The 144,179-nt window shown below is 43.4% G+C and overlaps 1 protein-coding gene across 1 annotated transcript; it reads left to right on the plus strand.

The window, feature by feature from the left end:
* The first annotated feature begins 3,633 nt into the window (after positions 1-3,633).
* Positions 3,634-113,478, plus strand: LOC149453540 (uncharacterized). The gene is made up of 7 exons (XM_089688170.1): positions 3,634-3,768; positions 38,731-38,883; positions 58,600-58,666; positions 74,029-74,092; positions 87,444-87,680; positions 95,158-95,747; positions 110,009-113,478. Exons 2-7 carry the CDS (start codon positions 38,753-38,755, stop codon positions 110,042-110,044), a joined length of 1,125 nt encoding a protein of 374 aa, XP_089544296.1. The 5' UTR covers positions 3,634-3,768; positions 38,731-38,752; the 3' UTR covers positions 110,045-113,478.
* The last annotated feature ends 30,701 nt before the right edge of the window (positions 113,479-144,179 follow it).

Here is a 144,179-nt window from a genome sequence, read left to right on the forward strand (position 1 = left end):
AGGGTTCTGACCTCCAGAAGTCATGCTTCAAGGTCAAAGTAATTAAAATAGATTAACACCAAAGTATCAACCCCACGCTCAACATCCTCGTTCTTTATGTGGTGCATCCCTCTCAAGGGCTGTTAAATTTTTAGGTCCCCCTGAAGCTCTACACATCCAGGTAACATGCATTTTTCCACAAATCAGCTCTTGAGCTGGTTTTTGTTGTTTTTATTGGGGGTTAACAACTTGGAAGGTGTCTAGGCATATATGGGATGCCTAAGGAACTGTAAAACTCAAGGACAACTTCTTAGCAAACACTGTACAAAATGTGGAACAAACATCAGCAAATGTCTCTTTAACCCCCCTGGCGGTATTCCCGAGTGTAGCTCGGGATAAAATTTCAATACCAAGAGTGGTAACCCCGAGCTACACTCGGGCTTACCATGCGGCGTTGCTCTGGGGGTCCCTGCAGCACTTACCTTGTCCTTCGCTCCCGCGATGTGTCCCCTGCAGCGTCCCCGGCCATCTCCTCCAGGCCGATGCCGACATTCGGCTTCCGTGTTCCGGTCCCTGTGACATCGGGACGTACGGGCGCCGGAACCAGCGGGAAATTTGACATTTTTAAAAAATGTCATTTTTGCTGTCATTGCTGTTTCAATGCATTTCACATACATTTTGTCCCTACTGCTTTGTCCTGCGCCCTGCCTGCATTTTGACTGTTCTTTCTGCCTGGAAACTTAGAAAAGTCCATGGCGTCCAAAAAGCGTCCCTTTACGTCAAAAGCAGTTTTAGAACAGCGATAGTAAATCAGAACCACTTGCAGAATTGAGTGATAATGATTTGTGGGGGAAATTTGTCACCAGACACTGAAAACGATTTTGCGACTTTGCTCAGCGATGTGCGAATTTGCCTCTGTATTTCAAATTTCAGTGTTTTTGGTTTGATTATATTATTTAATTAAATTTATTATTATTATATTATGATTTTTTATGATTATTTATTAAATTATAATTTATGATTTTGTGTTTCAAGATTTATCATACCCGAGATGTTTACTAGACTCTTGTTCGGACAGATTTCAGTGAGTTATTCCTAAAAATTACAGCCTACAATAAAAAACGACATATTTCCATGCAAAAAAATGGTACCGCTTTCAGCACAAAAAATCAGAAAGAATCATACCGCCAAGGAGGTTAAGGAGCACTGAGTCCCCTTTGGTGAACCTCCTCAGACCCCAGATGAAACTCTCCTCATCCACCCGGCTGTTCTGAGGGAATCCCTAGGCAAGGGATTCCAGAATCCACTGTGAAGCAGTCCCATATGAGAACTAGTTGGGTCTTGCACCTGACTGCCCTCTCCCTTCTGTGGCCCAGGGGGTGTAGATGTACTCACACTGTCCTGTCAGAGTGCTGGGTTGCAGCTGCTTTCAGTTCTGGGCTGGTTCCTTCCCTTCTGACAGGATGTCCTCCCTAGGAGAATGTAGGACAGTGGAGATCCTTCTGTCTGCTCCAGCCTGTAGGTAGGCAACCCTCCCTGGGGCCCCCTCCCAGGCTCCACACTCCAGCATCTTCCTTACTCCATCTTCCACCCGAACACCTGCATTACTCCTGCTGCACGAGCCTTCTCACATTTAAGGGTTGCCACCATGCCTGGCCTACTGCCTATGGACTGGCCAAGTTCCAGAGGTTGATCTAAGCCATCTTACTCCCGGTTCACATATCCGCGTTACTGCGGGCCGCGTTTTGCGCAGGCAGGAGAGCCCATTCATTTGAATGGACTCCCGTGCCCAGTGACACGCAGGGAAAAAGTCCCTGCACTTCTTCGAAAACTACAGCCCGCACGGGAACCTCGGTTCCCAGTATGGTTGGAATTTCCAGTGCGGGCGGCCTGCCATTAGAATTAATGGCACCTTCCATTCCTCTGTGCGGGTGGTGCAGCTGTACGGATTTTTGTGCGGATCCCGCACAGATGTTAACCTAGCCTTAAAGTTCAGAGTCCTGATGAAGGGGGGGGGGTGTTGTTGGACCCCAAAACATGTTGCCAGTTTTTTCCATAATACAGTATGAAGAATTAAAGCAATTTGGACTCCACCATTTGGTCTTCACAAACCTTTGTCTGGCGCTTCAGTTGAATGTTTTATGCTTTGAGTCACATCCCGAACTTCTATAGGAGACTGAGCCCCACTTTGTCCTACTCACCTACCTCACATTATCCTCAGGTAGGTCCACCTTGTACTTTTGTAGCACCAGCATTATAATGAAAATGAATACTAATATCTACAAGTGGCTACCCCTCGATGGAAGCTGCTTCTGGTATTTTTTCATATTTGTTGCTTTTGTTTAGCTTTTACAAAAAAATAATAAAAAGCGAGCGCTATTCGGAGATCAGAAAGCGGCTAGAACACCAAAAGGTAACCAAGAGAAAACCTTCCAATAAAGTACATAAACAACATATATATATAGAACATATATAAGGTGCAGAGCTATAATAATAAAATGGCATATATGACATAAAATATATATAAAAACACTAAAGTGCAAATATCAAATCACACTGCGGTGAAGTTGAGTAAGATGAATAAAAGTCCAAAATAAATCAAACGTGGGGATCCAAATGATCCTAGTAGGTACGTGGAATAAGATTCTGTGTAGTACACGGTGAATCTGAGGTGAAAATTACGCACTCACCAGAAGTGCGTTAAAAAACGCATGTAGGGTTATATCCTGTGATATCAGATAGCGATCATCCGTTGCCGAGATAGGGATAGAATCTTACACCTTCCAATCGCCCCTTGAATGTGTACTTCAGATTTCACATGCGTGTCTCAGGCATGTCACCATCCAGGGGGGCTGCAGTATCTGGACGTCTGACCACCGCTGGTGGTCATCTTTAACAGTATCTGGTAAGTGTTTCATTTGTATTAGCATTTTATCTTCACTATTCATGCTGCACCTTTAAATAAACTTAGTTTATACGGTATCACACTATTTGGTGTCCCTTATTGGACTCTCTTCCGTGAGAGTCCCCACTTGCAGAATCTACCTTAAAAGGGGACCCCGGATGGTGACATGCCTGAGACACGCATGTGAAATCTGAAGTACACATTCAAGGGGCGATTGGAAGGTGTTAGATTCTATCCCTATCTCGGCAACGGATGATCGCTATCTGATATCACAGGATATAACCCTACATGCGTTTTTTTTAACGCACTTCTGGTGAGTGCGTAATTTTTACCTCAGATTCACCGTGTGCTACACAGAATCTTATTCCACGCACCTACTAGGATCATTTGGATCCCCACGTTTGATTTATTTTGGACTTTTATTCATCTCACTCAACTTCACCGCAGTGTGATTTGATATTTGCACTTTAGTGTTTTTATATATATCTTATGTCATATATGCCATTTTATTATTATAGCACTGCACCTTATATATGTTCTATATATATATGTAGTTTGTTTAGCTTTTGTTTAGTATTCTTTGCTGCCTTTACTTTGTGTGTTGTGTCTTTGCTGCATTCCTCTATATTGCAGCAATTGGCCTGCATTTCCTCTTGGCTCTGACAACCCCACACTGCCTGCTGTAGTTTACAGAGCTGCCTCTTTTATCCTTGACATGGAATGAGGAAGAGAGAAAAAAATACCGAGCAAAGGTTAGAGCTCAGGTGAGCTCCGGTGTGCAAGGAGTGAGATGTCCGGACTGCTCCAGAGAGGGCTGCGTGACATCGGCGGGGACGTTACACTGCACGGAGAGAGACCGCGGGACGGAGGACACTCCTTCCCAGGTGAGTCCTGGCATCTTAACCCTTTATAAGTTTTGCTATAAGTTAATACACATTTAATCAGCACCGTTGCTGAACAGCTGCTGACTTAGTGCTGCCCCTTTAAATTGTAGGTGCTGCTACCTGTCATGGATCTGGTAGGCTGCTGACAATGCTTCCCTAAACCCATAATTGGAAATATGTATATATTGCATCCTACCCTACCCGTCTTTTTTTTTTTTTTTTAATCCGAACAACTTTTATTGTCAAGACAATGAAAAAATTTACCAAAAAAATTTAAAAAATTGAAATTGACAGGTAGGGCCATTTTTAGATGCAGTGGCTACATTAGTTTTCTTCTGTTTCAGGCTTCTTTTCCTTAATTGTCACCTCAATGTCCAAGCAGTATCACACTGCCTGTCCCAGGGTGACAACACTCAGCCTGGGTTCACACTTGTGTGCAGGGGCGGACTGACCATTTGGGAACTTGGGCACTGCCCGAGGGCCCGAGGTCAGTAGGGGGCCCCATGAGATGCCCCTGGTACCTTTTTCATAGACTTTTTTGAGTTTGTGCAAGGACACAGGGGCCCCATGATCCCTTATTGCCCAGGGGCCCCATGAGTTTTCAGTCTGCCCCTGCTTCTGCGGTGCGGCATATTGCATGTGATTTGCACAGGAACCCCACCGCATTCCTCTGCAAATCACATGCGATTTCAGTGAGGTGCGATTCGAGCCATACATTTTGTATGGCTCAGATCGCATTGCATCCGCACCAAAAAAAGGTGCAGGACCCTTTTTTTGGTTCACAATAGAATCAGATCGCATGGGTATTCATACCTATGTGATCCGATTCTGCACATCGCACCGCGTTTTGCCAACCGATTTTGGAGTGTTGTTAACTTAACATACACACCCGCAGCTGTTCGCATGAACGGGGTGCGACTGTGATGCGGTGCGGAATTCACAGAGAAACCGGTGCGAATTCCGCACCGAATCAGTGCAAACCCAGGCTCACTGTACTGTATCTATAGAGAGGCAGTGTTGTCACCCAGGGCTGCAGATCATCCTATCTTCATCTTCATTGCAACTAGGGGAGGTGTTTTGTAGTTCACAGAAAACAGCTGGGAAGGCTAATAATGTTAAGATTTGAGTATAATACACAGGAAATGGCATGGACACTAAGGCTCCATTTACACTTTGCGATTTGGAATCAAGGGCGGAAACAATTGAGTACTGTCCGTGATACTTTTTTATTTGCACTAACATACAATTTTGAGGACAAGCTTTCGGGGAATGTCCCCTTCTTCAGGTCTAAGCAGTACCATGCCAGACCCTTATTCCAAGCATGCAGCTTGGCTGACCTTAATCATACCAGGCCACATGCCCCCAGCATGAGGGGGGGTACCTTTCCCAGTGGGACAACCCTTGGCAAAGCACCTTCTCCCCATGTTAATAAGGACAAGGGTTTCTTGCCCTCAACCCTGGCTGGTGACTATGGGGATCTGCAGGTGGGGGGCTTATAGGAATCTGAAATCCCCCTCATGCACCCTAAAAATTCATACCGGACCCTTATTCCAAGCATGCGGCTTGCTTGACCGAAACCATACCAGGCCACATGCCCCCAGCATGAGGGGGGGTACCTTTCCCAGTGGGACAACCCTTGGCAAAGCACCTTCTCCCCATGTTAATAAGGACAAGGGTTTCTTGCCCTCAACCCTGGCTGGTGACTATGGGGATCTGCAGGTGGGGGGCTTATAGGAATCTGAAATCCCCCTCATGCACCCTAAAAATTCATACCGGACCCTTATTCCAAGCATGCGGCTTGCTTGACCGAAACCATACCAGGCCACATGCCCCCAGCATGAGGGGGGTACCTTTCCCAGTGGGACAACCCTTGGCAAAGCACCTTCTCCCCATGTTAATAAGGACAAGGGCTTCTTGCCCTCAACCCTGGCTGGTGACTATGGGGATCTGCAGGTGGGGGGCTTATAGGAATCTGAAATCCCCCTTATGCACCCTAAAAATTCATACCGGACCCTTATTCCAAGCATGCGGCTTGGTTGACCGAAACCATACCAGGCCACATGCCCCCAGCATGAGGGAGGTACCTTGCCAGACTGGACTACTCTTGACAAAGCACCTTGTCTCCATGTCTTCTCCACAATCCTGGATGTGGTTGTGAGGATCTGCAAGTGGGGTCTTATTGGAATCTGAAATCCCCATTTAATAATAAATAATTATTTAATAATAAGCCCCCTTCAATAAGGGAGGCCCCAGATACCGCCCTCCCCATATGAATAAGTACCAGACTGTCCCCCTGTCACAAGGTTGGAAGTGCACAGTTGCCTAACGTGCCTTGTATGTCGTAACATTAAAGCGATATTAAACCCAAACACAAACATGTATTGTATTGCACCAATTCTTATATGTGATATCTGCATTAGTTTTACCTTTTTAGGCTTTCTTCTATTGTCACCTGGTGATCCAGCCAGTAAATCTGTTGTTTTTCAAAAGTACATGTATCAGTTACAGGGATGAGATGAACCATTTACCACTGACAGGGGTGCTTTTAATGATCAGCTTTGATTTATTTAGGTAAAACCTTTATCCCAAAAGGAAAAAAAACCCTCTTTGCTGTAACTGCTTAAATGTGAGCTGGGTTTGGTTTGAATTTGTTAGTGTATCTAAATCTGCTAGTCCATCTAACACTCCCTTTCGCCCCATGCTGCTGTCTGCTGTGCCCCCTGTGCGCCTTCATCCAGAGTGGATGAGCTCTAATACAGGCAGGGCTGCTGTTAGAAACCACAGGGTCCCTTGCAGTCAACTCGACAGGGCCCCCCCAAACCACGGGGCCCCATACAGCCAACCTAACAGGGCCCGCCCCCCATCCCCACAAAAAAAACACAGGTTAGTAGGCTTCAGTTATGAATGAACACAGTGAGTGATCAGTACCGATAAACTCATTGTGTTCATTCGGGAAAGGAAGGGCCTGGTAAATTACTTGAACTGATCCTCTGTATGCCTCTCTCTGCAGCAGTTGAAAGCCAGTGGAGAGGGGGAGAGGAGAAGAAGGCAGCTTTTAGCTGCTGCAGAGAGAGCCATACAGGGGATCGGTCTCAATAATTGCCCCCCCCCCCACCGTGCCGCTCACCCGTTCTGCACATATCCCATTCTACCTAGCTGCCTGGGCCCCCCCCCCCTGCTGGCTTGGACCCCATACAGGAGGGCTGGTGGTACCGCCTGATCCACAGCCCTGGATATAGGAGGTGTGCTACTGACCTGATCACCAGGTGGACACAGAGGGAAAAAGAGAAAACGAATGCAGCCACCGCATCTAATGATTGCTAAGCTGCAATATTCAACTTTTTGTAACAAAGCAATGTGAAAAATGTGAACAATCCCAGGAATGTGAAATGAAATGTCCAGAATTTTATAGCCGGGCTTACCACCCATTTATCTCAGGGACAGGTACAACAAGACAGACTAGACTTACCTGATGGGTAAAAATTCCACATCTCCGGGAAATACAATGTTTTCTTCTCTTAGCCAGGAAACATATCAGTGTAATTTCCACTGACTGCTGGATACAATGGAGCAGAGGGGAAATTCAACATATTTCCCGGGCTGTTAGGGACCTCCAAATGGCTGGCATTTCATAGGTTGAATTGTGAGTGTAGCATCCCCCCCAACCCCCTGGAGGCTGTTCGGGACCTTCAAATGGCTGGCATTTCATAGGTTGAATTGTGAGTGTAGCATCCCCCCCAACCCCCTGGAGGCTGTTCGGGACCTTCAAATGGCTGGCATTTCATAGGTTGAATTGTGAGTGTAGCATCCCCCCAACCCCCTGGAGGCTGTTAGGGACCTCCAAATGGCTGGCATTTCATAGGTTGAATTGTGAGTGTAGCATCCCCCCCAACCCCCTGGAGGCTGTTCGGGACCTTCAAATGGCTGGCATTTCATAGGTTGAATTGTGAGTGTAGCATCCCCCCCAACCCCCTGGAGGCTGTTCGGGACCTTCAAATGGCTAGCATTTCATAGGTTGAATTGTGAGTGTAGCATCCCCCCCAACCCCCTGGAGGCTGTTCGGGACCTTCAAATGGCTGGCATTTCATAGGTTGAATTGTGAGTGTAGCATCCCCCCCAACCCCCTGGAGGCTGCTAGGGACCTCCAAATGGCTGGCATTTCATAGGTTGAATTGTGAGTGTAGCATCCCCCCCAACCCCCTGGAGGCTGTTAGGGACCGCCAAATGGCTGGCATTTCATAGGTTGAATTGCGAGTGTAGCACCCCCCCCCCATCCCCCTGGAGGCTGTTAGGGACCTCCAAATGGCTGGCATTTCATAGGTTGAATTGTGAGTGTAGCACCCCCCCCCCCAACCCCCTGGAGGCTGTTAGGGACGTCCAAATGGCTGGCATTTCATAGGTTGAATCGTGAGTGTAGCATCCCCCCAACCCCCTGGAGGCTGTTAGGAACCTCCAAATGGCTGGAATTTCATAGGTTGAATTGTGAGTGTAGCACCCCCCCCCCCAACCCCCTGGAGGCTGTTAGGGACCTCCAAATGGCTGGCATTTCATAGGTTGAATTGTGAGTGTAGCACCCCCCCAACCCCCTGGAGGCTGTTGGGGACCTTCAAATGGCTGACATTTCATAGGTTGAATTGTGAGTGTAGCATCCCCCCAACCCCCTGGAGGCTGTTGGGGACCTTCAAATGGCTGACATTTCATAGGTTGAATTGTGAGTATAGCATCCCCCCAACCCCCTGGAGGCTGTTAGGGACCTCCAAATGGCTGGCATTTCATTGGTTGGATCCTTGGCTTTTTGTGTGAAGTAAAAAGCTCTGGGCATCAGTCACCTTTAAAAGAGGGATTGAGGCACTAGATACCCAAAAAGAACAATATGCATGGGGGGAAGGTGCAGCGTGGTGCGGGTGCAGTAAACACTCAGAGTCCGGTTGCAGGCAAGAGAGCTTGTATTAACCACTTCCAGTCCGGACACTTTCACCCCCTTCCTGTCCAGGCCAATTTTCAGCTTTCAGTACTATCTCACTTTGAATAACAATTGCACAGTCATGCAACACTATACCCATATGAATTTTTTAGCTTTTTTTTTAGTTTTGAGACAGATAAAGCTTTGTTTTGGTGGTATTTATTTACCGCTGGGATTTTTATTTTTTTTGCTATGTAAATGAAAAAGTCCAAAAATTAAAAAAAAAAGTGTTTTTCTTATAAAATTTTGCAAATAAATCGTTCTTCATAAATCTTAGCCAAAATTTACATTTTATTTTTTTTTTATATTATGTTTTTTTTTTGTTTTTTTTTTACATACTGTCACTCTAGCAGTACAGTGTCACCATGATGACACTGTACTATTTGTGGGGGGTGATGAAGATTTTTTTCTACACTTATTGCTTTTACACCCATAAAGGCTGTAAAAGCAATAATTTCTCCTTCTCTCTGGCTGCATTCTTGCAGCCATTGAGAACTACTGTGTGAGCTGTGATTGGTCACAGCTTGTCACATGGTACAAGGCTGTTGTGAATAGCCCTGTATCATGTGATCTCTGTGATCATTGACAGATTTCACACGTAGTAAGCAATGATGTCACAAGTGACATCTTGCTTACTACTCTGAATGTGATCTCTGATTGGCCAATCAGTGATCACACGATCGGGACCTTGCACAGAAGTCCCGTATGACGATTGGTGTTCCACTGTGTCTGGAGGACGTATCGCGTTGCTGCGCACTCCCAGGGAGCGCGCACAAGCAGGGGGCGGGGAGGCTGTTTATAAACGGCCACCTGACCCTGCACTGCCACCGTCCGGCCGTTTATATACAATGGCCGGATGGGAGGTGGTTAAGTTGAAGGTTAGGGTTTAAGTTGAGGTTTAGTGTTAGGGTTAGGGGTTAAGTTGAAGGTTAGGGTTTAAGTTGAGGTTTATTGTTAGGATAAGGGGTTAGGATAAGTGTAAGGGCTTAGGTTGAGGTGTAACATTAGGGTTTAGGATGCGTTTTTTTTATTAGGGGTTTAGGTTGAGCGTTGGAGTTTAAGTTGAGGTTTAAATGTAGGGTTTAGGCTGAAATTTAGAGTTAGTGATAAAGTTCAGATTGAGGTTTAACATTGGGGTTTAGATTCAGGTTTAGTGTTAGACATTAGGTAGAGGATTATCATTGGGATTTGAGCTTGGATATAGGTCTGGGTTTGAGAGTTAGGTTTAGTGTAAGGGGATAAATTGAGGTTTACCATTGGGGTTTAGGTTGGGGATTAGGTTGAGTGTTAGTTTTAAGGTTTGGGTTGATGTTTAACCTTAGGGTTTAGGTTGAGGTTTAGAGTTAGGGGTTAGGTTGAGGGTTAGTTAGGGCTCAAATTGAGGTTTAACATTAGGGTTTAGGTTCAGGTTTAGTGTTAGAGATTGGGTTGAGAATTATCAATAGAAGTTGGGCTTAGATTTAGTTTTATGAGTAAGGTTTAGTGTGGTTTTAGGGGGTTAGGTTACATTTTAACAATGGGGTTTAGGTTGAGGTTCAGTGTTGGGGGTAAGGTTGTGGGTTAGTGTTAAGGTCTGGGTTAATGCTTAACCTTAGGGTTTAGGTTGAGAGTTAGGGGTTAGGTTGAGGGTTAGGGGTTAGGTTGAGGGTTAGTGTTAAGGTCTGGGTTGATGTTTAACCTTAGGGTTTAGGTTGAGAGTTAGGGGTTAGGTTGAGGGTTAGGGGTTAGGTTGAGGGTTAGTGTTAAGGTCTGGGTTGATGTTTAACCTTAGGGTTTAGGTTGAGAGTTAGGGGTTAGGTTGACGGTTAGTATTAAGGTCTGGGTTGATGTTTAACCTTGGGGTTTAGGTTGAGGTTAAGAGTTAGGGGTTAGGTTGAGGGTTCATAGTAAGTTACAGGTTAACGTTTAACATTAGAATTTGCATTGAGGTTTAGCATTAGAATTAGGTTAAGGATTATCATTAGGATTTAGATTTATTTTTAGTGTTAGAGTCTGGAGTTTGGGTTTATTTAAGGAGTTAGGTTGAGGTTTATTACTGGGGTTTAGGTTTAGTGTTAGGGGTTAGGTTGAGGGTTAGGGTTCAGATTGAGGTTTAACATTAGGGTTTAGGTTCAGGTTTAGTGTTAGAGATTAGGTAAAGGATTATCACTGAGCTTTGGGTTTACATTTAGTGCTAGGGTTGAGAGTTAGGTTTAATGTAGGGGGGTAGGTTGAGGTTTTCCATTGGGGTTTAAATTGAGGTGTACAGCTAGGGGTTAGGTTGAGGGCTAGTGTTAGGGTTCAGATTGAGGTTTAACATTAGAGTCTAGATTCAGGTTTAGTGTTAGAGATTAGGTAAAAGATTATCACTGGGATTTGGGCCTACATTTACTGTTAGGGTTGAGAGTTAGGTTTAATGTGGAGGGATAGGTTGAGGTTTACCTTTGGGGTTTAGGATGAGGTGTAGAGTTAGGGGTTAGGTTGAGGGTCAGTGTTAGGGTTCAGATTGAGATTTACCACTAGGGTTTGGGTTTAGTGTTAGAGATTAGGTTGATGACTATCATTAGGACTTGGACTAAGATTTAGTATTAGGAGTAAGGTTTAGTGTGAGATGTTAGGTTAAATTTTAACAATTGGGTTTAGGTTGAGGTTGAGGTTTAGTGTTGGGGATTCGGTTGAGGGTTAGTGATAAAGTTTGAGTAGATGTTTAACCTTAGGGTAGGCTTGAGGGTAAGAGGGGTTAGATTAAGGGTTAGTGTTACGTTAGAGGTTAAAGTTTATCATTAGGGTTCAGGTTGAGGTTTAGCATTAGAGATTAGGTTGGGGATTATCATTCGGATTTAGGTTTATATTAAGGGTTAGAGTTTGCAGTTTTGGTTTAATTTAAGGAACATGGGACTTGAACATGGGCCATTCATGTGTTCAGCGAACATGCGAACGGTAACGGCATTCGGCGGACTATTTGCCTGCCGCGCCCCACAATGCACTGCGCGCTGACAGTGAATTGTGATTGGCCAAAACAATGCTTTGGCCAATCACAGAGCATGATGATGTCCCAAGGGGGCGGGGCATCATCACAGTATTTAAGAACTGTCAGACAGTGGGAGCCAGCATCAACAGCGGAGCATTTTCTTTCTTCTTTTTTTGGGTCAACGGTGGTGGCGGGCATCATGATTGATGTTGGATCTACTTCGGGGGACATTTTTTTATTTTGTTTTTAATAAAGGACTTGTCAAAGACTGTCTCCTGTCATTCTTCAACTACACTTTTTTTTTGTGAATGGGTAGCGGTACCATGTACCTCATGTACCCCAAACTCAGTCACATAGTGGGGGGAACAGGATGTGGGGGCCCCCTTGTTAAAGGGGGCTTCCAGATTCCGATAAGCCCCACGCCCACAGACCCACACAACCACTGACCATGGTGGGGAAGAGGCTCTTTTCCCCATCAGCATGTGGGGAAGGTGCTTTGTGGCAGCAGAAGCCCCCCCCGCCTCAAAGCACCCCCCCATGTTGAGGGTATGTGGCCTAGTATGGTATGGCACTCACTCATCCCCCTTTCTTGACCTGCCGGGCTGCATGCTCGGATAAGGGTCTGGTATGGATTTTGGGAGGGACACCCATGCCGGTTTTTTTTTTTTATTTTGGCGTGGGGGTTCCCCTCAAAATCCATACCAGACCCGAAGGGCTTTGTATGAATGGGGGGATCCCATGCCGTTTTTAAAAATGTTGTTAATTGTCAGGCAATGTTGGCATTTCTTGTTACATTGTGCTGTCAGTGGGAAACCCCGCTGACAGCTGAAGCATTGAAGAATGTTTTTATTAGTTGTGCGGTATCTTACAGCATACTCAGATGTGGTAAGATGCTGCTTAGTAAATTGTCCCTGTTCAAAGTTCGTGGTCAAACTTTCCGTAGGTTCGAATGTTCCACCGTGATCCAAACTGGGGGGTTGTTCGGCCCATCACTATTAAGGAGTTATGTTGAGGTTTAATACTGGAGTTTAGGTTGAGGTTTAGTATTAGGGGTTAGGTTTAGGGTTAGTGTTAGGGTTTAGGTTTAACATTAGGGTTTAGGTTCAGATTGGGTTGAGGATTATTGATAGAATTTAGGTTTAGGTTGAATTTAGATGTAGGTTTTTATGGTTAGTGGTTAGGCTGGGGTGTTGCATTGGGTTTATTGCTTTATTGTTGGGATTACACCAGGGGCGGACTGACCATTTGGAAACTCGGGCCCAGGGTCAGTAGGGGGCCCCATGAGATTCCGCTGGTACCTTTTTTATAGGAGTTTTTGAGTTTGGGCAAGGACACAAGGGCCCCATGATCCCCTATTTCCCGGGGGCCCCATGAGTTGTCAGTCCGCCCCTGGATTACACTGAGGTTTAGATGTAAAATGCAGATTTTGGGTTGGGGTAAGGTGGGTTAGAGGTAAGGTAAGTAATCTGTTTAGCACTGGTGTTCGCAAGAGAAATAAACATAGACCAAGTGAATATATATAAAATCACAAAAATATATATTTTATTAATTACATCCAAAAGTTAAAAACCAGTACATATAAACAATTTTGTCTGAATACGTGTGTGTTAGACAGTGTTTGTTTCTTTTTTCTTTTTTTAAATTGGTTTTCTGCTATATAACACAGAAATTAATATACAGTTGCAAGAAAAAGTATGTGAACCCCTTGGGATTACGTGGAGTTTTGCATGAATTGGGCATAAAATGTGCTCTGAACATCATCTAAGTCACAACAATAGAAGAACACAGTCTGCTGAACATAATACTACACAAACATTAGATGTTGCCATGGTTTAATTGCACATAACATGTAAACATTCACAGTGCAGGGAGGAAAAAGTATGTGAACCTTTGGACTTAATAACTGGTTGACCCTCCTTTGGCAGCAATAACCTCAACCAAACGTTTCCTGTAGTTGCAGATCAGACCTGCACAATGATCTGGAGTCATTTTGGACCACTCCTCTTCACAAAACTGTTTCAGTGTAGCAATATTCTTGGTATGTCTGGTGTGAATCGCTCTCTTAAGGTCATGCCACAGCATTTAAATCGGGTTGAGGTCAGGACTCTGACTGGGCCACTCCAGAAGGCGTATTCTGTGCTGCTGCAGCCATTGTTTTGTTGAATTACTTGTATGCTTTGGGTCATTGTCCTGTTGCATCACCCATCCTCTGCGGAGCTTCAGTTGGCAGACAGATGGTCGTACGTTTTCCTGCAAAATGTCTTGATAAACTCTGGAATTCATTTTCCCATCAATGACAACAATCCGTCCAGGCCCTGAGGCAGCAAAGCAGCCCCAAACCATGATGCTCCCTCCGCCATGTTTTACAGTGGGGATGAGGTTTTGATGTTGGTGTGCTGTGCCTTTTTTTTCTCCACACATAGTGTTGTGTGTTCTTCCCAAACAACTCAATCTTGGTTTCATCTGTCCACAGTATATTTTGCCAGTAGTGCTGTGGAACATCCAGGTGCTCTTTTGCAAACTTCAAACGTGCTGCAATATTCTTTTTGGACAGCAATGGCTTCCTCCGTGGTGTTCTCCCATGTACTCCATTCTTGTTTAATGTTTTCCTTATTGTAGATGTGTCAACAAAAATGTTAGCATGTGCCAGAGATTTCTGTAGGTCTTTAGCTGACACTCTGGGATTCTTCTTTACCACATGCAGCATTCTGCGCTGTGCTCTTGCAGTCATTTTTACAGGATGACCATGCCTAGGGAGAGTAGCAACAGTGCTAAACTTTCTCCATTTGTAGACAGTCTGTCTTACCGTGGACACATGAACATCAAGGCTTTTGGAGATACTTTTGTAACCCTTTCCAGCTTCATGCAAGTCAACAATTCTTGATCATAGGTCTTCTGAGAGCTCTTTTCTGCGAGGCATGGTTCACATCAGACAATGCTTCTTGAAACCAGTAAACCCAAAACAGGTGTGTGTTTTTTAAGGGCAGGACAGCTGTCAGCAACACATCCAATATCATCACACTGATTGGAGTCAAGGTTGGCTCACTCCTGGCTCCAATTAGCTCTGGGAGAAGTCATTAAGCTAGGGCCTCACATACCTTTTCCTCCCTGCACTGTGAGTGTTTACATGTTATGTGCAATTAAACCATGGCAACATCTAATGTTTGTGTAGTATTATGTTCAGCAGACTGTGTTCTTCTATTGTTGTGACTTAGATGATGTTCAGAGCACATTTTACGCCCAATTCATGCAAAACTCCACGTAATCCCAAGGGGTTCATATACTTTTTCTTGCAACTGTATAAATTACTTCTGGCCCTGAAGAAGTGGGAATGCCCACGAAATGCGTAGACCTATCTCACAGGAAGCACAAAGTATTTGTACAAAAGTGTTTGTATGTGCTGTTTTTTTATATTTTGTATGTAATGAATAAAATATTTATTTTTGTGATTTTATATATATTCAGCTGGTCTAAGTTTATGTTTCTTGCGAACACCAGAGGTCTATTGAAAGTTCCAATTAAGCATTTATTTTCCGAGTGTCCATCATACGGGATGATACCCTGGTAGTTCAGTTCATTACCTTGTACACTCCTCACCCCATTTACCTTACATCTGTATCTGTTTAGCACTAGTTTTTCAAGTATCCTAAAATAATTTTTTCAAGTGTGCTAAAACTATTGCAGTAAATGCATCAGGCCAAATGACACAGTACAATTATTATGCTGGAAAAGCAAATGTACTTAACTTCCTTCAGAAGCATTTCACACACCAAACCCTTTAAAGATTTTTTTAAAGTTTGTTCACCTCCGATGACTACATTGAGTACACTAAGGCAAAACAACATTAACGGGATTTTTGGAACATCCAGATAAACAGATGATGGTGAACCCGATAAGGAGGACAGAGCATGTCTGCAACTAGTCAGAGAGGATTTTCTACCCACACAAAAATGAACGGAATTGATATGTTCCCGGTAATAGAAACCCGATGTTATCTCCTCTGCAGCAGTCTGTACTCTCTGCAGAGCTCCTTGTCCATCTGTGTACAAAAGAGCCATTTAAAACCTGTCAGATAATGTTCCATGTGACAGCCATACTCAAGGAAGGAAAAATTTGATCGCCGTGCTTGAAGTTCATAGAGCAACTAATTGGGCAATTATATCAGTAAACAATCCATAATTTCTTACCAGATCCACTGGTGGACTTTATTTCCTGCTTTGTACTTTAAAATTGAATTCCTCACGTGTATATTGGTAATCACAGAGGCTCTGCTACTTGGCACAGTGCTGTTGGTATCTCTTCCTGATTACAGAAGGGAAGAACAAAAAATTAACTTCATTAGTGTTCCACTGCTCCTTTATTGTCCACTCACATGCTGGAGATGGCCTGGTGACCAAGCCTTGAGTCTTGACTGGTGCCTGGCCCTGGTGACTTCAAGAATTTCAGGTATTGATATTTAATATATAGCTACATTCATCCAGTTTGGACCATTATAACTATGTATATGCTATACCTAGCCAATGCTCTTGGAAGCTCAAAATCACTGAAGCTACTCCAGTTATCTCCACATGTTTCCAGATCCTATGCTGACAGCCATACTCAAGGAAGGAAAAATTTGATCGCCGTGCTTGAAGTTCATAGAGCAACTAATTGGGCAATTATATCAGTAAAGAACCCATAATTTCTTACCAGATGTACTGGTGGACTTTATTTCCTGCTTTGTACTTTAAAATTGAATTCCTCACGTGTATATTGGTAATCACAGAGGCTCTGCTACTTGGCACAGTGCTGTTGGTATCTCTTCCTGATTACAGAAGGGAAGAACAAAAGATTAACTTCATCAGTGTTCCACTGCTCCTTTATTGTCCACTCACATGCTGGAGATGGCCTGGTGACCAAGCCCTGAGTCTTGACTGGTGCCTGGCCCTGGTGACTTCAAGAATTTCAGGTATTGATATTTAATATATAGCTACATTGATCCAGTTTGGACCATTATAAATATATATATGCCATACCTAGTCAATACATTTGGAAGCTGAAAATCACTGAAGGAGATACAGCTACTCCAGTTATCTCCACATGTTTCCAGATCCTGTGCTGACCGTCTGCCCTGCTGCATTCTGAACAAAATTTCTGAAATGAATGCAAAGTGTTCTTTGATTGGATGAGATGGAAAAGCGGGGTGGTGACTTCACACTCTTTTCCTACTCCAGTCAGAAGAAACTTTGCATGCATCTAAAAAATGGGTTCAGAATTCAGCAGGCCAGATGTTCAGATTGGAGCTAGTGGAGATCACTGGAAGAGCAGTGTCTCCTTCAGTGATCTCAAGCTTCCAGGGGCATAGGCTAGGTATGGTATCTACATAGTTATGTACCTATGTATAAAATATCCTAAATTGAAGCTCCTCTTTAACTTCAGAGGAGAAACGAGAAGTCACAGCCCATCTATGGCAGGGGTGCCCAGAACAGAATTACACATTTTAATTTAATTTGATTATCCAATCTTGGCAAATTTTCATATAATTAATATCACCGAGTGCTGAATGGTGAAGGCCAAGGGGCTTGGCTTGGAGTTATACTGTGAAAGACTCAACTGGCTCAGAATACCAACAAGCACTTCCCAATCTAACTCACTGACCATTTATGTATCTAAAGTGGGTGGAGAAGAAGAGTACTAAAGGATGTACCTTAGATACAGATGTAGCTGAATGTAAACCTATTTCAAAACTTGACAGTATCCGATACATAGGTGGAGGTTAACTTTAGATCCAGAATTAGATCCAGAGCTAGAGGCAGCTGACGTTTTATACTAATCTTGACTTTTCGTGTAAAAGTCTAACCTGTCCCCAGTCTCTGTCTTCTAACCATTCTTATTGGTCAGGGGGTCTATCAATAAAAATAAAAGACCGATAGTACAGCCAAAGGTGTTGGAGAGGCAAGTAACTTCAGCTGCCTATATCTATGCATCTACTAACGATTTTCAAAGCTGGTTTTCACTTTATCAAAGTTGAATTGCCCAGTCTTGTGATAGGTTTCCCTTAATCAGTACAGGAAATACCCTTCAAAAAACACCAAAACTTTATAATCTTCCTTACTGGAAGTCTTATCTTTCCTGACCTACCCACATGCATTGACTCATATGATTCTTCACATTATCGAAGCGCTATGTTTAGATGTAGCTAGGGCAACTCCCCAGTGTGAATTTTATTACACACAGATAGACATTGGTTTTCTGTACTATATTTACCCTTGTAAACCTTTCATTGTGTTATGAATCCCGCATGTTTATTACTGAATACAAAATGGACAAAAGTCTAAATAAAGTAAGGTGTGACTGTCAGATGTCAGAGAGAACTATTAAATATGGAGGTGCAATGGATCTGTGCATCAGAGACCTTGTCTCTAAAATAAAAGGTGTCCTGTGTCTCCTGCCAGCCCTCATTCCCTGTAATAGAGGAGGTGTTATAATCACCTTACTGGTGCCCCCGTGTCTCCTACCTACCCTTCGTTCCCTGTAATAGTAGAGGTAATGCATTCTCCTGTGGTGGTCTGCCTCTTCTACCCCCATTCTCTGTAATAGAAGCAGTATTATACTCCCCTCTGTGGTGTTCCGTGTCTGCTACCTCCCCTCTGTTCCTTGCATTAGAAAAGGTATAATACCCCTCTCTGGTGTCCCATGTCTTCTCCCTCCTCTCCTATCCCTGTAATAGAAGAGAAATTATACCACCTCTGCAGTGTCTCATACATCCCCTCCATTCTCTTTAACAGAAGCGGTATTGTACTCCCTGTCACGGACGCGGGATCGCTGCCACCAATATGCGACGCTCCCACGATCGCTGTCACCAATATGTGACGACCGCTGCTTCAGAGCCCAGCCCTTCTGACCAAACTCGTGACCGAAGGACTAGCCAATCTAAAACCACGATGTCACATGTGTAACAATGCCACACCCATCTGCACCCTGTACAATGATTTTCCAGCTAATTGGACCACAATCGATGTACCGGCAGCCTGAGCAATTGTTACTGGGTCAGGTTAATTATGCAATTAACCCTTCACACTGCCACCACCTCCTTTTTGTACAGAGAAAGAGGTAACTCGGCAATATCCGCAATAACACTATAATGGTTGAGGTAATTGTCTGTAAAACACGGTTATACAGAGGGTTAAACAAACACAGTAGTGTTCTCTTTAGAAGCAGGAATTCGTAAATTGCAATACAGAGCTATAGAAACAGTTCAACACTTTCAGAAGGAAAGATTTATTACTAAAAGGTCAAACGGGTGCAATAAAAATATTTACAGAAAAAGATGTAACTAAGATATACAGTTGCAAGAAAAAGTATGTGAACCCCTTGGGATTACGTGGAGTTTTGCATGAATTGGGCATAAAATGTGCTCTGAACGTCATCTAAGTCACAACAATAGAAGAACACTGTCTGCTGAACATAATACTACACAAACATTAGATGTTGCCATGGTTTAATTGCACATAACATGTAAACATTCACAGTGCAGGGAGGAAAAAGTATGTGAACCTTTGGACTTAATAACTGGTTGACCCTCCTTTGGCAGCAATAACCTCAACCAAACGTTTCCTGTAGTTGCAGATCAGACCTGCACAACGATCTGGAGTAATTTTGGACCACTCCTCTTCACAAAACTGTTTCAGTGTAGCAATATTCTTGGGATGTCTGGTGTGAATCGCTCTCTTAAGGTCATGCCACAGCATTTCAATCGGGTTGAGGTCAGGAGTCTGACTGGGCCACTCCAGAAGGCGTATTCTGTGCTGTTACAGCAATTGGTTTGTTGAATTACTTGTATGCTTTGGGTCATTGTCCTGTTGCATCACCCATCCTCTGCACAGCTTCAGTTGGCGGACAGATGGTCGTACGTTTTCCTGCAAAATGTCTTGATAAACTCTGGAATTCATTTTCCCATCAATGACAACAATCCATCCAGGCCCTGAGGCAGCAAAGCAGCCCCAAACCATGATGCTCCCTCCGCCATGTTTTACAGTGGGGATGAGGTTTTGACGTTGGTGTGCTGTGCCTTTTTTTCTCCACACATAGTGTTGTGTGTTCTTTCCAAACAACTCAATCTTGGTTTCATCTGTCCACAGTATATTTTGCCAGTAGTGCTGTGGAACATCCAGGTGCTCTTTTGCATACTTCAAACGTACTGCAATATTCTTTTTGGACAGCAATGGCTTCCTCCGTGGTGTCCTCCCATGTACTCCATTCTTGTTTAATGTTTTCCTTATTGTAGATGTGTCAACAAAAATGTTAGTATGTGCCAGAGATTTCTGTAGGTCTTTAGCTGACACTCTGGGATTCTTCTTTACCTCATGCAGCATTCTGCGCTGTGCTCTTGCAGTCATTTTTACAGGACGACCACGCCTAGGGAGAGTAGCAACAGTGCTAAACTTTCTCCATTTGTAGACAGTCTGTCTTACCGTGGACACATGAACATCAAGGCTTTTGGAGATACTTTTGTAACCCTTTCCAGCTTCATGCAAGTCAGCAATTCTTGATCGTAGGTCTTCTGATAGCTCTTTTCTGCGAGGCATGGTTCACATCAGACAGTGCTTCTTGAAACCAGTAAACCCAAAACAGGTGTGTGTTTTTTAAGGGCAGGACAGCTGTCAGCAACACATCCAATATCATCACACTGATTGGAGTCAAAGTTGGCTCACTCCTGGCTCCAATTATCTCTGGGAGAAGTCATTAAGCTAGGGCTTCACATACTTTTTCCTCCCTGCACTGTGAATGTTTACATGTTATGTGCAATTAAACCATGGCAACATCTAATATTTGTGTAGTATTATGTTCAGCAGACTGTGTTCTTCTATTGTTGTGACTTAGATGCCGTTCAGAGCACATTTTATGCCCAATTCATGCAAAACTCCACGTAATCCCAAGGGGTTCACATACTTTTTCTTGCAACTGTATATATATAAATATACAGAGACCAACAGCACAGTAAAGAGATATCAGAGAGAGGTGAAAGGGTTAAGGTACTTGCCAAAGTCCTGGGTTAGCAGATCCAAGTTTCAGAGCAAAAGGGCACGGGTCTCCCCAGGTGGTACTGATGTTAAAAAGGGAGACGTCTTCAACTTTCTTCTCTTAGGCCTGACAGCCCAATTTGTAGTTCCCCAGCAGTCTCTGAAGTCAAGGACTAATACCCTGTTTAGGGCGTGGAGGTCTGGGTGGATACCTCAACTAGAGCCAAAATCTCTACTAACTCATATTTTGGCCCATAACTTTCCATCTGCACAAGTGACATTCCACATGCGGGTAGATTATTATGCAGACACGTCTGAGGATTGATTAGATATGAATTATGAAATGATACACTGAACGGTTCACGAGATCTACTTTTTGGCTTTCCTATGTATTCGAGACAAGGCGAGTGACCTACCAAAATGTTCGTCTCCTCTTAGCCAATCTGACGATATGTCCGTTTTTTATGTAAGTCTCTCATATTCCAAGATATGAGACATAGGGGAAAAATGGATTTTAACAAAGGTTATCTGATCGTGTTTCCTTGGAATGTTCTTTGAACTTCTGGGAAAGCTTGCCCTATCTTCTACGAGGTGTTAAATGGCACAGGTTGCTCAGACAGCCAGGCACCTTGCTCAGAGAGGTGTTTTATAGCTCTGGGGTTCTCCGCTGGCTCTAGCCTGCCAGTGACCCACAACCAGATGTCACTGTGGCTGAACAGAGAGGAAGGGGGAGAATGAGGGGGGACATGGAGAACACTTAACAAAATGGAGGCTGCGACCGTCACTGTGTGTACGCTGGTTACACTCCCCTCTCTAGTGTCTCCTACAACCCCTCCATTTTCTTTAACAGAAGAGGTATTGTACTCCCCTCTCCAGTGTCTCCTACATCCCCTCCATTCTCTTTAACAGAAGAGGTATTGTACTCCCCTCTCCAGTGTCTCCTACATCCCCTCCATTCTCTTTAACAGAAGAGGTATTGTACTCCCCTCTTTAGTGTCTCCTACATCCCCTCCATTCTCTTTAACAGAAGAGGTATTGTACTCCCCTCTCCAGTGTCTCCTACATCCCCTCCATCCTCTTTAACAGAAGATGTATTATACTCCCCTCTCCAGTGTCTCCTACCTCCCCTCCATTCTCTTTAACAGAAGAGGTATTGTACTCCCCTCTTCAGTATCTCCTACATCCCCTCCATTCTCTTTAACAGAAGAGGTATTGTACTCCCCACTCCAGTGTCTCCTACATCCCCTCCATTCTCTTTAACAGAAGATGTATTATACTCCCCTCTTTAGTATCTCCTACATCTCCTCCATTCTCTTTAACAGAAGAGGTATTGTACTCCCCTCTCCAGTGTCTCCTACATCCCCTCCATTCTCTTTAACAGAAGAGGTATTGTACTCCCCTCTCCAGTGTCTCCTACATCCCCTCCATCCTCTTTAACAGAAGAGGTATTGTACTCCCCTCTCCAGTGTCTCCTACATCCCCTCCATTCTCTTTAACAGAAGAGGTATTGTACTCCCCTCTCCAGTGTCTCCTACATCCCCTCCATTCTCTTTAACAGAAGAGGTATTGTACTCCCCTCTCCAGTGTCTCCTACATCCCCTCCATTCTCTTTAACAGAAGAGGTATTGTTTACCTAACAGCCTCTTTGTTAAGCAGAAAAACACAACTATACTTATCCTGACTATACAGATCGTAGCACCTGTCTGGGAGGGTTCTACACCCAGGGGCGTAGAAAGGGGGAATCAGGGCGGTCCAACCCCCCCCCCCCCCAAGAAGAGTTGCCAACCATCCCTGCATCCTTCAAAATTAAATAAGGTGGGGGGTGGCAAGCAGTGCTGGGACTAGGGGTGTGTGGGAGGGGTGGCAGTGGGGGTGGTGACAAGCAGCGATATCCTGTACGGCTTTCAATAAAGCAGCTGAAAGTTGTGGGGGGGAGAGGAGGAGAAGCGGCTGTCAGCTGCTTTATTGAAAGCCATACAGGAGATCGCTGCTTGTCACCGCCCCCACTTCCCGTTGTGACCCCACCGCCGCTGTGTTCTTCTCAGTGCCCAGCCCCTCCCTCCATCCTCTGCTCTAATAGCAGAAGAGGGGAGAGAGGCTGGATCTGCTCTGCCTCCCCCTGTGCCCGCCCACACTCCAGTCCGTGTAACTTCAGAGGAGGTGTGGGTGGGAAACTGAACACAGCAGCCGACAGCTCTGATGCATCTGAATGAGTCATGGTGAGTCCGACCTAATCTTCCTTCCTTCCACCCCTCCCTTCCTTCCTTCCTTTCTTCCTCCCACCCACCCCCCTTCTTTCCTCCCACCCACCCCCCCTTCTTTCCTTCCACCCATCCCCCCTCCCTTCCTTCCACCCATCCCCCCTCCCTTCCTTCCAATCATCCTCCCCTCCCTCGCTTCCTTCCACACACCCCTCCCCCCCTTCTTTCCACCCACCCCTCCCTTCCATCTTTCCACCCACCCCTCCCTCCCTTCCTTCCACCCACCTATCCCTCCCTTCCTTTCTTCCGGGCACTTTTACCCCCTTCCTGCCCAGGCCAATTTTCAGCTTTCAGCGCTGTTACACTTTGAATGACAATTGCACGGTCATGCAACACTGTAACCAAACTAAACCTTTATAATTTTTTTGATACAGATAGAGCTGTCTTTTGATGGTATATAATCACCACTGGGTTTATTATTTTTTGCTAAACAAATGAAAAAAGACAGGTTTGCAATACACACTTGATATAATGTTATATCCCATCTTGATCTGTATTGCAGTTTAAATTCATGGCCCGTCTACAAAATGAGAGGCAACATGCTATGTCTATGCTCAGACTGTGATCCATAGTTGTATATGCTTTGATATGCCTTTTTTCTTCTAATAAAAGTATTTTTGGAAAAAAAAAAGAAAAAAGAGAAAAGTTTGAAAAAAAAATGCTTTCTAAGTTTCTGTTATAAAATTTTGCAAATAAGTAGTTTTCCTCAGTTATTGATGTTCGCTGATGAGGCTGCACTGATGACCAGGTATAGGCTGCACTGATGGGCACTAATGAGGAGGCACTGATGTGGCTGCAATGATATGCGGCACTGATGGGCACTGATGGAATGCACTGATAGGCGCCACTGATTGGCACTGTTGGGGCTGCACTGATAATCAGGGCACCGATGTTCATTGTCCTGATTATCAGTGTAGATGTCCCCTGTTACACATGCAGGTTACCGGCTCTCCTCTCCTTAAGCTGTGACAGCGCTGAGGAAAGGAAACGCCTAAAACTGGCAAGTGTGTTTACTCTGTGATCAGCTGTGATTGGACACAGCTGATCATGTGGTAAAGGCCCGCTGTGATTGGCTCTGTACCATGATGTGTGATCAGCTTTGAAGGACACAGGACACATTGCTCATAGAGCGCACCGGGTGTGTGCCACAGTGGGCGGGGGGGGGGGGGTATGGTTCTGGGAGGACGTCGATGGACACCCTTCCAAAACCGGAAGACCTTGCTGTAGCTGTCTTTTGCCTATACCGCGGTCGGGAAGCCATTAACCAGTTCTGGACTTGGGCGTGCCGAAACAAACTTAATCAAAGTACACAAGACATGTATAATATGTAATGCAATTCTCCCCTACTACACTGACCCCAATTCTCCCCTACTACCACTGACCCCCTTCACTCGTCAAACTACATTCCTATTTAACTGCTTGTTAACCCTTAATTTACCCTAATCAGCCCTAATTAAAATAGAACAAAAGGCAAAATTTACATTTTTCCATATAATTCCCACTGGGAAAATTTCTCTTCCTGTCCCATAGCCAAACCAGGAGGTGAGAGAAAATCCCTCTAAAGTGAGGGAGTTCCTGGTTGTCACCAGAACTGGTGTCCCCTTATGAAGGATTTCCCCTCCATTTTTGTTCTGGTGACAACCCAAAATTTGGGGTTTTCTTTCACTCTCAGTAACAGTAACAAAAAAACAGGACATAGAGAGGATGAACTTGCCTAACAGGGGCACAGACAACAGTAAAAACCCAACAGAAGTTCTAATCCCTCTACATGCTATCCAAAACTAAGAAAAAAAAAAGGTTTTCCTTTATCATTCTCTAACTCCCCATTCCCCTTGTTCCCTTAACTATTATTTTCCTGATGATTTATTTTCAATTATGTTTTCTAAACATTAATAATTAAACTTTGTTTTTTGTTTGTTTTGTTAGTTCATTTTTTTCTTTGTTGCGTAAAAAAGAGCAAAATTAACACAAAAAAAAAGACTTTATATCATTTGTGACCAGTTTAGCAAGGGTTAATATCAGAATTTTAAATGTAATTTTAAACAAGGCAAATATAGAGTTACATTGACACTTTTTTTATATATCAACAATACATATTTAAAACTAAAAATGATCAAAAATAAAAAGTTTCCCTCTAGTTTTGTTAATGTTTTTTTGCAACACAACATCACCAAATAATAAAAAAAAAAAGAATATACGTGTTACTTTTGATTTAACCACTTGCTGGCTGTGGCAATCATTTTTCACATACATGTTCAAATTACTTGACGTCCCCAAATATTGTAGATTTTCTGAAGGCAGAGGCCCTAGAGAATAAAATGATGGCTGTTGCATTTTTTTATGTCACAGCACAGCTGTTTTATCAAACTCAAATTTTCAGGAAAATATAGACTACAGAAACATTATATGCAAATTTTAATAAAATATAAAAGATAATGTTGCATCAAGTAATTAGATACCAAACATGTCAGGACTCTAAATTGAGCACACCACTGACGTCAAACTATGGTACCTAAAGTTATCTATTGCTGACGCTTTAAAAGCCTTTACAGGTTATGAGCGTAGAGATAATCATGAATTATGGCCTGAGAATTATTGCTCTCATTCTGAAGTTCACGGTGATACCTCAGATGTGTGGTGTAATCGCTGTTTAAATATCGGTGCGGACTTACCCGCATGTTTGGTTTTGAGTGCATTACAAGAACACAGGGTAATTAAAATTTTTTATTTTTAACTTATTTTATTTTTTACACTTTTTTTCTGTTAACTTTATTGCTATCACAATAGGACTAACAAGCCCCCATGTGATAGCTTTGGACAGGTGACAGGTACTCTTTATAAAGACATTGGGGTCTATTAGACCACCCATGTCTCCACTGCCTTCTAAAGCAGCCAACCAAGCCAAGATCAACTCCAATAGCCAGGAAATGACAGCTGAGAAACCAGAAGTGACAAAATCACCATCACTTCCAGCTTCGTTCCTCATGGAGGAGATCGGGGAACGATGTTCTTCCATCTCCTCTATGTTCACTGATCCCAGCCATTTAGTGCTTCCCCAGACTCCTTGGAAGACCGCAGGTGGCACACCTAAACTACAGGTTTTCAAGAACTGGAATAAAGAATAGAAGTGTAACCAAAACGTTTTTTAGTTTTGGATAAAGTGGGGAAATATTGGAACTAGGGGTGAGTAGTTGTTAATTTGGCATCAAAATGGCAGCATCAAAATGGCAATCAAAAATCAGTCAGTTCTCCTATTTCTACTGTCACAAGTGTAACTCCCTCCTAGTTAGGTACAACAGGTCTAAGTAAATGTAGTTTTAACTCCTCTGTAGCCAGAGGAGCAAGTTGATTGTTTTTGGCCATTCTGGGTTTCACAGGATGAAGATCTGATTGCTCTTCCCTGCTTTCCAGAACTTTCAGGGTGGTTCTGGATCATGGGTGTGGAGTAACCAAATAGGCAGCCTGAATATTTATGCAGCTTCAGCCAATACCTGGTCCAGAGGGTGACCAGCAGGGGGCTGAGGTGTACATAAATAGTCTGGAACCTAGAACAGCAGGGTCCTTTGCCTGATGGAGAGAGACCCAGCCTGGAGGGGCTGTCTAGCCTCCTGAACCATCCAGTGGAGCTACAGGAGGTTCAACGCGGTCCCAGCTATTGGAGAAATGGGGGCCACTTCCTTACAGCTAGAACAGTCTGGAGTAAAGTCTGCAGAGGATCTGGCTGGGAGGCTCATGGTACAGAGTCTGGCTGACACTGGAAGGATGCATCCATGTATACAGGGACACAGTGAATAGAGACCTGACAGAGATGCTGGAGAGTTGCTGTTTTGACCTCTTTCTTGTGAGAGACTGTTCCAGAGTCTGCTGGCTGGTTTTCAATGTGGGATCCCCCTGAAACTGAATTGTCTACATCCTCTAATATTAGAGGCTTATATTAAAGAAGTTAGTTCTACTAGAGAGTGTCCTCAGTTCAAGTTGCACTAGTTCTGGAGTATCCCAAGGCTCACCCTATTCCTAATCTCAGTTCTTCAACCAATAAACCCCCCAAAAATAAACTTCTGTGTGCCTGGCTGCCGTGTACCCAATAGGGAATGGAACCTGGGACAAACAGCAGGACCAGTCAGGAGTCTGCGGTACACAAGTTTATATTTAATAAATCCCAGTCACTATAATGGAAAAAAGAAGCTGCTGTTGGCTGATAGAACATATCATATTTGGAATAATATTTCCAACTTTATAAACTGTTGGGTCAGTTGTTCCAGGAGATTTCTAGACTGATGTGGAAAGATACATCCAGTAGGTAACCCAATGCGTTTTATTAGATCAGAGACTTAATAGGCTCTGGCCTTAAATCTTAGACCCCACCAGGAACGTGTAAATCACAGCTAATAGAATTAGAGAGAAACATTCCTCCTGAGATGTTATTTCGAGGTCAGCTGTCCATTAGAGAAGAATGAAAAAAATTTTAAAACCTAACAGTTGTCAGGCAGGGTGGCTGCTTCAGATCTCGCATTTGGATAAATGCGGAACGATATCAGTTTGCAGACTGAGTTTTGTGCATTTGCTCACAATCCACCGTCATATTATCTTCCTTTCAATAGATGGCCCCTGGCTGGGGGGATATCTAGGGATTCTCTGTTCTCAAATCCTGTAGTGCCATAGCTGGTGACAAGCATTGTTGGCTGAGTCAATAGTTCTTGTCCTGGCGTAATTTACACCCATCGTTGGCTGGTGACATCCATCATTGGCTGAGCCTTGCCTCTATATCAAGTAGGATTTCAACCTAATATTAGAGTGAAATGATGTAGACTGCTGCTAGAACCAGTTCTTGACCTGGTGTAGTTTACACCAATCATTGACTGAGGCAACAGTTCTTGACCTGGCGTAGTTTACACCAATCATTGACTGAGGCAACAGTTCTTGACCTGGCGTAGTTTACACCCATCGTTGGCTGGTAATATCCATCGTTGGCTGAGCCTTGCCTTAGCCTGATAATGCAGGATATCTATATTGAGAAGGATTCTAACCTAATACTAGAGTGAAATGATCTAGACTGCTGCTAGAAACAGTTTTTGATCTGGCGTTATTTACACCCATCATTGGCTGAGCCAACAGTTCTTCATCTGGTGTAATTTACACCCATCGTTAGCTGGTGACATCCATCATTGGCTGAGCCTTGCCTTAGCCTTACTATCAAGGTATTTATATCAGGTGGGATTCCAACTTAATATTAGAGTTTATTCATCCACGTTGCTGCTAGAACCAGTTCTTGATCTGGCATAGTTTACACTCATGGTTGGCTGAGCCAACAGTTCTTGATTTGGCGCAATCTACACCCATTGTTGGCTGGTGACATCCATCATTGGCTGAGCCTTGCCTCAACCCTATAATGCAGGATATCTATATCAAGTGGGATTTCAACCTAATATTAGAGTGAAATGATCTAGACTGCTGCTAGAACCAATTCTTGAACTGGCATAGTTTACACCCTTCATTGGCTGAGGCAACAGTTCTTGACCTGGCATAGTTTACACCCAGCATTGGCTGGTAATATCCATGGTTGGCTGAGCCCTGCCTTAGCCTTATAATGCAGGATATCTATATAGAGAAGTATTTCAACCTAATATTAAAGTGAAATGATCTAGACTGCTACTAGAAACAGTTCTTGATCTGACGTTATTTACACCCATCATTGGCTGAGCCAACAGTTCTTCATCTGGTGTAATTTACACCCATCATTGCTGATGACATCCATTGTTGACTGAGCCTTGCCTTAGCCTTACTATCAGGGTATTTATATCAGGTGGGATTCCAACTTAATATTAGAGTTTATTCATCCACGTTGCTGCTAGAACCAGTTCTTGATCTAGCATAGTTTACACCCATGATTGGCTGAGAAGAGGAGATTAAGGGGGGATATGATCAACATGTATAAGTACAGTGGGGATCGAAAGTTTGGGCACCCCAGCTAAAAATTTGTATTAATGTGCATAAAGAAGCCAAGGAAAGATGGAAAAATCTCCAAAAGGCATCAAATTACAGATTAGACATTCTTATAATATGTCAACAAAAGTTAGATTTTATTTCCATCATTTACACTTTCAAAATAACAGAAAACAAAAAAATGGCATCTGCAAAAGTTTGGGCACCCTGCAGAGTTAATATCTTGTACTGCCCCCTTTGGCAAGTATCACAGCTTGTAAACGCTTTTTGTAGCCAGCCAAGAGTCTTTCAATTCTTGTTTGAGGTATCTTTGCCCATTCTTCCTTACAAAAGTCTTCCAGTTCTTTGAGATTTCTGGGCTGTCTGTCACGCACTGCTCTTTTAAGGTCTATCCATAGATTTTCAATTATGTTGAGGTCAGGAGATTGTGAAGGCCATGGCAAAACCTTCAGTTTACGCCTCTTGATGTAATCCCCCGTGGATTTCGAGGTGTATTTAGGATCATTATCCATTTGTAGAAGCCATCCTCTCTTTAACGTCAGCTTTTTCACAGATGGCATCAAGTTACCATCCAAAATTTGCTGAAATTTTATTGAATCCATTTTTCCTTCTACTCGTGAGATGTTCCCTGTGCCACTGGCTGCAACACAACCCCAAAGCATGTTTGATCCAACCCCATGCTTAACAGTTGCACAGAGGTTCTTTTCATTAAATTCTGTGCCCCTTCTTCTCCAAACGTACCTTTGCTCATTCCGGCCAAAAAGTTCAATTTTAACCTCATCGGTCCACAGAACTTGTTTCCAAAATGCATCAAGCTTGTCTATATGTTCATTTGCAAAGTTCAAACGATGATTTTTGTGGTGAGGATGTAGAAGAGGTTTTCTTCTGATGACTCTTCCATGAAGACCATATTTGTACAAGTATCTCTTTATAGTGGAATAGTGTACCACAACTCCAGTGTCTGCCAGATCTTTCTGGAGGGATCGTGCAGTCAAACGTGGGTTTTGAATTGTTTTTCTCACAATCCTGCGAGCTGTTCTGTCTGATGTTTTTCTTGGTCTTCCAGATCTTGCTTTAACTTCCACTGTTCCTGATGACTGCCATTTCTTAATTACATTCCGAAACAGAGGATATTGACATCTGAAAACGCTTTGCTATCTTCTTATAGCCTTCTCCAGCTTTGTGAGCGTCAACTATTTTCAGTTTCAGTTTTCTAGACAACTGCTTAGAAGAACCCATGGTGCTGATTGTTGGTGCAAGGTCAGATGAGTCTGGGCATTTAAAACCTTTGAGATTGACATCACCTGGTCTTCCCAGACGATGATTGAGAACAATCCATGACACTGGCATGTCTCAGCTTTGCAAAGGGGGCAGTGCATGCTATAAATTCTGCAGGGTGCCCAAACTTTTGCAGACGCCATTTTTTTGTTTTCTGTTATTTTGAAAGTGTAAATGATGGAAATAAAATCTAACTTTTGTTGACATATTATAAGAATGTATAATCTGTAATCTGATGCCTTTTGGAGATTTTTCCATCTTTCCTTGGCTTCTTTATGCACATTAATACAAATTTTTAGCTGGGGTGCCCAAACTTTCGATCCCCACTGTACCTCAGTGGTTCATATAGTGAACTCGGTGTAGAGTTATTCACCCTGAGGTCATCACAGAGGACAAGGGGGCACTCTTTACGTCTGGAGGAAAAGAAATTTAATCTCCAAACATGGAAAGGTTTCTTCACAGTAAGAGCCGTGAAAATGTGGAATAGACTTCCTCAAGAGTAGATTCTGGCCAGCTCAGTGGATTGCTTTAAAAAGGCCTGGATTCTTTCTTGGATACACAGAATATAACATTAATAGGTATTTATAGGTTACTGCGCATGTGTAAAAAGGTGAAAGCGAGCATCGGTCCCACATCGGAATGTAAACAGAGATTGAGTGCAGTAATTCCAGCACTAGACTTCCTGTGTAAATATAAAGTGGTGACCTGTAAAGGCTTTTTAAAGCTTCACCTTTCTATGTAAAAAATTTACGAAGATTGGCGCCGTTGCACGGGTGTGCACAATTTTAAAGCATGTCATGTTTGGTATCTATTTACTCAGGGTAACATCAGCTTTTATAATTTATCAAACAATTGGGCAATATATTTTCTTTTTGTGCATTAAGATCCAAAAAAGTGTTTTGGTTTTTTTTTTAAATTGTGTTTGAAAAATCACTGCACAATACTGTGTGACATAAAAAACTGCAACACCCACCATTGTATTCTCTAGGGCCATTGCTTTAAAAAAAAATAACAATGTTTGGGGGTTAAAAGTAATTTTCTAGCAAAAAAAAATGTTTTTTCATGTAAACAAAAAGTGTCAGAAAAGGCTTGTTCTGGTTAGAAGAGTGGATGATGTGTGGCATAAGAATCTAATGTTTGCCCTGAAGTGCCAGGATAGTAGAAGCACCCCCCTCTCCCTCAAATGACCCATTTTTGGACAGTAGACATTCCAAGGTAATGATATCTGAAAAATACTCATCATGCCTCTTATCAAATCCTTTGGGGTGTCTACTGTCCAAAAAGGGGTCATTTGGGGGGCTGTTTGTACTATCCTGCCATGTTAGGGCCTCCGAAACTGTGATAGGTAGTAAGGAAGTGATATGAGGAAATATGCCCTTTGAAAACCTGAAGGTGGTCATTGGATTTTGGGGGCATGTATGTGGCTAGGCTGCCAAAAAGTCTCTCAAATGTCCCTATATTCAGGGCAAGTAGCAGAATGTGTTTTAGGGTGTTAATCCTCATATAGCTCATCTGTGCTGAGGGGAATGGGGGTTCTACTACTGAAGGGTCTGTCCTGGGGGAGGGGAATGGGAAGTGTCTGTATTGAGGGTTATGTGCACGGGGGGGGGGTTCTCTACTGAGGTGGTGGCCTGGGAAGGGGGGTTTTGAGGGGGTTCTATGCTGGGAAGGTGGGAGGGTTTTGGTTAATGCTGGGTGGAGTCTGTACTGAGGGGTCTGTGCTGGAGGGGTCTGTCTGTACTGAGGGGTCTGTGCTGGGGGGGGCTGTCTGTACGAAGGGGTCTGTGCTGGGGCTAGCTCTGTACTGAGGGGTCTGTGCTGGAGGGGTCTGTGTTGGAGGGGTCTGCCTGTACTGAGGGGTCTGTGCTGGGGCTAGCTCTGTACTGAGGGGTCTGTGCTGGGGGGGAGCTGTCTGTACTGAGTGGTCTGTGCTGTTGTGGCCTATATGTACTGAAGGTTCTGACATGGGGGGCCCCTCTGTACTGAGGAGTCTGTGCTGGGGGGCTCATCTGTACTGAGTGGTCTGTGCTGGGGGGGGCTATCTGTACTGAGTGGTCTGACCTGGGGGGGGCATCTGTACTGAGTGGTCTGACCTGGGGGGGGGGGCATCTGTACTGAGTGGTCTGTGCTGAGGGGCCCCTCTGTACTGAGGGGTCTGTGGGGTGGCCTATCTGTACTGAGGGATCTGACCTGGGAGGCTCCTCTGTACTGAGGAGTCTGTGCTGGGGGGGGCCCATCTGTACTGAGTGGTCTGTGCTGGGGGGCCTGTCTGTACTGAGGGCTCTTACCTGGGGGGCCCCTCTGTACTGAGGGGTCTGTACTGGGGGGGCCTGTCTGTACTGAGGGCTCTTACCTGGGGGGCCCCTCTGTACTGAGGGGTCTGTACTGGGGGTTCTGTCTGTACTGGGGGCTCCTACCTGAGGGGCCCCTCTGTACTGAGGGGTCTGTGCTGGGTTGACTTTTCTGTACAGAGGGGTCTGTGCTGGGGGACGTCCATCTGTACTGAGGGGTCTGTGCTGTAGGGTCCGTTTGTACTGAGGGGTCTGTACTGAGGGGTCTGTGCTGGAGGGGCCTGTCTGTACTGAGGGGTCTGTGCTGGAGGGGTCTGTCTGTACTGAGGGGTCTGTGCTGGAGGGGCCTGTCTGTACTGAGGGGTCTGTGCTGGAGGGGTCTGTCTGTACTGAGGGGTCTGTGCTGGAGGGGCCTGTCTGTACTGAGGGGTCTGTGCTGTAGGGTCCGTTTGTACTGAGGGGTCTGTACTGAGGGGTCTGTGCTGGAGGGGCCTGTCTGTACTGAGGGGTCTGTGCTGGAGGGGTCTGTCTGTACTGAGGGGTTTGTGCTGGAGGGGCCTGTCTGTACTGAGAGGTCTGTGCTGGGGGTAGCTCTGTACTGAGGGGTTTGTGCTGGAGGGGCCCCTCTGTACTAAGGAGTCTGTGCCGGGTGGTTTTGTCTGCACTGAGTGGCCTGTGCTGGGGGGTCAGTCTGTGCTGAGGAATCTCTGCTGGGGGGTATCTGTACTGAGGCTTTTTGCTGGGGGGATCCATCTTTACTGAGGGGTCTGTGTTGGAGAAGTTGGTCTGTGCTGGGAGAAGAGCCTGTACTTAAGGGTCTGTGTTGGTGGGGGTCAGTCTGTGCTGGGAGGGCAATCTTTACTGAGGGATTGTGTTCGGGGGTCTGTACTGAGGGGGTAGGCTTGGAGGGGGAATTTATGGATGGAGAGGTGATCTTTGGGGGGTATGGACTTGGTGCAGGGGGGTGATTTGCACTGGGAAAAGAGGGTAATTTTGCCTGTACTTTGTAACATGACCTGAGCATTATATACTCCTGACCCCTGCAGTGTGCTTACAGTGAAAATATACACACAGCACACAGTAAAACACACACAGCCCCAATAGTAAAACAGCACACAGTTAACCCTTTGATCGCCCCCAGATCTTAACCCCTTCCTGTCCAGTGCCATTAGTACAGTGTCAGTGCTTTTTATTAGCACTGATCACTGTATTGGTGTCACTGGGGATATCAGTGACACCAAGTCAGTTCCCCCCCAGTGTCAGATTGCCCACTGCAGTTCCGCTATAAGTCGCTGATCGCCGCCATTACTAGTAAAAATTAAAGATAGAAAAAAGAATCCCAGTATAAACACCACTATTTGTAAACGCTATAACTTTCACGTAAACCAATTCATTTACACGTATTGGGATTTTTTTTAGCAAAGACATTTTGGCCTAAATTTATGATGAAATTTGATTTTTTTAATTATTTTACTGGGCATGTTTAATAGCAAAACGTCAAAAATATAATTTTTTTCTCAAAATGTTCAGTCTTTATTTTTTTATAGCGCAAAATATAAAGCACAGGCGATCAAATACCACCGAAAGAAAGCTCTATTCATGGGAAACAAAGGATGTAAAATTCATTTGGGTGCAGCGTCGCATGACCGCGCAATTGTCAGTTAAAATAACGCAGAGCCATAATGCAAAAAATGGCCTGGTCAGTAAGGGGGGTAAATCAAGTGGTTAACCCCTTCCCGCCACCTCCCAGCCCTTTAACCACTTCCCGACCGGCCGTTGTATATAAACGGCCAGACGGTGGCACTGCAGGGTCAGGTGGTCGTTTATAAACGGCCTCCCCGCACCCTGCTTGTGTGCGCTCCCCGGGAGCGCGCAGCACCGCGATCCGGTGCCCGCTGTGTCCTCCGAACACAGTGAAACACCGATCGTTGGACAGGACCTCTATACGAGGTCCCGATCATGTGATCACTGATTGGCCAATCAGTGATCACATGCAAAGTAGTAAGCAAGATGTCACTTGTGACATCATTGCTTATTACGTGTGAAATCTGTGAATGATCACAGAGGTCACATGGTACAAGGCTAGTCACAAAGGCCAACCATGTGACAAGCTGGGACCAATCACAGCTCACTCAGTACTTCTCAATGAGTGCAAGAATGCAGCCAGAGAGAAAGAGAAATGATTGCTTTTACATCCTATATGGGTGTAAAAGCAATCAGTGTAAAAAAAAAAAAAAAAATCTTTATCACCCCCCACAAGTAGTACAGTGTCACCATGGTGACACTGTACTGCTAGGGTGACAGTATGTAAAAAAAAAATAAAAATAAAAAATAATATAAAAAAAAATAAAAATGTAAAAAAAATGTTTAAAAATTATAATTTTTGGTTATAAACTAATTTGGATTTTTTTTTTTACTAAAAAAATAACGGAATAAATTTTGGCCAAGATTTATGATGAAATATTATTTATTTGCAAAATTTTATTAAAAAAACACTTTTTTTCAAAATTTTTGGACTTTTTCATTTACATAGCAAAAAAAATAAAAATCCCAGCGGTAAATAAATACCACCAAAATAAAGCTTTATCTGTCTCAAAAAAATGGTAAAAAATTAATTTGGGTACAGTGTTGCATGACCGCGCAATTGTCATTCAAAGTGTTGAGTATGCCCTTGTAAGCTCCTCCCACTGTTAGCGCCATTTGACTGCACAAACAATTCGGCACGCTGTGCTACATGTGCTGCTTTATTCCTTCAGACAATTTTTTGTGGGGGGGAGTTAAAAAAAATTACCCAGGTTCTAGATGTGCTAGTTGGATTCGAATCTCCGAGAATGAAATTTTTATCCAAAAGATGAACTAAATGAACCGAAGCGCACACACACTATATTGCTAGAAGTATTGGTCGGCCTGCCTTTACACGCACATGAACCTTAATGACATCCCAGTCTTAGTCCGTAGGGTTCAATACTGAGTTGGCCCCGCTCTTTGCAGCTATAACAGCTTCAACTCTTCTGGGAAGGCTGTCCACAAGGTTTAGGAGGGTGTCTATGGGAAGGTTTGACCATTCTTTCAGAAGTACATTTGTGAGGTCAGGCACTGATGTCGGGGGAGGAGGCCTGGCTCGCAGTCTGCACTATAATTCATCCCAAAGGTGTTCTATGGGGTTGAGGTCAGGACTCTGCAGGTCAGTCAAGTTCCTCCACCCCAAACTGGCTCATCCATGTCTTTATGGATCTTGCTTTGTACACTGGTGTGCAGTCATGTTGGAACAGGAAGGGGCCATCCCCAAACTGTTCCCACAAAGTTGGGAGCATGAAATTGTCCAAAATGTCTTGGTATGCTGACGCCTTAAGAGTTCCCTTCACTGGAACTAGGGGGCCAAGCCCAACCCCTGGAAAATACCCCCACACCATAATCCCTCCTCTACCTTTACACTTGGCACAGTTCAGTGAGACAAGTACCGTTCTCCTGGCAACTGACAAACGCAGACATGTCCATCAGATTGCCAGACAGAGAAGCGTGATTGGTCACTCCAGAGAACACGTCTCCACAGCTCTAGAGTCCAGTGGCGGCTTGCTTTACACCTCTGCATCCGACACTTTGCATTGCACTTGGTGATGTAAGGCTTGGATGCAGCTGCTCAGCCATGGAAACCCATTCCATGAAGGTCTCTACACACTGTTGTTGGGCTACTCTGAAGGCCACAAAAAGTTTGGAGGTCTTTAGCTATTGACTCTGCAGACAGCTGGCGACTTTTGCGCATTGTGCGCTTCAGCATGCTCTGGCCCCGCCCTGTCATGTGACGTGGCCTACCACTTGGTGGCTGAGTTGCTGTTGTTCCCAGTTGCTTCCACTTTGTTCTAATCCCACTAACAGTTGAGCGTGGAATATTTAGTAGCCAGGAAATGTCACGGATGGACAACCTATCACGGGACCACGCTTGGAGTCACTGAGCTCCTGAGAGCGACCCATTCTTTCACAAATGTTTGTAGAAGCAGTCTGCATGCCTAGGGGCTTGATTGTATACACCTGTGTCCATGGAGGGGATTGGAACACCTGAATCACTTGATTTGGAGGGCGGGGCCAATACTTTTGGCAATATAGTGTATATAGAGACGATATGTACAGGGGCGGACTGACCATTTGGAAACTCGGGCACTGCCCGAGGGCCTGGGGTCAGTAGGGGGCCCTATGAGATGCCCCTGGTACCCTTTTCATAGGCTTTTTTGAGTTTGGGCAAGGACACAGGGGCCCCATGATCCCCTATTGCCTGGGGGCCCCATGAGTTGTCAGTCCGCTCCTGGATATGTAACCTCCTCACTGCCTGTTATAACCCACAGATTGCTGACCCCCCAAATGCATGCGTTCCATGTGGATGTAGGATGGTTAAATGGATTGCGTTTGTCAGCAGTACTGAACACAAGGGGGGGGATCATTTTTGCTGCATCCAAGGACTCCAGTGGAGAGATTCTACCACCGTTCCTGCTCAGGAAAGCCCTATCACAGATGTTCTGATCCCTCACTTCAACACAAAGAAACTTTATGCCTCGAGATACATTTTATCCATCCAAACTTGTTTGGTCTAGTAGTCCATCAAACCACAAATTTCCATAATTTCCCAGAAACTGAAACATCAATTTTTGGCCCAGATCCATGAATGGGGATGAGCTTCTGATTTGTCTTGAACAGTGGTTTGGCCCAAACCCCAGTGTGTTTGCAGTTTGGTGAGCAGGTGAAAAAACAGCCTGGCTGAAGCTCTGGCTGATGTAGCTGGAAAGTCTGTAATATAGCGGCGTTAGCACTACTACCCCAAAAGGACAGTTCCCCATAAGCTTCTGTTTGTAAACAGGTTGGTAGAGTTCCTGGGTAATGTCATTGACCAAAGCCAGCAGGGATCTGTCATTTGTGATGGGAGTAGCAGCAGATTATTTCCTGGGTAATGTCATTGACCAAAGCCAGCAGGGATCTGTCATTTGCGGTGGGAGTAGCAGCAGATGAGTTTCTGGGTAATGTCATTGACCAAAGCCAGCAGGGATCTGTCATTTGCGATGGGAGTAGCAGCAGATGATTTCCTGGGTAATGTCATTGACCAAAGCCAGCAGGGATCTGTCATTTGCGGTGGGAGTAGCAGCAGATGAGTTTCTGGGTAATGTCATTGACCAAAGCCAGCAGGGATCTGTCATTTGCGATGGGAGTAGCAGCAGATTTCCTGGGTAATGTCATTGACCAAAACCAGCAGGGATCTGTCATTTGTGATGGGAGTAGCAGCAGATGGGTTTCTGGGTAATGTCATTGACCAAAGACAGCAGGGATCTGTCATTTGCCATGGGAGTAGCAGCAGATGAGTTTCTGGGTAATGTCATTGACCAAAGACAGCAGGGATCTGTCATTTGCGATGGGAGTAGCAGCAGATGAGTTTCTGGGTAATGTCATTGACCAAAGCCAGCAGGGATCTGTCATTTGCGATGGGAGTAGCAGCAGATGAATTCCTGGGTAATGTCATTGACCAAAGCCAGCAGGGATCTGTCATTTGTGATGGGAGTAGCAGCAGATGAGTTTCTGGGTAATATTGACCAAAGCCAGCAGGGATCTGTCATTTGCGATGGGAGTAGCAGCAGATGAGTTTCTGGGTAATGTCATTGACCAAAGCCATCAGGGATCTGTCATTTTCGATGGGAGTAGCAGCAGATGATTTCCTGGGTAATGTCATTGACCAAAGCCAGCAGGGATCTGTCATTTGCGATGGGAGTAGCAGCAGATGATTTCCTGGGTAATGTTATATAAAGGAATTGTGTGTTTTTAATGTCCATTAAGCTGCATTAAAAGGCAAGCTACCCACCGGTTGAATTTTTTTTGGTTAACTTTTTTTCATCAGTATATGTCTCGCACATGTCCCACATGGCAGTGCCCAACTACCCATACCATAGATGTCAAAGGGACTTGGAGCTTTGGATGGGTGCTCCTGCGTTTGCCAAACCTCCTTTGCCTGATTTGCTCATTCCTATCCCTGAATTTGTATTACATGGTGTGATGTCATACCTCCCATGAAGAAATTGTTGCTATGTACATCAAAACACCCGCCATAATAAAACTAATAGTTGCAACAATGGGCAATATTTGTGGTACATACGCTATGCATACATCTGATGCAGCTATTACAGACCCTTGCATAATTTCAAACACTTGGCTGGGAAATAAGTAACACGTTTTCTTCTGTTGATTTGGCGTTGGTGTAAATATGTGGACTAATTCAATCCACATCTCTGCTTTGCAGAAAAGGTGCAGACTGTGGTTCCATGGCTCCCTCTGCAGACCATTTCCTGCATTACACAAGTGGAAAAGATGGCACTCTCTCCTTGGCGTTGGTGCTACTTAACGTGGTTCTGGTGTCAGCCACGATTCTCGTGTACTGCTCATTCTGCAAAAGGTAGGTTCAAAAAAAAAATGAAAACAATTGGTTAAACAATTTCTAAAGCTGAACTCTAGGCAAGCTGCTAAATACACAGAATGTGTACTTTAGTATTAATTTATACTTCTGTTCATCCAGTCCTATGATTTACAGCACTGCTACACAGCACAGCCTTGCTTGGCAGGGCAAGCAATCTGCTTTTTTGTTACTGAGCAGAACAGTGGCTAAGTGGTTAGCACTTCTGTCTAACAGCACTAGGGTCATGGGTTTGAATCCCAATCACAGCACTACCTGCTTGGAGTTTGCATGTTCTCCCTGTACCTGCATGGGTTTCCTCCCACCCTTCAAGGATATGCTGGTAGGTTATTTGGATCCTAAGTTGACCCTAATATTTGTATACATGGGACCTTAGATTGTACACCCCTTGAGGGTTAGGGACCGACGTGAATGCACAATATATATGTAAAGTGCTGTGTAAATTGACAGCACTATATAAGTACCTGAAATAAATACTCCAGTTCATTAACACTTACAGGTCTTGTCCCCAGGGGTGTGGATAAGGGGGTACCACCAGTTCTCCTGTACAGGGCCCAGGCCAGCAGGGGGGGCCCAGGCAACTGGGTGAATTGGATGTAGGCAGGGAGGGTAATTGGCACGGTGGGGGAGGGGGCAATTACTGCAACCAATCCCCTGTATGGCTTTCCCTGCACCTCTTCTCCACTCCCTCCTGCTGACTTTCAGCTGCTGCAGAGAGAGCCATACAGGGGATTGTTTCCAGTAATTGCCTTGGCACACTCATCAACCTCCCTGTGCACCATACATTTCCCCCTGTGCCCCCCAGTGCTGCCAAGTTCCCTCCTCACATTTACATGCCCCTTTTTTTTTCTAAATGAACACAATGAGTGATCTGTACTGATCACTCACTGTGATTATTCATAACTGAAGCATAGTAAACAAAGCAAAGTTTTCTTTGAAGGGCCCTGTCAAGTTGGCTGTATGGGGCCCCGTGGTTTCTAACAGCAGCCCTGCTTGTCCCTCCCCTAGCCTGTAATTGGACAGTGAAAGGAGATACAGCATACTGATGAGCTTGTCTCTCTAATTTCTCCTCCAATCAGTATGTCTCCTTGTTAACACATGAGCACCACAGAGCAACAGACTGGTCCCTTGTGCTACTTATTCCTTCCCCAGTCTGAGCTCTGCTGTACAGGGACTGATACCAAGTCAAATGTAGGTACTGTGACTCCATCGGGAAGATTTTCACTTGCTTCCTGTTCCTCTGACACCTATACAGGAAATGGAGGGAGCAGTCGATGTCATATCACTAGGGGTGGACTGCCAACTCATTGGGCCCCCGGGCAATAGGGGATCATGGGGCCCCTGTGTCCTTGCCCACACTCAAACCACACCCAAAAAAGCCTATCAAAGGTACCAGGGGCATCTCATGGGGCACCTACTGACCCCGGGCCCACGGGCAGTGCCCGAGTGCTCAAATGGTCAGTCCGCCCCTGCATATCACATGGGGTGATGAAGGGTAGGGAAGTTGTTTAGTCTGAATTGCAGGATCAATAGATGGTAACTGTCCCAGATATTCCAGGACAATCCCACATCCTGGACCTCAGTCCTGACAATGCTGAGTCCTGGGCTATGTCCTGGGATCACACTGCACCCTTGTGTGAGTTGCTGTACTTGTGCAGTAACTCAAAGGAGAAGCAGCAGTCTGACAATCTCATCTCTATGCTCTCTCCTCCTGTCAAGATGTCTTCTTGTTAGCACATGAGAACCAAAGAACAACGGATTGTCTCCTTCTGCTACTGTGATTCCATTGGGGAGATTTTCTATCACTTTGTGTTCCTCCAACACTTATACAAGAAATGGAGGCAGCAGTTAATGTCATATCACATGGAGGGACGTAGGGTAGGAAAGTTGCTTGGTCGATAGATGGCAACTGTCCTAGATTTTCCAGAACAGTCCCGCATCTTGGACCTCAGTCTCAATGATGGTGTGTCCCGGGCTATGTCCCGGGATCACAGTGCCACCCTTATTTAAGCTACAATGTGCAGTAACACAGTGGAGCATTCGTTATGGTGTGGGTGGTCCCAGCCAGGGGCAGAATGACAACTCATGGGGCCCCCGGGCAATAGGGGATCATGGGGCCCCTGTGTCCTTGCCCAAACTCAAAAAAGCCTATGAAAAAGGTACCAAGGGCATCTCATGGGGCCCCCTACTTACCCCGGGCCCTCAGGCAGTGCCCGAGTTTCCAAATGGTCAGTCCGCCCCTGGTCCCAGCAGAATTACAGGTGGAGGCTTGGGTGGGCTACTCCAATACGTTGACAGGGGCTGAATGGGGCTACCTGATGACTGGGTGAGCCTGAGGCTGACTGTGGGTGGAGTAAACCCAAGATGGGACTATAATGTTGGCAAGTATGGCTGGATCCACCAGGGGCGGACTGACCATTTGAAAACTCGGGCACTGCCCGTGGGCCCGGGGTCAGTAGGGGGCCCCATGAGATGCCCCTGGTACCTTTTTTATAGGCTTTTTTGAGTTTGGGCAAGGACACAGGGGCCCCATGATCTCCTATTGCCCGGGGGCCCCATGAGTTTTCAGTCCGCCCCTGGGATCCACTAATCATTTTGGTGTGTTAGTGGATTACCAATTGGGTCCAGCTCTCTGAGGTTCAGTGTTCTGCTTCCTACATAACCCCTGCTGAGATCAAACATCAGCCACATTGCCAGTGCATTGTATTAAATGAGCCTCCAATGCGTAACACTGCCAAGTAGGAAGCAGTGTCTGCAAATGTAATGAGCAATATGATGGCTCCCATGTTCATATAGAATTGTATCATATAAAATCACATTTAAAACATTAACACACACTAATAAGATGATGTAGGCCAAGCTGTTTCCTTTTACATGTCTATGTAAAAGTATTATATATTATATATACATTCCATTTAAAGAGGACCTGTATTATGGAAGCCAAGCCTAAAAAAAACAAGTGATCTTTTTCCCATCATTGACTACCATGTCCTGTTGTTGTGCACTATGTCTTTGTGTGGAGGTGGCCATTTTGGTAGAGACAGGGCTTTGCTTCCTTATGTCAGAGCTGCCCCCTGATGACCAGTGATATGATGAGTGTTGGGGTAATTACAGTGGTGGAGGAAGCACAGATATACTATATTGCCAAAAGTATTGGGACACCCCTGCAAATCATTGGATTCAGGTATTCCAATCACCTCCATGGCCACAGGTGTATACAATCAAGCCCCTAGGCATGCAGACTGCTTCTACAAACATTAGTGAAAGAATGGGTCGCTCTCAGGAGCTCAGTGACTCCAAGCGTGGTACCATGATAGGTTGTCACCTGTGCAATAAGTCCATCCGTGACATTTCCTGGCTACTAAATATTCCACGGTCAACTGTTAGTGGTATTATAACAAAGTGGAAGCAACTGGGAACAACAGCAACTCAGCCACCAAGTGGTAGGCCACGTCACATGACAGAGCGGGGTCAGCGCATGCTGAAGCGCACAGTGCACAGGAGTCGTCAACTATCTGCAGAGTCAATAGCTAAAGACCTCCAAAGTTGGTGTGGCCTTCAGAATATCACAACAACAGTGTGTAGAGAGCTTCATGGAATGGGTTTCCATGGCCGAGCAGCAGTATTCAAGTCTTACATCACCAAGTGCAATGCAAAGCATCGGATCTAGGAGTGTAAAGCACAACGCCACTGAACTCTAGAGCATTTTGCCACTGTGCTGCCCATTTCAATAAATTATATATATATACATATATATATATATATATATATATACACACACACACACACACACTGCATGTTGAAATGCACTTTTATTACAAAATATATGAAAAATATTTTTAAAATACATTTTCAAATATACTGTGTCTTTAAAAATACATTTAGTCTACATTTTTATAATGCATTTACAAATATATGTAAAAATATATGTTAACATGACTTAAAAAAATCTGAAGAATATATTTAAAAAATATATATTTTAAAAAATATTTTTCATATATTTCGTAATATATAAAAAACACATTTCAACATGCAATATATATATATGTATTGAAATATATTTTGAAATATATTGAATACGACCAAAATTGTAGTATTTCAAATACAGGGTGAGGCAACATAACTTCCTTTTTTCAAAAAGCAATAAAACCCATTTTATGAATCAGAATTGTTTTTATTGTCTTTAATAATGTAGGTACATATCTAAAGTTCTGTTTTACACAGTTTTGAAAATCATATCAGGTAGGTGACGCCCCCCATTGTCCATACACTGAATAAGCCGATTTCTGGCGTTTTTCATGACCCTTACCAGCATAGCAGCGGGTATGTGGGCAATTTCTGCGCGGATGTTGGCCTTCAGGTCTTGTAGGGTCCTTGGGCAGTTTACATAAATGCGGGATTTCAAAAAAACCCACAAAAAAAAGTCGCAAGGGGCCAAATCGGGGGAGAGGGTTGGCCACTCCAAATCGACCCTCATTGAGATGAGGCGCTCCGGGAAGTGTTCCCTTAAAACAGCCATTGATGCTCTTGAAGTGCTCTTGAAGCCGTTGCTCCGTCCTGTTGGAACCAAATGTCCCCTAAGTCCAATTCATCAAGTCGTGGAAAAACAAATTCCTCCAACATGTTCACATACCGGTCTGAATTCACTGTCACTGTGACCTCATTTTCTTCAAAGAACCAGGGACCAATAATCTCAGCTGAGGCAATTGCACACCACACTGTGACTTTAGATGAATGCAAAGGCCTTTGATGCAATTCTCGAGGATTGGTGTCGGCCCAGTAGCGCATGTTCTGTTTGTTGACGCATCCAATCAAGTGAAAATGGGCTTCATCACTGTAAAAAACAATTGCGTCCTCAGGGACGTTTTCGAGTACTGCCTCACATGCGTTCCTCCGAGAATTGAAGTCGCGTTCGGAGAGTTCCTGCACAATTGCCAACTTGAACGGATGGTAATGAAGGTCATCGTGAAGAATTCGCCTCACTGAATGATCTGAAAGTCCAAGGGCAGACGCATGTTTGCGCGCAGAACGCTGCGGGGATCGCAAGATTGAAGCTCTCACTGCATCGATGTTCTCAGGTGATCTGATGGGTCGAGGGACTCCAGCTCTTCGTCTTGTCGTACTTGCGGTTTGTCTGAACGTAGTGACCCACGTAACAATTGATTTCCGGTCCGGAAAACTTTAGAACTACGCCTGTTGCCTGAGACCACTCCCGCCCCGCTATGGCCGCTACAGCCTGAATGGCACGCATTTCAAAAAAGGAAGTTATGTTGCTGCACCCTGTATATGTCAATATTTATGGGAAGAATATTTTTAAAATTTATTTCAAATATATTTTTCTTCCATGTGGGTGATAACACATGTTCTTTGGCGAGGTATACTGGGGTGTCATATCACCGCAATGTGATAGTGTGAATTGGCCCTAAAGGTTAAGATGAAGAAGTTATTGATACTTGGGGGGGATATTCCTAGAGTCATTTTTTGGTAGCAGTTACTTTTTTGCAATGAATGAAAATTCGTATGTTTTCTGTATCACTAGTCTGGTTCCAATTTATCTCTGCGAGCCGATAAACCATGCGGAATAGCGACAGATTGTCAGTATGGATCTGCCCCACCTCTACGTGGGGATCAGATGTCTTATTAATGAATATCATTTTATGGTTTGACTCAGAGATATTGCCCTGCGCCGGTATTTCCTTCGCTGTTTGGAAATGTTCTGTGATTCCTCTTGGAACGTAACCTTTGTGATTGCAGGACGCACACGGTAATCAGTTACACCAGTTGGACGGCCTTGCAGAACGCATGCAGCTGTTAACATCTGTCAGGAAAAAGCAGCCAATTCCGCAAGACGATTCCATAGAGTGGAGCTACAATGACAGGGCAGGAAGGTAAAGCGGTGGGCAGGAAGTCTTCCAATTACCTCCACATTCACCAAACACTGAACCTTGGATCAAAGTTTAGGAAGCGACTGCTCGTGTGATAATGTCTGGCCAGCTGCCAGAGAAGCAGGGTTGGGTTTTTATTTTCTGAATTGTATGTGTGTTTTAGCAGTTCAAGATCTGAGCTAATGCAATCCATGATCTGAACCAAAAAAACCACCATATCTGAGCACAATGGGATATTTAGAGTGGAACTCCAGCCTTCTGTGAAGGTTCTTCTCTTGTACTGAAATGGCTTACTCTGAGCTTCTCACAATGTGCAGATAGAACTCACCTCAGTTCCTGGCTGGAGGACATCTGGCATTACCTAGCCATTTCCTACCAATCCTGTCTGTCCTTGGCCCATCCTTTCACTTGGTGGATTTTAGTTCCTTCAAATAAAGAGGCTCAACAAGTGGGTGTTGCCTAATTAGGTCTTTTCGCCAACAGGACATTGACCCATCCTGGAAATGCTGCCAAACCTTCTTAGGCTTAGGAGAGTCCTAAAGAAACCCCAGATGTCTATCTAGCCCCCAGATGTCTCTCTACCCCCCAGATGTCTCTCTACCCCCAGATGTCTATCTAGCCCCCAGATGTCTCTCTAGCTTACCAAGCAGCAGAAGAGTTATCGTTTTGAAGTCACGGGAACGCCGAAGCAAAGTCCGGCCTGGATCTTTCTGGGATACCTTTTGACCCGGATCACATGTATAACGCATGGATGTCTGCTATCAGAAGTGTCTGGTGAAACGGCCATTGGAGTTCCATTTTGTGCTCTGTTTGGAAGTGATTGAACGTCTTTGAGTATTCCTGAGTCTGCCCTGCTATCAACTTGCCTGCCTTGAAGGGAACCAGGGAAATTAACCCATAAGTTTTAGGACCGTTCTTGTCAGGAATGGACTCACCATTAGTGGTGGGACTCATCTGCCGTGTGGGCTGCAGTACCAGGGCTGGTCAGCGGGTGCTCTCAGCAACCAAAAGCTCACTCCTGCAATCAGTCATCACCTGAGGCTGATTGCAGGAGGTGTATTTAAGGAATGGCCAGACCTGCAGTCAGTGCCTTGGTGTATGTTTCCCATGATCTCCTGTACCTGCATTCTGTCTGCTTCCTGCCTGATCCTGACTCTGCTTTGATCCTGACTCTGAACGAACTCTGCCTGTCCTGACCTCGGCTATTCCTGACCACTCTTCCGCTCGCTCCTGGTACCCTGTTTGTCCGTTTGCTACCGACCCGGCCTGCCCGACTACGTTTGATTTGTATATATGGTTATCTGTTGGAGGTTGGGTTGTTTGCACTGTTATGTTTACTTTGCACTGCGTTTGTGTTGTTTAGTCTTTAATAAATTGTATTGTTTATACTATACATGAAGCCTGCGTTTCGCTGTGTCAGTCCACACACCTCTGGTCATACCCGGAGCCCTGACAGTTCTATTTATTTAGGAGGTCATGGGACTCAACCCACTCAATTCCGTCAGCTGGACAAAGGAGTGCGCTAGGACTGCTATCTCACAGCGCGTGCTCTGGAAAGGCATCGCTACGACGCCCGGAGTCGTCATCACACACAAGCTGTGCTCTGCTGTGTGTTCCAAGCCTTGGTGCCAGACCTCCTCCATCTTGCCGGCCATAATGCCTGACACTGACAGATGACAGATCATCATCCAGGACTGCACACCATGCTGCTCACCATGGTGGATTCCCTTTGATGTATATTGAAGTGCCTTTTTTAATCTACCCTCCTGTAAGTTGTCCTCTTTTATGTGCAATAAACCAAGTTTACAGTTTACACTTAGAGGCGCCTTTCTCCTCTCTTCTTTTGTCATTAGTAAGACCTCATCTGGAATATGCAGTTCAGTTTTGGGCACCAATTCACAAAAAGAACATTGGGGAACTGGAGAAAGTACAGAGAAGGGCAACCAAACTGATACGAGGCATGGAGATCAGCACTGGTCAATATAGTGAACTCAGTGTAGAGCTATTCCCCCTGAGGTCATCACAGAGGACAAGGGGGCACTTTTTACATCTGGAGGAAAAGAAATTTAATCTCCAAACATGGAAAGGTTTCTTCACAGTAAGAGCTGTGAAAATGTGGAATAGACTCCCTCAAGAGTTGGTTCTGACCAGCTCCGTGGATTGCTTTAAAAAAGTCCTGGATTGTTTCTTGGATACACAGAATATAACTGGATACTAACATTTATAGGTAAACTTGATCCAGGGAATATCCGATTGCCTCTTGGGGGATCAGGAAGGATTTTTATCCCCTGCAGGAGCAAATTGTATCATGCTTTACTGGGCATTTTGCCTTCCTCTGGATCAACTGTGGGTGTAGGGTTATAGAGTCTATCAGCATGGCACTTCTTGACTTGGCAATATTTGCACACTCTTCCTTGCAAAAACACCCCAAATCTGTCAGATTGCGAGGGCATCTCCTGTGCACAGCCCTCATCAGATCACTCCACAGATTTTCCATTGGATTCAGGTCTAAGCTCTGGCTGGGTCATTCCAAAACTTGAATCTTCTTCTGGTGAAGCCATTCCTTTGTTGATTTGGATGTATGCTTTGGGTCGTTGTCATGCTGAAAGATGAAGTTCCTCTTCATGTTCAGCTTTCTAGCAGAAGCCTGAAGGTTTTGTGCCAATATTGACTGCTATTTGGAACTGTTCAGAATTCCCTCTTTCATGACTAAGGCCCCAGTTCCAGCTGAAGAAGAACAGCCCCAAAGCATGATGCCGCCACCACCATGCTTCACTGTGGGTATGGTGTTCTTTTGGTGATGTGCAGAGTTGTTTTTGCACCAAACATATCTTTTGGAATTATGGCCAAAAAGTTCTAACTTGGTTTCATCAGACGATAACACATTTTCCCACATGCTTTTGGGAGACTTCAGATGTGTTTTTGCAAAATTTAGCCGGGCTTGGATGTTTTTTGTAAGAAAAGGCTTCCATCTTGTCACTCTACCCCATAGCCCAGACATATGAAGAATACGGGAGATTCTTGTCACATGGACCACACAGCCTGTACTTGCCAGATATTCCTGCAGCTTCTATAAAGTTGCTGTAGGCCTCTTGGCAGCCTCCCAGACCAGTTTTCTTCTCGTCTTTTTCATCCATTTTGGAGGGACGTCCAGTTCTTGGTAATGTCACTGTTGCTCCATATTTTCTCTACTTGATGATGGCTCCCTTCACTGTGTTCCATGGTAATTTTCTCATTATTGCTCCCACAGTTGATTTGTTCACACCAAGCTGCTTGCCTATTGCAGATTCAGTCTTCCCAGCCTGGTGCAGGTCTACAATTTTGTTTCTGGTGTCCTTCGACAGCTTTTTGGTCTTCACCATAGTGGAGTTTGGAGTGTGACTGTTTGAGGTTGTGGACAGGTGTCTTTTATACTGATAACAAGTTCAAACAGGTGCCATTGTTACAGGTAATGAGTGCAGGACAGAGGAGCCTCTTAAAGAAGAAGGTACAGGTCTGTGAGAGCCAGAAATCTTGCTTGTTTGTAGGTGACCAAATACTTATTTTCCACCATAATTTGCAAATAAATTCTTTCCAAATCAGCCAATGTGATTGTCTGGATTTTTTTTCTCATTTTGTCTCTCATAGTTGAGGTCTACCTATGATGCCAATTACAGGCCTCTCTCATCTTTTTAAGTGGGAGAACTTGCACAATTGGTGGCTGACTAAATACTTTTTTGCCCCACTGTATCTAATGCCTTGGAAATTCTTTTATACCCTTCTCCTGACTGATACCTTTTGATAATGAGATCCCTCTGATGCTTTGGGAGCTCTCTGCGGACCATGGCTTTTGCTGTTGGATGCGACTAAGAAAATGTCAGGAAAGACCTACTAGAACAGCTGAACTTTATTTTGGGTTAATCAGAGGCACTTTAAATGATGGCAGGTGTGTACTGACTCCTATTTAACATGATTTTGCATGTAATTCTGAACACAGCTACATCCCCAGTTATAGAGGGTGTGCACACTTATGCAACCACATTATTTTAGTTTTTTTTTTCTCCCGCCCCCCCTTTCCCTAAAAGATTTCACTTTGTTTTTCAATTGAGTTGTACAGTTTATAGGTCACATTAAAGGTGGAAAAAGTTCTGAAATTATTTATCTTTGTCTAATTTTTTTACATCACAGAAACCTAACATTTTAACTGGGGTGTGCAGACTTTTTATATCCACTGTATACAGATAGAGAGATACAAAGTAACATTGTTTATAAACATTGATCAGACAGAAGATAGAGGGATACAAAGTTCCCTGCTGGCGGTTGAATGTAAACAAAAGAATTGCCGGCAATTCCAGTAGAAGAAAAAAAGAAACAGGGTCTAATATAGATTTTAAAAAGAACCCCCTGCCAAACTGTAAAAAAAAAAAAATGCGTGCCCCCCCTCCTTTCCAAAATCCTTACCAGACCCTTATCCAAGCATGCAGCCTGGTAGGCAAGGAAATGGAGGGGGGATAGGCGAGCGCCCTCCCTCCCCTCCTGAACCCTCCCAAAGGACCTTGTCCCCATATCGATGGGGACAAGGGCATCTTTTCCACAACCTTAGGCCCCCCCACCCCAAAGCATGTTAAGGCACGTGGCCTGGTATGGTTAGGGGATGCCCACTCGCACCCTACACTTTCCTGGCCTGTCATGGTCATGCTCAGATAAGGGTCTGGTAAGGATTTTGGAAAGGAAGGTGGGGGGGGGCACGCAGTTTGTTTTTTTTAATTTTGGCACAGGGTTCTCCTTAAAATCTATAACAGACCCTGTTTCTTTTTTTCTCCAACTGGAATTGCCAGCAATTTTTTTGTTAACATTCAGGGAACCCTGCTGACCGCTGATGAGTCTTTGGTTGTTAGGGACGCGGGCGGCCAGCTTGCCACCTGCTCCTTAGCAACCAGCTACGCACTGCAAATCGATGGCACAAACATGGAAAAACACCAAAAAAGATCCAGCATTTTTCCTGTGTTTTTTTTTCTTCAGCTCCTAGGGTGCATGGAGCCTAAGTAATGACAAAGTTATTGCTGAATAAATAATTTCTACAGAAATGTAGAAATTTCTTTGCTCCTTGGGGGTGTACAGTGGGGAGAGCTGAATTGGTTAAAATAGGAAATATACACCCGGGGCGGACTGACCATTTGGAAACTCGGGCACTGCCTGAGGTCCCGGGATCAGTAGGGGGCCCCATGAGATGCCCCTGGTACCTTTTCCATAGGCTTTTTTGAGTTTGGGCAAGGACACCACTGGGATTTTTATTTTTTTTTTTGCTATATAAATGAAAAAGTTCAAACATTTTGAAAAAAAAAAGAGTTTTTCTTATAAAATTTTGCAAATAAATAATCTTTCTTCATAAATCTTGGCCAAAATGTATTCATCTATCTGTTTAGTATATACATAGTTACATAGTTAGTCTGGCTGAAAAAAGACAAACGTCCATCCAGTTCAACCATAGAAAAAAAAGTTAGTTTATAACCAAAAATTATAATTTTTCAAAAAAAATGTTTACACTTATTTTTTTTTATATTATTATTATTTGTATTTTTTTTTTCTTTTACATACTGTCACCCTAGCAGTAGTGTCACCATGGTGACACTGTACTACTTGTGGGGGGTGATGAAGATTTTTTTTTTTACACTGATTGCTTTTATACCCATAAAGTCTGTAAATACAATAATTTCTCCTTCTCTCTGGCTGCATTCTTGCAGCCATTGAAAAATACTGTGAGCAGGGGTGGACTGACCATTCGAGCACTCAGCACTGCCTGAGGGCCCAGGGTCTGTAGGGGGCCCCATGAAATGCCCCTGGTACCTTTTTTATAGGCTTTTTTGGGTGTGCTTTGAGTGTGGGCAAGGACACAGGGGCCCCTTGATCCCCTATTGCCAGGGGGCCCCATGAGTTGTCAGTCCGCCCCTGTACACACCTCTGAATGACACCTGGTAGAAGTGTCTCTGATCTCTAGGATCTGGTCCTCCTGACTCTTCTATTGTCCAGCCTGTCTATATGTTGAATTCTCAGAGAAAATGTTTTCAGGGTCAGGAAATTGGATCCATCTGGTGTATATTAGTGCTGAAGATCTGCCAGGTTTGATACATTGCTGTGCAAGGCTTCTGTGCACCATGTGATGAAAGCAAGATGACTTGTCTGCACTGAACCCCTAAACTCTGAGATCTTCTACTGGCCCCATGACCTCGTCAATGTGCCATAGAGGATTACAGTCAGTCAAGGAGTCAAGGAGATCCTTCCAAGTTTATTGCCTGTTTGTGTGGAAGACAATTTGCCTTTTTTTATTTGTAGCACCTGGCCTTGATATGTCCATGTTGTCTATAAAGTTGTTTCACAATCTTACTAAAGTTTGTTTCCAAAGCAGCCAAAGATAAAAATGAAGATAAAATACCAAAAACGGCTTTTACTGAAAAAATTTACGTCAATCCATATATTTCCCCCCTGTAGTACTTTTTTTTCTGCCAGCATCATTTAACCAACTTCCTTCCAGCTCACGTTATCCCGGATGAGCCCCCAACCATTTGTCTGTCACTGTCCTCTCTCCTTCTGTCACCTTGTTCTGCAAAATTTACTGTCAATTCAAAATGTTTCCCCCTCCCCACAGTACTTTTTTCCCACCAGCCTCATTCATTATTTATTAATTATTATAGGTACTTATATTGCGCCGTCAATTTACACAGCACTTTACATATATATTGTACATTCACATCCAGGGGCGGACTGACAACTCATGGGGCCCCCGGGCAATAGGGGATCATGGGGCCCCTGTGTCCTTGCCAAAACTCAAAAAAGCCTATGAAAAAGGTACCAGGGGCATATTATGGGGACCCTTACTGACCCCGGGCCCTTGGGCAGTGCTCGAGTTTCCGAATGGTCAGTCCGCCCCTGTTCACATCAGTCCCTGACCCTCAAGGGGTGTACAATCTAAGGTCCCTAACTCACATTCATACATACACATACTAGGGACAATTTAGACAGGAGCCAATTAACCTACCAGCATGTCTTTGGAGTTTGGGAGAAAACCGGAGTACCCAGAGGAAACCCACGCAGACACAGGGAGAACATGCAAACTGCTGGCAGGTGGTGCCGTGGTTGGGACTTGAACCAATGACCCTAGTACTGCCAGGAGGAAGTGCTAACCATTTAGCCACTGTGCTGCCCAATCAATTTTCTTCGAACCTATATTGTCCCGGATCAGCCCCCAACCTGTGACTGGACAGCGAAAGAAGCAGCAGCACAGAAATGAACTCCTCTCTCTGCCACTCTCTCTGCCACTCTGCTCTCTCCTCCTATCAACTTTTGCTGCAATATTTACATAAATACAGAGATTTACCCCTGTGGCGGGGGCTGACTGACCATTTGGAAACTCTGGCACTGCCTGAGGGCCCGAGGTCAGTAGGGGGCCCCATGAGATGCCCCTGGTACCTTTTTCATAAGCTTTTTTGAGTTTGGGCAAGGACACAGGGGCCCCATGATCCCCTATTGCCTGGGGGCCTCATGAGTTGTCAGTCCGCCCCTGCCCCCTGTATTACTTTTTTTTCCTGCCAGGATCATTCAGCCAACTTCTTCCCACCCCAAGTAGTCCTGGATCAGCCCCCCAACTGTGACTGGACAGTGAATGGAGTAGCCGCACAGTGATGAGCATATCTCTATGTCACTGTTCTCTTCTCCCATCAGCATGTTTTGTGTTAGCACATGAACTGAACTGCTCCTTGTGCTGCTTCTTCCTCTTATACTTCAGCCCTGCTGTACAGGGACAGCAAGAGGCTGATACCAGGTCACATCCAGATACTTACCCTAGTTACATTAACCACTTCAAGTCTGGACACTTTTACCCCCTTCCTGTCCAGGCCAATTTTCAGCTTTCAGCGCTGTCAAAATATGTTGTCCCGGAGGGGAGGATTTCTTCAGCTTCTAGAAACATCTGAAGATCAAAACTTTGGTTTGTTTTTCTGCTATCCTGTTTCCTGTACACTCCACAGTGTCATCTCAAGCAGTATTATCTGACCTGTTCATTATCCTCGGTGAACTACAGAACACCTCCCCATTTGTGTTATAGAGATGGAGGGGAGGCTTCTGTAGTCCTAGCACATTCCTGTCCGAAGATGGCAATGCTGCTCTTCTATAGATACAAGTACAGTGAGCGAGTGCACTATTTCCCGTCAAATTTAGTATGTCTCGCATACGCCGTGCATGTATTTCCCTGTGTTTTATACTTTTTAACGGCTTCCCGACTGTCCTATAGCAGAAGTACTGCTACAGGGCAGCAGGGATGCACAAAATGAGATATATGGGTTTCCTCCGGGTAGTCCGCTTTCCTCACACACTCCAAAGACATGCTGGTAGGTTGATTGGTTCCTGTCTAAATTGTCCCTAGTATGTGTATGTATGAATGTGAGTTAGGGACCTTAGATTGTATACCCCTTGAGGGTTAGGGACTGATGTGAATGTACAATATATATGTAAAGCGCTGCGTAAATTGATGGTGCTATATAAGTACCTGAAATAAATAATAAATAAATATGTACATAATTTTGCAGTTGCACACATGCGCTCCCTACCCGCGCTGTTACTGGCTCCTCGGCATGTCATTCACTGGGTCCCGGCCACCGATTCTCAGCCAGGACTTGGTGATCAGAGGTGGAGTTGACAGGGGAGAGGTCTGTGTGTAAACAACACAGATCCATCCCCTGACAGCACAAACAGGCTGCTTCATATGGCTCTGCACAGTAGAGCCATGCAAAGCAGCTTCTCTCCCCAGTAAATCACACACAGCACACAATGTTAAACAGACACACAGCACACAGTTAACCCGTTGATCGCCCCAGATGTTAACCCCTTCCTGCCCAGTGCCATTAGTACAGAGTCAGTTCTTTTTATTAGCACTGTATTGGTGTCACTGGAGATGTCAGTGCCAGTTAGTCAGCCCCCCCCCCCCCCCCAGTGTCAGAATGCCCGCCGCAGTCCTGCTATAAGTCGCTGATCACCACCATTACTAGTAAAATAAATAAAATAAATATTCCTATATCTATACCGCCATTTGTAAACGCTATAACTTCCATGTAAACCAATTAATTTACACGCACTGGGATTTTTTTTAGCAAAGACATGTCAAAGAATACATTTAGGTCTAAATTAGATTTTTACATTTTTTTTACTGGATATGTTTTATAGCAAAAAGTCAAAAATATTGCGGTTTTTTTTTTTTTGCAAAATTGCCGGTCTTTTTCTGTTTATAGCGCAAAAAAAAAAAACCGCAGAGGCGATTAAATACCACCAAAGCAAAGCTCTGTTTGTGGGGAGAAAAGGACGTAAATGTCATTAATACACAGCGTTGCATGACCGTGCAATTGTGAGTTAAAGTAACGCAGCGCCGTATCACAAAAAATGGCCTGGTCGGGGGGGGGGGGGAAATCCTCTGGAGGGCGAATGGTTAAAAATACTGCAAGTCCCCACAACTACCCAATCTGTCAGAAATCCAGTGAGCACCTTACTCCGTATATGAGCTGACAACATAATAATTGGGATTTCTGTGCAGCTGAGGCTGTGTGTTGTCAGCTCATTACAAAAACTGGCTGTATTTTTAGCAGTTCTCTTCTGCTGGACTACAGAACTCCCTCCTCTCTCCATGACACCTCCCTCTCCTCATTTACACAACCTCTCCTCCTCTTCTCATCTACACAACAAAAGAGGGAGGTGTTTTGTAGTCAAGCGAAGCAGTCCTAACAACGCTGTCGGGATGTCAGTGCGGCAAAGTTTTCATCTCATTACAGGAAGTTATCATCTGACCAGGGGCGGACTGACCATTTGGAAACTTGGGCACTGCCCGAGGGCCCGGGGTCAGTAGGGGGCCCCATGAGATGCACCTGGTACCTTTTTCATAGGCTTTTTTGAGTTTGGGCAAGGACACAGGGGCCCCATGATCCCCTATTGCCCGGGGGCCCCATGAGTTGTCAGTCCGCCCCTGCATCTGACTCAATTTCATGCAGTTCTGCTGGACTTCAGAACATCTCCTCTTCATCACCATAACCCCTCCCTCTCCTCATCTCCGTAACCCCTCCTCCTCTCACCCAGGGGCGTATTTACCACAAGGCAAACAAGGCATTTGCCTAGGGTGGCATTTTTTCAGGGGGGCAGCACCACCCCCCCAGGAAAAAGGGACATATTCAGCATGGGGACCAGGTGGGATCCAAAAGAGGCAACGGGCTGCTTGATGGTGTATGCAGAGCCCGACTCACATTTCTGGGGATGTCCGGAGCTGTGAAAGTGTCTTTCTCTCTGTTAATGGGAGGGGTGTTGGTCGGTGTTAGGCTATCTTCGTCAGGGGGGCGCCTGATTTTTGTGTTGCCTAGGGCAGCAAAAAACCTAAAGACACCACTGCTCTCACCTATGCAACAAAAGAGAGAGGTGTTCTGTAGTCCAGAAGAGGAGAACCCAGGCAGGACTAACAGCACATTTGGAATTTCAGTGCAGCAGAGTTGTCACCTCACTACAGGAAGCTAGGAGCTCACTGGATTTATGGCAGATCGATCAATTTCGTTTGAACGTGCTACACTTTTAAAAAGACACTTCAGAGTGACAACGCTATTCATTCTGCAGTGAAATCTCACAGCCGTGTTGTCACCATGTGGATAAGGTAGTCTTAGAATACCTATCAACATTATGTTCCCAGGTCCCAGGATACTGTTAACGCTGCTCATATCCCACATTTCATCCTGCCATCTTCTAGTCGGGCGCCCCCAAATCATGCCTTTAAATTTGATCCTGCCTTTAAATTTGAGAGTACCACCAATTGAACCCACTATATAGGCTGACCTCTATATATGTGAAGACAGCCCCACCATGGCCCTTATCGCCACAATTGCCTTTTTTGGCGGGGCACATAGCATTGCAAGACAAATCCGGGACAGTCGGCCATCTACTGTATGCCTTAGACCAGGGGCAGACTGACAACTCATGGGGCCCCCGGGCAATAGGGGATCATGGGGCCCCGTGTCCTTGCCCACACCCAAAAAAGCCTATGAAAAAAACAATGAAAGGTACCAGGGGCATCTCATGGGGCCCCTTACTGACCCCGGGCCCTCGGGCAGTGCCCGCATGCACGAATGGTCAGTCCGCCCCTGTCTTAGACAGACATTTAGTTTTAGATGGACTTTAAAGTGGAACTACAGGCAGAGATACTTACCTCTGCTCTAATGGTCTGATGCCCACAAGGTCCTTCACCGGCACCTTCTCCTTGGCTTTTTCTGGATGCCGGCGTTTGGCCATCTTGATTGGCTGACGTCCCTCCTGCGCACCCAAAAGATTTGTTTATCCTGGCACATTGGCACTGTGCTGCGAAAAAAAAAAGAAACTGAGCTGCACATGCTGCCGATTGTGAACAGACAGGTAAATTTGTTTTATTGGAGAAGAAACATGGCAAATCTCTTCTGCAGTAAAGAGCCTGCCTGCTCTGCTTTACTTTTATGTCATTTTTCTGTGTTGCATTCAACTACATCAGGTTATTATTATTCTGTAGTATACTGACATCTAGTGGTGGTTTTGAGCCACTACATTATGTCTACCTATAAGATTTGGTCCTCCCTCTTTCCTCCCCCCCCCCTGTTTAAAGCTAGTTAGTTCAGTCTTAGCTGGACCCTCCCTCTTTATTCCATGTTCCCTCAGTGAGTGTTAACGCTGCCTGCTAGAATTCTATTTTATGCCTTTAGTTCTACGTTAGGTAGGAGAACATATTTATTTATTTATTACAGGTACTTGTATAGCGCCATCAATTTACGCAGCGCTTTACACACACATATCTCTATCTATCTATCCATTCAGTCGTATCCCACCCTTGGCGATTGCATGGACCGTCACTCGTAAGCGACTTTTTCCATGAATTCTCTTAGCAATTATTTTTACAGGGAAGGTTGCCAGGTCTTTCCCCAACCCCTACCATGCAGGAGATCCCGCATGGCCAGGGGTGAAACTAGGACAATTTAGACAGGAGCCAATTAACCTACCAGCATGTCTTTGGAGTGTGGGAGGAAACTGGAGTACCCTGAGGAATTCCACGCAGGGACAGGGAGAACATGCAAACTCTATACAGGAGGCACCATGGTCAGGAATCAAATCCATGACCCATATATATATATATATATATATAGTACATTCATATCAGTCCCTAACCCTCAAGGAGTGTACAGTCTTAAAGCTGAGTTCCAATGCATGTTCCTGACATGTTCCCTCAGTCAGTGTTAATACTTGGCAGAGATAAGGCTCATGTAAGTCATTGTCTATTTACACTTCAAAAGACTGGGAAAGCATCCTCTGCAATGCAATTAGCTGAAGTAAAATTGCATTGGATTCAACTTCTGTGTCTTATTGAAGAGTTAAGCTGCCTGTAGATGGTGTCAAGTCAGCAAGTGAGCATGCTGTCTGGACAGACTAGGTCTAAGAAGGTATGTCAATGCATAAAGCACAATCGAAACTAAACTCTGCCTGCTAGAATTCTATTTTATGCCTTTAGTTCTATGTTAGGTAGGAGAACATGTACATTAAAGCTGAGTTCCAATGCATGTTCCTGACATGTTCCCTCAGTCAGTGTTAATACTTGGCAGTGATAAGGGTCATGTAAGTCATTGTCTATTTACACTTCAAAAGACTGGAAAAACATCCGCTGCAATGCAATTAGCTGAAGTAAAATTGCGCCGGAATACAGATCGCTGTACAGGACCTCTGTGCGAGGTCCCGATCATGTGATCACTGATTGGCCAATCAGTGATCACATGAATAGTAAGCAAGAGGTCACTTCTGACATCATTGCTTACTATTTGTGAAAACTGTGAATGATCATAGAGGTCACATGGTACAAGGCTATTCACAACAGCCTTGTAGCATGTGACAAACTGTGACCAATCACAGCTCTCACAGTCAGGGGCGGACTGACAACTCATGGGGCCCCTGGGCAATTCAAATGTATGTCAATATATTTGGGAAGAATATTTAAAAAATATATTTCTTCCATATGGGAGGGGTCACCAGCATTCTGACATATCCCCACCCAGCCTATTCAGCTGTCAGCCGGGGATTCCCGGCCAGGGGCAAGGTACCCCCACCTTGTTGAAGGCATATGACCTGTATGGTTCAGGAGGAGGGGCACGCTTTTCCTTCACTTTCCTGGTCTGGTATGGATATTAGAGATGAATGCTTTTTTTCTTGTTTTTGACCCTTTAAATTGGGTCTGGTATGGAATTTGGAGGATGGAAACACAGTTTTTTTTTACTGCATTTCAACATGCAGTATATATATATATATATTGAAATATATTAAATATGGCCAAAATTGTAGCATTTCAAATATATGTCAATATATTTGGGAAGAATATTTTTTAAATATATTTTTCTTCCATGTGTGCCGGCTCCCTTACAGCCAGAAGCCCAGAGAGAAGGAAGCTGTCACATTCCTCAGTACTAGTAGAAGTTGTAGTAAATGTTTCACTTCCCATTTAGTTCTTGCTGAAACTTCCAGACCAGAGTTTGCACCGAACTAGCAGCTCATCTCTAAAAAACAGGACTAGTTCATGTGTAAATCGCAGGACTGGACGAACAGACACACAAATGTGCCAGATAAAACATCTCCCATAAATGTATTATATGTGTGTATTCAGCTGCCTGTCATTCAGTTCTAGAACAAAGTGTGGAGTGTAAGGTAAGTCATGGCAGCATACCTACTGCAAGCCACCAATGCCACAATGTGTGTGATCTGAGATGCTGTATCAGCCATATGACTTCTTTAATTCTCTGTTTTTCAGGAAAACTGCGGATTTAAGTGGCAGTAGAATAAAAAGAGAAAGGCCAAGTTCTGAGCTGAAAAAGGTGGTAAGTGGCTTAGGCTGGGTACACGTGGTGTTCCTATTGTGTATTTCCAACCAAGTCCTGAGAACACAATATAACAAAATTAAAGTGTCAATCCACCCCAATTCCTACTTTGCCCATAAGGGGTTCCCACCATCCCTGTGCTGAGTTCCCGGGTCTGTACACTTTCTGTGCCCATTATGAGGGGTTCCCACCATCCCTGTGCTGAATCCCCAGGTCTGTACACCTGCTGTGCCCATTATGAAGGGTTCCCACCATCCCTGTGCTGAGTTCTCGGGTCTGTACACCTGCTGTGCCCATTATGAGGGCTTCCTATTGTGTAGGGCATATTAGCTCTGAATACATACACCACCAGGCCTGGATAGAAGCCCTGACAGCAGCGAAGACAACATCTTGTGGGGGAGAAGAGAAAGAAAGGTGAAAGGATTTTACAACATCAATGCTGATTACTCAGAGTGGCAAACATACATTCTGAGCTGAATGCTTTCCCCTTCTGTTCACACAGAGACTCCAGTGTCTGCCCTGAACTTTATTGCTTTCACTATGATGCTAAATTCTTGACCTCTGCACTCTGTGTATAACTGACTCCTGACCTCTGCACTCTGTGTATGACTTACTCCTGACCTCTGCACTCTGTGTATAACTGACTGCTGACCTCTGCACTCTGTGTATAACTGACTCCTGACCTCTGCACTCTGTGTATAACTGACTCCTGACCTCTACACTCTGTGTATAACTGACTCCTGACCTCTGCACTCTGTGTATGACTTACTCCTGACCTCTGCACTCTGTGTATAACTGACCCCTGACCTCTGCACTCTGTGTATAACTGACCCCTGACCTCTGCACTCTGTGTATAACTGACTCCTGACCTCTGCACTCTGTGTATAACTGACTCCTGACCTCTGCACTCTGTGTATAACTGACTCCTGACCTCTGCACTCTGTGTATGACTTACTCCTGACCTCTGCACTCTGTGTATAACTGACCCCTGACCTCTGCACTCTGTGTATAACTGACTCCTGACCTCTGCACTCTGTGTATAACTGACTCCTGACCTCTGCACTCTGTGTATAACTGACTCCTGACCTCTGCACTCTGTGTATGACTTACTCCTGACCTCTGCACTCTGTGTATAACTGACTCCTGACCTCTGCACTCTGTGTATAACTGACCCCTGACCTCTGCACTCTGTGTATAACTGACCCCTGACCTCTGCACTCTGTGTATAACTGACTCCTGACCTCTGCACTCTGTGTATAACTGACTCCTGACCTCTGCACTCTGTGTATAACTGACTCCTGACCTCTGCACTCTGTGTATAACTGACTCCTGACCTCTGCACTCTGTGTATGACTTACTCCTGACCTCTGCACTCTGTGTATAACTGACCCCTGACCTCTGCACTCTGTGTATAACTGACCCCTGACCTCTGCACTCTGTGTATAACTGACCCCTGACCTCTGCACTCTGTGTATAACTGACTCCTGACCTCTGCACTCTGTGTATAACTGACTCCTGACCTCTGCACTCTGTGTATAACTGACTCCTGACCTCTGCACTCTGTGTATGACTTACTCCTGACCTCTGCACTCTGTGTATAACTGACTCCTGACCTCTGCACTCTGTGTATAACTGACTCCTGACCTCTGCACTCTGTGTATAACTGACTCCTGACCTCTGCACTCTGTGTATAACTGACCCCTGACCTCTGCACTCTGTGTATAACTGACTCCTGACCTCTGCACTCTGTGTATAACTGACTCCTGACCTCTGCACTCTGTGTATAACTGACTCCTGACCCCTGTGCTTTCTGCATTACTTACTCCAAACCCCTGCTCTCTGTGTGTTACCAGGGGTAGACTGACCATCTGGAAACTCGGGCACTGCCCGAGGCCCGAGGTCAGTAGGGGGCCCCATGAGATGCCCCTGGTACCTTTTTCATAGGCTTTTTTGAGTTTGGGCAAGGACACGGGGCCCCATGATCCCCTATTGCCCGGGGGCCCCATGAGTTGTCAGTCCGCCCCTGTGTGTTACTCACTCCCGACCCCTGCACTATGTGCGTTACTCACTCCTGACTTCTGCACTCTGTGTGTTACTCACTCCTGACCCCTGTGCTTTCCGCACTACCTACTCCTAATGTCTGTATACATACTGTATGTATATATATATATATATATATACACATACACATAGAAATATATATATATGTATTGAAGTATATTGAATATGGACAAAATTGTAGTATTTCAGATGTAGGGCAATATATTTGGGAAGAATATTTTTCAAATATATTTCAAATATATTTTGATTCCATGTGGGTAGGGTTACTCAATATCCTCCGAGATCTGACTGCATGGAGGATGACGCCACCCCCCCTAAGAGCTGGCATTTTGGAGGGGGAGAGGGGCAACTTGAATAAGTAGACCTTGCCACTGAGGTGGAAGGTCTGTTTTAGTGAAAGGAATATAGGAAAGGCAGGCTGCTAGAGAGGTAAGTATAATACTTCCTTTATTAGAGAGAACTGCTTTGGAGATTTTTTTGGGGGGGTATGACAACAATTTTTACTAACTGTGTGTAGCAATTCGTTATGTTCTACCAATTTGGTGGAGTTTTTCTTTGAGGAGCATTGATAAGCTCTTGGTAAAGTTCTTTGCTCTATAGGATCCCAGTATATTGAAACATCAGAGAAGCAAACCATTAGCTGCAAACCACCATCTAATCTACAGGCTGTAGGTATATCAGGATCCAGTCTGTTTTTCCACTTCAAAGGCCATACCAAGACCTCTAACCTAGTCCCCCCCCCCCCCAGCTGCGCTGATTACATGTAACCAGAACGCTGGGTCTGACATTCCGCCTGGCAGAAAACTTCGCTCCTTAGAGATCGCTTATTGCTGAAATGTTCCCGGGAGGAGGCTCGACCTCTGAAGAAGTAAAAGAGAAAAAAAATATTTCCTGTTTGAGTTTTAGTACAGTAATCCATCAGTTTGAATTGCAATAAGTTGATGCATATGTACCGTGCTGAAAACAATGAAGCCACATGGACGGGCATCCATTACTGCCCTGGGCTGCTAAACCTTAATCTAATAGCACCTTGTTATGATGGCAGTGAAATGCGCTAGGAATTTATGATGTGGAGAGTTGTGTGTCCCAGAAACAGTTTAACTCTATATGCCGAGCATAGCTCCGTGATGGATGATCTAAAAATAAAATGCCCAGTACAGGGACTATGTTTAGAAATTGCACAGTAATCCCAAAGCAGACAAGCCTATGTTAAGGCATCATAATTCAGATATTTTCAGATAATTCCAGCTGTAGGCCATATGGACAAACACCCATGAGCTTCTGGGCGCTTGTAGTAGACAAAAGAGATGGCACGTTTCTGTTAAATTAAATCTGTAGAAAATTCCACCAGCTCTTGAAGATTTGTCTCTCCAGTAACACCAACTGATATTTCAAGGCAAAGGAGGCATCACTCTGCCCTGAGAAGAAGGCCCTGTGTGGTGGCCCCAAAAGATTGGTTGGTGGTAGTTTTTATAAAGTCATTGGGAAGCAGACAAGCCTATGTTAAGGCATCATAATTCAGATATTTTCAGATAATTCCAGCTGTAGGCCATACGGACAAACACCAATGAGCTTCAGGACGCTTGTACTAGACAAAAGATACGGCACCTTTCTGTTAAATTAAATCTATAGAAAATTCCACCAGCTCTTGAAGATTTGTCTCACCAGTAACACCAACCAATATTTCAAGGCAAAGGGGGCATCGCTCTGCCTTGAGAAGAAGGCCCTGTGTGGTGGCCCCAAAAGATTGGTGGGTGATAGTTTTTATAAAGTCATTGGGCAGCAGACAAGCCTATGTTAAGGCATCATAATTCAGATATTTTCAGATAATTCCAGCTGTAGGCCATACGGACAAACACCCATGAGCTTCCGGGCGCTTGTAGTAGACAAAAGAGACGGCACCTTTATGCTAAATTAAATCTGTAGAAAATTCCACCAGCTCTTGGTTTGCCTCACAAGTAACACCAACCGATATTTCAAGGCAAATGGGGCATCACTCTGCCTTGAGAAGAAGGCCCTGTGTGGTGGCCCCAAAAGATTGGTTGGTGATAGTTTTTATAAAGTCATTGGGCATAAAAAAAAGTGATGCAGATGACGTATCGAAATGGAAATAGTTGAATGTGTGTCTAAGGTAACAGAACAAGACAAAATGTAGGGTAGGGGCACAGGACTGTAGCTCCAAGGTTTGGCCATGAGTTTTCGCCATAGCTAGGTATGAGACTAGACCCCCTTGGATTGAGTAGGCAGTGTATTTTCCTAGACAGCCATGAGAGGTCCCCAGAGGTGTGACTCTGGGAAGTACCAGCCATATCCCTGCCAGTGTATTGCATCTTGGAAAGTAGGGCTGAAATATAAATAGTCCTAGCAGGAGTCCAACAGGGTCATCAGCATGGTTAATGTCTGGAAGACCAAGCAACATCAAAAATGTACTCTGTGAGGCTCTTTCTATTTTAGCTTCCCCTTGGGGGAAACGGGAGTAGGATGTGGGAGTTATTGGGACCACTCACATCCCCTTTGCATGGGATGCTCAACTCTAGTAACCCCCCATGAAAGGTATTGGGACCTTAACTTGGCTCTCCCCTCACCTACTTTCTTCCACTGTGTGTAACCTTAAGGAATGTGCCACCACTGCTGGGATGACTGAAGGATGTGCTCCTTATATATCTTCATTCAGAAAATAGTTAAAGGGCACTTGTTGTGTGGACTCTTCCTTCTCCTAACCTTAAGATGGGGATGTCCTCTCAAAATAGATAGTGTTGGGTGAAGCTGCTAATGGGGTCCATTGCCATAAGGCCTGAAGAAGATATGAGATGGACTACTTGGGGTTGCTGGTTGGGAAACTTCCAGGGTGTGTTCATAGAATGGCTGGTTCCAGATTATACCCTAGGGGTATAACTAGCTCTTTGGTGAGTCTAGGAAACCAACCTAGAAACCAACATGTCCGAGCAGGAAGAGATTAAATAGCATACATATTCCCCCACTACAAGGTTGGCTGTACACATGAAGGTCATGCAGCCCTGCATATGGCTCACTTTTACACATCAAAAGTATACAGAAGATATTATTCTGTCTTGATAATGAATGTATTTTGGTTCTCTCTTCACCAAAACTTCCAAAAGGAGCCCAAACAAATACCTTTTCATTGATGTGTAGATAAATGACAAGTCTTGACATGTGTACAAGTGGAATTGTTTTACAGATTTCAGGCACAAAAGATTGACATTTATTTATAATTTCTCATCCCTTTTATCACCAACCAGATGCAAAAACATAGCTGCAGGATGCAAGTACAATGTAATAGATGGGTAAGGACTCTCCCACCTGTGGTCCTCCAAGCTAGCCCATCCACAAGAAAACTTAAGAAGGAGTCTAGGGTCTGGTGAATGTCCAAGGATCCAGCTACAACCCTTACATTCCTTTCATATACTAGGGAAATAAGGCAGATGGCCAAAGCTGTGCCCTGGCCTTCACTCAACAATTGTGGATGTTCTTGTAGGCATCTGGTATTTGATGAGAAAGACAATGCATTTGAGGCAGGTAATCTGTGCCTATTGCAATCATTAATAATGTCACTGAAAGGGAAGGAATGGATAAAGCTGCTATCTTGCCTAGTGCCTAAATCCATCTTCAGTGGTTCCCTTAGTCTTTCCCAACAACCCCGCCTCCCTACAAGGGTCTTTGAGTTGCTTGCCTCTTTTGCTTCCAGATCATGGACCATAGACATACTCTACTGGCGACAGGTTATGATTTTATAGTGTAATTAGGGCAGTGTTTAGGGTGTTCTTTGTATTTTTCCCCCTATTTTTGTGTTTTTGATTATTTTTGTACTGTTGCTTTAAACATTTGTTGTTTATGTATTTTACTTCATTTTTTTTTTAATAAAGAGCCCTAATTTGGCAAAAGAACAGGTCCAGGATAGGTGAAAGGAGCTTCTGCCACTCACAGGAGCCATGTAACCCCTTTATGACCGAGATCAAAACAAACCTTATCGTCCAAACCCAATTTTGTAAGATTTCACATCATTGAAACGACTTGTTTCCAAGTTGATTATAGCTTGTTTTTTTTTTTCGGGACAGATTGAGCTTACGTTTTGGAGAAAATTCAGCTTTAGAGTTCCTCTAGTGCTTCTTGGGCGACCAAAGGCTTACATGTTTGGGTGCATGATCTCTTCTAAAGGGTAGGATCAGCATGTCCGCTTCTCTTTGTCGCTCAACCGGTTGTGATTCATCCAATGTCATCCTATACAATGCAGGATCAGGGGTCCTCAACAGTATGTGAGGATGTCAAGAGTCTCATTCACATGTTCATTCATTCTGTGCAAAAATGTAATGATATGGGGCTATTGCCTGTGCTGGACAAATGTTTTTCATTGATTTGACCACTATATGGCTGGACGGTTTTAACCCTTTCATGACCAGAGCATTTTTTGTTATGAAACACTGAAATGTGGGTATTTTCACACAAATAGGAATTTCTTTTGGTGGTATTTAATAAACAGTGGGTTTTTATTGTTTGCTAAAAAAAATAAAAATAAAAAAAACCCCAACATTTTCTGTTATACAGTTTTGCAAACAAATACTCTTTCTTCATACATTTAGGCCAAAATGTAGTCTGTCACATTTCTTTAGTAAAAATAACTCAAATCAATGTGTACTACTTAGTCTGTATGAAAGTTATAGCATCTACAAACTATGAGATATATATACAGTGGGGCAAAAAAGTATTTAGTCAGCCAACAATTGTGCAAGTTCTCCCACTTAAAAAGTTGAGAGAGGCCTGTAATTGGCATCATAGGTAGACCTCAACTATGAGAGACAAAATGAGAAAAAAAATCCAGACAATCACATTGGCTGATTTGGAAAGAATTTATTTGCAAATTATGGTGGAAAATAAGTATTTGGTCAATATCAAAAGTTCATCTCAATACTTTGTTATATATCCTTTGTTGGCAATGACAGAGGTCAAACGAAACGTCCTGTAAGTCTTCACAAGGTTGGCACACACTGTTGCTGGTATGTTGGCCCATTCCTCCATGCAGATCTCCTCTAGAGCAGTGATGTTTTGGGGCTGTCGCTAGGCAACACGGACTTTCAACTCCCTCCAAAGGTTTTCTATGGGGTTGAGATCTGGAGACTGGCTAGGCCACTCCAGGACCTTGAAATGCTTCTTACGAAGCCACTCCTTCGTTGCCCGGGAGGTATGTTTGGGATCATTGTCATGTTGGAAGACCCAGCCACGTTTCATCTTCAATGCCCTTGCTGATGGAAGGAGGTTTGCACTCAAAATCTCACGATACATGGCCCCATTCATTCTGTCCTGTACATGGATCAGTCGTCCTGGTCTCTTTGCGGAGAAACAGCCCCAAAGCATGATGTTGCCACCCCCATGCTTCACAGTAGGTATGGTGTTCTTTGGATGCAACTCAGCATTCTCTCTCCTCCAAACACGACGAGTTGTGTTTCTACAAAACAGTTCTATTTTGGTTTCATCTGACCATATGACATTCTCCCAATCCTCTTCTGGATCATCCAAATGCTCTCTAGCAAACTTCAGACGGGCCCGGACATGTACTGGCTTAAGCAGGGGGACACGTCTGGCACTGCAGGATCTGAGTCCCTGGCGGCGTAGTGTGTTACTGATGGTAGCCTTTGTTACGTTGCTCCCAGCTCTCTGCAGGTCTTTCACTATGTCCCCCCGTGTGGTCCTGGGATTTTTGCTCACCGTTCTTGTGATCATTTTGACCCCACGGGGTGAGATCTTGCGTGGAGCCCCAGATCGAGGGAGATTATCAGTGGTCTTGTATGTCTTCCATTTTCTAATTATTGCTCCCACAGTTGATTTGTTCACACCAAGCTGCTTGCCTATTGCAGATTCAGTCTTCCCAGCCTGGTGCAGGTCTACAATTTTGTTTCTGGTGTCCTTTGACAGCTCTTTGGTCTTCACCATAGTGGAGTTTGGAGTGTGACTGTTTGAGGTTGTGGACAGGTGTCTTTTATACTGATAACAAGTTCAAACAGGTGCCATTGATACAGGTAATGAGTGCAGGACAGAGGAGCCTCTTAAAGAAGAAGGTACAGGTCTGTGAGAGACAGAAATCTTGCTTGTTTGTAGGTGACCAAATACTTATTTTCCACCATAATTTGCAAATAAATTCTTTCCAAATCAGCCAATGTGATTGTCTGGATTTGTTTTCTCATTTTGTCTCTCATAGTTGAGGTCTACCTAGGATGCCAATTACAGGCCTCTCTCATCTTTTTAAGTGGGAGAACTTGCACAATTGGTGGCTGACTAAATACTTTTTTTAAATGATCAATCCTGATGCACTGATCCCATTTCTTGAGGCCCTCAAATGCCAGGACAGTACAAATACCCCCCAAATTACCCAATTTTTTGTAAAGTAGACAGTCCATGGTACAGTATTTAGTAAGACGCATGGCAAGTTCTTTGAAGTTGAACTTCTTTGTTACAATTTTTTTGGAAAACGAAAAAAAATTAAAGTGGAACTTCACTTTCTCAATCAACATGGACTATTTTTAGTCCATATGCTACAGGCACTAGTAAATGGATAGAAAAGTATATTATATTTACTTGTTTTAAACTTTTTTTATTTTTTTTACATTTCTTTAGTCACTTTCTAGTTTCCATGCCTAGACAAATGATGTCATACATCCCAGGAGTATCTAGGAAGGGAGGGGAGGGTTCTCAGCTCAGCCAATGCCTGTGCTGAGGGCAGATGGATTCCAGAAAGTAAATGCTACATGAATCACCGGCCACTGCCAGAAATGCCAGGGGGCGTTGTTCAAAATGATTTCTCAGCATATTAAAGCATGGATGAGGGAGTTTGCTTTGAATATTAACAATGAATTAAATAGCATTTTGTGCGGTGCTCGGATGCAGTGCAGTTCCACTTTAAATAAAATGTGTTTTTATTTACAATTTTTTTTTACATTCTGTCATCAGTGCAGTACAGCGTCATCATATGACTGGTGTGGCGGTGATCAGGGATAATGACTGATGACAGTATGCAAAAAAAAAAAAAAAAATTATATTTTTTTTAAACATTTTTTTCTTTTTTTTATAGTATATTTTAACATACCGTCATCACAGTAGTTCAGTGTCACCATAGTGTGTGTGTGTGTGTGTGTGTGGGGGGGGGGGAATAGTTATTGCTTATAACAGTGATGATGGGCAAATAACATTCGTACATGAACCTTTCACTGGGGGAGGTGCTATGCAAACTTTTTCAGATGCAATTTCAGATGGGATTTCAGTTTGCAAATCGAACCTGAAATTGCCCCGGTGTGACCGGGCACTAAGGATCCCCCTGCCGAATGCAACTAAGGGCTCATTCACAAGTGCAGCAGATCCTGCTGCTCCTCTGAAAAGCGATTCAAGTGTGTTTGACAACTGGTGAGCAGGCAATATGTTGCCTCCTCACCACCGGATTGAAACCCATGATTGCAGTGCAATGCACACGACTGTGACACTGTAGTATGACAATTAGAGGTTTAAATCAGGTGTGAGGAGGTGGCACTGTGCCGGTGATCTTTGACTTCCCATATATTGCTCAGGTAGATCTCCACCTCTTTCAGGTTGCCCAGCCCTATTCTAGAAGGACTAATGATCCAATATTAGGAGAATGATGGCACTTTTCATCATTCACAGGGTGGTATCATTTAAAAAGTTACATTGTAGTTAAAGTTGGAATTGGCTTCTTGTCTCTCACATACAGGCCTGGATTGGGACAAAAAACAGGCCCGGGCATTTTGAACTGAGCACCCCCAAGCCGGGGGACCCTTTCCCCAGAGCCCAGTGGCGGAACACCATGGCCCTGTCACAAGAGCGACATTTGCTAACCTCATAGTTCTGCCACTAGTGTCAGTAGGTTTTTATTTTTATTTCATTTTTTTACAATTTTATATTTTATTATTTTTTTACATTTTTTTGTAGGACAGAGAGAAGGAAAGAAGGAAGGAGGGAAAGAAGGAAAGAAGGAAGGAAGGAAATAAGGAAAGAAGGAAGGAGGGAAATAAGGAAGGAAGGAAGGAAGGAAATAAGGAAAGAAGGAAGGAGGGAAATAAGGAAGGAAGGAGGGAAAGAAAGAGATAAAGAGAAGGAATGAAGAGGAAAGGAGGGAAAGAAGGAAGGAAGGAGGCATGGAAAGAAGGAAGGTGGCAGGGAAAGAAGGAGGGAGGGTAAGAAAGAAAGACAGAAGGGAAGGAAAGAAAGAAAGAAGGAAGAAGGGAAAGAAGGAAGGAAGGAAGGAGCGAGGGAAAGAAGGAGAAAGAAAAGAAAGAAAGAAGGAAGGAGGGAAAGAAGGAAGGAAGGAAAGAGGGAAATAAGGAAAGAAGGAAGGAAGGAAGGAAAGAGGGAAAGAAGGAAGGAAGGAGGGAAAGAGGGAAAAAAGGAGGGAAGGAAGGACGGATGGAGGGAAAGAAGGAAGGAAGGAAAGAAGGAAGGAAGGAAGGAGGGAATAAAGGAAGGAAGGAAGGAAGGAAGGAAGAAGGGAAAAAAGGAAGGAGGGAAAGAAGGAAGGAGGGAAATGAGGAAAGAAGGAAAGAGGGAAAGAAGGAAGGAAGGAGGGAAATGAAGGAAGAAAAAGGAAGGAAAGAGAGAAAGAAGGAAAAAAGGAAGGAAGGAGGGAAAGAAGGAAGGAAGGAGGAAAATATGGAAATAAGGAAGGAAGAATGGAAATAAGGAAAGAAAAAAGGAAAGAGGGAAAGAAGGAAGAAAGGAAGGAAGGAGGGAAATAAAGAAATAAAAAAGGAGAGAGGAAAATAAGGAAAGAGGGAGGGAAGGAAGGAAGGAGTGAAAGAAGGAAATAAGGAAGGAGGGAAAGAAGTAAGGAGGGGGAGAAGGAAAGAAGGAAGGAGGGCTTCTTATCTCTCATCGTATATTCCAGAAATTAGCTCTGCCATTTTTTCCTGCCCACCTGGGAGTTTTGTGTGTTCATCACTTGTAAGATCCTCTGCACAAGGTTCAAAAATGACATCCCAGCCACATGTAATCAGGTGCAGTTAGCTAGCCCTCCCACTAGGTGGCTCTGTCCTGGAAGAGAGTGTAGTTACAGAGAATGGTGTAATGAGGTGCTAGGTCCCCTTTAGCTAGTCCTCCTGGTGATACAATGGGTGAGTCAGTACCCACATACTGTATATGCCAGGTTGGGAGGAGCCATAGTGCAGTTGGGGCATAGGAGCCAGAGACCCCACCATTTGGCAGATATAGTCAGCAAATGGAGGCGCTGGACAGGGCTGGAGAGCAGGCAGAGGTAGACCTGCACCCAGAAGAGCCCAGTGTAGACTTCCAGACCCTTATGGTGGTGGAGGCTATAGGGCAGGTTGCAAAAGGCCTTTTAGGCTTTGAAGTGAGCCCTTGGAGGACCTATGAAAGATGTACCCAGCTAGAGGTGTCTGCAGTGGTCCTGTCTGAGAGGGACTATCTACAAGGAACAGCATGTGGACTCAGACAGCCCAAGGCAAACCAGAACCTCTGTGTGAGTACTAATGACCCTGGGAGAAGAAATATTGAGCTAGGGGAAATGGCTTACTGTATGTGCTGCTGGATGCTTTCACATGTGACTGCTGTGGATCGTCCACTATATGTGATTGACAAGGTACTGTCAAGTGACCTTCTATAGTATGTTGATGTGATGTGACCGTATTTGCCATCTTTCAAAAACCATCAGTAAAGTGTATCAATGCTACTTCTGTGCGAATGTTCCTTCCTTTGGGATATAAAGGTTAATGGCTGGGAATTTTGTGAGGATGCCTCTGGCATAGAGAGGGCACAAGATGGTGCAGGGTTAACCTCTTGCCGTCCGCCTGCTGTTTATAAACGGCAGGGCGGTGGCAGTCCAGGGTCGGGTTGCCGTCCATAAACGGCACCCTCCTTTTCTAGCTGTGCGCGCTCCCTGGGAGCGCGCACCACCGCGATCCGATGCCCGCTGTGTCCTCCGGACACAGTGAAACAGCGATCGTCGGACGGGACCTCTGTACGAGGTCCCAATCATGTGATCTCTGATTGGCGAATCAGTGATCACATGCAAAGTAGTAAGCAAGATGTCACATGTGACATCATTGCTTACTCTGTGTGAAATCTGTGAATGATCACAGAGGTCACATGGTACAAGGCTATTCACAACAGCCTTGTACCATGTGACAAGCTGTGACCACTCACAGCTCACTCAGTAATTCTCAATGACTGCAGGAATGCAGACAGAGAGAAAGAGAAATGATTGCTTTTACATCCTATATGGGTGTAAAAGCAATCAGTGTAAAACAAAAAAAAAAATCTTCATCACCCTCCACAAGTAGTACAGTGTCACCATGGTGACAGTGTACTGCTAGGGTGACAGTATGTAAAAAATAAATAAATAAATAAAAAATAATAATATAAAAAAATAAAATAAAATGTAAAAAAAAATGTTTAAAAATTATAATTTTTGGTTATAAACTAATTTGGATTTTTTTTTTTTACTAAAAAAATAACGGAATAAATTTTGGCTAAGATTTATGATGAAATGTTATTTATTTGCAAAATTTTATTTAAAAAAACACTTTTGTTCAAAATTTTTGAACTTTTTCATTTACATAGTAAAAAAAATTAAAATCCCAGCGGTGAATAAATACCACCAAAATAAAGCTTTATCTGTCTCAAAAAAATGGTAAAAAATTCATATGGGTACAGTATTGCATGACCGCGCAATTGTCACTCAAAGTGTGATAGCGCTGAAAGCTAAAAATTGCCCTGGACAGGAAGGGGTAAAAGTGTCTGGACAGGAAGTGGTTAAAGCCTCAAGCAGGTGGGTTGTTGTTCTGGAAGGGAAGAAGTGGGGCATGGACTTGTGCTCTTGGTGCCCCTATATAGCCATTCACATGCCCCCTTACACACTGGTACACTATCCTGCACCAGCTTGCCTCTCCTCTTTATAATCATTGAATATTGCTGGATGGTGTAAGTGGTTTAATCAGCAATTAGAATTAAGTAGAGCGGAGAGCACTATGGTTTCCTTATGTTTTACTGAAAAGACGGCTGTTGCGGAATCTGGTCCTGAAAAGGAATACTGAGAGTGATTGGGAGCTGTCTGCCCTGCAGTGGGAGAAACACTAGAGGTGTTTATGACCTCTGGAGATGTATACAATGGAAACGTTTCCGAAATTCATTTTGCATATTTGTTATTTTCAAATCGATTTGAATTTCGGTTGATGGCTATATTCGTTCTATTTTATTCCATTCTAATCTATTCTATTTTTTTTCTATTCTATTATATTCTATTCTTCTATTTTCTATTCTATTCTTTTTATTCTATTATTTTATATTCTATTTCTTTATTTTATATTCTATTCTGTTTTATCCTATTCTTTTATTTTATATTCTTTTTTATTCAATTCTTTCCTTTTCCATTCTATTCTAGTCTTTTCTATTCTTCTATGTTCTATTCTTTTTTATTCCATTCTATTCTATCCTTTTATATCCTTCTATATTCTCTTAGATTCTCTTAGACTTCTCCAGAGCTTCCCCCATCCTCTGGAACTCTCTACCCCAATTTATCAGACTATCGCCTACTCTGCTCACTTTTAGGCGATCTCTGAAAACCTATCTCTTCAGGGATGCCTATCCTGCCCTCAGCTAATACTGGAATCTTCTACTCTTCCAACCAGTCCATCCCCACAGTAACTACCTTTTGTACCACTAGCCCCTCCCTCCTAGATTGTAAGCTCCGAGGATCAGGGCCTCCTATCCCTCTTGTATTGAACTGTATTGTTCATGTATTGTCTCCCGTTATATTGTAAAGCGCTGAGCAAACTGTTGGCGCCATATAAATCCGGTATTATAATAATAATAATAATTGTAAGCTCCCAGGATCAGGGCCCTCTGTTTCCTCTTGTACCAAATTGTATTGTAACTGTTATGTCTACTTTCATTTTGTAAGCGCTGTGCAAACTGTTGGCGTTATATAAATCCTGTATAATAATAATAATAATATTCTATTGTATTCTATTCTATTCTATTCTTTTTTATTCTATGAAGCAAACTGAGTAGAAATCATCTCATTTCACTATAATACCTTACTGTATGTATTGTAATATGTTTCCATTTTCGAATTCAAACTAATTTTCAAATTCAAATTTGGATAATGCATTATAATTTATTTCTCATTCGCTGAAACTCGTTACTATCGTGATTCAGAAATTCGGACAAATCCCAATCCCCGAATCACGATGATTTAGTCCGGATTTCAATTCGTAACAAAACAAATGTCACATGTCTAAAGACCTCCTATGATTTAGAGGTCCAACTATAAGAGTTTAAAATTTCAGAAAAAGAACAGTGTGGTGGGGGCCCCATCCATACCAGGCCTTGTGGGTCTGGTATGGATTTTAAAGGGAATCGCACACCAAAATTTTTTTAAATGGCGTGCCCCCCCCCCAGACCGTTATCCGAGCATGCATCCCAGCAGGCTAGAAATGGAGGGGGATGAGCAAATGCAAATGCCCCCTCGAAGCCCACCGATGTCTGACGCGTAAACATGGACTTGTCAAAAGCTGTTGTTGTGTTTTTATGAACTTTGACTTTTTCTTTGGTGAATGAGTAGGGGCAGGGGCGGACTGACCATTTGGAAACTCGGGCACTGCCCGAAGGCCCGGGGTCAGTAGGGGGCCCCATGAAATGCCCCTGGTACCTTTTTCATAGGCTTTTTTGAGTTTGGGCAAGGACACAGGGGCCCCATGATCCTCTATTGCCCGGGGGCCCCAAGAGTTGTCAGTCCGCCCCTGAGTAGGGGTACTATGTACCTCATACACATTCACATGGGCGGGAGATCTGGGGGCCCTGCAGACCCCCACAACTACCGCCCAGCCCCCCTGCCCCAAAGCACCCCCCCATGTTGAAGGCATGTGGCCTGGTATGGTTCTGGAGGGGGGAATTGCTCATTCGATCTGAGCATGAAGACCGACAGGTCAGGAAAGAGGGTTTCCTGGCTTGTTGGGCTTCATGCTCAAATCGTTCCAATCGTTACGAAAATTTGGAATTTGTTGGAAAATGAATTAACGAAATGAAACGAATTTCAACTAAATTAGTTACTATTGTCATTCGGAGATTCGGATACATCCAAAAAGCCAAAAATGTGTCCAAATTCAGATGGAGACAAATTGCACACGTCTATATACCAGCATTTGGCCTCTCTTTGGACTCCCAAGTCCTACTGAGATCTGGTTGCCCTTCAGGCAAAGCAGATCCATCATGCAGGTCACTGTACTTGCTGTAACTTACTAACCTCTCTAATCCCTTTTTTTTTCTAGACAAGCCTTCAGGAATCTGAGACACAAAAATCCAAGGAGACAAATAATGGAGTCTTTCCTTCAGGTAAGCAAATATATATCATGCACATAAAGACTTATTTCTGCCAAACTATATCCTTTTGGATCAAGCGGGTCAAATATTCTTTCAGGTTTTTCCACAGTGAGAGTTTCCCTCACTTCCTGTCCCTGTGACAACTGTAGAAGAAATGCAGAGAGCGGTTGTCATCGGGACAGGAAGTCACAGATAGCAATAAAAAAAAAATTCAGAAGATCAAATCAAAGCTAGTCCTAGATGGATTGAAATGTGGCCAGTTCAGTGGGGACTGGATGAATTTCCATCAGTGTGCAGCCATCCCTGCTGAACAGAACTTGACCGTTTAATCAACTTCTGTCAAAGGGGCAAGCTGGAAAACCTGCCTGTCTGTGGGGACCGCTATCAAAATATAATATCCCGGAGGGAGGGGAGGATTTCTTCATTCACCTCGCTTGTGTTTATCTTTTTTTTCTTTGGCCCGCTTCAGGCTTTTAGGCACATCTGAAGATCACAACTTTGGTTAGTTTTTCACACAAAAACTTTTTAACTTTTGGTCACATTTTAACCACTTCAAGTCCGAACACTTTCACCCCCTTCCTGTCCAGGCCAATTTCCAGCTTTCAACGCTATCACACTTTGAATGACAATTGTGCGGTCATTCAACACTGTACCCATATGAATTTTTTAGCATTTTTTTGAGACAGATAAAACTTTATTTTGGTCGTATTTATTCACCACTGGGATTTTTATTTTTTTTGCTATATAAATGAAAATGTCCAAACATTTTGGAATAAAGTGTTTTTCTTATAAAATTTTGCAAATAAATAATCGTTCTTCATACATTTTGGCCAAAATTTATTCAGTTATCTTTTTAGTAAAAAAAAAAAAACCCAAATTAGTTTATAACCAAAAATTATACTTTTTCAAAATGTGTTTTTACATTTTTATTTTTTCATATTTATATTTATGTTTTTTTTTTTAACATACTGTCACCCTCGCAGTACAGTGTGACACTGTACTACTTGTGGGGGGTGATGAAGATTTTTTTTTTTTTACACTGATTGCTTTTACACTCATAAAGGCTGTAAAAGCAATCATTTCTCCTCTCTGGCTGCATTCCTGCAGCCATTGAGAAATACTGTGAGAGCTGTGATTGGTTACAGCTTGTCACATGGTACAAGGCTGTTGTGAATAGCCTTGTACCATGTAACAAGCTGTAATCATTCACAGATTTCACTAGTAGTAAGCAATGATGTCAGAAATGACATCTTGCTAACTAATATTCATGTGAACACTGATCGGCCAATCAGTGATCACATGATTGGAACCTCACACAACGGGCACCGGATTGCGGTGCCGCGCGCTTCCAGGGAGCATGCACAGGCTGCAAATGTGAGCGCCGTTTATGAACGGCAACCAGCTAATGCACTGCTCTGGCCTTTTATGTACATGGGCCAGACAGGAAGTGGTTAAAATGACACCATAATTATGATTTTGATACAAAGCATGGCAAGTTATTTTTCAAATGAAATAAAGGCTTTTTTATTACCTTGTACTCTGTAACGTTATCTCTCTATCTCCCGTCTGATCGATGTTTATAAACAATGTTACTTTGTATCTTTCTATCTCCCGTATGATCGATGTTTATAAACAATGTTACTTTGTATCTCTCTATCTCCCGTCTGATCAATGTTTATAAACAATGTTACTTTGTATCTCTCTATCTCCCGTCTGATCGATGTTTATAAACAATGTTACTTTGTATCTTTCTATCTTCCGTCTGATCGATGTTTATAAACAATGTTACTTTGTATCTCTCTATCTCCCGTCTGATCGATGTTTATAAACAATGTTACTTTGTATCTCTCCATCTCCCGTCTGATCGATGTTTATAAACAATGTTACTTTGTATCCTCTATCTCCCGTCTGATCGATGTTTATAAACAACGTTACTTTGTATCTCTCTATCTCCCGTCTGATCAATGTTTATAAACAACGTTACTTTGTATCCTCTATCTCCCGTCTGATCGATGTTTATAAACAATGTTACTTTGTATCTCTCTATCTCCCGTCTGATCAATTTTTATAAACAATGCTACTTTGTATCTCTCCATCTCCCGTCTGATCGATGTTTATAAACAATGTTACTTTGTATCTCTCTATCTCCCGTCTGATCGATGTTTATAAACAATGTTACTTTGTATCTTTCTATCTTCCGTCTGATCGATGTTTATAAACAATGTTACTTTGTATCTCTCTATCTCCCGTCTGATCGATGTTTATAAACAATGTTACTTTGTATCTCTCCATCTCCCGTCTGATCGATGTTTATAAACAATGTTACTTTGTATCCTCTATCTCCCGTCTGATCGATGTTTATAAACAACGTTACTTTGTATCTCTCTATCTCCCGTCTGATCAATGTTTATAAACAATGTTACTTTGTATCCTCTATCTCCCGTCTGATCGATGTTTATAAACAATGTTACTTTGTATCCTCTATCTCCCGTCTGATCGATGTTTATAAACAATGTTACTTTGTATCTCTCTATCTCCCATCTGATCAATATTTATAAACAATGTTATCGCTATCTCCCATCTGATCGATGTTTGTATCTCTTGATCTGTGGCTATAATTTTGACTGTCTACATTTAAATCATCAAACTCAGGTAAATCAATATCCTGAGTTGCCAGCAGCTCTCATTGGGCCTTACTGATAACCTCCATGCCCTGCTGTGTCCTGTAATGAAGCGGTCAGGTTGGAAGCACAGGGCTGCACTACACAGGACTGCATAGGAATTCTTCTCCTGGCTTTCACTGCATGACTTTTGGTTTGCACACATAAGCATCCCCCATTACTTTATGTTCTGCCATCCCTAGTACTCCACACCCTGCATCCACCCCCCCCCCCCCCCATTACTCCACATTCTGCATCCCCATTACTCCACACCCTGCACCCCCCCCCCCCCATTACTCCACATTCTGCATCCCCCATTACTCCACACCCTGCACCCCCCATTACTCCACACCCTGCACCTCCCATTACTCCACACCCTGCATCCCCCATTACTCCACATTCTGCATCCCCCATTACTCCACACCCTGAACCCCCCATTACTCCACACCCCCCCCATTACTCCACATTCTGCATCCCCCATTACTCCACACCCTGAACCCCCCATTACTCCACACCCCCCCCCCCATTACTCCACATTCTGCATCCCCCATTACTCCACACCCTGCACCCCCCATTACTCCACACCCTGCACCTCCCATTACTCCACACCCTGCATCCCCCATTACTCCACATTCTGCATCCCCCATTACTCCACACCCTGAACCCCCCATTACTCCACACCCCCCCCATTACTCCACATTCTGCATCCCCCATTACTCCACACCCTGCACCCCCCATTACTCCACACCCTGCACCTCCCATTACTCCACACCCTGCATCCCCCATTACTCCACATTCTGCATCCCCCATTACTCCACACCCTGCACCTCCCATTACTCCACACCCTGCGCCTCCCATTACTCCACATCCGGCACCCCCCATTACTCCACATTCTGCATTCCCCATTACTTCACACCCTGCACCCCCCATTACTCCTCATCCGGCACCCCCCATTACTCCACATTCTGCATCTCCCATTACTCCACATTCTGCTTTCTCATTACCTCACACCCTGCACCCCCAATTATTGCACATTCTGCTTTCTCATTACCCCACACCCTTCACCCCCCCCCCCCATTATTACACACAGTGCATCCCTCATTACTCCATACACTGCATTCCCTCTTACTGCACACAGTGCATCCCCCCAGAGTACTCCACATTCTGAACTCCTTATTACACCTTACTCTGCAATGTCCATTACTTCACATCCTGCATCTTCCATTTCTCCACACACTGCATTCCCCATTACTCTTCATTCTGCATCCCTCACTATGTCACATTCTGCATCCCCCATTACCTCAAACACTGCATCCACCATTACTCCATATACTGCACCCCCCATTATTCCACATACTGTATCTTCCATATCCCCCATTGCCCCATACTCTGCATCCCTCATGACTCTGTACTCTGCACCCCCCTATTACACCTCACTCTGCACTCCCTGCCAGCCCTATTTCCCTGAACTCTGCTCTCCCTGCAAGCTCTATTTCCCTGCACTCTGGACCCCCTAAAAGCCCCATTTCCCTGCACTCTACACCCCCCAAAAGCCCTTTTTTTCCCCATTTCCCTGCACTTTGCACCCCAGCAAGCCCCATTTCTTTGCACTCTGCACCCCCTGCAATCTCCATTTCCCTGCATTCTGTGCCCCCTGGAAGCCCCATTTCCCTGCACTCTGTGCCCCTAAAAGCCCTATTTGCCTGCACTCTGCATCCCCTGCAAGCCCCATTTCCCTGCAGTCTGCACTCCCTGCAAACCCCATTTATCCGCACTCTGCACTCCCTGTAATCCCCATTTTCCTGTACTCTTCACTTCCTGTAATAACCATTTCCCTGCACTCTGCACCCCCTGCAATTTCCATTTCCCTGTACTCTGCACCCCAGAAAGCCCCATTTCCCTATACTCTGCACCCCCTGCAATTTCCGTTTCCCTGCACTCTGCACCCCAGAAAGCCCCATTTCCCTGTACTCTGCGCCCCCTGCAATCCCCATTTCCCTGCACTCTGCACCCCCTGCAAGCCCCATTTCCCTGCACTTTGCACCCCCTGCAAACCCCATTTCCCATCACTCTGCACCCCCTGCAATCCCCATTTCCCTGCACTCTGCATTCCCTGCATCCTCCTTTTCCCTGCACTCTGTACCCACCTGCATCCTCCAATACATCTCCCCCTACATCCCCCTGACACACTCAGCACTTTTTGGTGGCTCTTCCCCTCTTTGGGATTTAGAGTGAAGCTCCACCTGGAGTGTGCTCACTGGCCCTCAGGGCCCCTTTTATAGCATTATCATTACACCACCTGCATGGCTCACAGCAGATCCTCCAATGTTTCAATGCAGAAAACTCCTCTACCTGCTGAGTGTGGCGGATTTGAGAGTGTTGTATTCAGGGATGAAAAGCAAAGAAAAAGGGGACCCAGGTTTAGGAAGTTGATGGACTGTGAGCTGCCCACCTGTAGCCCCTGCTGACCTGATGGGGCCTAATAAGAGGGGGCTGCCTGTACCCCTCAACAGCACTGAGATGGGAATAATTGAGGAGAAAATGTGAAAGCAGAATTTTATGGAAAAAAATATTAACATTGCAAACAAAATGTCATCCGGATTGGAGTTTAGACCTACTTTACGGGGCAGTGAATCTGACATTCACCAAATGTGAATTTTAAGGGGCATGTGTTTTAAATGACAGTGATTGATTCCCCACCCCTGAATGTTTGCTGAAAGTCACATTTACTGCTTTATAAATATGTCTCTTATATGTATCTCCTAATCTATTTAATCTATTATCTATTTAACATGCATTGAAGTCAAGCCTTGGCTAGCAATCAATATCCGCATTCATTGCAGCAATAAGTCATCCATTCAGCAGAAAAGAATAGCGGCTCAGACGTCTCCATTTGTAACTGTCAGCGGAAAGAATAGAGAGCGCAGATGACAAATCAAATAGCTCTGATGTATTCCGCCCACCTATGTAAGCATTGTAATGGAACCTTACCAAGGAGCATTGCTCATTGTCTAGGGACCTCGCCTAATCACCTGACACTGTGCCCTCTAGTGACGAGATGATCTCATTACAGGCTCGTTAGGCTGGCACATGTCGCATTCACTGTGCGTCTCGCCGGCGATCATTAATCTCGAAAAATAATTTTTCCAGTGGGTGTGATGAGAACCTGGAAAACTTTGCAGAAACAAAAGACTCCCTCTCTGTCTTTCTCTCTCTCTCTCTCTCTTTTTTTTTTTTTTTAACTTGGCCGCTTGTGGCTGAACAAGCAGAGGCAGGAAGAGCTGAAAGGGAAATTGATCTGTATATACAAGTTCTATGTAAACTACAAGAAATGCACCAGAGTTTATCGTTTGTACCAGGGGCGGACTGACAACTCATGGGGCCCCAGGGCAATAGGGGATCATGGGGCCCCTGTGTCCTTACCCAAACTCAAAAAAGCCTATGAAAAGGGTACCAGGGGCATCTCATGGGGCCCCCTACTGATCCTGGGCCCTCGGGCAGTGCCCGAGTTTCCAAATGGTCAGTCCGCCCCTGGTTTGTACTCAGAGACATTAGAAGGAAACAGTGGACATCTGTCATGATAGCCCTTTAATTAGTCTGCTGATGGAGAGCTGGACCAAAAGCAAGGAGGATCTGATTTTAGAGAAAGTCCTCTGTTGGCCAGGTTCTGTTACTGAAAAGACAGTTGAGCCGTGAGCTTCTTTTAACCACTTGAAGTTCAGGTCATTTAAATGCGGCCTATGGGTGGCAAGAGGTCCCCCAGTCTGCCCTGACATCGAGGAGAGGATCTGTGGCCTTCAAGTCTTCCCAACTGGGGGGTCTCTCGTCAGGAGAGCCCTCACCAAGTACAGCCTCGGCAGGTCCTTAAGAAGCCGGGTCAACCGGGATCTAGGTTCACGATAGTATGCCTTGTCCTTGTCAGGAGCCTTGTGCTCCAGGAAGTTCAGGGATTGATGTCCTTCCTCTTTACAGGTTGGGCCATTTTTGTACCCTTGTGCACTTTTTTATGTGCTGTGATTTTGTGGTTCACTTTTTTTACTCACTGGAGTCCACTTGCACCTTACCATGGAGCTCCTTAACTTCAAGTCCAGACACTTTCACCCCCTTCCAGTCCAGGCCAATTTTCAGCTTTCAGTGTTATCACACTTAGAATGACAATTGTGCGGTCATGCAACACTGTACCCATATGAATTTTTTAGCATTTTTTTGAGACAGATAAAACTTTATTTTGGTGGTATTAATTCACCACTGGGATTTTTATTTTTTTGCTATATAAATGAAAAAGTCCAAAAATTTTGAAAAAGAAGTATTTTTCTTACAACATTTTGCAAATAAATAATCTTTCTTCATAAATCTTGGCCAAAATGTATTCATCTATCTTTTTAGTAAAAAAAAAAAATATTAGTTTATATCCAAAAATTATAATTTTCAAAGATTTTTTTACATTTAAATTTTTTTTTATATTATTACTTATGGGTTTTTGTTTTTTTTTTAACATACTTTCACCCTAGCAGTACAGTGCCACCATAGTGACACTGTCAGGGGCGGACTGACCATTTGGAAACTCGGGCACTGCCCGAGGGCCCAGGGTCAGTAGGGGGTCCCATTTTATGCCCCTGGTACCTTTTTCATAGGCTTTTTTGAGTTTGGGCAAGGACACAGGGGCCCCATGATCCCCTATTGCCTGGGGGGCCCATGAGTTGTCAGTCCGCCCCTGGACACTGTACTACTTGTGGGAGGTGATGAAGCTTTTTTTTTTTACACTGATTGCTTTTACACCCATAAAGGCTGTAAAAGCAATCATTTCTCATTCTCTCTGGCTGCATTCTTGCAGCCATTGAGAACTACTGTGTGAGCTGTGATTGGTCACAGCTTGTCACATGGTATGAGGCTGTTGTGAATAGCCTTGTACCATGTGACCTCTGTGATCATTCACAGATTTCACACGTAGTAAGCAATGATGTCAGGAAGTGACATTTTGTTTACTACTATTCATGTGATCACTGGCCAATCAGTGATCACAGGATCGGGACCTCACACAGAGGTTCCGTATAGCGATCGGTGTTCGGTGCTGCGCGCTCCCAGGCAATGGATGCAGGGGGGGGGGAGACGTTTAGAAACGTTCACTGAATGACTGAACTCGATGGCCTGTTTGCCCACCTGCCCAACTGAACCTTAGGCTTGTTGGGAAGTCATTCATTCAGTGGCACTACAGGTGTGTTAATTACTATGGTGCTTCCTTGGCCCTATTCAGCTGCCGGCCAGCAGTAAACAAGTGCGGTTCAATGCGTTATGAACTGAAATTCGGACAAAATTTTTTCTATTCGGATGAATCCAAATGTTCAAATTACAATATTAATTAATTTAAACGAATCCGAAATAGCAAAACAAAATTTCATCTAATATTTGAATCTAATTTGAATCAAAAATTTAACTGAATTTAAAAAAAACAAATTTGAAATATCGCTGACTATTGCTGATTTCTTTCAAAGACTGTGTATTAGTGTTAGAATAAAGCCATCTTCCGAAATTTCAATTTAAAAAAGAATGCAATAGAATAAAACAAACGTGTATGTATGAATGTGAGTTAGGGACCTTAGATTGTACACCCCTTGAGGGTTAGGGACTGATGTGAATGTACAATATATATGTAAAGTGCTGCGTAAATTGACGGCGATATATAAGTACCTTTAACCCCTTCACGCCTAAGGATAAAACAAATCTTAATGCCTAAGCACAATTCTGCAACCTTGACATGTGTTAGTAAAACCGTTCATATCATCACAACGACTTTGTACATCCAGGTGGATTATACCTTGATTTTTTCAGGACAAATTGGGCTTTTATTTGGTGGTAAATGGAAATGGATAGCTCCTGATTTTTTTTTTTATTATCAAAGGAAAACTGGCCCAAAATAGTAAAAAAAAATCATTTTTTTTTATTTAGCTGTGTGTTTCTTGTTACTACCATAACCTACCACCAAAGAACAACCCAAAATAAATTCTCCAGCTCTTGAAAATTGCAGTGGTACCATATATGTGTATGTTATTTGTTTGTTTGTACCCGTAGTACAACCCAGAAACAAGTGCGCTTTTTGTTTTTGTCTTTTTTTTTTTTACCTAAAACACACTGACACTGACATTAACACTTTTTTTTTAATCCAGACTTTTGACCTTGACCCAAACACTAACCCTGGCACTGAACTAGATCAAACCTTGACCTAGGTATTTTTCTTTATTTTTTCTTTTATTTTTTAATATTTATTTATTTATCTTTTTTTTTTACAAACATTTTTTTTTTCTCTCTATGCCAGGAGTTAGAGAGATACAAAGATACAATGTATCTCTCTTCTCCATTCATAGAGAGAGAAAAAAGCAAGGGGGCCGGGCTGTACAGTGACTGATCACTGTGACAGCCAATCAGAGGCTATCACAGCAATTATGTGACCCGGAATCGGAAGTTACGTGTCCCGATCGTTAGAACGGGACCTGGGGCTCTCAGTGACACCGCTCCCAGCACAAAGAGAGGTACGCAAATATGCGGCCCCACGGAAAAAAGCCCAGTTCTGTGAGGCCGCATATTTGTGTGACGTCGGCGTTAAGGGGTTAATAAATAAAATAATAAACAAATAAAACAGAATAGTATAGAGAAAAATAAAGTAAACCAGAATAAAATAGAATAGAAAAAATAGAATAGAACTAAACAGAATATAGCCCTTTTCTGAAATTCGAATTTCGAAAAGAATAGAATAGAATAAAACAGAAAAGAATAGCGTAAAAAAGAACAGAATAGAATAAGAAATAAAAGAATAAAATAGATTAGAAAATAAAGGATTAGAAAAGAATAGAGTAGAAAAGAATACAAAAATAAAATAATGGAATAAAATAAATAGAAAAAAAAGATGGGAATAGAATTGAAAGAATATAGCTGTCTTCCAAAATTAGGATTTCGAATACAATAGAACCAACTATTCTTCACAGTGAATTAAGATCGATTCAATATTTTCGATTCAATCTTTTCTATTAAATATTTTCAATTCAATATTTTCGATTCAAATACTTTGAATCCATTGGAAAATTTTTAATCCGGTCGAAAACGAAAAAACTAAACTAAATGAATTTAGTTACAAATGTAACAAAATTAAATCAGTAAATTAACGAATCAATACAAACCAAAACAATTTTTTTTGTTCTGCAAATGTCTAGCCAGGAGATTTCCCAGCCCAGCAGGTGAGTGTAAACAAAGGGCAATGCTGGCTGATGTCATTGGCAGAATATGGCCATGGCCCCTAAGCGGGGCTCAATGTATTGCACTGACTTGGATTCAGCTCACATTGATGTTCACCCATCGTCAATCAATCCACATGGCTCTGTGCTCTTTTCTATGTTTGGAAAGTAACATAGTATAGGATGAGATCCGCTTTCAAGGTGCAAGTGGATCTGACATCTTTTAAAGTCCTTTACATACAAGATATACATTAAGCTCCTCTTGGACATATCCTTCCTTCTCTCTGCTGCCCTCAGAGAATGTTCCACCGACAATAAAAATATAATTAGCCCCATATTATTATGATGTATTTCCCAATATGGAAACTGAATATGGCTGACGGTCTTTCCATTTCCTTTCATTGTAAAGCCACAACACTTGGCTGTCTCTGATGGGACTGTGTGCTTATAGCAAATTAATGGCAGGATACACAACGGCCATCATGCCATTACCCCAGTGATGGAGGGGTGCAATAAAAATTATAGTTATCATTAAATTACGAAACCAAAAATGAAGTTTTCACGCGTCGATGTCATTTTAAAAGGGATTTGCAACATTTTTATCTCCAGCTTTCATTAGGTAAAATCCCTGGTGACATGAAGGTTCTTTTTCAGGCACTTCTGGTTTTAGGGTGACAACACTCCGTCCCTGTCTCCCAATTGTGCTCCTGCATTGTTACCCTTTCAGTGGAGACTACAAGTGGCCATTTCAGCACACATCATGCTCTCTGGCCAGCTGCATGATAGTAATCCCTCTCTGGCCAACTGCATCAAAGTGATCCCTCTCTGGCCAATGGCATCAAAGTGATTCTTCTCTGGCTAGCCATATCAAAGTGATCCCTCTCTGGCCAGCAGCATCAAAGTGAGCCCTCCCTGGCCAACTACATCAAAGTGATCCCTCTCTGGCCAACGGGATCAGAGTGATCCCTCTCTGGCCAACTGCATCAAAATGGTCCTTCTCTGGTGAACTGTGTCAAAGTGAACCCTCTCTGGCCAGCTGCATGAAAGTAATCCCTCTCTGGCCAACTGTGTCAAAGTGATCCTTCTCTGGCCAAAGTCATCAAAGTGTTTCTTCTCTGGCTAGCCATATCAAAGTGATCCCTCTCTGGCCAGCAGCATCAAAGTGAGCCCTCCCTGGCCAACTACATCAAAGTGATTCCTCTCTGGCCAGCAGCATCAAAGTAAGCCCTCCCTGGCCAACTACATCAAAGTGATCCCTCTCTGGCCAACGGGATCAGAGTGATCCCTCTCTGGCCAACTGCATCAAAATGGTCCTTCTCTGGTGAACTGTGTCAAAGTGAACCCTCTCTGGCCAGCTGCATGAAAGTAATCCCTCTCTGGCCAACTGTGTCAAAATGATCCTTCTCTGGCCAAAGTCATCAAACTGATTCTTCTCTGGCTAGCCGTATCAAAGTGAGCCCTCCCTAGTCAACTGCATCAAAGTGATCCCTCTCTGGCCAATGGCATCAAAGTGATCCCTCTCTGCCCAACTGCCTCAAAATGTTCTCTCTCTGGCCAGCTGCATTAAAGTGATCCCTCTCTGGCCAACTGCATCAAAGTGATCCCTCTCTGGCCAACTGCATCAAAATGGTCATTCTCTGGCTGTGTCAAAATCATCTCTTTCTGGTCAACTGTATCAAAATGATCCTTCTCCCTCTCTGGCCAACTGCATCAAAGTGATCCCTCTCTGGCCAACTGCATCAAAATGGTCATTCTCTGGCTAACTGTGTCAAAATCATCTCTTTCTGGTCAACTGTATCAAAATGATCCTTCTCTGGTGAACTGTGTCAAAGTGAACCCTCTCTGGCCAACTGCATGAAAGTAATCACTCTCTGGCCAACTGTGTCAAAGTGATCCTTCTCTGGCCAAAGTCATCAAATTGATTCTTCTCTGGCTAGCCGTATCAAAGTGAGCCCTCCCTGGCCAACTGCATCAAAATGATCCCTCTCTGGCCAACAACATCAAAGTGTTGACCATATTTGTACAAGTATCTCTTTATAGTGGAATAGTGTACCACAACTCCAGTGTCTGCCAGATCTTTCTGGAGGGATCGTGCAGTCAAACGTGGGTTTTGAATTGTTTTTCTCACAATCCTGCGAGCTGTTCTGTCTGATATTTTTCTTGGTCTTCCAGATCTTGCTTTAACTTCCACTGTTCCTGATGACTGCCATTTCTTAATTACATTCTGAACAGAGGATATTGACATCTGAAAATGCTTTGCTATCTTCTTATAGCCTTCTCCAGCTTTGTGAGCGTCAACTATTTTCAGTTTTCTAGACAACTGCTTAGAAGACCCCATGGTGCTGATTGTTGGGGCAAGGTCAGATGAGTCTGGGCATTTAAAACCTTTGAGCTTGACATCACCTGGTCTTCCCAGACGATGATTGAGAACAATCCATGACACTGGCAGGTCTCAGCTTGGCAAAGGGGGCAGTGCATGCTATAAATTCTGCAGGGTGCCCAAACTTTTGCAGACGCCATTTTTTTGTTTTCTGTTATTTTGAAAGTGTAAATGATGGAAATAAAATCTAACTTTTGTTGACATATTATAAGAATGTCTAATCTGTAATTTGATGCCTTTTGGAGATTTTTCCATCTTTCCTTGGCTTCTTTATGCACATTAATACAAATTTTTAGCTGGGATGCCCAAACATTCGATCCCCACTGTACATCAAAATGATCCCTCTCTGGCCAGTTCCTACTTTATTGTGCAAAATAACAAATTGCTGTTCATAAGATACTTTATTAAATATAAAGTGCCAACATATAGATAGATACTTTACCATCATTGAATTTAACTGCATATACTGTATTTATCTATTGAATATATATACTTTACTGCATTCAATAGTGTGTATGTGTCTTTTTTTTCCCATTTTCAGTGTTCAATTCTAAGAAATCTTTGCTGCACCTCTTGCAAAAAGAGCCCCTACTTAAGGATAAAGATAGGGGCATTTGTGTCATTTCCCCATTTGCTTGAATAGGTCACATTTGACAGTGGCACAGCCCACAAAATGCAACAGGGGGGTCATTTTTGCTGCAGACGTGAAGCAAAAGATCCTAACTTCAGTATATAAACACCTCTTTGCAGCTTAATCGGTGTGATTAGAAGGGGGTACTAAAAACTTGGCTCAGATCATGTGTTTTTAACACCACCCCCCCCCAACCTCAAGTCTAAACAAGCCCCTAGGGCACAACATCCATTGGCCCATTGTAACATTTTATATTTCACTTATTTTAATGGTTAGAAACAGGGTCATAACTACAGATCATGGGGCTTTATAGCAAAATTTTGGTGGAGTAAAATGGAACATGTAGTAGCAATATCGAGCATTACAATAATTTACATTATGACATAATATCATAGGGCACTAGTGATTAAATGACTTGTACTTCTCCTTCTCACGTCTAAGGTGTGAATTTTTTTTATTTGTCCAGAAGATGCAAAAACCAGAAAAAGTAAAAAGGATAAGAATAAGAATTCAGAATCAATGAAGAATGGGTCTGTGATAAAAGGCGAGGACCAAGTGCCTATTGATATAAAGAATAGAGTTCTCCCATTACCTCCTCCTCCACCACCAGATAATGAAGACTCGGAATACGAAGATCTGGAATACGAAGATATAAAAGATGAGCAGAATCCACCAACAGCGCAACCGTCTGTTCTTCAAACCAGTAAGCATGCATAGGGACGCAGCAGTATGAAGAAATCCTCTCTGTAGGCTCCATTAATTTAAGTGTATCTAAACCCAAAATAAAAATGTAATGTATGGTAGATTATTAGTCCTTTAATGTGGTGACTGCATTCGTTTTCTTTCTTTTATTTTAACCTGATCATCCTGCCAGTAGCATACATCCAGTTCCTAGGTCGTTATGCTCACTACTCCTCTGTATCTATGGAGGCAGACATGATGGTCACCAAGGCTGGGCTTCAGACATGCCTGCCTTTGTCCATCTCTATTACATGGGGATAGGAGGATGGGGAAAGATAGTGTACAGAAAGAAGAATCATTGTTCTTCCATTAATTCTCACCGGAAGTGACAAGGACACAACATTTATGGCAAAATCAACAAGGAAAACGAATGCAGCCACCACATCTGTGGATTTGTAAGCTGCAATATATTAAAAAAAAAATGTCTCCATATACTTTAAGCTATAGCTCTGTAGACTGAGACACAGCTATATTGGGGTTCAAGGTAAATTGAAATAGATCTGAACACGAAATAGAAACATATATATAGGTTTATCCAGACTGCTGGACTTACTCTAACCCTCTGTATGGCTGGGGAGCAGACTTAACATCCTAACCCAGAAGCAGCCAATAAGGATTTTCCTTGCCCCGTTTTTAGGGTCCTTCCCTGTGCTCTGTCTCAGGAAAGGAGGAAGAATGGGCAGTGCGGCTGTCTGGGTGACATGTTCTGCCAGTTGGTTTAAAGGATCCCCAACTAGCTCCGCAGTAGTATTGGGTACAAGGTCTTTGAAGGCAATATCAAAAAGAACCAAATCCATGTATCTGCAGGATCCCTGACCAGCTCCACAGTAGTATTGGGTTCCAGGTCCTTGAAGGCACTATCAAAAGTATCAGATCCTTGTATCTGCGGTATCACCAACCGGCTCCATAGTAGTATGCGGTACAAGGTCCTTGAAGGCAGTATCAAAAATAACCAAATCCATGTATCTGCAGGATCCCTGACCAGCTCCATGATAGTACTGGCTACCAGGTCCTTGAAGGCACTATCACAAAGAACCAAATCCATGTATCTGCATGATCCCTGGCAAGCTCCACAGTAGTATTGGGTTCCAGGTCCTTGAAGGCACTATCAAAAGTATCAGATCCTTGTATCTGCGGTATCACCAACCGGCTCCATAGTAGTATGCGGTACAAGGTCCTTGAAGACAGTATCAAAAATAACCAAATCCATGTATCTGCAGGATCCCTGACCAGCTCCATGATAGTACTGGGTACCAGGTCCTTGAAGGCACTATCACAAAGAACCAAATCCATGTATCTGCATGATCCCTGACCAGCTCCACAGTAGTATTGGGTTCCAGGTCCTTGAAGGCACTATCAAAAGTATCAGATCCTTGTATCTGCGGTATCACCAACCGGCTCCATAGTAGTATGGAGTACCAGGTCCTTGAAGGTACTATCAAAAGTATCAGATCCTTGTATCTGCGGTATCACCAACCGGCTCCATAGTAGTATGGGGTACCAGGTCCTTGGAGGCAGTATCACAAAGAACCAAATCCATGTATCTGCAGGATCCCCAACCAGCTCCACAGCATACCTCCCAACTTTTGAACTTCAGAAAGAAGGACACTTGAAGGAGGAAGTGACCTATATGGGTGTGGCCAAATGCTTAACAGTGGGAGGGGTCTAAGGGACATGGTTAAACAAAACCTGGGCTTCCTTGTACCTATAAAATATGCTTTGATTGCTGTGCCACAAGCAAGAGTCTCACAGACAAAAACCCCAGCACAATCATTAAAAAAAAAAGAATAAAAAGCTTCCATTTCAAATTGTTTTGCAAAATCTGTGGAAGAGTATGATACACAAAGTGTGGAATGATTCAGGAGTGTGTAATGCACAGAGTGCAGGATTCAGAAGAAGAGTGCAGGATTAAGGAATGTGTTATGCACAGAGTGCAGGATTAAGGAGTGTGTTATGCACAGAGTGCAGGATTCAGGAGAAGAGTGCAGGATTCAGGAGTGTGTTATGCACAGAGTGCTGGATTCAGGAGTGTGTTATGCACAGAGTGCAGGGTTCAGGAGTGTGTTATGCACAGAGTGCAGGATTAAGTAGTGTGTTATGCACAGAGTGCAGGATTCAGAAGAAGAGTGCAGGATTAAGGAATGTGTTATGCACAGAGTGCAGGATTAAGGAGTGTGTTATGCACAGAGTGCTGGATTCAGGAGAAGAGCGCAGGATTCAGGAGTGTGTTATGCACAGAGTGCAGGATTCAGGAATGTGTTATGCACAGAGTGCAGGATTAAGGAGAAGAGTGCAGGATTCAGGAGTGTGTTATGCACAGAGTGCAGGATTCAGGAGTGTGTTATGCACAGAGTGCAGGATTCAGGAGTGTGTTATCCACAGAGTGCAGGATTCAGAAGAAGAGTGCAGGATTAAGGAATGTGTTATGCACAGAGTGCAGGATTAAGGAGTGTGTTATGCACAGAGTGCAGGATTAAGGAGTGTGTTATGCACAGAGTGCTGGATTCAGGAGAAGAGCGCAGGACTCAGGAGTGTGTTATGCACAGAGTGCAGGATTCAGGAGTGTGTTATGCACAGAGTGCTGGATTCAGGAGTAGAGTGCAGGATTCAGGAGTGTGTTATGCACAGAGTGCTGGATTCAGAAGAAGAGTGCAGGATTAAGGAATGTGTTATGCACAGAGTGCTGGATTCAGGAGTGTGTTATGCACAGAGTGCTGGATTCAGGTGTTTGTTATGCACAGATGCTGGATTCAGGAGTAGAGTGCAGGATTCAGGAGTGTGGTATGCACAGAGTGCAGGATTCAGGAGTAGAGTGCAGGATTAAGGAGTGTGTTATGCACAGAGTGCTGGATTCAGGAGTGTGTTATGCACAGAGTGCTGGATTCAGGAGAAGAGTGCTGGATTCAGGGGTGTGTTATGCACAGAGCGCTGGATTCAGGAGAAGAGTGCAGGATTCAGGAATGTGTGATGCACAGAGTGCAGGATTCAGGAGTGTGTGATGCACAGAGTGCTGGATTCCGGAGTAGAGTGCAGGATTCAGGAGTGTGTTATGCACAGAGTGCTGGATTCAGGAGTAGAGTGCAGGATTCAGGAGTGTGTTATGCACAGAGTGCTGGATTCAGAAGAAGAGTGCAGGATTAAGGAATGTGTTATGCACAGAGTGCTGGATTCAGGAGTGTGTTATGCACAGAGTGCTGGATTCAGGTGTTTGTTATGCACAGATGCTGGATTCAGGAGTAGAGTGCAGGATTCAGGAGTGTGGTATGCACAGAGTGCAGGATTCAGGAGTAGAGTGCAGGATTAAGGAGTGTGTTATGCACAGAGTGCTGGATTCAGGAGTGTGTTATGCACAGAGTGCTGGATTCAGGAGAAGAGTGCTGGATTCAGGGGTGTGTTATGCACAGAGCGCTGGATTCAGGAGAAGAGTGCAGGATTCAGGAATGTGTGATGCACAGAGTGCAGGATTCAGGAGTGTGTGATGCACAGAGTGCTGGATTCCGGAGTAGAGTGCAGGATTCAGGAGTGTGTTATGCACAGAGTGCTGGATTCAGGAGAAGAGTGCAGGATTCAGGGGTGTCTTATGCACAAAGTGCTGGATTCAGGAGTGCATTTCATACAGAGTGCAGGATTCAGGAATGGGTTATGAACAGAGTGAAAGGTTCAGAAGTTAAACTGCAAAGATCCCAATTAAACATGCATGTACATTCTAAAATTGTTATTAACAGCATACAGGAGCGGAGACAAGAATGCCGGCATCAGATGGATAACAAATGGGTGCAGCCGAGCAGGACCTGCAGCAGTGTGAACATCTCGCACAGCCAGGGATTGGCGAACAAGCCGGCGGGGGTACAGCTGCAATGAGAGGGAGTTCAGCCATCAAGTCCAGCCTGTGATGTTGGGGATGGGTGGGGCCAATATGCATTCAGGGGCTCCATCCCCCTTTAAAAACAACCGTTCATAGGGAAACAGTCGGCATTTATACAGGGTCACAATGGTGTATAATTCAGGTGCCCCTTGTCACTGTCTTCCCTGGCCAGCAATGTATAAATGCCAGTTGTTAGTCTATGCAGTGCCCGCTTGCAAAGGGGGTGGAGCCGCTGAAATGCATATCAGCCCTGCCCATCCCCGACATCACAGGTTGGAGGTGACAGCTGCACGCTCTCTCTCATTGCGACTGCAAGCCCCGCTGGCCTTCCTGCCAATCCCTGGCTGTGCTAGATGTTCACACTGTTCAGACTGCTGCAGGTCCTGCTCGGCTGGAAGTCAGCATATAAAGAATAGATAGAGTAATGCAGGAAAAAGCCCCTGTACACCGGGACCGCGGGACAAAGGTGAAAATGTGGGAAAGTCCTGCCCAATCTGTTGGAAGGTATGTCCACAGTAGTACTGGGTACAAGGTCCTTGAAGGCACTAACAAAAAGAACCAGATCCATGTATCTGCAGGATCCCCGACCAGCTCCATGGTAGTATTGGGTACAAAGTCCTTGAAGGCACTATCAAAAAGAACCAGATCCATGTATCTGCAGGATCCCTGACCATCTCCACAGTAGTGTTGATGTAGCACCCTCTAGTGCTAGATAGGATTTTTTTTGTTAGGCAGAGGCTGGGTAGCAGCCTGGAATGAGTCAGCCTAGAAGTGAGGTAGTAAATTCACCTCAGGACAGGCTGGGAGACTCTACAGGTCAGGGCTTCTGGAGCCCTCCCAGTCTTCCAGAAACTTCTGGCACTTTCTGGAAAAAAAGCCTAGATTTGCATGTTTTATTGGAACTTGGCCAATCCCCAGGCAGGAGGCCGGGCATGTTGGCCAAGGGCAAACCTTAAATGTGGTAGAGCCTGTGCAGCAGGGGAGTTGTTGGAGTCGAGTGGAAGATGAACTGAGAGAAGGTGCTGGAGTGATGAGCCTAGGATGGGGCCCAGGGAGGAGAGTCTTTCTATAGGCTGGATGATGAACGGGAGGATCTCCACTGCCCAAACTCTCCTAGGGAGGACAATCCTATGAGCAGGGAAGTAGCCAGCCCAGCAAAAGGCCTGAAAGCAGCTACCAATCCACCAAGCTAACAGGACAGAACCGTGTGAGTATTTCTACACCCCCTGGGCCAGATAAAGAAAGAGGGTGGTCAGGTGCAAGACCCAACTAGTTCTCATCTGGGACTACTTATTTGTGAGATCTTGGAATTCTTTGCCCAGGGATACCCTCAGTGCAGCCAGGTGAAGAGGAAGGATTCATCTTGGGTCTGAGGAGGTACATCAAGGGGACTTCAGTGCTCCTTAAAGAGGCAGTGCTATTTTTCTGATCCACATGTTTGTGCAGTGTACAGTTTGCCAAGAGGTTTGTCCTCACGTTTGCAGCTCCTTGGGCATCCCATATACCCCTAGACCCCATCCAAGTTGTTAACCTCTCAATACAAACAACTAAAAACCAGCTCAAGGACTGTCCTACTATGTGTTGAAGATGTGGAAATGTGTGTTGTCTGGCTGTGCAGAGCTTAGGGGGGTCCAAACAAATCCAGCAACCCTCAAGGGGGTAGCGCTACATTGCGTGAAAGGTCCTTGAAGGCACTATCAAAAAGAGCCAGATCCATGTATCAGGGTGTGTTCCATACTTTAGGTCCCCAGCCTTGAGGACAATTTCATGAACTGCCCACAGACACCCCTGATCAATAAACTACTAGATCACTGCAAGTTGACCTTACTGAAGAGAGGACACCATATGCAAGAGGATCCCTGACCATTTCTTATTACTACCAAAATAGCTGCCTTCAAAGTCCCCAACCTGTTCAACAGCTTCCAAACCTCCAATCTAATGTTAGTTCTTTTAGGGGTGGGTGGGAAGTTCTAAGCATCTACAACTCATAAATTAAAACCTGCTATAATCCTAACTACAGACCATTTCTTGGGTTCCTCCACTGCCGCGAAAACTTTTCCTTTCACAATTAGCCTTTTCTTAACTGGCCCCTCTTATACCTAGTCATGAAGGCCCTCTGCCCTCGTTCCTTCCATTCTGGTTTCAAACTCTTTTCAAATCTGATGAAGCACTTGTATCATTCACAATTTCTGTGATTTTTTTTCTTCAATTCAAAAAAAATCCAGTTTTCATCTTTTTTTTTATCATTTATTACATCTCGGTACTGATCTCATGCATAGTCTTTGCAGCTACTTCCTGTCCATATGCACTGGACCAGCTCCCTGATAGTGACAACAGTGGAGCAATGTGTGCCTGCACAACCTCTTGTAGTCTCCACCAGGGGAACCATGTGACAAGGTGATGTCAGGAAGTGCCTGAACACGGACCTTCATGGCAGACTCACCAGGGATTGTTTTTAAAAAGGTGCAGATGTACACAGATTGAAGACAACTTTTGAAGTAACAAGTTAAAGCTTATATGATACTTCATGTGCCCTGAATTCGGTTCAACAGTCATGCTTCTTGGCCCTTTGTCCTGCTGATTCTGTGTCCTGGGCCAAATCCCTGGACCCCAGCATCAACCTTATCTGAACTACTGCGCAGTAACTCAAAAAAGCATTTATTGGGGGTTTTCAAGGCTGTGAAGTAGTGTGATTTGGACACGCTAACCTGGGTCTGGGCAGGACCAATCCATAAAGTGGGTGTGATTTGGGCATGCTCACCAATGTCTGGGCAGGACCAACTCATAAAGTGGGTGTGATTTGGGCATGCTCACCAGGGTCTGGGCAGGACCAACTCATAAAGTGGGTGTGATTTGGTCACACTTATCCGGGTCTTGTCAGGACCAACTCATAAAGTGGGTGTGATTTGGACATGCTCACCAGGGTCTGGGCAGGACCAACTCATAAAGTGGGTGTGATTTGGTCACACTAATCCGGGTCTTCTCAGGACCAACTCATAAAGTGGGTGTGATTTGGACATGCTCACCAGGGTCTGGGCAGGACCAACTCATAAAGTGGGTGTGATTTGGTCACACTAATCCGGGTCTTGTCAGGACCAACTCATAAAGTGGGTGTGATTTGGACATGCTCACCAGGGTCTGGGCAGGACCAACTCATAAAGTGGGTGTGATTTGGTCACACTAATCCAGGTCTTGTCAGGACCAACTCATAAAGTGGGTGTGATTTGGGCATGCTCACCAGGGTCTGGGCAGGACCAACTCATAGAGTTGGTGTGAATTGGACACGCTCACCAGGGTCTTGGCAAGACCAACCCATAATATGAGTGTTGATTTGGGTGCACCAACCTGAAAAGTGGGTGGATAAAATAAGACCCTGGGCAGATCTACTGTACTTTATGTAGAATCCCTGGCTGTACCATGATATAAATCTTTTATGTTTTGCTTTAGTTCCCTGAAATATTTCACTGGATGCTTGAAGCTACTTTTTGACACAATTATTTTGCTATGAACCTCAGGAAGGTACAGTCTTCTTAAAGCTTATTCATATTTAATATATTTTGCCTTTGTTCTGCAGACTCTGGACCAAATGAGAAACACCTGGGAGATACCTCTGGGAACAATCACACTACGGCAGTAAGCGGCGGTGATGTTCATAATCCTGAAGTGCTGGAAAACATAAACCCTTTGTATGTCTCAGTAGAGGATAAATGGAGAGATAACACACCTGAAAACCAAAAATCGGTGATTAACCTTCCCAGTCCTGGACCCAACCAGGGAGATGAAACCAGGAAGGAACCAATGTATTCAATGCCGCTGGCAAATGAACCTATCTATTCCAAAGTTCGTAGAGACAAGCTCTCAATAAAGAAGCCACCTATGATACCAATGGAAAATCCAAAGATTTCCAAAGATTCTAATGTAAAAACAGAGGATTTACAGAAGGGATCCGAGCATAGTTTAGCTCCCATGAATCCAGGGGTTCCACCCTCCTCCTCCTTTAAACTGAACAAGATGATAAAGAATTGGAAGTCCAAATCTTTAAAAAGCTCCACACCCAAACCAACCGTTTCCATAAACATTGACTTGGAGGAACCTCCTCCCATTCCTGATAAATTATTTGATATTGAAAACGAAGCTGACAGTGAAGAACAACGTCCAAATGAGGTAGGTCAACTATTTTACGTTAAAGCCAAATCTTAATTTTTATGTTGTTGTGGACAGAGTGAGAGGGGTGAGACCATCAAGGTTTTGGGGGTCAGTGTTGCCTGTGGTGAGATTTGTTCTCACTTCCTGTTGGGGCAGGAAGTGGTGACAAATGTTTGTAGCAGGGATATTGTATATGGATGTAGGGGTTCTTCACTCTATATAAAGACTAGACATGGTCTTAAAGCATAAGTTCACCTTATTGGGCAGAATTTCACTTTTCATAATAAATAAAAATGTTTTCCATTGCCATTTCTGGCCCAGCCATCACAATGTGCTTTTCTCTCACTTACCTCATCCACAGGACATTCATTTTTTTTTGTCATTTTATGTGAGTTTTTGAGATTGCATCATTTCCTGTAGATGGGCTCTCAGCATTCACTTCCTGTGGGCCATCTCCCAGAAGCCTTCGCTTCCTTGTTGCATCACAGAAAAGGGTGTGATAGGCCGTGCTCTGAACCACACCTCCCTCATTACAATTCTACCTTCCTCCCATCAGTAGTACAAGGGCCCATCTGATTTGATACCAATTGAATAGATTGTTCAGGTGTGTCCTCCTATTCCATAGTTCCGATAAATCTAAAAGAAATTGTACAGAGAATGCACAATCAGATTGCATAGTGTATGGCCATCTTTATACAAGTACATAGGAGGGAGTGGATGGAGACACTCAGTTGTCAGGCCCCATTCACATTTCCTCGTAGTGATGACTCACATTCCTGCATTCATTTGGGCATTTTAGAGCGTTTTCACTCGTCACGGATAGGGCAGTCCATTCACTTAAACGGGCTTCCCTACACGCAACAATTGCCCCAGAAAAGCTCCAGAACTTTTTTTGGAGCGGAGCACAGTGCATTACTGCAGTTTTTGGTGTGTTTGCTGCACTTGGGGTGCCTTTAACCACTTCAAGTCCGGACACTTTCACCCCCTTCCTATCCAGGCCAATTTTCAGCTTTCAGCGCTATCACACTTTGAATGACAATTGCGCGGTCATGCAATGCTGTACCCATATGACATTTTTTATGTTTGATGTTTTTGAGACAGATAAAGCTTTATTTTGGTGGTATTTATTCACCACTGGGATTTTTATTTTTTTGTTTTCTAAATGTTAAAGTCCAAAAAAAATTTTTAAAGTTTTTTTCTTATAAAATTTTGCAAATAAATAATATTTCATCATAAATCTTGGCCAAAATGTATTCTGTTATCTTTTTAGTAAAATATAAATAACCCAAATTAGTTTTTAACCAAAAATTATAATTTTTTTACAGTTTTATTTTTTTTATACATATTATTATTTATGGGGTTTTTTTCTACATACTGTCACCCTAGCAGTACAGTGTCACCATGGTGACACTGTACTACTTGTGGGGGGTGATGAAGATTTTTTTTTTTTTTTACACTGATTTCTTTTACACCCATAAAGGCTGTAAAAGCAATAATTTCTCCTTCTCTCTGGCTGCATTCTTGCAGCCATTGAGAACAACTGTGTGAGCTGTGATTGGTCACAGCTTGTCACATGGTACAAGGCTGTTGTGAATAGTCTTGTACCATGTGACCTCTGTGATCATTCACAGATTTCACACGTAACACCCCACATGTTAACCCCTTCCTGCCCAGTGCCATTAGTACATTGTCAGTGCTTTATATTAGCACTGATCACTATATTGGTGTCATTGGGGATGTCAGTGACACCAAGTCAGTTCCCCCAGTGTCAGGATGCCCGCCGCAGTCCCGCTATAGGTCACTGATTGCCACCATTACTAGTAAAAATTAAAATGTATATGTGTGTGTGTGTATATATATATATATATATATATATACATACAGGTGAAACTCGAAAAATTAGAATATGGTGCAAAAGTTCATTTATTTCAGTAATGCAACTTAAAAGGTGAAACTAATATATGAGATAGACTCATTACATGCAAAGCAAGATAGTTCAAGCCGTGATTTGTCATAATTGTGATGATTATGGCTTACAGCTCATGAAAACCCCAAATCCACAATCTCAGAAAATGAGAATATTGTGAAAAGGTGCAATATTCTCGGCTCAAAGTGTCCCATTCTAATCAGCTAATTAAGCCATAACACCTGCAAAGGGTTCCTGAGCCTTTAAATGGTCTCTCAGTCTGGTTCAGTAGGAATCACAATCATGGGAAAGACTGCTGACCTGACAGTTGTGCAGAAAACCATCATTGACACCCTCCATAAGGAGGGAAAGCCTCAAAAGGTAATTGCAAAAGAAGTTGGATGTTCCCAAAGTGCTGTATCAAAGCACATTAATAGAAAGTTATACACACACACACACTATACACACACACACTATATATATATATATATATATATATATATATATATATATATATATATATACTGTATCACGGCACCCCCTGCCTGGAGTTTGCATGTTCTCCCTGTGCCTGCGTGGGTTTCCTCCAGCAGTACTGCTACAGGGCAGCAGGGATGCACAAAATCACGTATATGGGTTTCCTCCGGGTAGTCCGGTTTCCTCCCACGCTCCAAAGACATGCTGGTAGGTTAATTGGCTCCTGTCTAAATTGTCCCTAGTATGTGTATGTATGAATGTGAGTTAGGGACCTTAGATTGTACACCCCTTGAGGGTTAGGGACTGATGGGAATGTACAATATATATGTAAAGCGCTGCGTAAATTGACGGCGCTATGTAAGTGCCTGAAGTAAATAAATATACAGTATATATATATATATATATATAGTATATATGTAAATGCTATAACTTTCACATAAACCAATTAATTTACACGTATTGGGATTTTTTTTTTTTAGCAAAGACATGGAGCAGAATACATTTTGGCCTAAATTTGTGACAAAATTTGATTTTTAAATTTTTTTACTGGATGTTTAATAGCAAAAAGTCACAAATATTGTTTTTTTTCCTCAAAATTGTTTGTCTTGTCTAAATTGTTTTATAGAGCACAAAATAAAAAAATGCCACCAAAATAAATCTCTAATTTGTGTAAAAACAGGACGTAAATTTAATTTAAGTGCAGCATTGCATGTCCGCACAATTGTCAGTTAAAGTAATGCATATAATGGCCTGGTCAGGAAGGAGTGTAAATCCTTTGGCAAGTGGTTAATGCAGCAGACATACCATCACACATATATTCATAAGGAACTTTTTTACTCACATACTTTATTGTATATAATTGTTATAAAAAAATAGATTATGATTTAAAAAACACCCTGGCTCTGATAGCTATTCCAGGGATATATTACCTTTTGTGAGATTACAACAATACAACATTCCCAAGATAGCCCCGACACGTTTCGATCATTTCACCTATTTCGATCTCTCCCTTCGAGGTACATTAATGGTATATTGGTGCAGAGGGGAGCTGGATTTGAAAAAAAGAAAAAAGGTGAATGTAGCCTTTAAGTGACAACTACCAGTCGCATAGTCTTTTTAAATATGAACTTCAGGATAAAAAAAATATTCTAGTAATCCAGTGTGAAACTCTGCATCTGCTTCCCCTCCCCCCTCCCAAGGAGATAGGCATGGTCTGACTTGGCATATGGGTACGTGCTATTTCCCATACAAAAGGCTGCAACCTGTATTTGGCTTTTTACAGTTCGACTTACATCCACTCACTGATCCATTTAATGCTGAAGCAGGGGCGGACTGACCATTCGAGCACTCGGGCAGTGCCCGAGGGCCCGGGGTCAGTAGGGGGCCCCATGAGATGCCCCTGGTACCTTTCATAGGCTTTTTTGGGTGTGGGCGAGGACACAGGGGCCCCATGATCCCTTATTGCCCGGGGGCCCCATGAGTTGTCAGTCCGCCCCTGTACTGAAGTGAGGAGTGCCCAGCTTAGAGTTAGTCTCTGCAGTCGCCTCTTAGATTTAGCCTAGTCTGGTTTTCTGATGACCACATTCCCACTGTGTCCTCCTGCACAAGGAGTTGTTTAACTCCACTGCACCCAACATTACTCAATTCTCTCTTTACGACAATGGGTGACACCAATGTGGGTCTTTGGGTCTTTAAATTGGATGAATACTTTTGTACTAAGAATATCAGCGTCCTGCTAATCTCAAGAAGGTCAGAAGGTCTTCTCTGACCACCACAGTACTCTTGGCACATGGCAGGACCTCTGAAGACAATTGTATCCCTTGGTCTGTCCTACGTAAATCACCTAGAAAGGTTTGTCCTAAGAGCTCTGTCCCTAGCCAATCTCAGAAAAGTTACCAGGAAACTTCTAGCATTTAATGTGCAATGCCAAAAAATATCCTCTGAGGGCCGCTGAGTATTTCCAGGTTCCCCTTCTGTCCCGAGCTTGCTAGCTTTGGAAGCTTGACCCCTGCTGACACCACCTCAGCCTTTGGCCAGGAGGATCCCTTGACTCTACCCATAGAAATCGACACACATAGTTTAGGGTGAACTAGTATTTTGGTTATTTAAAAGTCAAAATATATAAAATACAAGCACAACACAATGATACCAGTACATGTGCATGGGATAAAAGTCAAACACTCTCTGAGATTCAACCAAGTGTAGTAACACAGTATTACTTTAAGGCTCCATGTACACTGGACACTTCTGAAACTGTTGGAAAACGTAGGATAAAAACGTCTGTTTAGCCGCGTTTGCATACCGCATTTATGAGCATTTGCGTTTTTGAAGTGTTTTTTTAAAGATAACCTCAGGAGACCTTCAAAAATGCCTAGAATGCACTGAAAAACAGTAAAATATTAACTATTTCAGACATTTTGAGAGAAATAGAGAGAGCAGTATTTGTTGAGATTAGCTGTTTTTTTTTTTCTTGTGATGTTTGGATGTGTTCCATTTCTGTGCAGAAATTATTGCAGCAGTGTCACCGTTCACCCACACGCCACGCCCACAGCGACTAGCTAACCGAGGCACGCACGTGCGGCCGTGACTTGGGGTAAGAGGGAATAAGGGGGACTTAACTATATAAAGTATATAAGACTGGCCATGATACACTTTCACAGCCCGCACTACCTCTTGGTTACCACTGGAGGGAGACTCCAATCCAGCCGGCCGACCACACACTGGCAGATACAAATTTTACATACGATCTGATGCACTAACTAGGGTTGAGGAGCAGCCCAGCAATCACACACCCTTCTAGGATTCCTCCAGCTATCCTACAAGCTAGAATCCCGGAGTTAATCACTCTTCCACTGTCCACAAACCCCCACACCAGACACACCACAAACGGTAGCTTGCCACCACCCAACAGTTTATCCGCAGAACGGTCTGTTGGGACACCACACACACACAGATCTCCGTCTGGCAGATCTGTTACCTTTACAATCTGCACGCAATCTGCCAACACACAGTGCAATTGCATACAGATAGGCAATGAACTTGACCGAGCATCTAAAGACACTAAAATACAATACAATCTAATCTCTCCGGAGATATGAGCTCGCTTAAGTACCCAGAAGTCACTTATTAATTTTATGATTTAATATCCCAAAGTGGGCAGTGCATAAAATATGTACAAAGTATAAAAAGTTATAGAAAATACAAGAAATGCAAGAAGACACACAATTGACTATTGGCTATAAAATAAAAGGGAATAAAAACAGAAATAAAACTTTTACCTTTACTTTTACTTTTTTCTGCGACTGGAGCAAATCAGAGAAAGTCCGCGATCCGTCAATCAATAAAGACGGGCTCCATACGAATCACCATGTCCATACCTCAGGGTCCTCAATTTATGGGAATATGGACGTGGGCTGGACATGAGTCCTTGGCCAGTTGACTCTAGGGGGTGTACCTGTACCCAACCACAGGATGTTCTGGGTCCTGAAATGCCCAAAGTTGATTGGACCAGGAACGGTTTGAATCACCAAGTCAGGGATTGAATTTCCGACACCGGCGCATCAGTCTGATTGCGACAGTACCAATCACTGTTCAGCTGTCGCGATCCGGCGCCACAGAACCATTTCCTGCATTTTTTTGTATTCTACATAGGCCACAAATACGTTTTTTACATGCAGATGTAGCCTACAGAGTGCCCAATCAGAAGGAAGTATTTTCATCTCTCTGCAACTAATACTTTAGCTTTTATGAGAGATTAAACATATTCCTTTGATCCACTGATATACTTCAAAGCTCTGGTCTCCCGCTGTGTCATGAAGCCAACCTGTCTCCAGCCGTTTCCTTCCAGGTTTCCCCGAAGGTGCCAAATCTTATTGGCACCCAGGTGTCACTTCCAGCTTGAGGAAGGTCTGTCTCTTTTCAGATGCTAATGGGTGACCATATGCCTCTGCCTTAATTCTGAACACATCTTATATTATTATAACATGGAATGCTAAATCTACATTTTCATATTGTCAGGGTTCCGGGTATGACCAGAGGTGTGTGGACTGACACAGGGAAACGCAGGCTTCAGATATGGTATAAACAATATAATTTATTAAGACTAACAATACAAAACGCAGTGCAAGACTAAACATAAACACAGTGCAAACAAACCAAACCACCTACAGATAACAATACATACAATGCAAGAGTCGTCAGGCAGGCCAGGTCAGTAGCAAACGGGCAAACGGAGTACCAGGAACAGGCGGGAGAGTGGTCAGGGTCACAAGCTGGGTTCAGTAACTCACGGGCAGAGCGGTACAGAGGGTCAGGAAGAGAATGGTCAGGGTCACAAGCCAGGGATCAAACAGGAGAAGTCAGCAGAGGTCAGGATCAGGCAGGGTCGGCAACAAGTCAGGCAGAAACAGGAACAGGAACACAGGATACAAGATACAGGGGCCCATGGAAAAACACACACCAAGGCCCTGACTGTGAGTCTGGCCATTCCTTAAATACAACCCCTGCAATCAGCTTCAGGTGTTTGGCTGACTGCAGGGATAAGTCACTGATTGCTGAGAGCACCCGCTGGCCAGCCCTGGTACTGCAGCCCACAAGGCAGGTGAGTCCCACCATTATTGGCAAGTCCATTCCTGACACATATTTTCTACAGGTCACATCTTATCTACTCAAATCTGTACATTTATGTCACAAGCAGTGTCTAACATATTTTCTTTCAGGCAAAACCTAAAAGCATGGTGTACCAGGTCCATTTGAGTACCGGGAAAATGCTTTACATGCATTTTCCATGATGAAAAAAGGCTCTGGACAGCATCTGAAAATAGAAGAGTTAAAAAAAATTTCAAACGCAAACGCTTATAAACGCAGTTAGCCGCGTTTACAAGCGTTTGAAACACTGATAAAATCTACTCCTGAACGCAAGTTTTCTGCGTTCAAAAAAACAACTGTAAACTCAACTGTGGTGTTTGGATGTATTCCAGCTCATTTCTGTGCAGAAATTATTGAAGCAGTGTCTGACATATTTTCTTTCATGCAAAACCTCAAAGTATGGTGTACCAGGTCCACTTGAGTACCAGAAAAACACTTTGAATGCATTTTCCATGATGAAAAAAGGCTCTGGACAGCATCTGGAAATGGAAGAGTTAAAAAAAATTTCAAATGCTTATAAATGAGGTTAGCCGCGTTTACAAGCATTTGAAACGCTGATAAAATCTACTCCTGAACGCAAGTTTTCTGCGTTCAAAAAAAACGACTAAACTCAACTGCCTGTAAAAGACGATGTGTACATGGACACATAGGAAAACATTAGGGTGAGTTCAGGGGCTGCTGAAAAAAACGCTAAACGTGAGTTTATCAGCTGCAGTGCACATGAATTCTTGAAGGCCTTGCAAAGTCAGAATTTAACATCAGTCCCAGCTTCTGAGATGTTTTTCCCCAAATGAGCTGGAAGAGAAAAATACTAATAAATGGTCAAATTAACTCACACTTGGTTCTCAGTTACTTGTGAATGAGTTTATCTCTGGGGTTGGATTCTTTAAATAAATACATCAATGTCCCTTTTATTTATTTGTCTCTAACACAGAGTTGTCCAAATGATGGGGCCCTAGTTGGTGCACATAAAGGTTCAGATCCTTCCTGGTTCAAAAGCAAGATTCCATCAACATAATGCAAACACAGAGGGAAGAGAACTCCTTCATTAGGGGATGTTGAATTAAAAAAATAACTCTTTAACACAGGGAATGAACAATAAGGGCTCATGTACACTGCAGCTGATAAACTCACGTTTAGGGGCTGTTCAGCGTTTTTTTCAGCAGCCCCTGAACTCTCCCTAATGTTTTCCTATGTGTCCATGTACACATCGTCATTTACAGCCATTTACAGGCATTTGAGTTTACAGTCTTTTTTTGAACGCAGAAAACTTGCGTTCAGCTGTCGATTTTATCCACGTTTCAAACGCAAAACACTTGTAAACGCAGCAAATCGTTTTTATAAGCGTTTGCAAGTTTTATTTTTAACTCTTCCAGTTCCTGATGCTGTCCAGAGCCTTTTTTTTATCATGAAAAATGCATGCAAAGCATTTTTAAGGTACTCAGATGGAGAAAACACTGAACACAGGATGTTCCTACCAAGCTTGTCACGCATTGTAATGACCAATTCCCACCTCAGACCTCTCCCACCCTTGGAAACAAAAGATATGTTAATGACCATTCACATCTCAAATTCCTCATGAAGACCCCCTGCTAGGTGGCCTTAATGACACCCTCCACCAGACACCTTTCCCACCCTTGGAAACAAAAGAAATGTTAATGAGCAACTCACACCTAAACTAATCTCAACACATACTGCTGCCTCTGCTTCTACTCTCTGTATTTCTCTGAAACAGTCTGAAATAGTTAATAGTTTACCACTTTTAAGTGCATTCTGGGCATTTGGGAGGTTCTCCTGTGCTTAGCTTTAAAAAGCGCTTCTAAACGCAAACGCTCATAAACGCGGTATGCAAACGCGGCTAAACAAACTTTTTTTAACCTACGTTTTCCAGCAGTCAGTTTCCATCATTCAGAAGTATCCCGTGTACATGGGACCTAAGCTTCACTGAGATGCAGGGTTTGATCCCTCATCAAAAGATAGCAAATTAGTGTGATGAAGCAGTTCCTTTCGGGTGAAAATAGGCTGGAAACTAATGTAATTCTGGCAGCAGGATGCATAGATTGTAGCGAAGTCCTGCGGTCTGAAATATGTATGGTGCGGTAATCAGTAGGCCGCAATGCAGGATAGGCTGGTCAATCTAGGACTCAGTATGAATAACTGTGAAACAAAGTGTCCTGAATTGAAGCGGGGGCAATTGAAATTAGCAACGTTATTTGCTAATATGGGTATGGAACTTTCTCACTCGGTCTGTAGCCTCAGTAATGTAGCAGATAGTCTCGCTCAGCAGGGAGGCCCCATGTTCCCTTGGTTTCTCTGTTGAAGAGCAATGCAGATGATAGCACTTCCATCTGCTGGCCTGCAGGGTTGTCCATCCTGCTCTTCAGTGCTGCCAGCAGTCTGTGCATCCTCCTTGCTTCTCCTGAACCAGCATGATACTGCAGTGTCCCGCACAGCCTCCTCCACACTCCTGTTCTCCAGCTCTCACCATCCACTTCCTGCCTTCCGGTTCCCGCGCTTCAGTATTTATGTGCTCCCACCCCTTAGTCTCCCACCCCTTAACCAGCTCCTCTTGGAAATGTAGTCTTTTCACTGCTCACCTAAATCAAAGCCCTGCTACCAGCATACAAGTCCAACAAGGCTCTTCTTCAATAGAGTCCATGTACCTGAATCACAGGATACTGCCATCTTGTGTTCTCTTAACATCCTGCAACCAGTATTACTGCAGGGTGTTACACTCCTTACAACAATATCTCATGGCCTGTCTTTCCTACACTACCTGAAAAGGATTGTCTTAGGAACTCTGTCCAGAACCAGTCTTCAGACCAATATGAGGAACCTTCTAGCATCTACTCTATTATGCCAGAAAGTTCTCTTCAAACACTACATTACTTTGATCACTCTAGGCCAGCCATTCTCATCTAGGGTTCCATGGAGCTCTGAGGTTCCTCCAGAATTTTCTTAGGATTCCTTAAGCTATGGCTGATTGACCTCCTATTTAATGGCACCTGCATACCTTCAGGGGCCAACACCACATGGCAGAGTCAGCTACATAATATCAATAATATTTTTTAGCTGTCTGTATAAGTGGCATTCTAACCACCACTGTGTTCTTCCCATTGGCCAGCAATGAATTAATTTTAGGCAGGGGCTCCAAAAGATCTGAAAATTATTTCAAGGGTTCCTTTGGTGTAAAAAGGTTAAGAAAAGCTGCTCTAGGGATACTACGTTTGTCCTAGAAGCTCAGATAATGTTAGCAAAATTATAGGGAACCTTTTAGCAACTATTGTACTACAGTATGTCTTCAGCCATTGCAGTACACGCTGGCAGCCTCTGTCTTGGCTCTTCTTACAAACATATCCTTCAGTCTGTCTTTCTTAAATTAAAAGGTTTGTAGCAGATTCCAACTCCGTCCCTAACCAACCTATGCAAAATTATGAGGAATCCTAAAGTGGTTGTAACCCCTCTCATATACCCAGTGAAGTGACTGGCCTCAGGTAATAGAGATGAAACAAATCCTCCTACATAAGTTGTACCTGTTTATCTGTAGTATTCTCTTCTCTACGTCTGTTCAAAATCCAGAATTGTATAAAGGTTGGGAGAGTTCAGAATAAAAGGGGCAGAGAGCTGAAATGACACACTGCAAAGGTCAGTGAGGAGAGTTCTGAGAGCTGATTGGTGGGAAGAGACCCCCCTCCTATCTGCTGGAGGCCCTTCCCCATTGCCATAACTATTTTTCTCTTGGTGTTGGGAAAACTTGTCAGAAGTGATTTATGCTGATAGCAGAGGAACGAAGCAGTAGACAGAAATGACACTGAGTGCTCTGGACTGAGACAAGTACACACCAAAGGAAGATAAGCTTTGTTAATATTTCATGTCCCAGGTTTACAAACACTGTAAGAACCTGCTCTACTATAAATGAACATCTCCTCCAACTATTACTGTCTTCTTAGCACATCCTAGGACCTCTTTCTTGACCCTGCTTACCATATTTACCTGTTATTCTTAAAGCTCTGGGATTGTTACAAAAATACCCATGCAGCATCCCCCTCCCCCCAGGAGTTAAATGGTCCTTAAGTCTATGGGTAGAGGACTAAGGTGTAATATGTACCCTAAACTTCATTAAGATATGCTCTGATGATCTCCTGTTCTGACGTTCTAGGTTGTCATCCTCACGTTCAATGCAGGACTATTGGTTCTACATTGCTTGATGATGTCAATATGCAACCACCAGCTGGAGTGCCAAGGAAAGGAGGCTTCAGGGGACCAGCCCCGCAGCATGGAATAAGTCTGCCGTATCCTCTTCTCCTATACTTGACAATCATATACTTCTTGTAGTGTCCACTGCAGGAGTCATTTTTTTTTTTGCCTGGAGTGAGTCTTTATATTACCTGGAAAGGTTTGTCCTAGAAACAAAAAGTTGAGGAGTCCTGGAGTCTTTTGCTATGCTAGAAAGTCACCTCCAACCGATGCAGTACTCCTAGCACACGCTATGGTCCTCTGTCTTGGTAATCCGTAAACCATATTTGTCTCATGTGGTCATTGCCATGGATACCCAAATCTTTTCCAGATGGGCTGCCCATATCTGCATCAGAAAACTCTTGACCCTACGTGTGTGTAGAAATCATCACTCTCAGCCGTGAAAGAGGTGTTATAGCTAGGCCAGGGAGATGACAAGCCTTGGGAGTTTTGAGCAGATGTTTAGACTTTTGGTAACCTATCCCACCAGCATGACACTATCTACTTACTAGTATGTAATTCTGCACCCAGTTTTTGTAGGGTGTTAGTGGTTTACACATGCTTGAATCACTTCCACCTTTATGCTGGCTTTTATTAATATTATATATTGCAATTTACATCTGTCGCTTGATATCATTTAGGAGGAAATAGCTGTGCAACAAAAGAATTCAAGTTAATTTCTCAATGGAGGGCTGCCAGACCAGGATTTGTGGAAAGGTGATACGGTTGTGGGAGGATTTACGGGAAGGGGGAGGTGAACATAGTTCTTCATTTCAACAGTTTTCTTTAAATATCTGCATTTTGGAAAGCCTTCAGATACACATTTTAAGAAATTAATGTTTTATAGGTATGTACAGTACATTTAATAATATAACTTGAGTTGTTGGAAACGACTTGTCTGGATAGATCTGTGGGGGCAGAATGCGGCTTGTGGTAGGACAATGCTGAAATGGCTCTGGCCCTGAATGCAGCACCATCGATCAAAAAATATAATTCATCCTGGACATGAGGCACACATGTCATGTGTCACAAAGAACTGTTGACCATAGCAAGCAATGGGGCTCCTTCATGTTCTAAAGGAAGCCATACAGAGTCCGTATAGCAGCAATTTACATAGTTTTAGACCTTCTAAGTGACTAGTTAGGATAAAACACTGATGTTTACCTAGTCACTCAATGTTTGGGTGGTCAGGATTGAACACGTCTCATGGCTCTAGCTTTGTTCTCAACATAGTCTAAGTTTGGCAGGTTGTGTCCTTTGACCAAATCATTCAGGCATGGTATGTACGGACAATTCCCTAGGACCAAGCTGCTGAGCTAGCCAAATCATTCCATCATGGTATGTACACACAATTCCATAGGACCAAGCTGCTGAGCTAGCCAAATCATTCCATCATGGTATGTACACACAATTCCATAGGACCAAGCTGCTGAGCTAGCCAAATCATTCCATCATGGTATGTACGGACAATTCCATAGGACCAAGCTGCTGAGCTAGCCAAATCATTCCATCATGGTATGTACGGACAATTCCATAGGACCAAGCTGCTGAGCTAGCCAAATCATTCCATCATGGTACGTACGGACAATTCCATAGGACCAAGCTGCTGAGCTAGATGGGGCAGTCCAGGCAGTCTGTGTTTTGCTAACTCATTATGTTCTAAAGACATAAGAACCTGGCTGTGTCATATGGTTAACAGAATGACCCTCATGAGGGAATTTCCTAAGTCTACTTTGGCATGGCCAGTAGGACCAAGGCTCTGCCCCACTCAATTCTCTAGACTTATAAGTGCCCCCTTTATCCACAAAACAACACAGCACACAGGGATTACAGTACGACCAACATTTTTGCAAAATAGACATCACCAGGAATACAAATCAGTAAGGGTCTGTGTCAATGGGCTCTTGCTTGCACTTGAGAACAGTTTGAGACACCTCTGAGATCATTCAGAATTCATTAACAAGTGAATCCAATCTACAGTTAACCTCTTTCTAATTTATATTAATCTGCTTCAAGTTGCTGTTGCTTTCCCATTGACTTGTGGGGGGGCAGAAGCAGTTCTAGACTAACAAAAGTCCATATACACAGGCCCCAACTCTTAGGTGGAAAGACAGAAAATGAAAGCAGAGCTGCCATTTTATTTTGCTGTCCTCATTTCACTGGGGAGATTTACTTTCTGCTCAGGAGATGGAACATGAAATGAGAGGAAATTTTCCAAAGTGAGGGGAGTTACCATCTTAGTAGTCACCCGAACATTTGACCCCATGGGATAATTTACTTCCCCGTATATTAAGTGGTGCACTTGAGCAGGACCAACCCATAAAGTTGGTGGAGTGGGCAATTACCGCAAATTTAAAGGTGGGGTCTGGGCAGGACCAACCTGTAAGTTGGGAAGGTGGGCTATTCCTTTCTTATTAGGAGGCGCGATCTGGTAAGGAGCAACTCTTAAAATTGGTGGGTGGGAAGTTCCCTGCAAATTAGAAGGCGGGGTCTGGGCAGGACCATCCTATAAAGTTGGCAGGGTGGCTTTTTCTCTGCTTATTAGGAGGTAGGGCCTGGTCAGGAGCACCTCGTAAACTTGGCACGGTGGGCAATGCCCCGCAAATTAGGAGGTTGGATCTGGGCTGACCATCCCATAAAATTGGCACGGTGGGCAGTTCCCTACTTATTAAGAGATGAAGTTTGGTTAAGGAGCAACCTGTAAAGTTGGTAGAGAGGGAAGTTCCCCTCATATTAGGAGGTGGGGTCTGGTGAGGAGAAACCCATAAAGTTGGTGGGGTGGGATTTTCCCTGCATATTAGGAGTTGATGTTTGGGCTAAACCCACCAGTAAAGTGGGCCTTAGTTTGGCACACCCACCCAAAAAGTGGACCATGGGGGGTTAACAGAGTCCAGGACCATAATGTTTGTAAATGTATGTAAATCTTGCATGAAAAGTTGTTAATCTTGATCAATAGACCTCCTAAGTATCCAATACACCTATGTCCAAGTAACCCATACTCTACTTTCTGCAGGACAATACGGAAACATGTATCAAGATGGAGGACTGATCTTGCTGAAATTTCACTACTTAAAGGGACAGCATACATAGGAACAACTTCCTGCTTGGTGCTGATTGCTGTACAGCACTAGTAGAAAACACGGTCTTGGTTTCGAAGACATTTCACCTGGGGCTGAAAAGCATGATCTTGGCACATACTGCCTCGGGATGGCCTCACCATGGCTACTTGGAGTGCTGCTCTGACTGTACATAATGTGAATAAAATAAAGGAAACCAAATGTAACATAATATAAATCTATGTATTTTGAAAGGAAAGATATTTTTGTATTATCAATGAGTATTCTTTTTTTTTTTTGTAATTTGTTGTAAATTTTTATTGGAGTTTGTCTCCATGCTGTGTCATATTTCCATGAACATTCGTATTTATGGTCAAACCAGATCTGTCCTGCACACACCTCTATGCCCAGACATAATCTCATGCATGGCCGATGGTGGCCGACTCAGCTGGATGTTTTAAGTGAGTGATTTACCAGAGCCCAGCCATAACTGAAAACGTAAATCCAGGATAAAGCAATATTGTCTAGGTACAAGAGTATTTCTTCCAGATCCGTGCAATAATCCAGTGTGAGACTTTCCTGTATAAAGACCACTCAATGCTGCTCTTTCTCTATGTGCAGGGTGATTGGTCTGGTCTCCACCCCTCCTGTTGTTTTCTGTAGTAGGTGAGGTCTTCTGAGCCCCTCCCACAGCTCTGCTCTCTGCATAGTCTATGTACAGTACAACGATGATGTCACTGCTACTTTTACTATATAATACCTGGGTCTGCGATGGCATCCACTGCTCACAAAGTGGATTTATATGGTTTCTGGATATTGCAAGCTATGTTCACCTTGAAGTATCATTTTTAGGCTGCATGCACACTGGATGTTTTGTTAGGGCAGTGGTCTCCAAACTTTCTAAACAAAGGGCCAGTTCAGTCTTTAGGAGGTCCGGACTGGGATTGGGATTAGATAATACATAGCACCCCTGTGGTTAGGAGGAGGGATAGTGTCCCATCACTGGTATTAGCAGGCGGAATAGTGCTCCTATCATTGGTGTCAGTGGGAGGCATAGGGCCCCACAATCGTGTCAGTGGGAAGAATAGTTCTCCATCATTGGTGTCAGTGGGAGGAATAGGGCCCCATAATGGTGTCAGTGGGAAGAATAGTTCCTCATCATTGGTGTCAGTGGAAGGAATAGTGTCCTATGATGGCGTCAGTGTGAAGAATAGTTCCCCGTCATTAGTGTCAGTGGGAGGAATAGTGCCCCATCGTTGTTGTCAGTGGAAGGAGTAGTGCCCATGATGGCCTCAGTGGGAAGAATAGTTCCCCATCATTGGTGTCAGTGGAAGGAATAGTGTCCCATGATGGCATCAGTGGGAAGAATAGTTCCCCGTCATTAGTGTCAGTGGGAGGAATAGTGCCCCATCGTTGTTGTCAGTGGAAAGAGTAGTGTCCCATCATTGGTGTCAGTGGAAGGAATAGTGACCCATGATGACGTCAGTTGCAAGAATATTTCCTTGTCATTGTTGTCAGTGGAAGGAATAGTGTCCCATGATGGCGTCAGTGGGAAGAATAGTTCCCCGTCATTAGTGTCAGTGGGAGGAATAGTGCCCCATCATTGTTGTCAGTGGAAAGAGTAGTGCCCATGATGGCCTCAGTGGGAAGAATAGTTGACCATCATTGGTGTCAGTGGAAGGAATAGTGACCCATGACGACATCAGTTGCAAGAATATTTCCTTGTCATTGGTGTCAGTGGAAGGAATAGTGTCCCATCATTGGTATCAGTGGGAGGAATAGTGCCCCATCATTGGTATCAGTGGGAGGAATAGTGCCCCATCATTGGTATCAGTGGGAGGAATAGTGTCCCATCATTAGTATCAGTGGAAGGAATAGTGCCCCATCATTGGTATCAGTGGGAGGAATAGTGCCCCATCATTGGTATCAGTGGGAGGAATAGTGCCCCATCATTGGTATCAGTGGGAGGAATAGTGCCCCATCATTGGTATCAGTGGGAGGAATAGCGCCCCATCATTGGTATCAGTGGGAGGAATAGTGTCCCATCATTGGTATCAGTGGGAGGAATAGTGTCCCATCATTGGTATCAGTGGAAGGAATATTGTCCCATGATGGCGTCAGTGGGAAGAATAGTTCCCCATCATTGGTGTCAGTGGGAGGAATAGTGCCCCATCGTTGTTGTCAGTGGAAAGAGTAGTGCCCATGATGGCCTCAGTGGGAAGAATAGTTCCCCATCATTGGTGTCAGTGGAAGGAATAGTGACCCATGATGACGTCAGTTGCAAGAATATTTCCTTGTCATTGGTGTCAGTGGAAGGAATAGTGTCTCATGATGGCGTCAGTAGGAAGAATAGTTCCCCGTCATTAGTGTCAGTGGGAGGAATAGTGCCCCATCATTGTTGTCAGTGGAAAGAGTAGTGCCCATGATGGCCTCAGTGGGAAGAATAGTTCCCCATCATTGGTGTAAGTGGAAGGAATAGTGACCCATGATGACGTCAGTTGCAAGAATATTTCCTTGTCATTGGTGTCAGTGGGGGGAGTATTGACCCATCATTGATGTCAGAGGAAGCTGTGCCCCATCATTGGTGTCATAGGGAGGAATTATGTCCACTCTTGGTGTCAGTGGGGGAAATAGTGAAAAAGTCGGGTTTGGTGTGACTGAGGTGTTACATAGTTAGTCTGGCTGAAAAAAGACAAAAGTCCATCCAGTTCAACCATTAAAAAAAAAAAGTTATAATCCTATACCCACAGTTGATCCAGAGGAAGGCCAAAAACCCAGCAAAGCATGATCCAATTTGCTCCTGCAGGGAAACAAATTCCTTCCTGATCCCCTGAGAGGCAATCAGATATTCCCTGGATCAACTTTACCTATAAATGTTAGTATCCAGTTATATTCTGTGTATCTAAGAAAGAATCCAGGACTTTTTTAAAGCAATCCACTGAGCTGTTCAGAACCAACTCTTGAGGGAGTCTATTCCACATTTTCACAGCTCTCACTGTGAAGAAACCTTTCCGTGTTTGGAGATTACATTTCTTTTCCTTCAGACGTAAAAAGAGGGTTTGGTGTGACCAGGATGTTAAACATGAAGATTTTTCTCCTGCGAATTACATTTTCTGAACTCCTACATTCTTTTTGTGTCTACAAGAGAAATTGGGGAACACAAGGAGCAGTTTGTTTGCCAAGCTGGAACGGAATTGCTTCAAGCACACAATGTGTTTCATGATCACCTCCTAGCAGATCATGTTACTATAATAAAAATGATATCCATTGAACAGGATGGATCACTTCCATATGGGCTGTATACTTGTATCTACCTGCAATCTGCGTTCCTTTATAGAGTTTTAGATTTCTGTACAGGACTTGCTATCTGCAAAATAAAGCACAAATATTCGGCTGTAATCCGAAAATAAAAAAAGCATCAAACGTTGTCTGGAATATTTTATTAGTGTTACTAAATCCACAACAGTAACATCAGTCTGTATATGCAGTAAAGCATGCTTGTTATACTCATTGTTGAACCTGATGGGTTAATCCTCTGCATTGTGTAAAAAGGCTGTTTGATCCTGTCTTCTCTAATCCTCCCCTTCTTCTACTGTCACCAATCCATCTGTTCATAAAACAGAGCCTTTGAGAACATGCTGCACATGCTCAGTTTGGTGTGTATTGCTAGAGTTTTTTTTTCTTTGGGAGGGTGCATGTGATCAGCACAGGGCTAATCAGCACTGTCCAGACAGAGGGTCAGGGGTCATACAGCCTCATAGGACAATCAGAGCAGAGTGAAAATCCTCCTACAAGCTTTGAAAAATCAAAGATATAACAAGACTGCTATATACCGCTGATGAGAAAAGGTATTTAGCAGTTTATATTTACTAAAATAATAGCCTTTCCATGTTGTGTGTACTGTGGGAGACCAGATATAGTGAATGCAGGGTCCGGGGAGACCAGATATAGTGAATGCAGGGTTCGGGGAGACCAGATATAGTGAATGCAGGGTCCGGGGAGACCGGATATAGTGAATGCAGGGTCCGGGGAGACCGGATATAGTGAATGCAGGGTCCGGGGAGACCGGATATAGTGAATGCAGGGTCCGGGGAGACCGGATATAGTGAATGTAGGGTCTGGGGAGACCGGATATAGTGAATGCAGAGTCTGGGAAGACTGGATATAGTGAATGCAGGGTCTGGGGAGACCGGATATAGTGAATGCGGGGTCCGGGGAGAGCAGATATAGTGAATGCAGAGTCCTGGGAGACCAGACATAGTGAATGCAGGGTCCGGGGAGAGCGGATATAGTGAATGCAGGGTCCGGGGAGACCAGATATAGTGAATGCAGGGTCCGGGGAGACCAGATATAGTGAATACAGGGTCTGGGGAGACCGGATATAGTGAATGCAGAGTCTGGGGAGACCGGATATAGTGAATGCAGCGTCCAGGGAGACTAGATATAGTGAATGCAGGGTCTGGGGAGACCGAATATAATGAATTCAGGGTCCGGGGAGACCAGATATAGTGAATGCAGGGTCCGGGGAGACCGGATATAGTGAATGCAGGGTCCGGGGAGACCGGATATAGTGAATGCAGGGTCCGGGGAGCCCAAATATAGTGAATGCAGGGTCCTGGGACACCAGATATAGTGAATGTAGGGTACGGGGAGACCAGATATAGTAAATGCAGGGTCCTGGGAGACCAGATATAGTGAATGCAGGGTCAAGGCTGACCAGATATAGTGAATGGGGGTCCGGGGAGACCCGATATAGTGAATACAGGGTCCGGGGAGACCAGATATAGTGAATGCAGGGTCCAGGCTGACCAGATATAGTGAATGGGGGTCCGTGGAGACCCGATATAGTGAATACAGGGTCCGGGGAGACCAGATATAGTGAATGCAGGGTCCTGGGAGACCAGATATAGTGAATGCAGGGTCAGGAGAGACCAGATATAGTGAATGTAAGGTCCGGGGAGACCAGATATAGTGAATGCAGGGTCCTGGGAGACCAGATATAGTGAATGCAGGGTCCGGGGAGACCAGATATAGTGAATGCAGGGTCCGGGGAGACCAGATATAGTGAAAACAGGGTCCAGGCTGACCAGATATAGTGAATGGGGGTCCGGGGAGACCCGATATAGTGAATACAGGGTCCGGGGAGAGCGGATATAGTGAATGCAGGGTCCGGGAAGACCAGATATAGTGAATGCAGGGTCCGAGGTTTAGGAACACTTTAAGCTATGCAGAATTCTTGTTGATATCATTATTATTAGTAGTATCATTATTAGCATTTTATCCACAACTTGTTCTGCAGAGAACATGAGTTTCTGATCGATATGTGCCACCCTCCGAGCGTAGCATGCTAGGTAAATGTAGTTGTTGGCTCCTTCTGTAATTAAGGGAGTAGTAATTGCTAGGCCCTGTCTGCTCAGCGGTTTTGCTAGCTGGGAGCTTGATTGCTTCCCTTGCCTCTAGATAAGCTTCCAGAGAGTAGTGCTCAAGATTCAAAACTGTCTGAATATTTCTCAGGTTCCAGCCAATCCCTGCAGAGGAGTGTCCAGAATGGGACTGGAATGGTGATGAATAGCCAAAGGCACTGGAGTGCTTGGTTCCCCCTCCCCAGGAGGGTTCCAGAGCCAAAGGGGCTACTGTCCTCAGGTTGCCAGTGGACTGTACAGTTGCTCTTGAGGCCTCAGCGCTGCCAGGGCATTGATGGACTTTGCTTGATCTGATCTGGAGAGGCTGGGCTATGTCCAGAGGAGGCTGGAAGGTGGCGGCTGTCCTGGGGACTTGTGAGTAAAGACCCTAAACTGATCTCTGTGACCATGTAGTGTTCTGTTCTCAGCACAGGGTAACCAGATGCCAAAAAGACTTCAACTGTGAGGCCTTAGACCAGGGGTGGGAAAACGTTTTGACTTGAGGGCTGCAATGGGTTCATATATTGGACCCGGGGGCCGGACCAAGAGTAGATGAATTATGTGTATGTGTCATCCATAGTAAGTATAGTAATATTCCCCCATAGTAAGCATAGTAATTAATCCCCCATATAGTAATTCATCCCCCATAGTAATTCATCCCCCATATAGTAATTCATCCCCCAAAGTAATTCATCCCCCACATAGTAATTCATCCCCCATATAGTAATTCATCCCCCATATAGTAATTAATCCCCCATATAGTAATTAATCCCCCATAGTAATTCATCCCCCATATAGTAATTAATCCCCCATATAGTAATTAATCCCCCATAGTAATTCATCCCCCATATAGTAATTCATCCCCCCATAGTAATTCATCCCCCATATAGTAATTCATCCCCCATAGTAATTCATCCCCCATATAGTAATTCATCCCCCATATAGTAATTCATCCCCCATAGTAATTCATCCCCCATATAGTAATTCATCCCCCATAGTAATTCATCCCCCCTATAGTAATTTATCCCCCATAGTAATTCATCCCCCATATAGTAATTCATCCCCCATATAGTAATTCATCCCCCATAGTAATTCATCCCCCCTATAGTAATTCAACCCCCCTATAGTAATTCATCCCCCATAGTAATTCATCCCCCATATAGTAATTAATCCCCCATAGTAATTCATCCCCCATATAGTAATTAATCCCCCATATAGTAATTAATCCCCCATAGTAATTCATCCCCCATATAGTAATTCATCCCCCCATAGTAATTCATCCCCCATATAGTAATTCATCCCCCATAGTAATTCATCCCCCATATAGTAATTCATCCCCCATATAGTAATTCATCCCCCATAGTAATTCATCCCCCATATAGTAATTCATCCCCCATAGTAATTCATCCCCCCTATAGTAATTCATCCCCCATAGTAATTCATCCCCCATATAGTAATTCATCCCCCATATAGTAATTCATCCCCCATAGTAATTCATCCCCCCTATAGTAATTCAACCCCCCTATAGTAATTCATCCCCCATATAGTAATTCATCCCCCCTATAGTAATTCAACCCCCCTATAGTAATTCATCCCCCATATTAATTCATCCCCCATATTAAGTCCCCAAGTCCCCCCTGTGTCAATTCACTTACCTTTGCTCCGCACGTTCCTCTCGCCGTGTTCCCGCGCCGTTCCGGTGTAGCATGAAAATCTGTCTCCTATGAGGATCTGTCCCCCTCGACGTATCTGCGCATGTGCCAGTTTCAGGCATTAGCAGCCGATCGGCGATCTCCGGCACATGCGCAGATACGTCGAGGGGGACAGATCCTCATAGGAGACAGATTTTCATGCTACACCGGTCTTCAGGGCGGACTGTGAGAGGAGCCTAGCGGGAGCCTAGCTCCGCGGGCCGGATTAAAAGGTCCGCCGGGCTGTAGTTTGCCCATTGCTGCCTTAGACCATTCATCTCTCACTATTAGTCTAGGAGTAGATTGTCCTCTAATATTTAAGTGCTGAGCATTTTGGAGTGTCCCATGCTCCAAACCTCCTCCACTGAAAGTACTTCAAGCAATAAACTACAAAAAGTCATCCCCTAGACCAGGGGTGTCAAACTCAATTTCATTGCAAGCCACGCCAGCATTATGGTTGCCCTCTAAGGGCTGGTTGTATCTGTAAGACTAGATGTCCAGAGCACCCCACCCCCCCTTACATCAGATGTCAAGATCCCCCTCATCATCAGAAGTCATGAGTCCCCCACCTTCCCTTACACAGCAGTGCACCTCCCTTACCTTGTTCTGCTGCCGGGAAGAAGCTGGGGGTGGAGAAGGGAAGCAGAAAGTGTAGGGTCTGGAGGAGGCCCAGAGGAGGGCTAAAGTCAACTTCTAGAGTCTGTTGAATGCTGAGACCAGAGGAGGTCGAGACGACAGAGTGCTGTGGCTGCACAGAGATGTGCAGGATCTGTAGGAGGAGTTCTCCTCTCTGCTGCTGACTGCTGATATGACGGGAAGGAGCAGAGACAAGCCTCTCTGATGCTGCAGAGAGAAGCACAGGATCTGGCAGAGGAGTTCTGTCCTCCTCCCTGCTGCCGATTGCTGAGACAAGGATGAAGGGGCAGAGACAAGACTCTTCTCGGCTGCACAGAGAAGCACAGGATCTGGGGGAGGAGTTCTTTCCTCCTCCCTGCTTCCGATTTCTGAGACAAGGGGGAAGGGGCAGAGACAAGCCTCTTCTCGGCTGCGCAGAGCAGCACAGGATCTGGCAGAGGACTTCTGTCCTCCTCCCTGCTGCCAATTGCTGAGACAAGGGGGAAGAGACAGAGACAAGCCTCTGCAGCTGCACAGAGAAGCACAGGATCTGGCAGAGGAGTTCTGTCCTCCTCCCTGCTGCCGATTGCTGAGACAAGGGGGAAAGGGGCAGAGACAAGCCTCTTCTTGGCTGCACAGAGAAGCACAGGATCTGGTGAAGGAGTTCTGTCCTCCTCCCAGCTGCCGATTGCTGAGACAAGGGGGAAGGGGCAGAGACAAGCCGCTTCTCGGCTGTGCAGAGAAGCACAGGATCTGGTGAAGGAGTTCTGTCCTCCTCCCTGCTGCCAATTGCTGAGACAAGGGGGAAGGGGCAGAGACAAGCCTCTTCTTGGCTGTGCAGAGAAGCACAGGATCTGGCGGAGGAGTTCTGTCCTCCTCCCTGCTGCCGATTGCTGAGACAAGGGGGAAAGGGGCAGAGACAAGCCTCTGGCCAGGCGGGCTGCATGCTCAGATTAAGGGTCTGACATGTATGTTTAGGGAGACCCCCACAAGTTATTTTCATTTTTCGTGAAGTCCATCTTAGAGTTCGTATCAGACCAGAAGGGTCTAGTATGGGTTTCCTGGAGAACTCAGAATTGCAAACAGTACTGTGCAGACCAGGGGCGGACTGACAACTCATGGGGCCCCCGGGCAATAGGGGATCATGGGGCCCCTGTGTCCTTGCAGACAGTAGTGCACAGGCCCCGGCATGGAGCACACAGGTCAGGCTCTGGGTGCAGTCAGCATTGGTTTTCCCCATGCCCAGGATATGTAGGTCAGCACATTGTTATAGTTGTGAAGTTTATTCTCTCGGCTGTTTACTTGTCGGGCGTACCTGCCGAGAGCGATAATGATTACACATTCCCCATTCTTGTCTGGGCTGCCGCTTCCTCTCACCTGGAGCCTGGCCAGGATCTGAGTAAATGATTGGAGGAATTCAAAGGTTATTTGTTGAAGCCACTAACTCACGATATCTTGACACTGCAGTATAACCAGATGGCAGAGCTATGCGTGTCTGTTTCCCAGGCCAACAAATTATATACATGATTAGGTCACCAGAAACAGAATGATCACCTCCAACCAAAACTGAACATTTTTTTCTTAATGAATTGGGGAAAATAACCATAGGGAAATACACCCCCACCCTTAGAATACTGGTAATATGAAGTGTTTGACTTTTTAGTTGAGCTACTATTGTCATCAGCTCACTGTTTCACCCCCTGCCTCATTATTAGACTACAGTGTCTACTCACTGTCCCACCTCCAGCCTGATTATTAGACTACAGTGTCTGCTCACTGTCCTACCTCCTGCCTCATTATTAGACTACAGTGTCTGCTCACTGTCCCACCTCTTGCCTCATTAATAGACTACAGGATCCGCTCACTGTCCCACCTCCAGCCTGATTATTAGACTACAGTGTCTGCTCACTGTCCCACCTCTTGCCTCATTAATAGACTACAGGGTCCGCTCACTGTCCCACCTCCAGCCTGATTATTAGACTACAGTGTCTGCTCAATGTCCCACTTCTTGCCTCATTTTTAGACTTCAATGTCTGCTCACCGCCTCACCTCCTGCCTCATTATTAGACTACAGTCTCTGTTCACCGTCCCACCCCCTGCCTCATTATTAGACTACAGTGTCTGCTCACCGTCCCACCTCCTGCCACATTATTAGACTAGAGTGTCTGCTCACTATCCTACCTCCTACCTCATTATTAGACTACAGTGTCTGCTCACTGTCCTACCTCCTGCCTCATTATTAGACTACAGTGTCTGCTCAATGTCCCACCTTCTGCCTCATTATTAGACTACAGTGTCTGCTCACTATCCTACCTCCTACCTCATTATTAGACTACAGTGTCTGCTCACTGTCCTACCTCCTACCTCATTATTAGACTACAGTGTCTGATCACTGTCCTACCTCCTGCCTCATTATTGGACTACAGTGTCTGCTCACTATCCCACCTCCTGCCTCATTATTAGACTACAGTGTCTTCCCACTGTCCTACCTCCTGCCTCAATATTAGACTACAGTCTCTGCTCACTATCCTACCTCCTCCTGTCTCATTATTAGACTATAGTCTCTGTTCACTCTCCTACCTCCTGCCTCATTATTAGACTACAGTTTCTGCTCACTGTCCCACCTCCAGCCTGATTGTTGGACTACAGTGTCTGCTTCACTGTCCTATCTCCAGCCTGATTGTTGGACTACAGTTTCTGCTCACTGTCCCACCTCCTGCCTCATTATTAGACTACAGTCTCTGCTCAGTGTCTCATCTCCAGCCTGATTATTGGACTACAGTCTCTGCTCACTGTCCTATCTCTTTATTAGACTAAAGTCTCTGCTCACTGTCTCACCTCCAGCCTGATTATTGGACTACAGTCTCTGCTCACTGTCCCACCTCCTTCCTCAATATTAGACTACAGTCTCTTCTTAGAGTCCTACCTCCTGCCTGATTATTGGACTACAGTGTCTGCTCACTGTCCCACCTCCAGCCTGGTTATTGGACTACAGTCTCTGCTCACTGCCCCACCTCCAGCCTGGTTATTGGACTACACTCTCTGCTCACTGCCCCACCTCCTTCCTCATTATTAGACTGCAGTCTCTGCTTATAGTCCCACCTCCTGCCTGATTATTGGACTACAGTCGCTGCTCACTATCCCATCACATGCCTCATTATTGGACTATAGTCTCTGCTCACTGTCCCAGCTTCTGCGTGGACTACAGACTCTTTTCCACTGCTGCGCCTCCTGTCTGCAACCTCTCAAACACCCCTGCTTTTCTGGACTACGGTCTCAACAGCACTAATACTTTTGTGTACTACAGTCTCTGTTCCAACACCCAGCCTCTTACTTGATTGTTGGCCTCTTCTGGACTACATACTCTATTCCAGTCTTTTTCAGCCAGGGTGCCGAGACACCCTAAAGTGCCTTCAGTCTTTTTCAGGGGTGCCTTGGCAAAAATGCCTAAAAACTGCCCAAAATTGTATACAAGGCAGCGGGTGGATCAAGCCCACCTTTTGGTACACAAAGACACAGGTTTTCATGGCTCACTTTTACAACCTGCCAACTGCCGGAATCCTAACAACCAATTAGTTGATAAGGAGGACATCAGGCGCCTGCACAGTATCCTTGTTTGCTCCTCCCCTGCCCCTCTCCGTTAGCACTGGGGTCACATTAGCTGAGTGAGGAGGAGAAACTGAGCGAGAAACATTGGAACACTAGTCAGTACCAGTTTGCTTTGGAAGAATAAATCCCCTCTAACGTTGGGTTTCCTACGCGTGTGGCTGTTGCTGCGTTATGTAAAACTATCAGAATCATCTTTTACATTTTACAATGGGGTGCCTTGAGATTGTGTAGCATGTTAAAGGGTGCCTTGAGATTGTCCATAATTTTAAAGGGTGCCTTGACGAAAAAAGGTTGAGAAACACTGGTCTATTCCACTGCTCTAACTCCAGTCTCATGACTGGACTCCATATTATAATGGCCACCCTGGACCCACTCCTGCAAGACCTCTACCGTCCCTCTTTCAGCTTATTTCCAGGGCAATCCTCTTTTTAAATTTCAGCTACTGTGTTGCAGTTCAATTTAAAGGCAGATTGTCTGCAATTACTCCAGCTGGACTGAAAAATAATTTAATGGCGTGTAAAGGAATTTCGATGAGCTAAAGTCTGTCTAGAATGCCTTGTATTTGGCTGATGATATAAGTCTTATGAAAACTCTATTATTACCAACCAGGCCAAGAGAGGGGAACAGTGAAGCACAACCACCGCGCTTGCATATTATTTATTTATTTATTTATTACAGGTACTTATATAGCGCCGTCAATTTACACAGCGCTTTTACATATATATTGTACATTCTCATCAGTCCCTAACCCTCAAGGGGCGTACAATCTAGGGCAGTGGTTCTCAACCTTCCTAATGCCGTGACCCTTTAATACAGTTCCTCATGTTGTGGTGACCCCCAACCATAAAATTATTTACCCAGCAATTATAATTCATGAGTGTCGTTTTACCTCCAATACTGCTGCTTTCAACACAGTAGCTGCTTTTAACAGAGTAGCTGCTTTCAACACAGCAGCTGCTTTCTACACAGTAGCTGCTCTTTACACATCGGAAATATGTGTTTTCTGATGGTCTTAGGGGACCCCTGTGAAAGGGTCGTTCGACCCCCAAAGGGGTCGCGACCCACAGGTTGAGAACCACTGATCTAGGATGATAGACAAATATGACTGCCAGTGAACACTTACATAATTTATATATAGAAACACAATATTCTCTTTTAGTGAACATGGATGTTCAGGACATTCCGCCGACTCACATTTGCAAAGTGTTGGTGATGGACTGCTTGGAATATGGGTTAATAATCAATAAAACGGCGCTGCGTTTGATTTTCGCTGATGCAAGGGTACACCAAATCTTTGATCGGGTTAATAAAATTGATAATTTCAGAAGCTGTAACGATACAACATTACTCAGACCACATTGAAATATAAAAACAATAATTCCATTGTTAAAAACATTTGTATATGAAAAAAAAGAAGAAAATAGGGGCTTAGCTTTTACCCAAAAATGCTGCAAAGTAGTAGCATTGATTACGACAAAGATTACTTCCACATATATTACCCTCAACACCTCATCAGTTGAGTGCCAAGCTAGTGCTGGTCTTTCTGTAAGAAAGCCCTGCATGGTCTAAAATCACTCTATTTTGCAAGCGTTCTGTATTCAAGAATTACTTTTTAAAGTCAAGATTTTATACAAATGAAAAAAATAAAATGTCAGTGGCTACTTCCACATATAATACTCTCAACACTCTACCAGTCAAGTGTCAAGCTAGTGCTGGGTTTTCTATAAGATAGCCAAGCATGGTCTACAATCACTCTTTTTGGAAGCACCCTGTATTAATTGGTTACTATTAAGGTTAAGATTTTATACAAATGAAAAAATAAAATGATGATGGCTACTTCCACATATCATACTCTCAATACTTCACCAGTCAAGTGTCTAGTTAGTGCTGGGCTTTCTATAAGATAGTCCAACTTGCTCTACAGGCACACTATTTTGGAAGTTTCTTGCATTAATGGGTTACTATTAAGATCAAGATTTTATAGAACACGAAAAAAATATTCAAATTGTGATGGATACTATGAAATTTAATATTCTCAATAACCCACCAGTCAAGTGTCAGGTTAGTGCTGGGCTTTCTATAAGATAGTCCAGCTTGCTCTGCAAGCACTCTATTTTGGAAGTTTCTTGTATTAATGGGTTACTATTAAGATCAAGATTTTATAGAACATGAAAAAAATACTCAAATTGTGATGGATACTTCCACATTTAATATTCTCAATAACCCACCAGTCAAGTGTCAAGTTAGTGCTGGGCTTTCTATAAGATAGTCCAGCTTTCTCTAAAAGCACTCTATTTTGGAAGCTTCTTGTGTTAATATTAAGGTCAAAATTTTATAGAAAATGAAAAAAAATACTCAAAATGAGATGGATACTATGACATTTAATATTCTTAATAACCCCATTAGTCAAGTGTCAAGTTAGTGCTGGGCTTTCTATAAGATAGTCCAGCTTGCTCTACAAGTACGCTATTTTGGAAGCTTCTTGTGTTAATGGGTTACTATTAAGGTCAAGATTTTTTAGAACATGAAAAAAATACTCAAATTGTGATGGATACTTCCACATTTAATATTCTCAATAACCCCACCAGTGAAATGTCAAGTCAGTGCTGGGCTTTTTATAAGATAGTCCAGCTTGCTCTACAAGTACGCTATTTTGGAAGCTTCTTGTGTTAATGGGTTACTATTAAGGTCAAGATTTTATAGAAAATAAAAAAAATACTCAAATTGTGATGGATACTTCCACATATGATACTCTCATTACCCCACCAGTCAAGTGTCAAGTTAGTGCTGGGCTTTCTAAAAGAAAGCCCATCATGGTCTACAAGCATTCTATTTTGGAAGCATCCTGTATTAACGGGCTGCTAATAAAGTAAAGATTTTACACAAATAAAAAAAAATGATAGAATGAAAAGATATTCTAGTTTCTTTTGAAGCATGTAACTGCCAGAAGCCGTATTGACAGTGGCTTGTAAAAACTCGTTGCCTTGTTCATGTAGTGGCAAAGAGCTGCCATATAAGCTTTCCAAACCTGCCAACTTTGTGCTGACTTGCATAACTGTCTTGCTCTTGTTACAGCCAACCACGATTACAACATTTCATTAATCTAATCTTAGCAAACACGTTATACGGGGGGAGGGGAGGAAAACACACGTGCAGCTTCAACAGTAATGAACAAGCAGACTGCCTTACTGTATGGAAGAGGCCAGGAAATGAAGACGCTCTGAGATGATTCAGCTCATTCATACTTCTCTGTTCTGGAATTATTACTCTGGATTTGGTTCTGTCAGTGACTTCATGCCGTGCAGATGCTCTGTTTTGAAGAGCTTGCAATCTTTTGTACCTGTGGTCCCTGTCTCCCGATACATGTTGACTCTAAGGGCCTATTTACATTTTTGCAATGCTTTAATGGGCATTATGTCACTTGTTAATGTGAGCTGTGTTTTGGAAGCCCATTAAATTTCAATACACTCTAATGTGCCAAAAATCGGACAAGAACCATTTTTGGCAACGCCAAGCATCACAATGCACTAGCATGCATTTTCAGATGTTTCGGCATGCTGCAGATGTGTTGTTCTAGTATTGCATTGTTGTTTGGCACTGCAACACAGAGATGCAAATGGGCCCTCAGGGCCGGCTAACACCTTATCCTGTAAAAATTTGTTTAAATAGCACTAGGATTTATATTTTTACTTCTCAGCTCTGCATCAATAAAATCCTCCCGTAGACCCCCACCATCGGTCAGGGTTGTGGGGAAGAGGCCATTGTCATCTTCAACATGGGGACAAGGTGCTTTGCCAGAGGTGTTCTTCCAACCCTACCATTAGCTTTGTTGCCCTTCTCTGGACTCTCTCCAGTTAATGCGCATCCCTCCTGGTGACCAGAACTGGATGGCATATTCAAGATGTTTTGGAAAGTGGTAGAGTTGTAGTCTTCTCTCTTGAGCAAATACCTTTTTTTCCATGCTAATAGTCTGCTATCTTTGCTTGCTGCAGCTTGGCATTGCATGCTATTGCTGAACCTGTGATCTACTAGGACCCCAAGATCTTTTTTCCATCCAAGATTCCCCAAAGAGGGTCGGTATTGCTGAAGGGGGCTTCCAGATTTCAATAGCCCCCCCACCGACAGAGCCCCACAACCACTAGACTAGTGTTGTAGGGAAGAGGCCCTTGTTCTTATTAATATTGGGAGAGTATGTGGCCTGGTATAGTTGGGGGGGGGGGTTGGACGTATGCTTGTCCTCTCTGACTTTCCTGACCAGCATGCTGCATGCTCAGATTAAGGGTCTCATATGGAATTTTTGGGGCACCTTCACACTTTTTTTTTGGTTTGTGAAATCCTCTTTAAAATCCATATCAGACCTGAAGGGCCTGGTATGAAAAAGCGCCCTGCAACCCTTTTTTTTTCTCTTAAACCATTTCCACCCATTTTATTGATTAGGGAATCCCCAGCTGGGGCTGGTGACTTCACTGGTTGTTAAGGAGTTGGCATTGCCAGCATTGATCGTGTCCAGAAAGCTGTCATGTGTAATAGATGATGTAATACAGCTATTATACATGATGTTTGGCTCCCTCTAAAAAGGTACATGATCAAGTGTTCATCCAAATGCCCCAAAAGTTATGGAGTCGGTCCCTCCTTTGGAGCTATAACAACCTTGGCTCTTCTGGGAATTTTTAGGCATTTCCACAAGATTTTGAAGGGAGTCTGTGGGAATTTGTGCTCATTTGTGAGGTCATGTACTGATGTTTGATGAGAAGACCTGGCTCACATTTCAATTCATCCCAAATGTGTTCAGTGGGGTTGGGTTTAGGCACTGATGTTGGATGGACCCAGGAAAACCTGGGTCACAAACAGCATTCTAGCTCATCCCATTGGTGTTCAGTAGGGTTAAAGTCCCAATTCATCCCAAACATGTTCAGTACAGTTGAATTAGGCACTGATGTTGGATAAGAAGACCTGGGTCACAACTGGCTTCTATTTCATCCCAAAGGTTTCCACTGGAGTTGATGTTAGGTACCAATGTTGGATGAGGAGACCTGGCTCACAGTCAGCATTCTGATTCCCAAAGGTGTTCGGTGAGGTTGGGTTTAGGCATTGATGGGGGATGAAAGAACCTAGGTCACAGATGGCATTCTAGTTCATCCAAAAGGTGTCCAGTAGGGATGAGGTCAGGTACTGATGTTGGATGAGAAGTCCTGGCTCACAATCAGCATTCCAATTCATCCCAAAGATTTTCAGTGGAGTTGAAGTCAGGAGCTGATGTTGGATGAGAAGACCTGGCTCACAATTGGCTTCTATTTCATCCCAAAGATTTTCAGTGGAGTAGAGGGAGTTGAGGTCAGGTGCTGATGTTGGATGAGAAGACCTGGCTCACAATTGGCTTCTATTTCATCCCAAAGGCTTTCAGTGGAGTAGAGGGAGTTGAGGTCAGATACTGATGTTGAATGAGAAGACCTGGCTCACAATTGGCTTCTATTTCATCCCATAGATTTTCAGTGGAGTACAGGGAGTTGAGGTCAGGTACTGATGTTGGATGAGAAGACCTGGCTCACAATTGGCTTCTATTTCATCCCATAGATTTTCAGTGGAGTACAGGGAGTTGAGGTCAGGTACTGATGTTGGATGAGAAGACCTGGCTCATAATTGGCATCCATTTCATCCGAAAGGTTTTCAGTGGAGTTGAGGGAGTTGAGGTCAGGTACTGATGTTGGATGAGAAGACCTGGCTTACAATTGACTTCTATTTCATCCCAAAGCTTTTCAGTAGAGTACAGGTCAGGTACTGATGTTGGATCAGAAGACCTGGCTCACAATTGGCTTCTATATCATCCCAAAGCTTTTCAGTGGAGTTGAGGGAGTTGAGGTCTGGTACTGATGTTGGATGAGAAGACCTAGCTCACAATTGGCATCTATTTCATCCCAAAGATTTTCAGTGGAGCTGAGGTCAGGTACTGATGTTGGATGAGGAGACCTGGCTCTAATTGGCTTCTATTTCATCCCAAAGGTGTTCGGTGAGGTTGAGTTTAGGCACTGATGGGGGATGAAAAAAAAAACTAAGGTCACAGTTGGCATCCTAGTTCATCCTAAAGGTGTTCAGCAGGATCGAGGTCAGGTACTGTTGTTGGATGAGGAGATTATTATAGACTGTGCTGTCTCAAAGGTAGAAGCATTTGGCGTGCAATGTCAGTAATGAACAGCAGGTGGCAGTGAAGCTTTTTCTCTTTGACCATTTATTGTTTAAAGTGGACTATTCGGAGCAGGATTCATATACACATACTAGTCTATCATTGAGTATTGCGCCAAACCAAGGAATGACATTGAGCCTTTGTAATGGATGGTCCTCCTTGGTTGTGTTTACGGGTTACAAAGGAGAACAATATACAACCTCGGCTATATCAACTTGTGCAAAGGACCTCAGCCACGCTTGTAACAATTTGACTGTCAGGCAGACGTCTTATTGACCATTTGTTCATCTCTAGTCAGCCTAAGAACCCGCTTACATCTTTGCGCTCTGGGCTCGAAAATGCACGAGACCCAGCGCTGCTGATAGATCTCGGCAGACCAAGAATGTGCCTGTGCAGAAAAGATGTCCACTAGATGGCGCTGATGCACGCAGTAATATTCTATGATACGCAGCGCCATCTGAAGGCCATAATGCAGTACTTCCCCATTCATGTACTCGACCTGTAGCCTGAGAACATTCGATTTTTCCCTCACTCACACAAAAAGTATTTACATACAGCTTCGAAGGATGAACTAGTTAAAGGTTTTGATCATGCCCCTCCCCCTTTCTCTTCAATACTCTGGAATATGTATTTACAAAGTTACGCTTTTTAATCCACTAGCCCAGGGGTGGGAAACTGTGGCCCTCCAGCTGTTGGTGAACTACAAGTCCCATCATGCCTCTGCCTTTGGGAGTCATGCTTGTAACTGTCAGTTTTGCAATGCCTCATGGGACTTGTAGTTCTACAACAGCTGGAGGGCCACAGTTGCCTATCCCTGCACTAGCCAACCGGCCAACAGTAATTTTGTTGCTTGAGCAGGCGCAGCGTCATACCAGTACGTCACCCCGCTTGTATGCACTGGGGCATGTAGCAGTTTGGTATCAGGTCCAGGTACCACGTGATCGCTGTGTGATCATGTGACACCTAGCAAACAACAGTCATGAATGGAATCCATTCATGACATCATTGTTTACTACTGCGTGTGATTGGTCATCAGTGATCACATGGTACCTGGGCTAATCACAGCACCCTGTAGCATGTGATAGCTGTGGCCAATCACAGAGTCACAATAGCAAGCAATAGGGGAGATTTACTAAAGCTGGTCCACTCAGAACCTAGTGCAGCTGTGCATGGCAGCCAATCAGCTTCTAACCTCAGTTTGTTCAATTAACACCTTCCCTATAGCAGAGTGACGGTCGGGCGGGACAATCGCCGTTGTGACTGGGTGTCATATGATGTCCTGTCAAAACGAGCCGCTCACGTGGCCGCGGGGCCATGTAGTGGCGTGATGTGTCACCGGATGTGTCCACGGGACACAGCCCATGACATATCACTACACCAGCCCGTTGCCAGTGTCATGTGACCGCTGTGAGCAATCACAGCAGATCACATGTCAATTGTATACAACTGACATGCCATCCATTGTATACAATTATGTTGTTAGCTGTGACTGGTCAAGGCAGTCACATGATACAGACAGGACCAATCACAGCCCATCTGTATCATGTGATCAGCTTTGCCCAATCACAGCTAATCACAACAAAAGACTGAATGAATCCGTTTCATTCAGTAACAACAATTGCAAATATCAATGAAATACATTGGCATCAGCAATCATAATGTGTTAAAAAAAAAAAAAACATCCTGATCACTTGCCCAGAGTAGTTCATTGTCACTATGGTAACATTGTATTGCTTTGGTCACAGTGTGCTGAAAAATAAAACAGTAAAAAAAAAGAAAAAAAATTAATAAAAAAAAATAATAGTAGAAACATTTGAAAAAAAAATACAAATTCAATTATTATTATTATTTTCACCAAAGAAATGTATACATTTTGACCTAAATTTATTTATTTGCAAACTTTTATAACGGAAACGAAGAAAAGTGTGTGTTTTTTTCCCAAAAGTTTCAGATGTTTTTTGTTTTATTATTATGATTATTAATAATCATAATAATAATAAAAATAAAAAACTCATTGGTGATTATATACCACCAAAAGAAATCTCTGTTTGTGAAAAAAATGATACAGCTTTGCATGACCGCGCAATTGTCATTCAAAGTGCGACAGCGCTGAAAGCTAAAAAGTGGCCTGGGCAGGAAAGGGGTATAAGTGCCGGTACTGAAGTGGTTAAGCTTTAACAATAAAACCTGGAAGCTGATTGGTTTCCAAGCAGAAATGCGCAAGATTCTGAACCAGCGTTAGTAAATAAACCTCAATGAGTCACAAATGAAAGCCGTTCATGACAGTTCAAATGATTACTTGATTGCTTTTACAATGATCATCATTGTAACCAGCAATCGCAGTTGAAAAAAAAAAAAAACCCTGATCACCCCCCCAGAGTAGTACAGTAACATGGTGACTACTCTGATGAGTGTATTAAAAAAAAATAAATTGTAAAAAAAGAAAAAAAATACAAAAAAAATAATATATTTTTTTTTTTACAGTCTGTCATCAGTCACTATCCCTGACCTATTTTTTTATTTTCTATTCTGTTCTACTCTATTCTATTCTGTTTTATTCTATTCTTTTCTAATCTATTCTATTTTTTTTCTATTTTTTTCTATTCTATTTTCGTATTTTCTATTCTATTTTTTTATTTTCTATTCTGTTCTACTCTATTCTATTCTGTTTTTATTCTATTCTTTTCTAATCTATTCTATTTTTTTTCTATTCTTTTCTATTCTATTTTCGTATTTTCTGTTCTATTTTTTTATTTTCTATTCTGTTCTACTCTATTCTATTCTGTTTTTATTCTATTCTTTTCTAATCTATTCTATTTTTTTCTATTCTTTTCTATTCTATTTTCGTATTTTCTATTCTATTTTTTTATTTTCTATTTTGTTCTACTCTGTTCTGTTTTTATTCTATTCTTTTCTAATCTATTCTATTTTTTTTCTATTTTTTTCTATTCTATTTTCGTATTTTCTATTCTATTTTTTTATTTTCTATTCTGTTCTACTCTATTCTATTCTGTTTTTATTCTATTCTTTTCTAATCTATTCTATTTTTTTTTTCTATTTTTTTCTATTCTATTTTCGTATTTTCTATTCTATTCTTTTATTTTCTATTCTGTTTTAAAAAATCCCCGATCACCCCTCCAGAGTAAGTACAGTAACATGGTGACATTGAACTACTCTGATGAGAGTATTAAAAAAATAAATAGTAAAAAGGAAAAGTGAAAAAAAATAAAAAAAATAGAAAACAAATAATATATATATATTTTTTTACATTCTGTCATCAGTCAATATCCCTGATCACCGCCACACCAGTCATATGATCACACTGTATTGCATAGGTGACAGTATGTCAAATAAAATTGCATTCTGTTCTACTCTATTTTTTATTCTATTCTTTTCTAAACTATTCTATTTTTTTTCTATTTTTTTCTATTCTATTTTCGTATTTTCTATTCTATTTTTTTATTTTCTATTCTGTTCTACTCTATTCTATTCTGTTTTTATTCTATTCTTTTCTAATCTATTCTATTTTTTTTCTATTTTTTTCTATTCTATTTTCGTATTTTCTATTCTATTCTTTTATCTTCTATTCTGTTTTAAAAAATCCCCGATCACCCCTCCAGAGTAAGTACAGTAACATGGTGACACTGAACTACTCTGATGAGAGTATTAAAAAAAAAATAGTAAAAAAGAAAAAGAAAAGTGAAAAACAATAAAAAAAATGGAAAAATAATAATATATATATATATATTTTTACTTTCTGTTATCAGTCAACATCCCTGATCACCGCCACACCAGTCATACGATGACGCTGTACTGCATAGGTGAGAGTATGTAAAATAAAATTGCATTCTGTTCTACTCTATTTTATATTCTATTCTTTTCTAAACTATTCTATTTTTTTTCTATTCTTTTCTATTCTATTTTCATATTTTCTATTCTATTTTTTTATTTTTTATTCTGTTCTACTCTATTTTATTCTTTTTTATTCTATTCTTTTCTAATCTATTCAATTTTTTTTCTATTCTATTTTCGTATTTTCTATTCTATTCTTTTATTGCTATTCTGTTTTAAAAAATCCCCGATCACCCCTCCAGAGTAAGTACAGTAACATGGTGACACTGAACTACTCTGATGAGAATATTAAAAAAATAAGTAGTAAAAAAGAAAAAGAAAAGTGAAAAAAAAGAAAAAAAATAGAAAAAAAATAATATATATGTATATTTTTTTACATTCTGTCATCAGTCAATATCCCTGATCACCGCCACACCAGTCATATGATCACGCTGTACTGCATAGGTGACAGTATGTAAAATAAAACTGCATTCTGTTTTACTCTATTCTGTTTTTATTCTATTCTTTTCTAATCTATTCTATTTTTTTCTATTCTTTTCTATTCTATTTTTGGAATTTCTATTCTATTTTTTTATTTTCTATTGTGTTCTACTCTATTCTATTCTGTTTTTATTCTATTCTTTTCTAATCTATTCTATTTTTTTTTCTATTCTTTTCTATTCTATTTTTTTATTTTCTATTCTATTTTTTTATTTTCTATTCTGTTCTACTCTATTCTATTCTGTTTTTATTCTATTCTTTTCTAATCTATTCTATTTTTTTTCTATTCTTTTCTATTCTATTCTTTTCTATTCTATTTTCATATTTTCTATTCTATTCTTTTATTTTCTATTCTGGTTTAAAAAATCCCCGATCACCCCTCCAGAGTAAGTACAGTAACATGGTGACACTGAACTACTCTGATGAGAGTATTAAAAAAATAAATAGTAAAAAAGAAAAGTGAAAAAAAATAAAAACAAAATAATATATATATATATTTTTTTACATTCTGTCATCAGTCAATATCCCTGATCACCGCCACACCAATCATATGATCACGCTGTACTGCATAGGTGACAGTATGTAAAATAAAATTGCATTCTGTTCTACTCTATTCTATTTCTTTTCTATTCTATTCTTTTCTAATCTATTCTATTTTTTTTCTATTTTTTGCTATTATATTTTCATATTTTCTATTCTATTCTTTTATTTTCTATTCTGTTTTAAAAAATCCCCGATCACACATCCAGAGTAAGTACAGTAACATGGTGACACTGAACTACTCTGATGACAGTAGTGTAAAAATAAATTGTAAAAAAAGAAAAAAAAATAGAAAAAAAATAATATATATATATTTTTTTACATTCTGTCATCAGTCAGTATCCCTGATCACCGCCAGTCATATGATGACTCTGTACTGCATTGGTTACAGTATGTAAAATAAAATTGTGGGGGGAAAAAACTAACTTTATTTAATTTTTTCATTTTCCAAAAAATTGTAACAAAAAAATTGTCTTGCCTCTCACGAAATACCTCGGACTGACTACTTTCCAAAAAACAGGTAATTTGGGAGATATTTGTACTGTCCTGGCAATTTAAAAGCCTCAAGAAATGAGATCAGCCGTCAGCCAATCAGGATTGATCGTTTCTCCAATATCTATCCCATAGTTTGTGAACTCTATAACTTTCCTACAGACTAAATAATAAACACTGATTTGGATTATTTTTTTACCAAAGAAAATGTAGCAAAATACATTTTGGCCTAAATTTCTGAAGAACATTTGCAAAAAGTTAAAACAGAAACTAAGAAAAACATGTTTTTTTTTCTTTTTCAAAAAATTCATTTTTTTTTTCATTTATATAACAAAAAAGGGTCATGATTAACCAATTCAATACCGGGCAATTTTACCCCTTCCTGCCCAGGCCAGTTTTCACGTTTCAGCGCTCTCACATTTTGAATGACAATTGCGCGGTCATACAACATTGTACCCAAACTAAAATGTTATCATTTTCTTCACACAACTAGAGCTTTCTTTTGGTGGTATTTAATCACCACTGGGGTTTTTATTTTTTGCTAAATTAACAAAAAAAGACCAAAAATTTTGAAAAAAAAACACGTTTTTCTTTGTTTCTGTTATAAAAGTTTGCAAATAAATAATTGTTCTTCATAAATTTAGGCCGAGATGTATTCTGCTACATGTCTTTGGTGAAAATAACCCAAATTAGGATGTATTTTGTAGTTTGTAGGAAAGTTATAGAGTTCACAAACTATGGTATAGATCTGAGTATTCATCAATCCTGAAGTACTGACAGCCAATCTAATTTCTTGAGGTCCAAGAATGTCAGAACAGTACAGATATCCCCCAAATGTCAGAACAGTACAGATATCCCCCAAATGTCAGAACAGTACAGATATCCCCCAAATGTCAGAACAGTACAGATATCCCCCAAATGTCTGAACAGTACAGATATCCCCCAAATGACCCCTTTTTGCAGAGTAGACAGTCCGACGTACTTCATAAGAGGCATGGCAAGTTTTTTGAAGCTGTATTTTTTTTGTCATAATTTTTCAGAAAATGAAAAAATTAAAAAAATTAGTTTCACTATTTTTTTTTTTACATACTGTCACCAGTGCAGTACAGCGTCATCATATAACTGGCATGGCGGTGATCAGGGACACTGACTGGTGACAGTATGAAAAAAAATATATATATTTTTTTTTTTTTTTTAATTATTTTTTATACATTTTTTTAAAAAAAAATTTAAGATTTTTTTTCATATTTTACTATGACCAAAGTAGTACAATGTTACCATAGTAACATTGTACTACTTTGGGGAAGTGAGCAGTATTTTTTTTTTTTTTACACAATTTGCTTATAGCAAAGAATTACTTTGCTATAAGCAAGCATTTACCTGAATGACATTTTTTTTTTTGTGCTTAGCTGTGATTTGACCACAGCTAATCACATGACATGTGCATGTGACCTGCTGTGACCATTCACAGCTAGACACTAGTATACAATGGATGGCATGAATGAAGCCATCCATTGTATACAACTGTCATGTGACCTGCTGTGATTGGTCACAGCAGGTCACATGGTACCGGCAACGGGGGCCGATACTCAGATCTGTCATTGGCCGTGTCCGAGGTACACGGCTGGTGACAGATCGTGCCGCTGCGTCGCTTTGCAAGAGCGCAATCTGCGCATGTGCGGGAGGACGCCATATGGCGTCCACCCGGAACGCTGATGACATTTGCCAGCCGCCATTCGGCCATAGGGCGGGTGGCAAATGGTTAAATACCACCAAAAGAAAACTCGATCTGTCTCAAAAATAATAAAAATGGAGTGTGGGTACAGCGTCGCATGACCGCGCAATTGTTATTCAAAGTGTGACAGCGCTGAAAGATGAAAATGTGCCTGGGCAGGAAGGGGGTATAAGTGCCCGATATGGAAGTGGTCAGTTTTTGTCTTACCTTTGTTTTATTGCAGATTCATTGGAGGACCCGGGAGCGACCAATCAGGAATCAGCTGTCATGGGACTGATGATGCTGTATGTCATTTCTGACGGGCCGCTCCAGCATGACTGCTTTTGGTGATGTGGAAGCCCCGTCCTGCTGTGCGTCTATGTATAAACCTCACATAAATGTGCCATCCTCTGACGAGGCAGGGAGACGGGTCAGCTGTCACCACACGAGGGTCTTCTAATATTAGACCTCCAGCTGTAAAGCTACGTGCCATGCTGATGATGACATGGGGGTCCCGAGCAACACAAGGGAGGCAATGTTTACCCAACAAATACAGTCATGGCCGAAATTGTTGGCACCCTTGATATTTCTCCAGGAAATCATGTATTTCTCACGAAACGTATTGCATTAACACATGTTTTGCTATACACATGTTTATTCCCTTTGTGTGTATTGGGACAAAACAAAAAAAGGGAGGAAAGAAAGCAAATTCGACATAATGTCACACAAACCTCCAAAAATGGGCTGGACAAAAGTATTGGCACCCTTTCACAACTGCGGATAAATAAGAATGTTACAAGCATGTGATGCTCCTGTAAACTCACCTGGGGCAAGTAACAGGTGTGGGCAATATAGAAATCACACCTGAAAGCAGATAAAAAGGAGAGACGTTCACTTAACCTTTGCATTGTGTGTCTGTCTGTGCCACACTAAGCATGGACAACAGAAAGAGGAGACGAGAACTGTCTGAGGACCTGAGAACCAAAATTGTGGCAAAATATCAACAATCTCAAGGTTACAAGTCCATCTCCAGAGAACTAGATTTGCCTTTGTCCACAGTGCGCAACATTATCAAGAAGTTTGCAACCCATGGCACTGTAGCTAATCTCCCTGGTCGTGGACGGATGAGGAAAATTGATGAAAGATTGCAACGCAGAATAGTCCGGATGGTGGATAAGCAGCCCCAAACATGTTCCAAAGACATTCAAGCTGTCCTGCAGGCTCAGGGAGCATCAGTGTCAGCGCGAACTATCCGTCGACATTTAAATGAAATGAAACGCTATGGCAGGAGACCCAGGAGGACCCCACTGCTGACACAGAGACATAAAAAAGCAAGACTACAGTTTGCCAAAATGTACTTGAGTAAGCCAAAAGCCTTCTGGGAAAACGTCTTGTGGACAGATGAGACCAAGATAGAGCTTTTCGGTAAAGCACATCATTCTACTGTTTACCGAAAACGGAATGAGGCCTACAAAGAACAAAACACAGTACCTACGGTAAAATATGGTGGAGGTTCAATGATGTTTTGGGGTTGTTTTGCTGCCTCTGGCACTGGGTGCCTTGACTGTGTGCAAGGCATCATGAAATCTGAGGATTACCAAAGGATTTTGGGTCGCACTGTAGGGCCCAGTGTCAGAAAGCTGGGTTTGCGTCCAAGATCCTGGGTCTTCCAGCAGGACAATGACCCCAAACATACGTCAAAAAGCACTCAGAAATGGATGGCAAAGAAGCGCTGGAGAGTTCTGAAGTGGCCAGCAATGAGCCCAGATCTAAATCCCATTGAACACCTGTGGAGAGATCTTAAAATTGCTGTTGGGAAAAGGTGTCCTTCCAATAAGAGAGACCTGGAGCTGTTTGCAAAGGAAGAGTGGTCCAAAATTCCGGGTGAGAGGTGTCAGAAGCTTATTGATGGTTATAGGAAGCGACTGATTTCAGTTATGTTTTCCAAAGGGTGTGCAACCAAATATTAAGTTAAGGGTGCCAATACTTTTGTCCAGCCCATTTTTGGGGTTTTGTGTGACATTATGTCATATTTGCTTTTCTGCCTCTGTTTTATATTTGTTCCAATACATACAAAGGGAATAAACATGTGTATAGCAAAACATGTGTTAATGCAATACCTTTTTTGTGTGAAATACTTGATTTTCAGGAAAAATATCAAGGGTGCCAACAATTTCGGCCATGACTGTAGCTCCTCCAACACAAATGGGTTTAGCCGCTTTGCTGTGGTCAGCACCTGTCCTTTCTAGACATGTGCAGGGAGGAAAAAAAACAAACATTTCCTTTTGATTCATTATTGAAATAATATCGTTTAAGTAAATTCATTAAAATTTGTTTTTGGAATTTGTTCAGATTCATTTCATGTATTTGTTTTCAAATTCAGCCGTATTGAAAAGTATCAAAATCGGCATTTTAATTTATTCTATTTGAAATCCGAATTTTGGAAGACAGTTCTATTCGTTCTATTCTGTTCTATTCTATTGTTTTTTTTTAAATTCTATTTTGTTCTATTGTTTTCTATTCTATTCTTATATTTTCTATTCTGTTCTACTCTATTCTATTCTTTTTTATTCTATTCTTTTCTAATCTATTCTATTTTTTTCTATTCTTTTCTATTCTATTTTCGTATTTTATATTCTATTCTTTTATTATCTATCCTGTTCTACTCTATTCTATTCTTTTTTATTCTATTCTTTTCTAATCTAATCTATTCTATTTTTTTTCTATTCTTTTCTATTTTATTTTTGTATTTCCTATTCTATACTTTTATTTTCTATTCTGTTCTACTCTATTCTATTTTTTTTTATTCTATGCTTTTCTAATTTATTCTATTTTTTTCTATTGTTTTCTATTCTATTTCTGTATATTCTATTTTCTTTTATTTTCTATTCTGTTCTACTCTATTCTATTGTTTTTTATTCTATTTTTTTCTAATCTATTCTATTTATTTCTATTCTTTTCTATTCTATTTTCGTATTTTATATTCTATTCTTTTAATTTCTATCCTGTTCTACTCTATTCTATTTTTTTTTATTCTACGCTTTTCTAATTTATTCTATTTTTTTTTCTATTCTTTTCTATTCTATTTTTGTATTTTGTATTTTCTTTTATTTTCTATTCTGTTCTACTCTATTCTATTCTTTTTTATTCTTTTCTTTTCTAAACTATTAATTTTTTTTAAATTCTTTTCTATTTTATTTTCGTATTTTCTTTTGTATTCTTTTATTTTCTATTCTGTTTTACTCTATTCTAGTCTTTTTTATTCTATTCTTTTCTAATCTATTCTATTTTTTTTTTATTCTTTTCTATTCTATTTTCGTATTTTCTATTCTAGTCTTTTATTTTCTATTCTGTTCTACTCTATTCTATTCTTTTCTATTCTTGAGGGTTAGGGACTGATGTGAATGTACAATATATATGTATATGTAAAGTGCTGTGTAAATTGCCGGCGCTATACAAGTACCTGAAATAAATAAATAAATATTCTATTCTCGTATATTTTCTATTCTATTTATCCTATTCTTTTATTTTCCATTATATTCTGTTTTACTCTATTCTTTTCTATTCTATTCTATTCTGCTTTACGCTATCTTCTATTCTTTTCTGTTCAATTCTTTTCTATTCCTTTATTTAAATACTATTTTATTAAATTATTTTATTTTATATTGTATTGTGATCTGTTTTACGCTATTCTATTCCATTCTTTTATATGCTATTCTATTCTTTACTATTCCTTTATTTTCTATTTTTATTTTCTATTCTATTCTGTTTTACTCTATTTTTTCTATTCTATTATATTATTTTCTTTTCTGTTTTTTTCTTTTCTATTCTATTTTATTGGATGTAAATGGACGAAACACGGATGTAAGCTGATGTAAATGGATGACACATGGATGTAAACAGACGAAACACGGATGTAAGCTGATGTAAATGGATGACACATGGATGTAAACGGACGAAACACGGATGTAAGCTGATGTAAATGGATGAAACATGGATGTAAACAGACGAAACATGGATGTCAGCGGATGTAAATGCATGAAACATGGATGTAAATAGACAAAACATGGATGTCATTGGATGTAAATGCATGAAACATGGATGTCAGCAGATGTAAATGGATGAAACATGGATGTAAACGGTCAAAACATGGATGTAAACAGATGAAAAAATGGATGTAAACAGATGAAAAAAAATGGATGTAAACAGACAAAGAATGGATGTAAACAGACAAAGAATGGATGTAAACAGATGAAAAAAATGGATGTAAACAGATGAAAAAAAAATGGATGTAAACAGACAAAAATGGATGTAAACTGACAAAAAAAAATGGATGTAAACAGATGAAAAATGGATGTAAACTGATGAAAAAAAATGGATGTAAACAGATGAAAAAAATGGATGTAAACAGACGAAAAATGGATGTAAACAGATGAAAAAATGGATGTAAACTGATCCATTTTTGCTAAAAAAAAAAACTTGACTGAACTGATGAAAAAACTGTAATGTCCGTGTTAAAGCCCCAAAAGGCGGTGAATGGGTCGGACGTCCCCTCCTGCTGCGTGTAATAACAATCGATCAGCTAGTTAGTCTCCCCGGTTTCTGATGGCGGCTGCAGGCATCATCCCTATAAAAGGGCTCCATCTCCTGGAGTGTACACAATCATAAAGCATGGCATATGGGGTATCTATGTACTCGGTGTAACTCCATCTTTTATATTTTAAAAACAAATTGGGTATTATATCATGATTTGTATTCATTAAAGCTCATTAAAGCGTATTTGTTTTTCTGAAGATTTGCATTTGATAAACCGCTGCGCAAATACCGTGCAATATGAAAAATTGCAACAGCAGCCATTTTATTCTCTAGGGTCTCCGCTTAAAAAAATATATAATGTTTGGGGGTTGGGAAACTCGCCCTCCTAAGGATTTCCCCCCCTTCCCTGACCAGGCCATTTATTACGACACGGCGTTGTGTTATTTTAACTGACAATTGCGCAGTCATGCGATGCTGCACCCAAATTAAATTTACATGCTTTTTTTCCCACAAATAGAAGTTTTTTTTGTGGTATTTGACCGCCTCTGCGGTTTTTATTTTTTGCGCTATAAACAAAAAAAAGACCAACAATTTGGAATATTTTGGACTAAAACATGTCCAGTAAAAAAAAATAAAAAATTCAAATTTCATCCTAAATTTAGGCCAAAATGCATCCTGCTCCATGTCTTTGCTACCCCTACCCAGAAATACAAGATCATGTATGCACAGGGGTCCTAGAGTCACGTATACACAGGGGTCCTAGAGTCACGTACACACAAGGGTCCTAGAGTCACGTATACACAGGGGTCCTAGAGTCACGTATACACAGGGGTCCTAGAGTCACGTACACACAAGGGTCCTAGAGTCACGTATACACAGGGGTCCTAGAGTCACGTACACACAGGGGTCCTAGAGTCACGTATACACAAGGGTCCTAGAGTCACGTATACACAGGAGTCCTAGAGTCACGTATACACAGGGGTCCTAGAGTCACGTATGCACAGGTGTCCTAGAGTCACGTATGCACAGGGGTCCTCCTAGAGTCACGTATACACAGGGGTCCTAGAGTCACGTATACACAGGGGTCCTAGAGTCACGTATACACAGGGGTCCTAGAGTCACGTATACACAGGGGTCCTAGAGTCACGTATACACAGGGGTCCTAGAGTCACGTATACACAGGGGTCCTAGAGTCACGTATACACAGGGGTCCTAGAGTCACGTACACACAGGGGTCCTAGAGTCACGTATACACAGGGGTCCTAGAGTCACGTACACACAGGGGTCCTAGAGTCACGTACACACAGGGGTCCTAGAGTCACGTATACACAGGGGTCCTAGAGTCACGTACACACAAGGGTCCTAGAGTCACGTACACACAGGGGTCCTAGAGTCACGTATACACAGGGCTCCTAGAGTCACGTACGCACAGAGGTCCTAGAGTCACGTATACACAGGGGTCCTAGAGTCACATATACACAGGGTCCTAGAGTCACGTACACACAGGGGTCCTAGAGTCACGTATACACAAGGGTCCTAGAGTCACGTATACACAGGGGTCCTAGAGTCACGTATACACAGGGGTCCTAGAGTCACGTATGCACAGGTGTCCTAGAGTCACGTATGCACAGGGGTCCTCCTAGAGTCACGTATGCACAGGGATCCTAGAGTCACATATGCACAGGGGTCCTAGAGTCACGCATGCAAAGGGGTCCTAGAGTCACGTATACACAGGGGTCCTAGAGTCACGTATGCACAGGGGTCCTAGAGTCACGTATGCACAGGGGTCCTAGAGTCACGTATGCACAGGGATCCTAGAGTCACGTATACACAGGGGTCCTAGAGTCACGTATGCACAGGGGTCCTAGAGTCACGTAAGCACAGGGGTCCTAGAGTCACGTATACACAGGGGTCCTAGAGTCACGTATGCACAGGGGTCCTAGAGTCACGTATACACAGGGGTCCTAGAGTCACGTATGCACAGGGGTCCTAGAGTCACGTATGCACGGGCTCCTAGAGTCACGTATGCACAGGGGTCCTAGAGTCACGTATACACATGGGTCCTAGAGTCCGGCACGTCTCCCTCTACAAGGACAACTTTCTCCTTGCGCTGGCTTTACCATGTAACAAATGTCATGGCGAGGAGGCCGGACAAAAGGATTCCTGCTGTGTAATGTTCCTTTAAATACATCGAACTTTTTTTACTAGAGGTCGATTGATGGGACTACATGGAGGGGCAGGGGAAGAGGATGGAGGGAGCTGGGGATTTGGTTCCGAGTCGGGGAGACGGTTGGGAGCCGCAGTCATTTTTAGGAATACCGTTCCGGCACACGACGGGTTAAGGCAGAGTTCAGCGGGTCACATGACACTTGGAGAGCTGCGAGGGTCAAAGTTTAGTGGGTCAGCTCTCGCTAGCTGGTGACAGAGCGCCCCCCACCCCCGGCTGGTGTCTGCGACTGAGAGGCTGATGTTTGTTACATTGCAGTTCAGTCACAGGCTCAGTCCCAGCACATTGCTGTGCGCATATCATGTGCGTGGTGTGCGCTTATCATGTTTGTGGGGTGCGCTTATCACGTGCGTGGGGTGCGCTTATCACGTGTGTGGGGTGCGCTTATCACGTGTGTGGGGTGCGCTTATCACGTGTGTGGGGTGCGCTTATCACGTGTGTGGTGTACGCTTATCACGTGTGTGGGGTGCGGTCTCCCCGGACCCTGCATTCACTATATACGGTCTTCCCGGACCTTGCATTCACTATATCCTGTCTCCCCGGACCCTGAATTCACTATATCCGGTCTCCCCGGACCCTGAATTCACTATATCCTGTCTCCCCGGACCCTACATTCACTATATCCTGTCTCCCCGGACCCTGAATTCACTATATCCTGTCTCCCCGGACCCTACATTCACTATATCCGGTCTCCCCGGACCCTGAATTCACTATATCCGGTCTCCCCGGACCCTGCATTCACTATATCTGGTCTCCCCGGACCCTGCATTCACTATATCTGGTCTCCCCAGACCCTGCATTCACTATATCTGGTTTCCCTGAACCCTGCATTCACTATATCTGGTCTCCCTGAACCCTGCATTCACTATATCCGCTCTCCCCGGACCCTGCATTCACTATATCTGGTCTCCCCGGACCCTGCATTCACTATATCCGCTCTCCCCGGACCCTGCATTCACTATATCAGGTCTCCCCGGACCCTGCATTCACTATATCTGGTCTCCCAGGACCCTGCATTCACTATATCTGGTCTCCCCGGAACCTTCATTCACTATATCTGGTTACCCTGGACCCTGCATTCACTATATCCGCTCTCCCCGGACCCTGCATTCACTATATCTGGTCTCCCCGGACCCTGCATTCACTATATCTGGTTACCCTGGACCCTGCATTCACTATATCTGGTTACCCTGGACCCTGCATTCACTATATCCGGTCTCCCTGGACCCTGCATTCACTATATCTGGTCTCCCCGGACCCTGCATTCACTATATCTGGTCTCCCCAGACCCTGCATTCACTATATCTGGTCTCCCTGAACCCTGCATTCACTATATCTGGTCTCCCTGAACCCTGCATTCACTATATCCGCTCTCCCCGGACCCTGCATTCACTATATCCGCTCTCCCCGGACCCTGCATTCACTATATCAGGTCTCCCCGGACCCTACATTCACTATATCTGGTCTCCCAGGACCCTGCATTCACTATATCTGGTCTCCCAGGACCCTGCATTCACTATATCTGGTTACCCTGGACCCTGCATTCACTATATCCGCTCTCCCCGGACCCTGCATTCACTATATCTGGTCTCCCCGGACCCTGCATTCACTATATCTGGTTACCCTGGACCCTGCATTCACTATATCTGGTTACCCTGGACCCTGCATTCACTATATCCGGTCTCCCCGGACCCTGCATTCACTATATCCGGTCTCCCCGGACCCTGCATTCACTATATCTGGTCTCCCCAGACCCTGCATTCACTATATCTGGTCTCCCTGAACCCTGCATTCGCTATATCTGGTCTCCCTGAACCCTGCATTCACTATATCCACTCTCCCCGGACCCTGCATTCACTATATCTGGTCTCCCCGGACCCTGCATTCACTATATCCGCTCTCCCCGGACCCTGCATTCACTATATCCGGTCTCCCCGGACCCTGCATTCACTATATCTGGTCTCCCAGGACCCTGCATTCACTATATCTGGTCTCCCCGGACCCTGCATTCACTATATCCGCTCTCCCCGGACCCTGCATTCACTATATCTGGTCTCCCCGGACCTTGCATTCACTATATCTGGTTACCCTGGACCCTGCATTCACTATATCTGGTTACCCTGGACCCTGCATTCACTATATCTGGTTACCCTGGACCCTGCATTCACTATATCCGGTCTCCCCTGACCCTGCATTCACTATATCTGGTCTCCCCGGACCCTGCATCCACTATATCCGGTCTCCCCAGACCCTGCATTCACTATATCCGGTCTCCCCAGACCCTGCATTCACTATATCTGGTCTCCCCGAACCCTGCATTCACTATATCCGGTCTCCCCGGACCCTGCATTCACTATATCTGGTCTCCAAGGACCCTGCATTTACTATATCTGGTTACCCTGGACCCTGCATTCACTATATCTGGTTACCCTGGACCCTGCATTCACTATATCTGGTTACCCCGGGCCCTGCATTCACTATATCCGGTCTCCCTGGACCCTGCATTCACTATATCCGGTCTCCCCGGACCCTGCATTCACTATATCCGGTCTCCCCGGACCCTACATTCACTATATCCGGTCTCCCCGGACCCTGAATTCACTATATCAGGTCTCCTCGGACCCTGCATTCACTATATCCGGTCTCCCCGGACCCTGCATTCACTATATCCGGTCTCCCCGGACCCTGCATTCACTATATCTGGTCTCCCCGGACCTGCATTCACTATATCCGGTCTCCCCGGACCCTGCATTCACTATATTCGGTCTCCCTGGACCATGCAAACACTA

Source organism: Staurois parvus, unplaced genomic scaffold (genome assembly GCF_062004578.1).
Source record: "Staurois parvus isolate SC_StPar_1 unplaced genomic scaffold, SC_StPar_1.0 ptg000448l, whole genome shotgun sequence".
Taxonomy (NCBI): Eukaryota; Metazoa; Chordata; class Amphibia; order Anura; family Ranidae; genus Staurois; species Staurois parvus.

Bases quoted from the DNA above. Each gene is read 5' to 3' on its own strand.
- LOC149453540 (XM_089688170.1), top strand. From the start codon at position 38,753: ATGGCTCCCTCTGCAGACCATTTCCTGCATTACACAAGTGGAAAAGAT. The intron at 58,667-74,028 runs GTAAGTGGCTTA...TTTTTTTTCTAG, and splicing joins GTTCTGAGCTGAAAAAGGTG to ACAAGCCTTCAGGAATCTGA. The intron at 95,748-110,008 runs GTAGGTCAACTA...TACTTTCTGCAG, and splicing joins AAGAACAACGTCCAAATGAG to GACAATACGGAAACATGTAT.